Raw genomic sequence first — 144179 nt, forward strand, 5'->3', positions numbered from 1 at the left:
AAATGCTGAACGTAACGCACGCAGTTCATTTTCTATATACAATTTTGGTGGTGGTAAGTTGCTCATTTGTATGAAAAACCGTTATTTTGTGACCTTTTATGTCGTAGAATATCCTTTGATTATGATCTATCAACACAAAGACATGTTACACGAACAAATATTGTGTCATAAGGCTTTTAGTTCACCATCAATTTTCTTACTTATTATTATTTAGCCAAACTAGAACTGTGGTAATTGTGACAAGGGGACGCTTTACACAAAAAATCAGTCGAATGAAATTTTTTAATAATTTTTTTTATTTAGATTAAGGTAGATTCATGGTATACCGCCATCTTGGATTGTACAATCACAGTACAAAATTGGTCTAATTATTTGCCTCAATCTGCAAATTTGGAGACAGATTTGCAATTCAATGGTTAGACTTTTTTTTCTATTTGAAGACAATTTGTTAATTAATCGTATTATTCAAAATATTTTAACAAATATCAAATTTTTTGGGTATAATTTTTTTTTTCTTCAGATGAGCCTTTTAAGGGGAAATAACTCTTTTAGTACAAAATTTATACTGGGCTTATTGGGAAATTTTTCAATTTTACTTGTAGCAAGAAAAAAAGTTCTTAAAACATATTATGAAACCTTTCTTCTCACAATTCATTTCAAAATTCTATCTCATAGAATTTTTTTTATGCACACTAATGTGTTTTTTCATGAACAAACTAACCAAATTTTGGCACATTTCAACGACCCATAGCTTGAAAAATAGCACGGTGACCCATACTTTTTATTAATTTTTTGAAAAGAGCCTAATAAAATCTTCATTTTGGCAAATTATGAAAAAAATCTGTCTCAAAAAATATATACCATTGGTTGCCTTCGGCTGTTGTCTGCTCTATGGTCGGGTGGTTGTCGCTTTGACATATTCACCATTTCCTTTCTCAATTTTATACTTGTGATCTACCTTAAATGTGAAATTTGACATAAGTTGTCCTTGTAGTCTTTAAAACAAAGTTTTGTTATTCATCTATCGAAATGATCGTTTGGGGTGCATTGCTTGTAAGGACTTCGTGTTATGTAAGCAAAAACAGAAAATTTGTTCTAACAAAAAATCTCAAATGTTTGCTTTTTAGCAAATACCACGATTGTCAAAGGGGAATCTGAGACTACTATAACACATAGTTATAGTAGTCTCAGGGGGAAATCTGGTGAAAAGGGACTTCTTTCTATGTATTCACACAAAAAATTGATTACACATTTTAATTCTATATACTTGAGTTATATTTACTTGATTAAACAACGAGTTCAAGGCAAGAACACAACAAATCTGCATACCAAATATCGTTGACCTGTAACCTGTACCTTAAAGGGGCACTAGCTGTCAAATTCATGGTCACCGATTTGACTCAATTTCTCATATTTTATTTATAACCATGTAAAACATTTATCCAAACTACCAAAAGTCTTAAATAAACAGTATGTGACAGAGCATGGTGTAGATAATATGTAGGTTCGTTTTGTGTGTATGTTAGCCCAAACGCCATCTTATTAACTATTGATTTGACCTCAGATGACCGTATAAGCGATGTAAACATAAATAACGATATGAACAGATTAAACCAACACGAGCAATTGGATTTTTTTAGGTCTGTTTGATTTTATCTTATAGATTATAAATGTGTTTCTCATTGTTTTTCAACGTATAAGAAAGATTTTATATAGATCGAATCAGTAATCAAATGATTTACCGTAGTTTCACTTTCATTATTGACATTCTTTTCTTTAAAAAAAACTGTACACGTATAATGCATGCGTTGTCAATCTCTATAGTAAGGGGTTAAATTGAAGTTCACATGAATACGGATTTAATGAGGTCGACTAATTCACTTGCAAGAGAATGAGTAATTATCAATGTTTCTTCGCTTAATTTGACAAAATTGAACCATTTTGGATGCTAAAAGCGAATTATTATTTCACTATTTCACTTTCATTATTGATTGAACAAAAAAAACCTTACTTAAGATTTTTGATATACAGTATCTCGTAGCTAGTGCCCCTTTAAGACCGAAAACATAATTGACTACTCAAGTGTGAAAATAAGATCAAGGTCAAACCTGACAGCTTCTCACAAGACAAATCTACACCAAATATTGTTGACATTTCACTATATTTTTATCATACTCTCTCAAGTATAAAAAAATGATATTAATGAAAAAATTACCAAAATAATCATGAGTGAAATCAGAGATATGTTCTCATTATGGAATGTTCATTTAAAACAATTTACAATGTTGGGAGATAGAAGTGGACAATCGAATCACACTTTACTAGAACTGAATTCTAAACAGAAACTGCAAACATTTCAAGTGTTCCTTGGTAGGGTTTGTTTTGCTCTCTTTTGAAGTGCTTTGATGATTGTATTTTTATGTGTTGTTTCTTTTTGGTCATTGCATTGTCTGTTTTCCTTTCATTGAAGGTTTTTATTGTCCCAACTTGGTATCTTCTTCCTCTGACCATTGCAGTGTCAAATTGAGGTCATGGCCACATGACATGTCAGACTGACATATACTCCTCTATCTCAACTATTCCAATTTCCTAATGCAATGTACATAAATTGATGATCTATCAAATCAAATCATGGAAACTTCACAAGACCATTGTAGTCCATGTTGTATATCTATATCAGACACACACACACACACAACCACAGGGTACAATGACAGAGAATCATCATAAGCTATATCTATATCTTACTTTGGTCATCATAGGTAAATTGGGGCACCTGTAGTTCAACGATATTGAAATCCCATACATTGATTAAGAAGATTAATCAACGTAACAAACACAAACCGGTAGAAACACATGAACTCAAAAAAGTAAGCTGCAACACCTGAATGTGCTTTTCTGTGACCACGGCATAAAAAATTACAAGCTAGAAATACAAAAATACCTCAATAAAAAGAACAATAGAGTGTTCTATCCTAAATTCCATATTCACAGAAAAAGCAGAATAATTTTAATAGCAAATAGTGAGGCCCTAGTTGCAAACAAAACAACAGAAACATGTCTACCTTCTGAGTCACAAAAACAGATAGTTTAACCTGAAAATGCTATGAATTTATTATTTAAAGGTGTTTTGTAAAGAAAACAATAATTGAATTTGAAATTGTTTTTAATGTCAGCCTACCTGAAATAATGATTTTAAAGAAAGTACTCAAAACCAAGTTGGATAATTATCTTTTTGTTTTTATTTCAAAAATATATAACTTATACTCTGTAGTTCCTCTTACCATCATGTAAACCAATACTGTTTTAATTGAGATAAGTTTTTCAATAAAAAACGGGCCTCAGTGTCAAGTGGTTTAAGTAATTACTACTATATATCTAATATTTTTGTAAACCAATACTGTGTTAATTGAGATAATGTTTTCAATAATAAAACAAGGTCATATAAGAGATTTTATTCAAAATTCACAATATTCAATACAGATTAAATAATGTGTATGATATTATAAATTCTAATATGACGTCCTTATTCCGCTTTGTTAACAAAGCCGTATTCTAATGAGCACAAAAAATATGTTTGACACATGCGCACCGACTTTTTATATTAATGTTATTTCCATCGTTATCCTTTTAAATATTAACATTTAAGCAGCAAGCATAAACTTTTATTATATATTTTTATCAAACAACATATATTTACCCTGGTCGTAGTTTTTAAACTTATCAAATATGAAATGTAATATACAAATTCCTCTGGATGAAATGGGAACAGCCAAACAGTCTTACAATATTTTCGTACGCTTCAACCTATAAATATATTGTATTTGTCATGTTAGAATCGAAATAATTCCTTCATGTCATGCTCTATGCTCATTTTAACATGGGTAGGCATTATATTTGACCACATTTTACACCTAACGCTCAGTGTAATAATCTAAATTTTTTTATAATTTAAATTCATGTTTTTGCCAAAAAGAGAAATTCAAACAAGTAACATGGCAACTTAAAAAATATTTTTTGTCAAAGATGGCGATTTTTACCTCCCCACCATGAAAAGGACACTTCCAAAGAGGGATATATCTGATTTTAAAAAGAAAAAGAGGGAGTGTCTCTCAAAGAACATAGTACATTGGCAAGAAATGTACAATACATTTATGATTGATCACATTCATGTTAATCTGTGTTGTAATGTTTAACAATAGCACCAATGGTATACCCTGTCATTAAAGAACAACCTATAGAAATCAGTTTCATGCTTTACTGGAATGCATCTGTATATGCTAAAATAACACTCTAAAACAGCAATAATATATATAATATAATATATGTATAAAACAACATGTTTAAGATAAAACAAAATAAATAATTAATATTATAATAATAATGAATCATAAATAATCAAAAATCAAAATTAAAGCTAGCACAAAATCACAGTAAAACATATAATGACAATCATTTCAAACAACAAATTTAGACTTAAAACACTTTGAACGGCCAATGAATAAGATTTCTTTACAATTAATCTATAGTTATTCGTCATGTGTTTCATATCATGCATAAAGACAGCATATAATTGTTTGAAGCAAAACAATCGTAAATAAACATTCAAGTGTTTAAGAATATTATAATAAGAGGTGTCCCTAGTACATGGATGCCCCATCAGCACTATCATTTTCTAGTGAATCGTGACATTGTGGCCAACACTCTAATTTGGCATTAAAATTAGAAAGATCATATCATAAGGAAAATGTGTACAATGTGTCAAGTTGATAGGACTTCAACTTCATCAAAAACTACCTTGACCAAAAACTTTAAGCTGAAAAGGGACTGATGGATGGACGAATGGACACAGACCAGAAAAAATAATGCCTATAAATGGGGCATTAAAATTAAACAGGAAAAGCTTTTCAATTTTAGATAACTGAATGATTTGGAAGGTGTAGGTGTGATAAGGTCCTATTAAGCTTATAAACAAGCTTACATTGAAGCTGGTGACAGACAGGGACACAGTAAAGGCCTTCCACTTATTGATTGATTGGGCCTTTAGAATGTCTGTCAAGTGTGGTCTGATAATTTAATTTTAAATGGAAAGGAGATAGATCTCAACACTCTAAATATTTGTTCCCCATCATATTTTCTGTATCTTCAATCTATAATTTAAAAAAGTTTGGACAATACCTGCATTCAACCCTTTTGTTCTATCTTTAACGATAGAAGAAAATCTTTGAAAAGGGACACTAATTGATGGCAAAAGCTCATACTGGTATTTGCAACCTGAGCAAACCCAACATATTCTTCAACAATCTGGGCAAGAATGCTTGTTTATCAACTGACAATTATCATTTAGTGAAAAGTATGTGAGCTAAAATTTAAATCTGTATTCATAAAATGTATTTGCCGACTGAAAAAACATAAGTTCAGGTAACAATGGATTTCTTTATGTATATAACAAAATATATTTAAAAACCATAAATATAAACTTTTTTATATATTTCAAATATAAATCTTCTAAAAAATACAATGTATATGAATATAAACAATTTGTATTTCAATACTTTAATAAAAATATTTAAAAGGCACTGACTAGAAATAAATTTCTCATCATAAAAATGTGTAAATATTTAGACTAGATGTTATCATATGCTAACATACACGTAATAATTTACTTTATTGTCATGTTTTTTTCACAAAAAAAAACTACTAATTTCTTCAACAGATAATCATTCATGACTGAATCGATTTATGATTAATTATTGGTTTTTAATGCCATTTTAAGAACTTTTGGCAATAGTGTGGCATTCAGTTTTTATTGATGGAAGAAGCTGAAGTGGCTGGAAAGAACCACCTATCTTCCACAGGAAAAATAAATGAAGTATGATAAACTTCTACTCTTAAGGAGAAGATCGATAAGGTCACTTACTTGTAAACTGCAATTTATAGAAGAACTATCAAAAGTATTATAATAAAATTGAGAATGGAAATGGGGAATGTGTCAAAGAGACAACAACCCGACCAAATAAAAAAACAAGAACAGCAGAAAGTCACCAACAAATCTATTATATATTCAGAATTCATTATTGTGTAAGATATTTGTATTTACATTTTAAATCATTTCATATTTGTATTATGGGGTTCAAACTTATCTTATGCAAAACTGCCAACATTGACTCACTTTTTTTTAATCTTGTGGTTAAAATTTAGATGTGATCAGATATAACCAAGACCCCTCCCACTAAGCTATTTTGCTACAAATTGTCTTACACAAAATGTTAATGCTGGTAAAATATCTTTTTTAAGGTAAGGGTAGCTTCATCTTTCATGTTGTCGAAATAAGTGTAAAATTCGCCAAAATGAGTGTAAAATTCCCATTTCAGGTCAAATATATCGATTTGAACATGCTTATGACATAAAAGTGATGTTACATTTGACTTTTCTGCACTTTTGTGTTCAGATTACATCATCATATTATTTTTTTCAATAAACTTAATGTAATTCTTAAAATAATTTTACTACAATATTGAATGTATTGAGGCCAGACCAAATAATGGTTCTTATCATACTTTCCTTTTTAAATTGCAAAAATTAGTACAGAACAGAGTTATACTTGTTTACTGTCTTCATACATTGAGATCAAATGTACAGTCAAGTTGTCCGTTGCTGATAACCTTCAATAGAGCAACTACTGTGGAATCATTTATTTTTGTGTTTACCAATTTTCGTGGTATGGAGAAAGCTTACATATTTGTGGATATCTAATTTCGTGGTTTTGGCAAAGTCTACACTCATTCCTTTAGAAAATTTATTATTCGTTGAACATTTGAATTCGTGGTTCTCCTGTACCCACGAAATCAACGAAAAATTGGTATCCAACAAATATTAATGAATCCACAGTATTTATAAAATTATAACAAGTTGTTTGCAGATGATGGACTCAAAATATTCTGCTATTTCTATAACTCTTGTATCCCTGATCTACTCTATAAAAAATTCTGCATTTTTAAAAATGATTTGCAATTTTGTCATGAAGATATCACTTTCTTTTCTTTTCTAAATTTGTTAATCCTGTTCCATGATGGACTACCATCACATGATCAATATGAAATGTTTAGTATATAATTAACAAGACAGTAAACCAACAAATATAAGACCAAAATAATCATCTATACAGCCCATTGTCATAAATGATGGTCAATTACCCACACTGTATGGCAAGATCTAAACATAGTCATAATAAAAATAATATAAAGGCACATCTGACTTTTTGTAAATTTCACAACCTGATTAAAACATTTTGATTTGAATGTTACATTGAGCAATATTACAACTCTGTATACAACGATACTTTCCTATTGTCAATTTGATTCCGTTAATCTCTCAGAGACTTCCCAAATCTTTTTACATAGACCTTCATCATAAGCTTGTTTACTTATCCATATAGTGTGTTCGTAGTCCTTACAGTCCATATAATAATGTCCTGACACACCCTGTAGATCCTCACTGATGGCACAATAAATAGTAGTCTGTGCACCTTCTTCACAAGTCTGTAAATATCCAGTTATAAAATTTATAAAAGAAAAGAAGATACGTGGAATTTTTAATGAATAAAAGCAAACATAATGCTATATAGCATGTATCATTGTTTAAAACATGTAAGGAATACAGCAAGTAAAAATTCACAAGAACATGTCACTGTGAATATCTCAAGTATGAGATGTATGAATTTAAATTACAAAAGCTTCTTCAATGTTATTAACAAGTGGTTTGTCCAGTCATTTTCAAAAGGGGAGTTAACCCAGAATAAAGGAGGTTCCATTCATATGTCCCAAATCAAACATTGATTGTTAAAACACTCCAGCGACCCCCTTGATCCTCCACAGTTAACTGACCATTTTATGTATAGATTCATGTAGGTTTTGAATGAAACAATTTGAGCAAGACTTACTTCCCTTTTGTCACCATGTTCATTCATGAATCAGACAAATTCAACTTGTTATACAGTTAAAAAGTTGATTTATGAACAATTTTACTTTTTTTTTTATTTGCTTAATTGATCACTATGATCTAATTAGGATTTTTTTTAAAAGATCTTTGGGTTTCAATAAATAATTAACATGATTAAAGTAACATTATGATATAAAACTTTTAGACACATGTAAATTGTACAAATATTAATATAAATATAGGACAAATTCTGATACATTTGATATCAGTCATACAAAATGTGTGGACCATTTTAGCTTTCTAAAATAGTAATTATTCTAAAAAAAAAAATCAAATACATTATTTTTTTTCATATTTTAACAAAAAATAAATTTACAAAAATACTGAACTTAGAGCAAAATCAATTCGGAAAGTCCAAAATCACAGGCAAAATCAAATAACAAAGCGCATCAATAACAAATGGACAAGAACTGTCATATTCCTGACTTGGTACAGGCATTTTCAAATGTAGAAAATGGTGGATTAAACCCTTTTTCTATAGCGCTAACCCTTTCACTTTAATGACAGTCTCATCAAATTCCGTTATATTTACATTGATGCGTTAAATAAACAGACATGGATATGCAAAATATTGATATGCAATGTTTAATATTTATGGTCCTTTATTATTTGTAAAGAATGGAAATAGACATATATTTTACCAACAATCTTACTCATGCAGACTATGATTTAACGAATGAATGATTGATTATTGGGCACTATTGAGTATTGATTATTTTGTGGTGGCAAATCTATTGCTGGAGGAAGCTGGAGTGCCCAGAGAATATATATATATACTTCAAACAGATTTTTCTTACCTTTTTACATGTTTTATGTCTGCAAATATCTACACATCAGTTGGTTTCAAAACTTTGGGTTAGAGCCTTCATGATGTCCCCCCTCTCCGTCAAAAAAAAGCAAAAGAAAAGACAAAGGCAAAGCCATACAACAAACATATAGTGTAAAAACAATAAACATATACACCATATTGTAAAATTGGGATGACTGGTGGTTGCAATGCATTCCACAATCAAGGCAAATGCTCTAAAGCAGTTATTCTGATATGTTTAACCTTAATGTTAATATTACATAACACTCTACTTACTTTGAAAAACAGGAGTCCCATTATTTGAAATGGTACCCTTACAAACACAGGAATGTTTCTTAGAAGTTCTGTTCTCACTGACCCAGGATGGAGACAAGATGTTGTCACACCTAAAATATGATTAAATATGTCAATTTATGATTGAATCAAGAATGTACAACAGAAGTGTTTGAAGTTTAGAAAATACAAAATTCTTTATTCTTTAAACTCAGGCAATAAAACATAGAAATGGATAGGTTTCAATTTCATTTTATTTTTATTTTACTAAGCTTTGAGAGATACATAAACACTTACTAGTTCCCTGTAATTGCCTTGATAGCTCTTTGGTAAACATTATATTTAACAACTTGGTATCATAGTATGTCCCAGCAATACTGAACTTTTCACCATTCAAGGTATCAAAGTTGACATTCCCAAACATATTCACTATAGATGAAACATTCACTATTCTGCTGTTTGGAGTCTTTTTCATCAAATCTAAAAAGCAGTTACAAGATGCAATGATAACTATTTATCAAAAATGTCAACCAAATCTGAATTTTTATCAACAAACTATACTTTATATTGAATGTTTATGACATCACAGGACACAGATCGGAGAAAAGGACACAGATTTCGGGCTGGACAAAAGGCTACACTTGAGTTTCATGACTACATGAGACACGGATCTGAGGAAAGGACACATATTTGAGACTGGACATAGATGTCATCATACAAATCTTACCTAATAACAAGTTAGTCAATAAGAATGGCCCAAGATAGTTTGTTGCATAACTATATTCCAAACAATCTTACCTAATAACAAGTTAGTCAATAAGAATGGCCCAAGATAGTTTGTTGCATAACTATATTCCAAACAATCTTACCTAATAACAAGTTAGTCAATAAGAATGGCCCAAGATAGTTAGTTGCATAACTATATTCCAAACCTTCTTCTGTCATGGTTTTCTTCATGCCTGTTAATATAAAGAAAAGTTTATCTTGCTATGTCATGTTTAAGATTTGATTTAATCAATATCTAGTAAGTCATCTATAAATAACTTTTAACAATAAGAACTCTCACTGATACGATTTTCTTTCAGTTTTAGAACAGCACTCAAATACATGTAAGTGTTAGAGCTATTCCAATTTAAGTTATATTTTCAATAGCCTAAAATCAACAATTAAAATTTTTGTGATTTTGATGTTGTTTATCAAACATTCTTTTATAGATTTGTTGTAGTTTTCTCTGTATTTTGTATGTGCATTGACTTCATATCTTAACTTTTAAAGTCTAAGCTAGATTTAAACATATGGCTACAAATGTACATTCCCTTACTTGTGTTTCAAAAGATACTTGCTGGAATTTCTCTCTGAATTGAAGACCTGTTGGTGACCTTCTGCTGTTGTCTGTTCTATGGTCAGGTTGTTGTCTCTTTGACACATTCCCCATTTCCATGATTTCCATTCTCAATTTTATAACAAAACATGGTGGATAACTTTCATAACATTTGGTCGAGGCAAACTAAAGTAAGAGAACAGAAACCAACTTTGGGACGTACATACATACAAATGTATGCAAGTTCATACGTACATACATACATACTGACGTACAAGGGTAAAATTTAACGGCCCTCCGCTACAGAGGGGGAATAAAAACAACATTTTATGTTTATCAATATTTAGGCAACCCAGTCCAGAGGTATTTTTTATCTATTCTGTGAGTTTTATTCTTTTTCAGATACTTAAAGGTTGATAACCACAGATGGAGAATTATTGTCCCATGAAAAACAAAAGTAAACTATCTAGACATAAAACATACCTGAAACTGCTGCATTGTTTACCAGAATATCCAATCTTTTCTCTTCTTTTATAAAATTCTCAGCAAACTTTCTTACAGACGCCATTATACTGAGATCTATAATCTTCGCAAATACATTTTGGTTTCCTGAGGTTTCTTTAATTGTTTTACAAGCTGCTTCTGCCCTTTCTCTGCTTCTACATGCAAGAATCACACGACCTTTACGTCTGGCAAAACTTAGGGCTGTTTCATATCCTATACCTAAATTTAAAACCATTATTTCCTTAAAAGTGTTTATTGTTTGTGTAACGTATATGACAACAAAAGATAAACTAGGCAGTTTAAAAATTCACAATTTAACAATTCCATGCTTATATAATTTGAATCAATAGAACAATCTGTTTTGAAGTAATTGTGCTTAAATTTTAAAAGCTTCATCACATAATAAACTTAATTTGGTACCCTAAAATAATTTTATTTAAAGAGGTCTCTTCATTGCAAAAAATTTCAAACAGAGATGACATACTACATGTCAGATTGCACCTTAATAATAAAAACATATATTTTGCATTCCATTATTTATCATTATACTGTCTAAAATATGTCTGGAATAAAAAAAAAAATTAAAAAAATTCTAATGCTAACCTGTGTTGGCTCCAGTTACTATTATTGTTTTCCCTTCTAGTGATGCTGTACTGTTACATTTTCCTTTCAGTAGTTGTACAATAATATATACTACAAGTAATACTGTACTAATGGTCACAATCCACATGGAATAATCCATTACCTTAAAAAACTAGAGGCTCTAAAGAGCCTGTGTCGCTCACCTTGGTCTATGTGCATATTAAACAAAGGACACAAATGGATTCATGACAAAATTGTATTTTGGTGATGGTGAGGTGTTTGAAGTTCTTACTTTACTGAACGATTTTGCTTCTTACAATTATATCTATCATGAACTTTGCCCATTAGTAACAGAGAACTATATTTGGTAAAAATTTACATAAATTTACCAAATTAATGAAAATTGTTAAAAATTGACTATAAAGGGCAATAACTCCTTAAGGGGTCAATTGACCATTTAGGTCATGTTGACTTATTTGTAGATCTTACTTTGCTGAACATTATTGCTGTTTACAGTTTATCGCTATCTATAATAGTATTCAAGATAACCAAAAACGGCAAAATTTCTTTAAAAATTACCAATTGGAGGGCAGCAACCCAACAACCAGTTGTCCAATTCATCTGAAAAATTCAGGGCAGATAGATATTGACTTGATTAACAATTTAACTTCTTGTCAGATTTGCTCTAGATGCTTTGGTTTCATAGTTATAAGCAAAAAACTGCATTTCACCCCTATGTTCTATTTTTAGCCGTGGCGGCCATCTTGGTTGAATGGCAAGGTCATTGGACACATTTTTCAAACTAGATACCCCAAAGATGATAGTGGCCTAGTAGTTTCAGGGGAGATTTTGTAAAAGATTACTTAGATTTATGAAAAATGGTTAAAGATTGACTATAAAGGGCAATAACTCCTAAAGGGGTCAACTGACCATTTTGGTCATGTTGACTTATTTGTAGATCTTACTTTGCTGAACATTATTGCTGTTTACAATTTATCTCTATCTATAATAATATTCAAGATAATAACCAAAAACAGCAAAATTTCCTCAAAATTACCAATTCAGGGGCAGCAACCCAACAACCGATTGACCGATTCATCTGAAAATTTCAGGGCAGATAGTTCTTGACCTGATAAACATTTTTATCCCATGTCAGATTTCCTCAAAATGCTTTGGTTTTTGAGTTATAGGCCAAAAACTGCATTTTACCCCTTTGTTCTATTTTTAGCCGTGGCGGCCATCTTGGTTGGTTGACCAGGTCACGCCACACATTTTTAAACTAGATACCCCAAAGATGATTGTGGCCAAGTTTGGATTAATTTGGCCAAGTAGTTTCAGAGGAGAAGATTTTTGTAAAAGATTACTTTAATTAACGAAAATGGTTAAAAAATGACTATAAAGGGCAATAACTCATAAACGGGTCAACTGACCATTTTGGTCATGTTGACTTATTTGTAGATCTTACTTTGCTGAACATTATTGCTGTTTACAGTTTATCTCTATTTATAATAATATTCAAGATAATAACCAAAAACAGCAAAATTTCCTCAAAATTACCAATTCAGGGGCAGCAACCCAACAACCGATTGACCGATTCATCTGAAAATTTTAGGGCAGATAGATCTTGACCTGATAAACATTTTTATCCCATGTCAAATTTCCTCAAAATGCTTTGGTTTTTGAGTTATAAGCCAAAAACTGCATTTTACCCCTTTGTTCTATTTTTAGCGGTGGCGGCCATCTTGGTTGGTTGACCAGGTCACGCCACACATTTTTTAAACTAGATACCCCAAAGATGATTGTGGCCAAGTTTGGATTAATTTGGCCAAGTAGTTTCAGAGGAGAAGATTTTTGTAAAAGATTACTTTAATTAACGAAAAATGGTTAAAAATTGACTATAAAGGGCAATAACTCCTAAACGGGTCAACTGACCATTTTGGTCATGTTGACTTATTTGTAGATCTTACTTTGCTGAACATTATTGCTGTTTACAGTTTATCTCTAACTATAATAATATTCAAGATAATAACCAAAAACAGCAAAATTTCTTCAAAATTACCAATTCAGGGGCAGCAACCAAACAACCGATTGACCGATTCATCTGAAAATTTCAGGGCAGATAGATCTTGACCTGATAAACATTTTTACTCCTGTCAGATTTCCTCAAAATGCTTTGGTTTTTGAGTTATAAGCCAAAAACTGCATTTTACCCCTATGTTCTATTTTTAGCCGTGGCGGCCATCTTGGTTGGTTGACCGGGTCACGCCACACATTTTTTAAACTAGATACCCCAATGATGATTGTGGCCAAGTTTGGTTTGATTTGGCCCAGTAGTTTCAGAGGAGAAGATTTTTGTAAAAGTTAACGACGACGGACGACGACGGACGACGACAGACGACGACGGACGACGACGGACGACGACGGACGACGGACGCCAAGTGATGAGAAAAGCTCACTTGGCCCTTCGGGCCAGGTGAGCTAAAAAGGGAGATAATGCTACAAGATAAACAATTCCAACATTAATTTAACTAACTTAGTATACAAAAACACACTGTAAAACAAAATATCAAATTAAATAATTGTTGGTAGGTGTAGGAAACACAAACATGATTGCTCTGATACATTTATATGATAAATTCCTATAATGTTTATAAAATTACAATTTTTTTTCCTGTACTGAATAGTATTTTGAAATCATTTTTCTATCTTGTATTTCAAGAACTTTTAAACAAAGAACTCTTCTACTTAGTTTCAATGTTTGTAAAAACTGTGCAATCCTATAAAATTGGTCATTGAAAGCTTTAATGTATAATAATATAGATAGGCATTACCTAAAAGGAATAACAGTACATGTATGTATTGGCCCTAGAGGTTTTGTATTTTTAAATTTCATAAAAAGTAAAGAAAACTATTGTGAAGGAAACAAAGGTTGTATAATTGTATTGCAGTAGCCGCATTGATATATAGAGTAACAACAACATAATAGAATGACATTACAATAGAAGTTCTTTACTGACCTGTACCTCAGGTTAAAGTTCGTGGGTTTTTCAAAAAGACAGAGAAGTAAAAAAAATTGTAAGGGTTCCCCGGAACCCGTTGTCTCGCCTACTTTTGCTGTAAATCGCAGGCTCAACAAAAATACGGAAAAAACTCAATAAAAATATTCCTCTTGATACAATCTTCTGATTTTAAGAAGCTTCTGTCTAAGTTTGGTTAAAATCCAGGATAGTTTTTGAATCTAATAAATGTTTTAAAAACAACTGCAGACTGTACATGTATGTATGGTTAACTGGAAGAAAATTTAAGTTCATTTAAAAGAAAAAATACGGAAAAATGGATTTATTTTTTTACAAAATTTACTCCTGGATACTATCTTATGATCATAAACAAGCTTCTGTCTAAGTTTGGTACAAACCCAGGATAGTTTAAGAAAGTTATCAAAATTTTAAAAACTTTAACCACCATTGACCACAGGGTGAATGTAATGTTTCCCCGCAGAAAAACTAAGTCCATTTAAAAGTAAAATATGGAAAAAATGGATTTATTATTTTACAAAATTTACTTCTGGATACTATCTTATGATCATAAACAAGCTTCTGTCCAAGTTTGGTACAAACCCAGGATAGTTTAAGAAAGTTATTAAATTTCTAAAAACTTTAACCACAGAGTGAATGTAAGTCCATTTATAAGTAAAATTTGGAAAAATTTGAATTTTATTTTTACAAAATTCACTTCTGGATACTATCTTAAGATCATAAACAAGCTTCTGTCCAAGTTTGGTAGAAATCCATTATAGTTTAAGAAAGTTATTAAAATTTCAAAAACTTTAACCACAGAGTGAATATTTGTTGACGCTGCCGACGACGCCGACGGAAAGTAGGATCGCTTAGTCTCGCTTTTTCGACTAAAGTCGAAGGCTCGACAAAAACCTTTTCATATCAATGTAGTCAAGAAAAGAAGACAAAAGTAAAAATGTGACTTTCTTATTCATAGTTTTTGATGAAATATAATTAGAATTCGAGTTATCTCCCTTGGTCGCATTTTGGTCTGAAACTGGTCTATTTTCTTATTTGATAATAGAACAGAGTTTTAATGTCCCTCACATTTATGACATGGCTGTTCTATCAAAGGGCAATAACTAAAATAAACAAAGATGTTGTTCTTTAGAGATTTTTTTTTTTTTTTTACTAACTTCTCGAGTAATTAACATGATGAAGACTTTTAAAAGCAATTTACAATATATGTTTAATATTTCCAAAAGAAACTCATTAAAATTTTTTATCTCATCTGCACTCATTTTTTTGTAAAATGTCAGAGACATTGCTGTTACATACATGACATATATACCTTTAATATGAATTTGATATTAATTTGGCAAAAATCTTACATGTGAGATCACTAATTCAATGCAATTTTCCATATAATGAAGGTTTCCAAGGGGCATAACTCTTTTAAAATTAATTGAATGAAACTAATTTTTTAATTCATTTAAGACATTGCTGATACAAACCTATGATTTAAGTTTCAGAAAAATTCTGGAAAGAATTAAACACATGATCAGAGCGCTTACAATGCAATTTGCAATAAAATTTATGTTTCCAAGGGGTATAACTCATTCAAAAATATAAATCTGAATTAATTTTCTAACTCTTCCAAAACATTCATTGACATTGTTGATAATAAATAAACCTTTGATAATAGTTTGATAAAAATCTGGCAAGAATTCATTGTACATGTGAGAGACAGGAGTGCTCTGAGGATTTCTATATATATCCTAGTCCAAATAATTATGACGCTGTATATATATATCCTTGAAATTGATGTGAAATAATCAGGAATATGAGTGTTCAAATCAGATTTTTTTTACCAAAGCCCATCTGACAGTGCTATCAATATAAATTATCTTGTCAAAATTTATCACTAGTAAATTTAGGTTCATCATAACAAATTGGCAAATATAACCGTATTTTCACCTAAAAACTACTGTGTACAGACCAACCAGAGTGGTTTGGGAAGTTTTAAATGTTTTTAGATATATAAAAGTTAAATCTATTTTGCATATATATCTGAAAGATAAAAGAGTTTTTGGTGAAGATCTGGTTTCAACGTTTTCCATCTGAACTTTTTATTTTAATTTAGACAAAAACTGTATGTTAATGTAGCCTAGGACATTCGTCCTCAACATGCATGAAATATTTGCCATTGGACGTTAAGCAACCAACAACCAATCAATATATATAATAATACATTGTCTTGGTATAAAGCGCCTTCCTCATATTATAAATACTTTTTCAATAAGAGTAGTGAATCAGTGGAATAACCTGTCAGATTCAACAATGAAGGCAAAGACTCTGAACAATTTTAAGTCTGCATTAAATGGCGAAAATTGGAACCCATATGAATATTCATATGTAAGTGTTTCACTTTCAGATTCATAAAACAGGGCATAAGTTCATAACACTTGAGGGTTCAGCAGTTTAGTTTCATCTTAAGTTAATGGCAACGTTTGAACATAACGAACTTTTTATCTCAATAAAATTTTTAGTTCATTTAACTTTCAAAACTACCTACAAAATAAGAATTTAAATGAATTTCTTGTCTTTTCCTTTAAAGGTAACGAGAAATCTTTCTGTGACCAGCTTTTCGGTAATAGGTTAAAATGCCCCTTACAACATCAAATGGTAAAATGTAAACATTAAGAAAATTTAGACTCCTGTACTTTAACCAACTTTAAAAGGTTGATAAAAACTAACCTGATCATTCTAGGATAAAAATAAATGATCAAAGGAATAAAACACGAAAGAATGTTAATATTTCAATGAATATCAGTGTTCTAAGCGGCATACCAGTTTGGAACTTCCTGCAATCTGTCACCACAGTGCCAAACGTTTATATTTATGTGTCTTATAGAAATTAGCAGAGCTGCTTAGCTCGATTTGGTGTCAAACAGTATGGGAAATCACAGTTCAAGTCATTCCGGGAAAGGTAACAGTTTATAATGTCTTGATTTCCAATTTTTTGGTGGGAAAAGTTTAAGCGGTCACAAGACACACAACTCACAAGTTCAGTTGCATGAGCCTGTCTTCAGTCGTTGGAAATTGTCAACCACCGGTTCCTGACTAATTGAATGTTTCAAGATCCACTCACATTATAAATAAACTGACACCCCAAACTTTCTCTACAAAATACTTAAAAAAAAATGTTATTTACATATGCACCCAAAATTGGCATACTTATCCATGTTATCCATTCACCTTACTATTACAGAAAAATAATTTTATATTGGTTACGTCATGTTAGAAGTTGAAGAGTAGGTTTGCCATACTGCTTTTCCAAATTTTCAGTCCAGTCCTCCATCAGGGGCGGATCCAGCCATTTAAAAAGGGGGGTTCCTAACCCAGGACAAAAAGGGGGGGGGGGTTCCAAGTAAATGTCCCCATTCAAATGCATAGATCGTCCTAAAAAAAGGGGGGGGGTTTCCAACCCCTGGAACCCCCCCCCCCCTCTGGAACCGTGCCTGTCCATGCTCTGCATTAGTTACATGTATAGCTGTCATGGTCTGTAATTTGACAAATATCATTAGGACCTAAAAGCTACGGTCCCGAAGCTATTAAATTTCCATTCTTTACTGTTAAGCAAATGTGACAGTTTATTATAAAACCAGATATGGGTACAGGCCCTTCTGTAGTTATGTACATGTATGTATTCATATGGTTGTATGTGTTTTATGGTCAAGTCATGAAAGTTGTGTCCCTTTGTATAATGATGAACATTTGTCATGTGATGTTTCACATGTATCTGTCTCTTTGAAATTACTGTGCTATGGAAATACAGCTGTAGATGTGTTTTGGTTGCTTTTTAATACCATGCTTAAGCAAATAAACCTATGTACGTAATATGGTGGAGAACATCAAGTGATCCCTGTAAATGAATGTTGTATGATCTGTCCCCTAAGATGAAGAATTAATATTCTGAAAATCGGGACCACAAGGCTGGCAGTGCCATTATTAAATTTTGACCACGTTATTAAAATCTTGGAATTTTCGTTCAGTAGAGTATAATCATGATAATAGCAGTAGCTATATGAAATGAAATGAATGAAAGTAATGCTTGCATAAGTTCCTAAGAGGGAGCTCAAGATGCCAGATGTTCAGATTTTCAGGGCCAAAATAAAAAACAGGTTTGTTACCCCTCGCCCCGACCGGGTCAAAAATGAGCCCCCGAGTCAAAAATTTTTTTGCTCGGATTTTTTTTTATTCCCGAAAATAATTTGTTTCCATTCTGACATTGGTTCCGATATTACCAGAAGTCTTCCCGGAACTTTCTGGAGTTATCTATCAATTTAGTGGAATGTATCAAGGGTATCGATTGAAAAATGGGCGACAAGATCGCATTGTTGTTTTCTGTACGAATTAAGTACAAGGACGCGTCAAATGTGTTACCCATCGTGGTAATTAGATTTTACAGCTTTTCAAAAAGGTGCACATGGAACGACGTGTTGAACGATTTAACTACAGATGATGGTCACAACATAGTCCGAGATTACTCCTTCAGATGTCCGACGGCTGTTTTTCCACGGCCCCAGCTTGTCTGGCAAAACAGCCGTCGGACGTCAGAGTAGTCTCGGACTAGTCACAACATAGATGAATTAGATGAAGTGACAGTTTCTGTGTCTGATAAGATATAGCTAACAGTGTGACTTTTGAGCCCGATTTTGCTGAAGAAATAAAAGTTGTTCATGATTTTGATTTTACGTTTAATTTGACATTATAAAGGATGCACCACCTTCAAATGACAAAAACAATAATCAGACTAATAGTAATGCACAAAATGCATTTGACGTCCTTAAGAGAAAAGCTAATACTCAGGCAAACTCGAAAGTGCCTTCCAAACTTGATGAAACAGCACCAAGATTTACTGGTAAGTATGTTAAAATTATTTAAGGTAAGAATTTTCTTTATTTTCTTGAAGGCTTTAGATGGTGCATGGTTCATGTCATTATAAATTAACCTGCCCCACACCAACTCAATTTCTATCTACATCCCAAACTTTTGGCCTGGAAAATGGTGTGGGAGGGGCTAAAATGGTACATTTAACTTCCTAGGCGAAATGCTGCCGAAATTTTTTACAGGTGTGGACTTTGTCATTTTTTATACCCTGCCACATGTAGTGGCGAGGTATTATGAGATACTCTCCGAAAATTGTAGGTGTAAAGGGGAAATATTATATACCAAACATGATAGTGATTAATTACCGGTAAGTCACACCGTTAGCCATCTTATCAGACACAGAAACTATCACTTCATCTATAATTTATCTATGTTGTGACCATCATCTGTAGTTAAATCGTTCAACACGTCGTTCCATATGCACCTTTTTCAAAAGCTGTATAATCTATTTACCACGATGGGTAACACCTTTGACAGGTCCTTGTACTTAATTGATAAAGTACATGTATGTAAAAACTTTTATTTCCAGTTCTATATTTTGGAAGAAATCCAAAGAAACAGACTCTTAATTATTAATCTAATAATAACAGATGATATAAAAATTTGTTCAGTGCCTCTTTTTATTCTAGTCATTGTGTGTTCTATTATTCAAACCAGACATTTTGTTCTAGTCAGAAACTTTAAATGTATTATTATGTAAATTACATATGTATAATAACTGCAAAGTTTAATTTTCTTAATGTTATTTCCAGTTTTATATTTTCGAGATTTTTGTGCCTGGGTAAATATCCTGGAATTGAATACAGTATACATGTATAACAAGCAACAAGCTATGGCAATTTGGAATCTACACCTTGTCATACATGTATTAATATGTTATTAATAAAAGCTTTAATAACTGTCAAATCAAAAAGTAGTAAATATACACTTTAATGCTACATTAGTTTTATGCACTAAATGTGCATATTTTGAATAGTGCTTGAATGCAAAAGGATTGATAATCTAAATTAATACACTCAAATTGAGCACTAACAACTGATACATTTTTAAGTGGCCTCCAGTGGTCAAGTCAAACCATCCATGACATCTAGTTGGGGAAAAAAAAAAATTACCTGCCTGCCTGGTCTGTTTACAAAGGGTAGACCCAGGGGAGGGGAAACAGACATTCTTTTAAATGTGGCCCAGCATAGTAGGATTCTGGTGTGTATGCCAATGGATGCTAGATTTGAGAACTGGCCTGCCACGAATATTTCAGTTATTATTTATGTATTACTATTTACATAGATTATTTGGAAACTGGTTTTAGTCTTATACGTACAAATGTATACGGAAGTGACAGTGTTCTCCCCAGGATTTTTGGATAGCACTGTGGTAAGCGCGTAATTTTCGACAATTCTCAGTAACATAATCGCGGCGCATGGTTTGTTTGTAATTGATTTGTTATGAGTTTTCATTATCTTATGCTGTTGAAGTTTCCTCTTGATGTCCTTGTCATGCTTATGGAAGTTACAGTGTACCCCTTAATGATACTTTGTTTGTTAATGTTATTGTCTGGATATAGAAGAAGAGTCTTTTTTTCTCCATTGTAAACTCATATTAAATCCTCATACTATCTATGTATAAAACTGAAGGAGAAGTCTTTTTCCTTGATGGATCTACATCAGACTGCCTGTGCCAAGATTTCTTAGCACCATCAGGTAATGTTGCAGAACATGTAGGACCAATAATAAAGTCATTGTCAACTTTTGTTTGGTTTTGTAACCAACTGTAGCAGTCTACTGTTAACCTTACGACATTTGATAGGAATTGCCATTCTTTAGCATAAAGATTTCTCATATTTATGACCTAAACGTTTTATAATATTTCAATGGCCTCATCCAAGCTGGACATCGAGAAAGTAAAATTTCTCAAATCGTATCAGCTTGGGGTTTGTTTTTCTAATCATATCCTCTCAAATTGTTATCAAATGGTAGAATTTCTGACTAAACGATTATAAGTTCAAATAGGGAATAATTAAAATTTAAAACCCCTGTGTTTGATCGTTTTTAAAATCATCGTTTGTTCAAAGTTCGTAAAACAAGTTTGTGAGTGACGTCAGGAAATGCGGTCGTTTCATTTCATCACATTTCATTCATATATGCCTCTATATTTTCTTTAAATTAAAAAAAATGATGTCAATATAAAAAAGAAGATGTGGTATGATTGCCAATGAGACAACTATCCACAAAAGACCAAAATGACACAAACATTACAACTATAGGTAACTGTACGTCCTTCAACAATGAGCAAAGCCCATACCGCATAGTCAACTATAAAAGGCCCCTATATAACAATGTAAAAATATTCAAACGAGAAAACTAACAGCCTTATTTATGTAAAAAAATGAAAAACAAATATGTAACACATAAACAAACAACAACCACTGAATTACAGGCTCCTGACTTGGGACAGGCACATACATAAATAATGTGGCAGGGTTAAACATGTTAGTGGGATCACAACCCTCCCCCTAACCTGGGACAGTGGTATAACAGTACAACATAAGAACGAACTATAAAAATCAGTTGAAAAGGGCTTAACTCATTTCAAAACGCCATTTTGTAAAATTTATTAGATTGGTCCCGCAGAGTTACTTTAATACGATGGAAATAATTCATTAAAAAATCATCGTAAACCAGTTGATCACGTGATTCAAAGTGAAAAATAAGTGGCAAAATTGAAAAATTTGAAAAATACGGAAAAAAAAAATATAGGGAGGCGGTTGAGTTGGATAGCGCTGAGGTCAGTGCAATATAGGACAGTGGGGAATTGCAATAGCGCTGCTGTGCTTATTATGGCCTGGGGAGAACACTGAGTGATTATATAGTTTAGATTTATAGTGCAGTTTTTCTTCTTCTTTTATATATATGGATAAAACACATACATGTACACCTTTGTGATAAAAAAAAAAAATTTGTGGGGATGTTATGTATATATACGTATAGTTGTATGTGTTTTATGGTAAAGTCGTGGGAGTTGTGTCCCTTTGTATAATGATGCATATTTGTCAGATGAGGTTATCTGACTCTATGAAATAAACGTGCTATGGAAATAGATGTCTTTTGTTGCTCTTAAGCAAATATAAATTTAGTGGCAAGGCAAGGCAAGTATATGTCACCCATGTAAGTAATACTGTATACTATTCCATGCATGTTGGTTACTGCCTTAAAAGTACTGTTAATGGTCTCCTTTCCTCAGTTCTAATGACTGTAATAAAAGATTTAGTATATTTTTTTTTATTTCACAGTTAATAATGGTTAAGGAAAAAACTTGAATTTGTCATCTGAGATATACATTATATTATAAATTTTACATTTTCTCTCCGACATTTCTTGGTATTTTTGTATATATCTTGCAGTTTCTAATGAAAGACAAATTCAATGATAGCTTATTTTTACTGTTTCTTTGTTTGTGCAAATGTGATTTGTTGTTTCATTGGAAACAAATAAGTATATTAAAGTCCAGAAACCAATTTAAAAAAAGATAAACTATTGCAGTGTACATGTTCTACTGAGAAATTTCTCATATAGGTATAGGTCTATAGGAAGATGTGGTATGAGTGCCAATGAGACAACTCTCCAACCAAGTAACAATAAATAAAAGTAAACCTTTATACATGTTATAGGTCAAGGTACAGCCTTCTACCCAGAGCATTGGCTCACACTGAACAGCAAGCAATAAAGGGCCCTAAACATCACTGTGTAAAACCATTCAAACTGGAAAACCAGTATGACCACATGAACAGACCACAACAACTGATCATCAGATTCCTGACTTAGGACAGGCAAATAACAGGCAATAATTACTATAGTATAAGTAAATAGAAATTTGTGAAATTTATACACAGGGCTTAAAACCACAAAAGCAAGGTTAGGAATGATTCTGGATGTCATGGTTCCTACAGTTCATGAATAAGAGCCCAAAAAGGGGTTTCAGACACTTACTTGTGTTTAGTGTATGAATCTCTATGAAGTTATACCACAAGTTTCCATACCACATTGGGATGGTTAGGATTTACTTTGGGGTTTATGGCTCAAACCAGTAGGAATGGGTGCCAAAAAAGGGTGAAAAACAATGGTTTCCTGGTTATAAATGGACAATTAAGACAAATTAAAAGCAGTGTAAGGGAGGTAATCCAATCACTATGTGCATTTATAAAACCCAGACCATTCACTGATTCAGATGAAATATTTTGAGGGAAAGATTTTTTTTGTAAAAAGAGAAAAAAGGGGGATTGATTAAATATTGTGGAAGGGGACAAATTTTTCTCATTTTAGAAAGGAGTAGGTCCAGTAAGACCTCTTTTTGGCCCCAAAATATAGCAGTTTTACAAAATTGTTAAAATGTAAACTTTTACTTAGTTATTGGATAGTAGAATGGTTCTGCTACACAAATATGGGCTGTTTTTGACAATACAATGCACATATATTGGGTACTAGCACCATGAAGTCGTGCTAAATTACTGAAATCTTCACAATTCCAGCATTTTAGTTAAATTTTAGACGGTTTCCGGGTAAAACGAAAGTGGCCGCAATTGTGTTCATCCAAAATATTGAAATAGAAGGTGTATTTGATGATGATACATAACATATGTAAAGATTGAGGATGAACACGGATGCGGCCACTTTCGTTTTTGACAAAAATCATCTGAAAAGTGTCATTTTTTCGCATATTTCGTAGATTTTTCATATTTGAGCTTAAATCGGATCGTTTTTATTGACGAAATAAGTTAAAATCTTGCACATCAACTAATTGAATCATATGAAATAGACACTTAAGTGTTTAAAAAGTGGTCAAAATTTTTCGTCAGATGAAACTGAAATTTGAGGCCAAAATCGGTCCTTACCGGACCTACTCCTTTCTTCAAATATTTCTTTTTGTCAAAAAAAAGGGGGGGAATTCAATTGGAAACAGCATAGAATATTGCACTAAATTATAAAATTGAATATAAATTCAAATCATATACCAATTCTAAGTTCTTTAACTAGTACTTCAGTTATTTTGTGTCTGTCAAAAACCTATTTATGTGTCAAATATTTAATTATAATCCAAATGCAGACGTGTATAGGCTGTATCAAGTGCTAATATATATATTGTGTACATTTTTGTCCCAACTGTTAGGGGTTGGGCCTCTGCAGTGGTATCCAGCTGTGCTCAGCGAAGCAATTTATTTTAAGCTATCTTACCTATCAACAAAATGGCAGTGAAAAAAACCCCATGTACGTTTGCAATCACATTATATTATCATTATCCATCAGCAGAGCTGTCTTTCTTTCTTTTATATTTCAATTTTTATTCAATGAATATAATAAATCTACTGTTAATTCCGACCCTTGACCTACAGACATGACAGAATAGTACAATGATCGACTTGAAAATTGGTTGGTTATATAGCATGTATAGGAAATCACTACATTTGTAGATCAGTTATTAGTGACCCCTTCCTCTGCTGGTAGCTGATACAAGTAGAACTGTTGAAAATAAACACGTCAGTTAAATCAAATGCTCCAAGGTGTCTTTATTTTTGGACAAATTTAGACAACTCTTGTGCAAATGCAAGAAAAAATTGTGGTTTGCGTGGTCTGACTCTGAGACAGGGATGATTTGTAGGCTTAAAACAAGCATATATATATTATATTTTTGTCCTATTTAAGTACTGCTACAATGTAGATTCAAGAAAATTGAGTTGGGAATTGTCATGATTGTAGGCAATTTAACACTAGATTGATTTCCAATTTATTAGAATATGTTTAGTTGTTTGTAATAAATATAAAGGGAAGCTACTTTTGTAGGTAGTGTACTTTTTCATTTGCTAAAATATTTTCTAAAATTAAATAAAAAATAATGTTATCAATATGCCAGATATTGAATTGAAGAGGGACTGAGAGACTGAGACTGCATTCATCAGTTGTCTTTCAAAAAACTTTAAAAAAAATCTCAAGTAGAGATAAAATTGGAGAGCAAATTATACATTAATTTCTATGTAGCAGTTAATTTTAAGTCCTCCATCAATGCTTCAACAAATGTCATACATATATGCAGACTGAGTAACCAAGAGATATTTTGCCAGCTCTTTTTTTACGTAAGACATTGAAGAGTTGCCAATTAATACAAGGTTCTTTTAAATTTAACCAGCAAAGAACTTTTATTCAGTCCTAATTATTATTGTTAATCATGTTAATTGAAATACTATGATATAAACAGGATGAATGCTGTAAAATTCGGCACCACTTTTGGGTACTTCAGATATAACTTGCTGTATCTTTTTAAAACATATTGAAAGAATTAAGAGAAAAAGCATTTAACTGTGCATCAGAGATCATTTCTAGTTATGTCAGCTAATTATACTGTAAAACTATTGAGCCTCAAATCTGTTGCTATGGGCAACAATAAATATACAAACTTTATCACTAAAACTGCTGTAGATGCCTACTTAGATAGGATGATTTCTTTATTTTGTCAGAGGGGAAGGTATCAACAGGCTGATTATTCTCTTGAGAGATTTGAAACTGTGTGGAAAGGGGGGAAATGTATTGAACATCAATTTAGTGGGGAATTTAACTTATGTGGCTTAAGAGGTCATAGAAATTGAAATGATATTTTTTTTCATGTAACTTTTTGCAGTAGATATTGCCAGAGTTTGTCTCTGTTTTGTTAATATGAAAATGCAGTTTCTTTAAATGAAAAAAAATGGTTAGCCATTTTGTCAAATTTACACCTGTTTTTTCTTGTTTTTTCCTCTCCCCAAGGAATCAAACTTTATTTGTCATTTACCAGTTGCTGGTTATATTATCTACATAAAATAAAATAAAACTTCAGTATTTCTATATATACATGTATTTAACACATGTATATTAATTTATATTTTATACAGTTAAGAATTGTACCCAAAACAATATTTTACAGTACATTTTCCATAAAGAAATTATAAATACAGATAATTATATCAGCAAAAAAATTAAAGTTGAAGTTTCCCCTGAAGGTTGCCCCTTAAAAATCAACAAAACATCTTGATGCATGAATGTGTGAACTAAAAAAATTGGCAAGATGATGGATTTTATCATATGATCAAATACCATTTGAGATTTTCCCTATCACACCAGCTGTTGTAACCTTTAACCCCCAGGACAAGATAGAAGATGGAAGAAATGGCAGTTAAATGTATCCCAGGGAAGGGAGATGTAATGCTGTGTTAGTTCATAAGACATGGGACTTTGTACAATGGAAAGTGTTACGTTTGATTTGAGTAAAAGTCGTAAACTCAGAAAACGTGGTTCTTTACCAGAACTTTTTCATGCTTTTGAGGGCATGCTTTTTCACAGACGAGGATTAGTAGACAGACGCAATAGTATGTAATTTTTCAATAAGTTTAAGATGAGGTTCAATAGTTTAGAAGTTAGGATACACATAATTTTATAATGTGTAAAACTGATACGAAAAAAGATTATTAGTATCATTTATTAGAAGAAAAAAAACTGATTGACCTAGCTCTTGTAGGAAAAACCCATTAGAATCATTTTTTTATTTTATTTTTGTGTAGTAGCAAATTTAAGTGTATTTATCTTAATTATTTGCCAATGTGTTAGTTTTAATTGAACAAACATTGTATCTGGTGTATTTAAAGTTTACTGTTGTTCAGTTATGAAACTTTATATGTTATAGACATTTATAAAACCCAGACATTTCAGATGTCTGATAATAACTTTAGTTTGCTTTCCAAAGCACAAACTATATGTACATGGTTTAAATTAAAGTAAGGCCACCCAATTCCTGGTATCAAATAATTTAAAGAAACCAACAATGTATTGCTATATGATCTTTTACATTGAAGCCCTGTTAAACTTGCATTAAGTCGTGTTCAGACCCTTAAACAGAAAATAAAGAAATATGGAGTAAACGTGCACGGGCCTTATCCCACAGATTATCAATGCATAGAAAAAATACAAATGCTCAATAGTCAAAGTTTTTATTCCTGTTCTTTATCTTGAAAGTTGCTTGAGGGTCTTCAACAATAAGAATCACTAATACCGTAAAACACGGTCAAGATGGTCCCTAGTGTCGATTTAAGCAGTATATTTTAAAAAGTATTTAGTACTTAAATGCATGATTTTTTATTAGTTATTAGTGGCTTTGAACTAGCTGTCAGATAACTGCGAGTACTCTCAGATATGTTCATTGTGTCTTTTTGTGTCGGGATGTATAAGTACCCGGCCACGTCTACTTGTGTGTTTGTCCATCTGATGAGTTTGAGCCTTTTTCAACTGATTTTATAGTTCGTTGTTTATTGAACTGTTATACCACTGTCCCAGGTTAGGGGAGGGTTGGGATCCCGCTAATATGTTTAACCCCGCCACATTATTTATGTATGTGCCTGTTCCAAGTCAGGAGCCTGTAATTCAGTGGTTGTCGTTTGTTTATGTGTTACATATTTGTTTTTTTTTCTTTTGTTTTTTTACATGAATAAGGCCGTTAGTTTTCTCCTTTGAATTGTTTTACATTGTCTTATCGAATATATTTTGCCTCACAATTACAAGAGGCTAGTAGTTACGGCCCTGCATTTCGTTACATATCAATGACCAGATGACTTCCACATTCTTCTCCCAAAATGTTTCCAAATGCTGGATATTTTGTAGACAACATATTCATGATATTTGTTACATTTTTTAACGAACATTAAGCATTCCTATGGGAACCAACTTAACCCCTCTACTTGCAGACTTGTTCTTTTATCTTTATAAGAATTACATCTTACATGAGCTTCTCAAGAATTTGATCAGAATATTTCAACTTTATCTATAAGAAGATGTCTTTTAACTGAATAATTCAAAGTTAAGTGGCTTTGTTGACTACATTTTTCTAAAATTAATACAGGCTTCCATAGTTTCAGTTTAGTCTGAATCACATCTTGGAAATTGACAATGAGGCTTAGTTGAGAACTGAACTTTATAGCAAAATAATTTAAATTTGAATGTAACATGTCTTCTGATTGGCTGACGTTATTTTGTTATAAGCCCATCTATAGACATAATTTAGTCATGTGACCGTGACGTCATCAACGTTTTTTCATGGTTTTCTACGGTTTTAAATGGAATTTGGAATTAAATTATAAGAAATGACTGTAATTTTTTTCTGTCTATTCGAAATAACATAAAAAATGTGGTGCACACTGTTAAATAACCCGCTACTTGTGTTATTCAGTGTGCACCAAATTTTTTATGTTATTTCTTCATAGACAGAAAAAATATTACAGTCATTCCTTAAATAAATTATTTCAATTTTCTCCTTGGAACTTTCTTTTTCTGTGAAGCATCATTCCTGCTGTGCCTGTATATACTGGGATATATATTTTCCTGTTGAAATGAGATTCCGAGGCATGTGTGTTTTATTGGGATTCCTTGATAGATAGTTGCTGATTACATGGCAGCTATTTATGTTTTATTATTGTCATTTTCTTGTACCTATTAAAACATAGAAATTAAACATCACATGAACTGAGTTTTGCTGTACTTTTTGCTGTTTGTTTGTTTATTCCACATCTACTAGATGTAAAGGGGGTGTTTGAGAACTCACAATACTAGTTTAACTGTTGCATGTTTAGTGTCCCTGCCCCAAGCCAGGAACCTCTACTCTTATTGTAATGAGTCCTGTTAGTTTTCAAAATTTTGGTATATTTGTATGCGTCTTTAGTTAAATGTTTTGCCGTACACTGAACTACATGTAGGATAACTAGCATTCATTATTGTTTAGGCAGGGGTCAGCCGAAACTAACTTCCCCTTCTGATTTTGATAACTCAAGGTTGCTTAAATTATGAAAAGGTAAAAAGTGAGAATTCATTTAGGAATCAATTTCAACTAAAAATAGTACAGTTTATAATTAAAAAAATAAGCATTATAGATTAAATAAGACCGATTAATTGTAAGGTTATGCTAAAATAGCTAATGGACTCTCAAGTTGATATCCTTTGACAAGAAACAATGCCGTTTATTTCCATTGTAGTCTATATTTACTAAACATTTTTTAAGATTTTATGTTGTATAAGGACAAGCCCTTTCAATATTTACAATTTTTACTTGATGTTATATTTATGATGGCATTCAAACATAATATCATGTGATTATGACACATCTATTTATTGTTCTATTTATCTTTAAGTAATATGTCAATTAATTTAAAAAAAGAAATTTCCAAATATGGTAAGGAGTGTAATACATTATATAACAATCATGTCACAATCTGGTCAATATCTATAATGCATGAATACCTTGGATAAAAAATGGATCATGTTTGTGTGAATATCCACATGAAGATTTGTGTAAACCACTAGCACTATATTCATAATGCAAATCAGGTTCAAAATTTGAGTCAGCATAACCTACTTTTTATGCTTGAGTGACTAAGACAAATTAGACTGATCTAAATTATTAATACTAGATTAAGATTATAATGATATCTGTGATGCCTCTAATGTGAAGAGTGTACCATGCTGTCTGCACATAAACAAACCTTGTAACAACTACATGTGTTTGAGTATAGTTTATTGGTTGTAAGGCAAAATTTTGGTCCTTATCCTCATTTCCAAATGGCAGTCTAAATTTCCTGTCAATTATCCTTGACAGCCTCTATTACAGGAGCCATAGGCGGATCCAGGGGGAGGGGGGCGGGCCCCCCCCCCCCCCTTTTGTGGGAAAAATTTGGTTAATTATATAGGGAATCATTAAAGCATGACTGGAGCGGGGCCCCCTCTTAGGTCAGTCAGCGGGCCCCCCCTTAGGAAAAGTTCTGGATCACTGGGAGCTATCTATTGTATGTATTGATAATGTGTTCTCATCCTGAATACACATGAAATATTTGCCACTAGACATTAAGCATTAAGTCAATTATAATGAGGTATCAAACATTTAGTCAATTCATTCTTGATTTCCTTGTGGTAAATTTTGTAAATTGGTCAACTCTAATGATTTGGACTTGAGTGCAGGAAATCTTTGTTTTACAGAAACATCATCTCATTTGCTGCAGATTAGCACATTTATTTTGTGCTGACAGATTTTGTTTCTACAAATGTTCAGTGATATTATATCTTCTCAATCTGATAAAATTCATCAAGACAGATGTCAGAGTGTTGTTATCATGCTGACCCTTGTTTGACTGGACAGACAGATAGAGGCAGAAACAGATTATATGTGTACAGTGGAGGGGGATTTGGCTTTGTCCACCCACAACTGGGTATATGTTTATATGAGGTTTCTGAAGTAAATTGCAGTCGGGTAGAAAACTTTGCATAAATATCAAAACATGTTTTTTTTTTGTGGGTTGTCTCAAAAAGAAGAAAAAGGCAGCAGAAAAATAATTTGGAAAGTTCTGTTGCTCTTTGAATCTTATTATCAATTCCACTTATTGTCAGTCGGAATCCTTTGAGCCAGGTGTACAACTTCATGTGAAGCTTAAAAGAAGTGTTTGAGGGGGTTAGCACGAGGGCAAACTAATTGGTTGTCAGCCTACTGAGTGTAAGATATTGATCAGACTTTGTAGCTGCACCTCTATGTATGATAAGACCATCTGTTTCATTGACCTGATAACTTATCTTTCTGTAGAGAACCAAAACATCTTCTCTAAACTGGAATAATTAGCCCATTTCTACAGAACACATCTATTTGCAAGGTCAATTAATGGTGTACTAAACATATTAACATTCCAATCAAATCCAAAGAAAGGAATAGTTTATTTGCCAGACTATTCTTTTAGAATCCTCCAGACCAGGTACACATATTTAATAATAAAAAAGTACATCTGCAGCACTTGTATAATAACTTATATTTGTGTATCATACTTCAGGTATATATATATAATCATGGTTCTGTAGTTGCTGAGGTAAATTCATCCAATTGAAATATCCCTTTCTGAAGGATGTACAATCTTGAAAACATATTATTGTGTGTGTATGTTTAGTTTGGGCTATATTACATTCACCTTTTCTGTCTGTCAGTCTGTTTAATATTCCAACAATTATTTCAATCACACATTTCTCAGGCTCTAAAAATATAATAGAATGACCGCATATTTGGTCTTCAGCTTGATAGAGATGTCAGTTGAAGCATGTGAACACTTTTTGGTACTGTTGGACATATGCTTCCAGCAGTGTGCCCATCATTGAAATTTTTAAATATATGTTGAAGAACTTAATCTTTCTTTTTTTTTGCTTTTTCATTGATCATGTTAATAATACTTTAAAGTAAGTGTCTTAATTAACTTGTTAGGGTGAACACTCCATGTGTAAGAACTACATGCATAAAGGGAATTAACTCTGTCACAAGTAATAAATCATCATCCTTGAACTCCAAGGTGTTTGAGGTGCAGTTGATTACACATCATAATGATAAGGATAGTACAATAAGGATGTTATAATTACAATGATCAGATGATCTGTCATTGTGTATGTTATAATTACAATGATCAGATGATCTGTCATTGTGTATGTTTTGACAGTAGACTACTAACATCTGTTGGTAATGATGGAGATCTTACATTATTATACATGACCAATCACATCATTCTTACATTATTATACATGACCAATCACATCTGTTGTTAATGATGGAGATCTTACATTATTATACATGACCAATCACATCATTATAGGTACATAGTAATTAACACAAAGCCATGGACTGGTTCCAAAAGTTGACTTTATTGTATTGTACTGGATTATTACAAGACACAGTCATATGCTTTAGTCATAATGTAAACAAACTCTTCATAGATACAGAACTTTGACAAAAAATACATCATTGTTTCCTATACAAAAGACTCATTCATTTTAAAGAGACATTCAAATAAGATTTAAAAAAAAGCTGAATAAAGTTCTTTGCTAAAGACTTTTTAGGACCAAAATTGTGAAAGGTTTGATGTTCAAAACTTAGTGTATGTCCTATCAATAGAAACTGGTAAAAGACTGAGTGTTTTGTATACTATAAACATGATAATGAGCCTAATATTATACATGTGTAGGTGGAACTGGTAGGTCCTTTGCTAAGGTCATTTTGGCCAATGTGACAAAATATTGCAGAACTGTGCTTAACTGGCAGGGTTACTAATAGGCTCTTAAATCCCTTCTTCAAACATTTTAATGTTGATTATTAAAATTTGCTGACTAAGCAAACTTGTAAATTTGACCTCACTTTTTCCTACATTAGATTTATATAGACTGGGTCTAGGAGTAAAAATATTTCTCCTGATGAAGATATGAAAATTAACCACATTTACAAAAATGTTTAGAGACATTATTTAATTTTCATATATTTTTCATGGCAAATGCAAGGATTTTACGTACATTTAATTTATTTATGTGACTGCATTACATGCAAAGATATGATATACAGTTAACTGCACTTACTTTTTTCTGTATTTGCGGTTATTTTAAGTCTGTTGATAAACATTAACCAACTAACATGCTGTACTTAAGTGCATATTTATGCTTTTTAACACATTCAATTAAAAAAGTTAAATTACTTTTAAAGTGCAAGTTACACAGCTTTGTATATCATTGTTTACAGTATGAAAGTAGAGAACATTACTACAGATAGTGGATCTGCCTTTATCTGTACATGTTTAATTCAAACCAAGGCCGAAAATTCATAAAAAAAGTTATTTTTTTCAAAACCTTCCCATGTATTATTTTTTTAATTGACCTTGTCCTGAATAAGCAAACAGACAACAAGTAAGCAAATTTACATTAGTAAGAGTAAACATCTCTATTCCAGTTTTAGATATAAAGAGATGCATACCATATAATGGTCTAGGGTAGTATGATAGCCACTTATTAAAAGGTTAAAATTAAATGTATACTCTTTTTCAAAAGACATGGTCATAGAACATGTAGAATGATTTTTGGATAACATAGGAGCTTCTCAGAAAAAGAAAGGTACTCTGACCTAAATTTAATGCCCCTTTTACTTTGATGATACCAATATATTAAAAATAGGTGTGTTATGATTTCCAATAAGACACCTCTTCACAAGAGACCAAATGACATAGAAAGTAACAACTATAAACTATAGGTCACTGTTACTGTGTGTACATCCTTCAACAATCAGCAAAACCCATACTGCATAGTCAGCTTTAAAAGGCCCTGAAGTGACAATTTGTGAATCAATTCAAACAAAAAAATGTTTTTTTGTCTAATTAATGCAGATTTCCACTCTTAGGTGAATTGCATCCATAAATATATATATGGATATAAGATTAGAGGAGTTAAATCAGAACAATTTAACCTAATATAATTTGACATGTTATAAATTTATAAGTTTTATATTTGGGTTCATTTTACAGATGCTATGTGACCATTTTAATCATGACAATCATATGAATTGATGTTTAAAGGATGCATTCAAGAGATTAGATTCATAGTCATCACACTTTTATCCTTTTTATACGGAAGTTAAAACTCAAGTGTTCTATTTATTTCATATGATATGTGGTACATCAAGCTATTTATTCAGATTATGTTTCAATAATACCATATCATGTAAATCAAAAGTAAAGGACTATACAGGAGTAAGGAATTATTTGTGCACATGATTAACATTATGCTGTCATTCTTTTCAGGATTCAGTGCAGACCTGACAGGAGTGAACACTGATTGGCCAATACAGTTTCATGATATCCATGGTGACAACGTTGCCTTAAGCCATGACAAGGCAAGAGCTCGCAGAGCAGACAGTTTCTGTAAATCTATATGCTTTAGTAGTCGACCAATAGCTATAAATGAAAGGGTCTATCTTAAATTCTCCCAGACATCAAGCAGTTGGAGTGGAGTACTGCGCTTTGGATTTACAAGTCTGGACCCTGGAAGTACACAGGGTCCAGACCTTCCAAGATATGCCTGTCCTGACATGACAAATAAACCTGGTAATTGGGCTAAAGCTTTAGGGGAAAGATATGCTGCAATAAACAATGTGTTACATTTCTGGTATAACAGAAATGGTGATGTTATGTTTGGTATTAATGGAGAGGATATTGGACTATTCTTCACTGGTGTAGCTACAAATACTCCTCTCTGGGCATTGATGGATATCTATGGCAATACAATTGAGATTGAATTTGTTAAATTTGGTGAGTTAAAATATATCAGTTTGAATCAACAAACATTGGCAAAGAAAACTACTGTGGATTCATTAATATTGTGCAATACCAAATTTTGTAGGTTTTGTGGGTATAGGTACACAAGGAAACAATAAATGAATCCACACTATATAGAGGGGCAAAAGAGACCAAAGGGACATTCAAACTCTTAAGTAAAAAAACACCCTGGAAACGTGATGCCTCAGAAAGCCAAACAATAGTACACAAAACACAACAAAAAAAACGAAAGACTGAGCAACATAAACCCCATTAAAAAGGGGGTGATCTCACTTGCTCCAACATTGTAAGCAGATCCTGCTCCACATGTAGCACTTTTCCTTTTGCCCATGTTAGTTTGCAATAAATATCCAACAAATTACAAGTTTTAAATAAGCTTGTGTGCAGACTTTTTCAAAACAAAGAAATTAAATATCCATAAAAATGTAAGTTCACGAAAATTTGTACCCATGAAAATAAATGAATCCGCAGAAGTTTACTATTGCCTAAATGATTATCTTACATGAACGTACAGATGATGCAGTAGAATAAAAATATCTGATCAAACAATCTACGGGTGCGTTGTTATCTTGCACAGCTTTATCCTAGCAGGAAATAATTGTATAAGGAAATGAAAGTATCTTGGTTAAGTGCACATTTAACATGAAGTGTTGCAAATAAAACAAAAATCTTTTTTTGGTCAAGGGTAGTGCTCTTTAATAAACTATTATATCTATATTATTTTTTTATGAACAATTCAAAATCAACTTTTTTTTTTTGTAATTAAGCCATTTTACAGAATTTGCTGACACTTCATATCTATTGTAACCACCAACACTGCAATATTGTTTTATTGAAGTGGACTGATTCGACTTTTGATTCTGCCAAATAGAGAAAAAAAAATATATTCATAATGAACTTCCTTCTATGCATTTTGTAGCTAGTAATCTTCATTTTTTTTTTCTTTAAGAATCTTTTTATGACCTATTTCGTAATAACAAATTAAAGATTTAATGATTTATATATGGTATATGTTCATGTTGTTCTACATTATAACCTGTTTACATAAGAAAATTATGTAAAATGTCAGTTAAAAACCACATGAAAAGAAAATATTGGACGTTTGTCACTAAGTTGTTATATAAATACAATATTTTCTATTATTATTATCACACCGAACAGATGGGAGTAGATAAAAATCCCATTTTAGTATGACCCAAACAGATGCATGTATATAAAATCTCGTTTTACTATGACATGTATTTATTTGTGTTGGATGTCATCAATGATATATTTTACACCTGATCTCAGGTAACAGTCAAACCTGTATCGATCACCTGAATGTAGATATTGATTAACTTATTGACTATGTCATACTATATGGTTTGCATGCATGGCCAGTTTTCTTACCCTATTATTGTTTATTAAGCAAATAAACAAGGATTGTATCAAAAGAGTAATATAGTAGTTACAAACAAAGAATATTTCAAATAGTCTTGCAAGCTTATATAAAAAAAAAGCAATGCAGTTTGCTGATGAAAAAAAATAAAAAATATAAATTAACATGACTCCCAGAATTTTTCAATTAAATGTCTTTTTAAAAATTCAAAGTCATGAATAGATAGAGGAATAATTTGCATTATTGAAATCAATATGAAATTGATTACTGGTTGAAATATTATTAACTTTCTTTGACTTCCTTATGAATTGAAATAGATTATCTAACAAAAGTTCAGATATTTTGTGTTGTACTGTAATAGTACAAATGTACATGTTCACTTCCTTTTTTGGTCAGGGATTATTATAGTTTTTTAAGGGATTCTTATAAGAATTCAGGGATGTTTTCAAAAAAGAAAAAGAAGAAGGGCTCAGGTATGATTATATTTAACTGATATCAAGTCAAACTTTACTAAATAAAGATTAAAAATCAATTGATCAGACATTTGAAGGTTCATAAACAAGATTGTGAAATACGTTTTAGTTATTACTTTACATTTACTTTACATAGAGTATACACAAATTTTTAACTTAGGTAGCAAGTACACATAATTTTGAAGTTACTGCTTAAAATTTTAAGTGTAATTTATGATTGCTCAAGATTTTTGCATGTTAATAATTTCTAGGCACTTATAGAAAATAGATTTTAGGGTATTTTATGAATATTCAATATTTTATAATTATGAAATTGAAAAGTCAGGTAAACTTTATTGACAAATGTCATTTAAACATGGTAACCTAAATTCCTTGTTAGTTGAAAATTTACTGTAGGTAAATGTTAATAATATGAAGGATTTGTGTCTTACTATACAAATCCTTGATACTTGGACCTTCATAATAATATACATGATGGAAAGTACATTAAATATTACATATCTGATGACCTTAGGAAATAACCGCTTGAAACATATATAAGATAGACATAGAACATTAATGATCTTCAAATCCATTAGATTGAAAGGAAATCTGTCAAAAAACAAGTCTTACATCCTTTTTTTTCCCTCAGTAGATATGTAATATCTCTAAAGCATTCACATGTATATCACATTACTGGGTCATTTTATATTATGTCAGATTCTACTCTACATTTGGATGTAGCTTTTGAGATTATGATTTTTCTTCATTTATCTGTCATATCTAGTAAGAAAATCAGCACCCCCTACCCCCACCCCCTATTTTTACAACACCCATGTATCTTTGAAAACTTTTTTCATAACCAGTATTTATCAAAAGTTTAAGAGTTTTATATGTAACAAATAATGCATAATGTTAAATCAAAATAATATACTAGGCAAAATTTATGATTTAACATGTTCAAGGTAGGTTTATTAGTTTGAATTTTCCACTTGAATGGAGTCCGATGTTAGTAGACTTTCTTTAGATGTCTTACATCATAAGTTTTATTTGAATCACCTGAATTTGCTGAGGTCAAATGCATTGAGCGTGAAACATGGTGGGTTGAATTAAAAGCAGGTTCAAAAGAAAGATTTTAAAATTGGTATTTGCTGTTACTCTGCTAAGCGTGCAGAAAAGATATGTCTGAGCTTTCTGTCAGAATATTGTGTCTGCTAAGCCTAACCAACAGATTGTTATCTTGTGTGTGCAATATTTGCAATTTACATGTCAGTGAATGTAATATTTGCCGTCAGACAGTTTAGCATCAGTACATTTTACCTGACTTCTGCTTATGTCTGACAGATATTAATTATGATTGCAATTGGCTGGGTATGTGGAGAATTGTCCTAGGGGTAAAGAGACTAATAATTAAATGTTCTAACTGAATTAATTACACTTCCATTATCTTCAAGCTAAGAAGCACACATATAATTGGTTATACTCTGGTAATTGAATTATTAGAAACATCATTATTACATGTATTCAGATAAGCAAAATAATAACGTTTCTGTCTGCCTCATGGGGATTTGAACATACAGTTTACATTTGTACCAGATTTCAGCAAATCAGAAACATACAAGTATCAAAAGAAAAACATGTACTTGAAGATAGCTGAAAAACGTGTTTATGTTGTACATGTATTTTGTGTTGAATTCAAATGAACCCTGTTACACTACCTGGTTGGTTTGAATTCACTTCTTAACATCTCTGTCTATATCTATATGTAAATGAAAGTGGTTTTTTTTGTAATTTCAGCTTAAACAGAGACACACAAAGTAAAAACTTAAGTCAGGAATTTTACATAAAATCCAATGTTTCAATTGTCATCTAACAATCACATAATAGTATCATATTTACATGTATTTGCAAGACGAGAGGTAAAAAAAAAGACTGCTGTTTTTCTTTCATTTAGACTATTTTATCAAATAAATTGTTCTGCATATTCTGCATGTCACAAGTGAGAGAGTAGATCTTTAGAAGGGCCTCTCTCAAAGATGGACTCCAACAGGACTAAATTTTGACCCAGGAGGTACAAATTTACAGACTGCATTTGGATTCCAATACCCATATTCCAATATAGCTATAAATAGTAGATAATGATAACTTGTACAAAATGTATATCTTAAAAAGTATTACGTCTTATTTATATTTAAATAAATCAAGTTTACTAATTTCTGCTTGGAAATATATATACCTTTCAGTGGAGGATTCAGGAGGAGGGGGTTGGACCCCCCTTTATTTCTTGACGGACAATGCATTTGAATTGGGACTTATAGTTAGAACAACCCTTTACCCTAGGTTAGAAACCACCTTTAAAAAATGTCTGGTTCTGGCTTTAATGCTATACTTACTGTCATATAATTATCATTGCCGTTAGTAGGAAATATGAGATAAAAAAAAATCTTGGGTAAAAAGAATAAAGATGGTATACCACCTGAAATTTTCTGAAAAAAAAAAGAATATTATGTAACTCTTTGATTTTATTTGATATATCAGAATGTTTCCTACTGGGATAATTTTGAGATTCCTTTTCCCCAACTTAGTTCAGAACATCATTTTAGCATACCTAAATTAATTTTTTGGCAGTACTAACTTTTTCCTGCAGTGTTACAAGTATTAATAATAAATACATGTACATATAACCTATTGAATCTATGGCAGACGATGGTAGACATTTTTTTTATGATGAAGTACTTGAGAGATAAGATGTGTTCCTGTTTATGTTGTAAATATCTTCACCATAATGTTTTCATAATCTGAAGTGGAAGTGAGGCTGCAGAGGCTGGATTTCTTGTAAATGTGTAAATAAATCAGAAAAGTATTATAGATAAATATTTTCTTTAGAAAAAGAGTCTTTGAAGAAAATGATAACTGTATCAGATAATTTTGACATCAAAGACATATTTTGTCTGGTTTTTTTTTTTCCATATTTTTTTCATGAATGAGGAATGACAATTTTAATTTCATATTTTTTTGTATTTTGTAACCACAGATGATAAGAAGGTCAGTTAATTTCTGATTGGCATTTTAGTTCAATGGTTCCATCCTTTACCTGTTACCTGTTAGGATAGTGGAGACTTGAGATATTTTTATTTCATGACAACAACTGACACAGATCTAGAGTGTTTACATTAACGGAAATGAGGGTTGAGTTTCAAAATCAATGGGGTTCTTTTTTTGTAGCTGACCATCATGATTTTAACAGTAAATCCTTAGATAATTGGTTAATTATTTGAGTCAAGTATAAATCATGGCATGATAAAAAAGTTATTTCCCTGTTTTTTCTTCCTTTTATTGTTTATTTTGTTGAACAAATGTTGTGATCATGTCTTAAACATTGAAAGGTAGCATTAATAGGTAAAGTATTTAAAATGGAGTATTTTGAGGCATCTAAATACATGTCTTGAAAAGAGATCAGACTCAGAAAAATTTAGTCTTGACTTGGATGTACTTTTTGCACTAGTAGAAAAAGAGTTAGAGGAAAATATTTTTATATGCATAAAATGAATGTTTGAATTTCAACCCCCAGAATTTTAAGAAAGAAGTTTCCTTTGCTGCATCAACTATTGTAGAAGGAATGTATTGGTACCCTCAACTATCTCAGCTATGTTCTCTTACTTATTACATAGATTATTTTATCTGTCTAGTGATTTGATGATTATTTCTTATGTACAAGAACATTTATATAAATTGTTTTGAAAAGAGAAATTATCAAGTTGTTTTGATGTAATGTACTAAGTATATAATGGTTACACCTAAAAATCTGGGTGAATTTTCATAAAATTTAAATTTAGAATTTTAAATTGAACCATGGTGTTTTTAAGTCATTATCAGAAAAGATATAGTTCCCAGTACGAGTAAATGTAGATTTCTGTTCATTGGGTTCAAGATATCCTTTATGGATTACAAGGCTTCATTGTATCATTCTTTTTTATATGTCACTATTTATATCTGTTTCATGCCACCATATCAGCCACCACTAATTTATTTAATTGCTATAACCTTAAAGCCTTTTTTATTGCATTGCCAAAACAATATTCCAGAAAGTGCTTATTTGTGTCTTATTCTTTCAAACATGCTGAAAGATTGACCTGTTGCTTTAAATTTATGGAAATCTACCCTATTGCATTAGCCGTACTCAATGATACTATCTTTTTCTTGCATTTGTAAGTCTGGCACATTGTAATATATGTACTTTTAATGATGACAAAATAAAATATATCAATGGTCAATTTTAAACATCAACAGTTCCTTTTACTAGACCACTAGCTGTCTTGGTAGTATGAATATAATTTCCCCTGAAATCTTTCAGACCAATTTAAAATACATTAATCCTAGCTGTCAACAAATTAAGGCAGGGTGCTATTCATCTTCCCTCCTAAAATAAGATATAGATAAAGAGATAATTGTATTGACAACAGTACATCCTTGTTTTACTGTAACTAGACGTATACCTGTAGGGTAGACATGTATTATTATTAATAATATAGACATCATGATCCTGAATATTTATAAATACTCAATTTGGGGAAAAAAATCCCCCTAATCATGTGAATTTGACCACATTCATCAGTTACAGTTAAATTTGCATGTGACTTTTCCTGTACATGAGTTGGTTTAATTTGAAAAGAGACAAAAAAGGGATGCTGAAATAAGATAGTGAATATGCATGAAGTTGAACAAAATAAAGTGAGAGCAGTTTACTGCGAGGTTCATATTTGCTGGAGTTAGGTGCATTTACAATCTTGTTATTGAGATGGCCTTGTTTATGAAAGAACAGGTAGTAAAGAAAAAAAACTGACCTATTTATTTTTGGTGAATTTAATTGTAAACAAGCTAAAATCATATATTCATATACTATATATATTCATAAGACGTTAACCTAATTTGAAAATAAAGGACCCCTGCATATCAAGCACACCTACAATTGAGTTATAATTTTAAGAATCTACTTCTTCAACTTTCAGCTGATTTATGATTTATTGATTGACTTCTCTTACACTAAAATTTTCATTCCAGTTATCAAAATTTCTGTTTGATGAAATTCTTTCATTAGCCATAAAGTAGAACTTAAGTATCTATTTAGTGAGGTTTTAAAAGTCTTTAGGTCAAAGATCAAGTTCACAATGTTTATAAACAGACCAAACTTAGGAAAATTGACTCCAAACTGTAGAGTCATTATAATTTATGGCAATTTGATCAAAGGTTAAGGTCAAAATAGCTTCAAGTAGATTTATATTTTAAGGCTAATTTTTGGTTTCCTATAAAAAAAAAAACTCAACATCATGACCTTGACCCAAGTGGTCAATATCATGAGGTTCATACAACTTTGAATAAACTCATCATGAAAAAAGGGTATATATGTAAAGCAAGTGATTATGGTATATAGTGGAATTTTTGAAAGTTTCAACAGTACCAGCCATCAAATTAAATTGCTTTGTGTGGAGTAAATATTAAATTAAGGAGAAGTGGTATGATTGCCAATGACACATCTATCCATTAGAGATTGATTGAAATGGATTCTAGCAATCATACACTGTACAATCTGCAACAATGAGAAAAACTCACACCATATACTACATGTATATATTAATTAAGGTCAAAAATGAAAAATGTGAAACAATTTAAAAGCTATGTCTTTTCTTTTTGTTGATGTCTTATGTGTAAAAGAACATGAATAGGATTCAATAAGTTTTAAAGTAAGTCTTTTCTAGGTTATATGATGATTATTTCTATATTTTATTTATAAAAACAATATGCTACACTTTCTCTCTGCTTTCTTGCATCAAATAATTATGTTCTTGTTCTTTATTTTTCAGAGGCTCCATTACTGAACAACATGTTAAATCGTCCGTCTGTGTCAATGCCTTCCGAGATATCAGCGATTACGTCACAGATGACAGCAATGACATCAGAAACACAACCATCAACCACTGTGGTTCAGTCAAACAGTTTGCCTATCAAATATTATACAATGACTAGATTCTCTTTAATGCAATGGCATAAACTTCAAGGGAAAAATGTACAGATCACTGATCCTAGTCGGACAATAGCTAATCGTACACCTGATGAGTTTTGCAATGGTTACGTTTTTTCATCACGACCATTAAAATGTGGTGAAAAAGTAGTGTTACAAGTACTAGGAATAGATAGATCATATGTTGGTGGATTAGCCGTGGGCTTTACTACGTGTTCACCCGATTCTGTGTCACAATCAGAACTTCCTGACGATGCTGATTTATTATTAGATAGAATGGAATATTGGGTTGTAAATAAAGACGTATATCGGTCACCAGAAATAGGAGACGAGTTGTGTTTTCATTTAACTAATGAGGGTTGGTATTATTTTGTACAAATTAAAATAACAAAATACCAAAAACTTTGAGGAAAATATAAAAAGGAAATAAAAGTCCCTAATCAAATGGCAATATCAAAAGCTGAAACGCATCTACTGAATTCAAACCTATCAAAAACAAAATACTGCCCATATGATTAATTGACTTGGTTGGTTCAAGAAAAAAGCTATATCCATTTTGTCCATTAGTATAGATTGATCATACAGAATTCATTCTTTGATTACTGAATTATTGATGTAAATCGGAAATTTGTCATCAATACAAAGGGAAAAATATATAAAGCCATGGTTGGTGTTAGATACATCTCAGGCTACACCCATGTCTGTGTTACATATTTTATGAAGGGATCAGATTGATTTCATAGACAGCATGATAAGCACAACTACATCAATGTCGCTTTTAAAAGGGTTTTCATAAACAGTTTGAGTCTGGCTCCATGTTGAAGGCTATACTTTCATGTATATTAGTTGTTTTATACATTGTGACTTGGATGGAGAGTCTCTTTGGCACTCATACCACATCTTTTTATTTATACTAGAGTCGGTTAATGTTGTAGTAATCATCTTTATTTCCCATTCATCTTTTGTTTGTTTAAAAATTTCCTGGAATATGTTTCCAGTCCAAAACTTTCAAAATCCTTAAAGAATATTTGATGTTACTTGGTTATATTGTTGTCTAGACAGTGTATGCATGCCATGAATTTCATAAATTGGATTGTTTTTCTCAAGGTCAAGGTTACAAACTTAATTCAACCAGGATGTGTACGATTGGAATGTCTGTCTGCAAGGTGAAGATGACAAACATTTCAAAATTAAACAAAAATTGAATGCCTTTAAGGATATTATTTCTTGTCAGTCACCGGCCAAAGTGTTGCATGTACGGTTGTTAACGAGGTCATAGGAAATACTTCATATACTTATATGAGTAAAAGGACTTTCAATTTCATTTTGTAAACTTGTCTGGCAGTACCTTTAGTTAATGTTGTACCCTTTAGTTAGAATTGTACAATCTACATGCATATGTAAGCCATCCATATACTATTGTAGTTAGGTTTCCACATGTTATTCTTCATGCTTGAAGATATTGATTTGACATTTGGTAGAAAGTTTTATCATGACAAATTACAGATCAAGTTGGAATTTTGCTCCAGTCTGATGTTTGTCTGCAGAGTTATGGTCCTTGGACTTTGAAAATTCATTCAAATAATCATTTTTTCCACATTCTGTTCATGCTTGAAGATATTGAATTTATATTTGTTATATATTTTACACCATGACAAGTTATTAATCAAGTTAGCATTTTGTTCCAGGGCAATAAATTTTTACTGGTAGGGGACTATGTATTGCTATACAATACTCTAAGAACGCTTGTTGCTTTAAATTTCCATTATCAAGATTCTCACAATTAGTTTTTGTCTTTATACATGACATATGCATGGGTTCGAATCCTGGCGAGGGAAGAACCAAAATTTGCGAAAGCAAATTTACAGATCTAACATTGTTGGGTTGGTGTTTAGACGAGTTGTATATACATTATGTACACAGCCATGTATCACCATCATTGATGGCGATCCGATGGATAAATCTGTTGTAGAGTTGTCACTGACTCAGACGTACTTATGAATATAATTATTTTCTGTGACTGTATCTTACATGAATTTGTAGGATCCTTTTCAATAGATAATTTAGCTGATCTGTAACAATAACATCTTCATGCCTGATATATCATGTACTGTAGTACGCCGCTAGATTAAAACTGAAGTGGAAAGTAAACACATGCCCACCAAAAGCGTTACTTTTGAAGCCCAGGTGGTCGTGTGGTCTAGCGGGACGGCTGCAGTGCAGGCGATTTGGTGTTACGATATCACAGTAGCATGGGTTCGAATCCCGGCGAGGGAAGAACCAAAAATTTGCGAAAGCAAATTTACAGATCTCATACCCGTAGCCAGGGGGGTTCGGACGAACCCCCCCTTGAAAACTAATAAGCACTGTGAAAGTAGATGTTCTGATAAAGTCGAGTTTGTGAGTCAAACGAACCCCCCTTTGGAAATTCCTGGCTACGGGCCTGGATCTAACATTGTTGGGTTGGTGTTTAGACAAGTTATTTTCCCTCCGGTTTATATGATCCGTTCATCCTTTATTGACTCTTTAAATTCAAGAGTTTATCTAAAAATGAGGGTACTTTTTCTAAAAATGAGGATACTCTTTATATGGCCTTCCAAATACCGTTTCGATCCCTAACATCACTGAAGAGACATTTATTGTCGAAATCCGGATCTGGTGTACTAAAATATATTGACACCGTAGGATTGTGGCATAACATCGCGGCCACAAGTTTAAAAAGTTTTTCTGTTTAGCATTAATTAAGATCCATTTTGTTACATCTTGTGATCAATTTTATTTGGCAATCAACAATGGCAGTCAGCAGGGTTAAAGAACATCAGTTGCTCTACCTGTTAGTCAAATGCGTTTTGTTTAAATATACTTTTTCACTTTTTGGGTCTTTTGGGAAATGTTGTTTGTGCTGTTTTAGACCCTTCTACAACAAAATTTGTTTAACATGCACACCTATAAAAATTGCGGTTTTTATCCAACGCAATCATAGGTTTGAATGTAGTTTTCAATTTAGACTCGTTTATATATATGTATATATATATATATATACAACTCGTCTAAACATCAACCCAACAATGTTAGATCTGTAAATTTGCTTTCGCAAATTTTTGGTTCTTCCCTCGCCGGGATTCGAACCCATGCTACTGTGATATCGTGACACCAAATCGCCTGCACTGCAGCCGTCCCGCTAGACCACACGACCACCTGGGCTCTCAAAAAAAGAGCTTTCGGTGGCCATATGTTACCTTTCCACGTCAGTTTTAATCTAGCGGCGTACTACAGTACATGATATATAAGGCATGAAGATGTTATATATATATATATGAAAATAACACTTTTTGACAGAATGTGTAAATAAAGAAGAATAGTTTGATGTTCAGGAGCTCACAATACATTGAATACATACATTAAACATTATTACTTAAGACATTGGGTTCATTGACATTAAGATTGAATCACACCTAGGACTTCTAGTGTCCAACATATATCTGCCACAGTACATTGTAAAAATAAGGAGGTGTGGTATGATTGATGAGTTTAAGTGACGAAGATAAAAGTAATCATAGGTCACCATTTACAGCCTTTAACAATGAAACAAACTATGTTTCCATTGTTACTCAAAAGTACTACATGTATACAGATACAGATACATCAAGGTAGTGAAAGACTAAATTCATTCCTTTCTATGTAGTAACCCATCTTATTAGGTGTAAAAGTCTCCTTTTGGAACTTTATTGGTGCCCTGTTTAAGTATATAGAACATGACTCACTTACCAAAAATTACATACAAGATAAACAGTTCAAGTGATTTGCGAGAAAATTTGTATGAAGTTGTTTCTGTCATGAAAATAATTATGGTCATAATTTCAATTATTTTTTTGTGTTTTCAGGAGAAGTGCGATATTCCAGAAACAACAGTAAAGTAGCCACTCTAATGCATGTAGATAGAACATTACCATTATGGATATTTTTTGACATATATGGAAACATACAAAAAATGAGATGTTTAGGTAAGTTTATATGCTGGAAGTAATGTTTACCGATTGAAAGGGAAACTTTGCTACTAACGACATAATTCTCAAAATACATACGTTATTTTAACCTGAATATTTCAGTCATTATATTCTGCAAATCTACGATTACAAATGTACTTCAATAACACCTGAATGCATGCATAGTCAATTAAATATCTTCAATCAGATCATTCGGAATAAGCTCAGAGTTTTCCTATCTCAATTAAAACTGAGATGATTGCTGATCGGTCACTTCTACAGGGCACCAATCCCAATCTAGGGTTCTTGAAGAGTTTATATCGTGTTTGGAATTCAGGTCCTTACAAGTAGAAGAGATTTATTAGGGGTATTACTAATATATTCATGTTAATGTTATTTTGAATAAAAACAGGTAGCTATGTTAATGAATAAACTAATATTTTAAAGTTAATATATATTAGAAAATCTGGTTATGGTGCCAATGAGACAACGCACCATCCAAGTTACAATTTGTGTAAAAAGTAATCAATTATAGGTGAAAGCACAACCTTCCACACAGAGCCTTGACTCACATCTAACAGCAAGCTGTATAGGGCCCTAAAATGACTTCGTGTTAAATCATTCAAACAAGAAAACCAAAGGTCTAATCTATATGAAAAACGAGAAACGAGAAACACTTATGAACAACATTCACAACCAACAAACAATGAACATCAGTGTGATGTATATACTATATATATTGCTAAGAAATGTGAATACAATTTAATCTTGACACCAAAATGAACTTTCAGTTTGACTTATATTTTGTATGTTTTTGCAGGTGTAGCACCTCATCAGCCACCAGTGCCACCTCGACCACGTTCAACCTCCTACCTAACCCAGGGATCACCACTTAGTGTAGCTCTACCCCGTCCAGAGAGACCAGTTCAACCTACCAACCAAAACATCGCTAATTCTCATGCTAGCACGCTACAACAAAGGCAACTGCAGGAACAGCATGCAGCATCCATGGTACGGAGTATCAGCGTGCCGTCTGGGGTTTATGTTTCGTCCAAATCGTCTCCTCCTGTTCCACCTAAAACCCATAAATCCCATTCCATTTCGACACCAACATCACCGACAGAAAATATGATCCCTGAAAATGATATAAGTGAATGTACAGTATGTTATGAAAGGGAAGTTAATTCTGTGTTATATAAATGTGGACACGTGTGTATGTGTTTCGAATGTGCCATTCATGTAAAGGAAAAAGGAGCTTTATGTCCTATCTGTCGACAGACAATATTAGACGTCATCAAAATATATAAAACATGAAACACTGTTATAAGCATTATATTTGATTCTTTATAAGGATAGAACCATTATGTTTGGTTTAGTAGGTAGTGTTAACTTCCTTTCCTCCTATCTGTGATTGTAATTTAATTTAAGAATTATTTGTAACCTAAGATATTTACTAAGGTCATTAAATTATTTATTTTTGGCATATTTTTTTCCAAAGCTTATACAAGTTAAAAATTGTCAGAAAAGTGCTAGCCAAAAATATCTGAGTTAACTATGTGGAAATCTATTTAGTATACATTGTGAAGTAGAAAAAATGATAAATTTAGAGGTGCTACTTATTGGAAAGCCAAAGTAGATAAATGTAGTAAAATTGTAATATTGCTGGCAGTATTACATAAAAATGTGGCATTTAGATCAAATTTAAAGGTCTCATTTCTACTTCAATATGCATTACTTTGTTATGATATTTGAAATAAAATTCTCTTCATTCAGATTCAGTAGTTTACCATTTTAAGAATATCAGAAAATTATCACACTAATTCAATTTGATCAAACTTAATGAAAAATAATCTTTTTGTTTATAACCCTCATTTCTTTCTGTATTTGTTTTCTCCAGTCTATTTTTAGTCATCAATATTTTGTTTTCACCAATTTCCCCTTTTCAATCTCAGGACTTTTTATACATTCTTTTTATTTCTTGTAATGTATTTGTTTTTGAGTTATCCCCCTTTGAATGGTGCTCATTTATTGTTTTATCTTTGACAAGTGCTGTTGTGTACATAGATATGATTGAGAATAATGCATTTTAAAAGTAGATATAGTTGTATTGAAAAAGAAATTAAATTTCTTTTATATATATACTGGTCTGTGGTAACATTCATTAACATTATCATGGATTCAATTTTATACATGTTTTATTTGAATACTAAATTCAGAAATTTTTGCAATGTTTTTCTTAATCCAATAAAGCATCTCATTAATTCAAAAACACATTCTCAATTCATTTACCATAAGATTAAGCATTTTCAGAAATCCCATAACTTTTTGTCTTTACAAAAATTGGCCACAATAACATAATTGAAGAATGCAAAAATAGTAATGTTCTTAAATTCAAATTCACTTGAGTCATCAATTGGATCTGAAAAACAAAATCAGAATTTGTAAGGTTTTAAATTGAAAAATAAAACATAATGTTAGAGCCTTTCAGAAAAAAAAATCTATTTTTAAAATGTAATTTTGTACTGTTTTATTTGGTGTTGTTTTCAATATAAAAAGCTTTAATATTTGAAAAAGAAGGTCCATTTCATCAGTACTTATACATCTATCAATAAATTTTGATGATATTAGCTTTCATTAATCATAACATTCAAAATATAGACCAGTTTTCTTATGTCATAATGGTTGTTAAATATATTTGAAGAGATATTATATTTATATGTATATAATGGTTTAGTGCAATTGTTTTTATAACTCTTTAAAACTTGTTATCTAACAATGCAAGATGTCGGTATATATGAAATTATTTATTGAGCTATTTCCCCTTTTCATCATTTTTCATTTAGATCAAAATTGTATAAAAATGTGTCCTATAAAATATTCTGAATATGAACTAATAATTTCTTAAAATATCAAATTAACATCAAATTAACGTTTTTTGAAGTTTCAATTTAAAACTAACAATTACTTACACATAGATTACGACTGTTTTCTGTGGTGATATGTTGTTGTAACTTTTTTGTATACATTTTCCTACATATTGAATTCAAACTCTTTCTACTAAAATAATGTATATTAAAACATTTTACCAAATGATGAAACGATAGAAATCATTTAGCATGTTGAACGAGTTTAAATGGCAGATTATTATTGTATGAATTTGAGAATTCTTTCCATTTCATTGAGTATTTTAACTAACAGGGTGACTGGTTCACACACAAAGTATTATATATTTTCATTCATTCATTCATTCATCAAATTAGGATTTGTTTTCTCACTATTTCTATCAATTCTATAGGGGTGTATTTATTTTTACACAAAGTCAGCAGCTCTGAAAGTCTTATTTGGTCATCAGAAGACCTACTAGATAAGAGAAAAACTCAAAAATTATTTTCATGTTTTTAAGAATTCAAAAATTGCAGCATTATCAGATTGCAATAATAAAAACTTGCATTCATAATTTCAGTAGTAATTATTCTTTGGTTACTTATATTTAATTTCCTATCATGTTAAATAAGTGCAAACATACAAACCATGCAAATGGTTTGCAGAATGCAATAATGTTGATATGAAGTGAGTAGTGATCTTTAATGCTCAGATTAAACACAATCATGCATATTTTAGGCATTGAAATCTTAAATGAAAACCTTGAAATTATCCAGATTTACAATATTGTTAGTCTTTACAGATTTTGTAGAAGAAATGATATTTTATCAGACAGAATTGTCCTTTTCTTGTTGATAAGATAATGGTGAAGTTAAAACATTTGATTTCAATTGCAATTGTTTCCATCTATTTTCTTGTCAGTTCCTTACTATATCATCTTTATAGAATCACTAATCGGTGACTGCAATAGTTTGAAAAGAAAGTCATTGTACTATGTACCATGATTTTTAATTTCTTATAGCTGTCTCTGTTGAAAAAGAATAAGATTTTTAAAATGAGGTAGCTCTGTACACATTCTGACTTATTTTATATTATTATTTTTCAAGGGTACAGAGTTATAAATGAAGATGAATATCATTATCAGCTTTAATGTAGAAATTGTTCTACATTTCACTTAATTTCATTGTTATTATGTCATCTTGTTACATTAGATGAGAGTTGCTGGAGTGTAATATACAAATAAACATTTTAGTATGACTCAAGTGTTTCCTTATTTAACAACAGATTTTAAATTGGAGAAGTACTGAACGGTTTGCTGTCTGTCGAAACAATGGTAGTTCACAGTAACTCTAAAGTTGATTGTCTTATTATTAACTCACTATCACAAGCCAATAACAATGGTCCTGGTCGATTTTAGAGAGTAGATGACAATCTTCCTTCAAAAGAAGAGAGATGAGAGGAGCCTAATTAAGTGCTTCCTAGTCGGGATCTATTTTTCATTGAGATTTTGATCCACTGTATATCCTTTCACACCAAGCTTTAGCTCATACCAAATAAGTTCTTTTGGAATTGACAGGTAGGAGAATAATTAAAACTGAGACAGTTTTGCTGTAAATGAGGTACAAATTGAACATTAAAGCACATTTTTAGGCAGTTAAGGATGTCTGCTTGTCATGTTTTGGATTTTTTGTCAGATTTTCGGAAACCTCTGGTTTTATCCATTTGAATGCCTTAAAAATTTTTCCCCATGAGCCCCATTTTTCTTTTTATAAATCTTTTACATGTACCGGTATAATAATAAGTCATTTGTAAATGACTTATAACATTTTATTTATTTATTAATAGTATTTGAGAACGCTAACTGGTTAAAGATAAAGCAATGAAAAATCAAGAGAGAACATTTTCCTGCCAAAATTCAAATGGCGTATATCTCGAAAACAAGCACATGGACCCCTATATCTTTTCTGCTTTTTTGATTCCTCAATTTATTCCCTATCAATACATACTAGTTTTATGAAAAATTATTTATTCTGAAACTGAGCAGCGAACATCCTTAAGCTGCCCATTAAAATATTCCATATACCAAATATAGTTGATCTATTGCTTATAGTACATGTACTTGAAGAACAGATCAAAACAATAAAACTTAACATTGACCAATGAATCATGAAAATGAGGTCAAATTCAGATGATAACAGGAAATATGTGTTAACCTAATACAATCATTCTATACACCAAATATTGTTGTCTTGTTGCTTATAGGATGTGAAAAACAGATCAAAAACACAAAAACTTAACATTGACCAATGAACCATGAAAATGAGATCTAGGGAAGGTGATAACTACCAGACAGACATGTACACCTAACAACCATTCCATACACAAAATAAAGTTGACCTGTATAGTATTTGAGAAACAGACATACTTGCAAAACTTTAACCCTTGATTACTGAATCATGAAATGATGTTGAGGTAGAGGTCAGGTTAACCCTATTTAAAGAACTTGTACAGGTTGCAAACCTATATACCAAATATGGTTATCTTATTACAATAAGTGACGAAAGAAATCAAACAGTTACTGAACAAAGAAAATGAGGTCACAGTCATTGGACATTTGACAGACAGACACTTTGTATCAAAAGGTATCTGCATACAATATTTAAAACATCTATGTCTTTCTACCTTTTGAAATATATGCTAAAAATGAGTTTTAATGTCAAATGAAAGAGTACCGGCTATAAAGTTGCAGAAAAAACCTGCAAAACTTTTTATAAATGCTGATCAACTTTCAGCATCAGCATACTGTTATTTCGAACCCAATGATAGTTTCAACAGATTCACCTGCAAATTACCTGTCGATTTAAACTTTTGACAGTTCTATTATCCCATCTAATAAATACAATAGCTATTGTTCTCTGTGTAGTTTATTCACTGGGACCTTTAAATTTCTTCTAGGAGAAATCTATCACTCGTTAATTAATTTGACAACTGTGGTATATTTTCCATGTGTTTCTATTTGGTAATAAAACTTTGCCATAACAGAAAAGCTGTCAGTGAATTAGTGTACAGGAAGACAATAAGGCAATTTCTGCAGATTTTGATAAAATAAAACTTTCTTAAAACCAGTACCCCCTCTTTTTTTTGAATGATCAATAAAATTGAGAATGGAAATGGGGAATGTATCAAAGAGACAACAACCATTTGAATGGGGACATGTAGTTGGACCCCCCCCCCCCCCCCCCCCCCCCTATTAAAAATGGCTGGATCCGCCCCTGAAGGAGACTTCGATGTATGGTCACTTTGATCTTCTGGCAGTCAAACCCTTGCCAGAATGGGGGTTCCAATGGCTGTGAGGATGTATAGGTATGCAGCCATGTCCAGTCAAAATGAGGGGCAAATCTAGTGCTTTGTAAAGACAGAGTGATACACTCTCTGCACGTTAACAATATCTTTGGAAAGTCTGCAGGAAACCTGTTGCAAGGTGTAACCAATACATCTTTATAGTTGCAGTCCAAATCAGAGGCCGATTTAGATTTAGGGAAAAAATTTGGTTGCTTATATAGGGAATCACTGAAGCGTGACTGGAGTGGCCACCCTCTTAGGTCAGTCAGTGGGCCCCCACTTATGAAAATTTCTAGATCTGCGACTGCAAATTCCCCGCTATGTGCATTCAGGATGGCGTCTGAAGCAGGACCTACCATTGGTGTTTATTGCTTACATTACTCTTGTCCTAAACATGCATGAATAATTCCCACTGGACATTATGACCTGAACATGCATGAAAATTTCCCACTGGACATTACGCAAACAATCCACTCTGTTCATATTAAATAACTCAAACTAATTTTTACTTGTGAAAATCTTGTAATAATAAAGTTCATGTATATATAAGAAATAAAGTTAAATGCAACAAGTTTCTTGTAAATAATAAAAATAGTTATATATCAACTATAAATCAACTGGATTAGCACCTAAATAAATAGAAATATGATATGAATAATGATTAGTAATAAAGTCGGTAAGGTTTCTAAATATTCCACCATATAACTGTGGATTCATTATTGTTGATGATGAAAAATTACTCATCGTGGATTAACAGGTTATTGATGAACCACAAATTTAAACTTTTAACAGTCACAATTTTCTTTAGGCTTATTACCCATGTTTAAAGAATTTAGCAAACCAAAAACTAAAATATCTATGAAAATACAATTTTTCATCATTCTACGAAATTGGTATCCAAGAAAATTAATGAATCCACATTATATACCAGTTCAACTATAAATATTAATATGGTCTATTACACTTCTCTTCATATGAGACATATTCTGTCATATATTTTTTAACTTTGATTACTGTTTGTTTTTATTTTTACTCAGTGTAGTACTGCTCATACTATTTGGTAATCTTTCTCAGAAATATCAAATGCATACCAGTAATCAGTTTGAATTTAAACAAATAGTGACTACCAGTATTTCAATTCTAAAAATCAAATCTTTAGGTATATGCTTTCGAGCATTTCTACAAAACATTAAAAAAGTTTAAGGAAAATACTGAGCTCCAAGTTCTGAAAATGTGGCACAAAAAAGTTTGATTTTTTTGTTAAAATGTCCACCACATGTTTAAATACACAAAATATTATTGCACAACTATTTAAGGTTAAATAAAATTATAAAATACATAATGCAATATTGTAAATGTTTTGTTCATGTATAAAAATGTTCACAACACAAGCAGACTATAAATAAAATAAATAAAAACAATTGGGAAATATTATTTGACATATATTCATTAATATTACAGATAAAATGGTAGAAAAAGTACTTGTAAAAAAATAACAATATAAACTAAATAAACCAATGTACATTGTACTAACATCAGTGACTGAAGACCATAAAACAACAGTGCAAATATTTTAAACGCAAAAAACTCCCAACCTGCAGTTGCATTTGAAAATAAAATAACCTTAAAACAGTTGATAAGTATGACTTGGGGGAAATGCCTAATATTAAATGAACTATTCATGTTAAAGCTACCCATTCATATAATATTATTTTGGCCTAGTTTTTATAAGTAGAAATTCAGAAGGTATCATAAGCCCTGATAAAAAAGAATATTACTGAAAAATCATCCTTTAATCTTTTTTCCATTTCATGTACATGTATTAAAAGAGTACACATTATGCATATACAATAGTAGGTCAATGGCTTACTTGTATTTAAAACTGGGAAAGGCTGAAGTTTATTAAGCCCTTCAATAGTTTCATGGTGAAAACAAAACAATTAAAGGGGGACATACACCCTCTTCAAACCTTCTGAATTTGTCACTGGAAAGTGTTCTAATTACAGTACAAATATATGCATGTTAGTTATTTTTTCAGTTGAATTTTCTAGTACATGGGAGATAATCCAATTTGAATTATATTCTATTGTCCTTACAAATGTATTATTGCAAAGCAAAGAAAACTTTTCCACAGATTCATCTCCTATTTAAATTTAAATAATTATATTGATCAGATTGAAAACATTTTAATGATATTGAATATATAGAACATCACAAGCATTTTGTTTTAGTTAAAACCTGTATTTTCATCTATTACAAAGATATTATTTTACTCTGACCTGTAAAGTAATTAATGAGTGATAGATTTCTATTAGAAATAATTAAAAGGTCCTAGTGAATAAACTACACAAAGAACAATAGCTATTGTATTTATTAAAAGGGACAATAGAACTGACAAAATTTTAAATATTCATTTGGTTCTCTATAAATATATGGAGAATATATGTGATACATAATAAAAGTATGACTAACAGAAAAATTATGTAAATATAAGCTTCCTATAGAAATTTTTGGCAGGTAACTTACAAAACATTCATAAATAAATCTCCACAAAAGTTACCAAATTTCTAAAACAATCTAGATTTAAAAAAACAAATATCGTTTTCACTGAAATCTTCCACCAATATTATTAATGGCAACACCAAATGCATGACATCTTCTATAAAAATTGTATATTTCTGTCTTTTGAAATAAAAAAAAGTCATATAAAGAGTAAAATTGAGTTATTCCGTTTTAAATATTTGTGTTAACTTTGGTGGCCTGTGCTCCTCTATTCTACGTAAGCCAAGATCATCTCTGTCAGCATCCACAATCTCTCTCTGTCTCTGTCGAATCAGTCGTCTCTGCCACTGAGTGGCTAGGACAATGGCACTGGTGGCATCACTGTTACTGGAATCTTCAGGAGCCTTTAAACCCTAAAGTAAAAGGTTTAGTATAAAGTTACTGTGGATTCATTTATTTTCATAAGCACCAATTTTCATGAAATTGAGGATAATGTATTTTACAGGATATTGGATTCCAGGTATTGCCAAAGTCTGCATAATGAAAAAAATTGTTGTTCAGTGAATATCCTTATTTGTGGTTCAACTGTTTCCATGAAATTGATAAAATATATAATCCCAAGAGCTCTCATCTTTGGATTATATTATTGTCTACGGTTCATGTGTATGTGATATTGAAAAAGCCATATCATATACACTTTATTAAATACCACAGAGATGTTTTTAGGCGACAGGACGTCATACAGATTAGGGGTTTAATAAAGCCTTTGCAACAGGAATTGACATTGATGACGTGACGTCATACAGATTTAAGATGTGATAAAACCGTGACTGATAGAGATACATGTATCATTGTTGATAGTTGATACAGCATAATTGCCGTTGATTTAATTACACATATAATTTATTGGTATTCACTTCTAAGTATATAATAAAAGTTTTTATATGATAATCCTTTAATAAATTTCATGACGTCACAGTGTATATGCCTTTAATGAGCAGACTGTACTTATTGATTTTTCCATATGCACGAACATTTATGTTTTATTCAATAAACACAATACACATTAACATTACAAAAGTGCAGTTGTAACACAAGTTTTAACACTTTTACAGCTTAAATCTCCTTATATCAAGGGTATAATAGTCAAATCAATGATTATACAATTTGTTTTCTTGTTTGAGGGTAAAAAAATCTCCACAAAAATTATATGTGCCAATGCTTATACAACTGCATACTAAATATCATTGGCTTACCATTTATAGTGGTTTTCCTTAATAAACTGACCTAATCACAAACTTTAGCATTTTAATTAACCATGACTGAGGGGTAGGGTCAAATAATCTCCATGGAAATTATATGTATTACAAATGTTATTTCAACTGATTGGGAAGCTAGTGTTTTAATTTGCATAAGGACAGTCTATTTGAAGATGTGTGTGATAAGGATGATTGCCTTTATAATTATTATTGAATTCTAATCACGTATCAGTGTCACCAAACGCATATACAAAAGAACTGAGTGTTTGATATGGGACAAATAACTGGACACTTCATTGGTGAGTTTTTCCAAAAAATCCTGTCTATAGATGGACTGGTCTTAAATGAGCTAACTTCTTAAACCCCGCCCATTCAAGTGAAATTAATCAAGTAATACCAATGCTTATTCAACTATATATTAGATGTCATGGCAGGACAATAGAACTGTTTACATCATACATACTTTTACACATACTGCCTCAGCTGCTTTCATGGTCTGTAGAACAATCTTCATCAAGTTTTCTGCATTCTCCGTCAAAATTTTAGTCACCTAAAATGAAATAAAACATTTGGGTTTTAAGACATAGGAAATTCTAACTTATCCAAAACATTACAGTTTTACTCCTGTTCATTAATAGATATATAAACAATTCAACAGTTTCATGAAACTGCTTAAAGAAGTTTTGAGTTATAACCTGAAAACTAGAAGATTCCCCTTTTTTTATGAATAAAATGCCATAATCCGGAATCATAATATCTAAAATTTATATAAATTAAAGGGAGCTGACATCAATAGATATAAACAAAGTGAACACAAATTGGCTAAAGCCTTTTAAACTGAAGAACAGACAGACAATGGTTTACCATAATACATCCTGGAAACAGGCATATGATGTTCAGTAGTTGTTGTTTGTTGATGTGGTTCATAAAAGTTTCTCGTTTCATAGTTGTTTATATAGACTAGATCGTTGTTTTTCACGTTTTAATGGTTTTAAACTAGTCATTTTTGGGGACCTTTATAGCTTGCTGTTTGGTGTGAGCCAAGGCTTCGTGTTGACGACCGTATTTTGACCTATAATGGTTTACTTTTATAAATTGTGACTCGGATGGAGAGTTGTCTAACTGGCACTCATACCACATCTTCTTATAATAACTTATATCTATATAAAAGGTTATAATTCAATTCATGGAAAATTACTCAATGGCATTCTTATTGCATGAAAGATGCGAGAAAACTAATGCACTTGCATTTCTACCATGAAACCTTACCAAAAAATCAGATATTATTGTAGTCTTCTATTTTGACAAAAGTTGCAAAGCTAGGTAATGCAAAAAAATTAACTCTTATTTCAAATTTTTATTGCATCATGTAGTTGCAGCTTTCGTTGACATTGCAATAATTAAAGTCCTGTTTGAGTCAATTCACAATAAAAAAATAAACGCACATAATAATTTCTGAAAAAACAGTTTTCAAAAGTGCATTTTTACAGAAAAAACTTGGTATCTGTGTGTAATTTATAAAAGATGTATACAAGGCTCCGTGTTGAAGGCCGGACATTGACCTATAAAGGTTTACTTTTATAAATTGTTATTTGGATGGAGAGTTGTCCCATTGGCACTCACATCACATCTTCCTATATCTATATACAGTTTATATGCAGTAAATACTAAATAGGTGCAAAAAAGCACTGCAAACAGTGATACAGCAAATCTAAAATGTGATCAAATTGATAGTGATAATCTAGCATGGCAATTCTAATCTCCATGACAAAACTCACATCTAATAAATGACAAACACATTCATTCAAAACTTTCTGGCTTTGCTACTAAGATTCTTCAACATAAGACTGATATTTAAAGCAAATTGTAGCTTATTTTTAAGTAAATATAAACACTTCTACACAAAGTAATATTTCACACATATTTCTACCTTGTCTTTGTACCAAACAAACACTTCCTCATTTGATGGAATCTATAAAATGTCATATAAGTTTTTCATCTAACATTTAATTCAATTATTAACATATTTCAAGTTTCTTTTGATGGAAATATCATTGGGAGAGATCCCTTTGCCCCAAACAAAAATGCATCCTTTTGCACCACAACTTTTTCCTCAAATGCTACGTTTGCGCCACCTGTTTTAAAATTAAATGGTATCAATTGCATCAAAAATAAAACATACAATTGCGCCAATTAAAAGAAAAATGACTTCCCTACTCCTATATTCGGACTGGGAACCAGCAGTTTAAACAGTAAATGTTTCCTTTTCTGAAACATATCTTATCCAAAAATACAAACATTGAAGGATGAAATGCATAAAACAGTTCATAATAATTCCTAATAATTATAAAGCTAAAAGGCATGGTGGAAACAAAGTACTGTGAGTTCCGAATATTGGCGCAATTGATATATATTGAAAGCAAAATTTGGCGCAAATGATTATTGATACCCCTGAAAATCAGTAATTGGGGCAAAAGTCTGCTGCCGTATGATTGAAATGTATTGTAAAATGACAGCTATTCTAAAGCTAACAACTAAAAATTTAAGTCCAGATGTTACCACAAAGTCTTTAACTGGTTACACTTCTTACACTATAAAACAAGCTCCATTAGTCACCCTTAGAACATGTATATAAAATATAAACAGTAAAATAAAGTAAACAAAACATCTATTCAAATTTGTAAATGTTGACGTCCATTTTCATACTTATCTTTAATTCAAAATATTTAAAATCACAAATCCTACCCCCTCAGCTTACCCTTCGGGAACACCTGAAATCACCCAGAGTTTTTGGTAGGGTTCATGTTGCTAAGATTTTATTTTTACATGTTGTGTTTTGTATACTATTGTTTGTATGCCATGGCTTTATATGTTTATTTTCAATTTATAAGTTTGAATGTCCCGCTAGTATCTTTCATCCCACTTGTTCACTTTAATCTTTAATGTGGTAATTGATTATGCTTTTATTTTACAAGAAACCATCTGAAAGAAAGCTAAAAATTGGCAATCCTGTCTCTTGTTCAGGTCCCAGCAACAAACCCTTCCAATAATTAACTTACATCTCCATCTCCTGATGAGCCTTGATGGACATTGGATATTATACTCAGCTGTGTACTGACTGTTGGTATCTGGTTGGCATAAAATATCAAATCTCTGGCAAACCTAAAAAAGATTAATAAAAGAGTATATTTTAAAGTTAATGGTTTTTCCAATTAAATTATTGCGAAAGCCAATGATACTTTTTCCTGAATAAACTACACACAGAACAATACCTATTGTATTTGTTCAATGGGACAAAAGAACTGCCAAAAGTTAAAATGGACAGGAACCTATCAGGTGAATCTGTGAAAAAGTATCATAAGGTTCGCAATAAGTCAAATGACTTTATTCAAATAAAAGAAGAATGTGGCTGATGACATGAATGTCCCTGTTCAAACTTTGCAATTTTCAAATTTAAAAAGGGGTCTAACTCTCTGACAGTAAATGACTTGCTGCTAAAATTAAAATTCTGTCTGTGTGTTGCCATTCTAAGCAATGTGTTTAAGTTTTATAAAATTTGCTTTAGGCATGTAAGTAAGAGCACAGAACCAAAAAATTTCAATTTTCCAAGTTATTAAGGGACATAACTCTAAACTGTAAGTGACTCACTGCCCAAATTCAAACTCTGTTTGCAAGTTTTGATTTTTAATTGTGTACGAGTTTTGTAAAATTTGCATGTGGCAATAAATTATTTATTTTATATTTTTATACAAATAGGTTCTGATCTTAAATCTACAATATACTAGATATAACCAGTTGACTCTGGTAAGAATTAGTTAAACTTCATTTATAACACCAAGTTTGCAGATTACATATTGGAATTTTATATCATGGCAGTTTGGGATTTCAGTATTCTATTGATAAACTGTATAAAAATATAATCAATAAATAAGACATAATACGGGTAAAACTAAAATTTAACTGCAATTATTTTAGTATCAACCAAAATATTTAATTCTGAAAAAAGATGTGCAAAAAAAAAATTGGCAAAATTTTTTTGTATACTTTGTTGCCCCTGAATCTGAAAATTTTACACCAGCAAAAATAACCCTTTATATGGTCTGTCACAGTTAGCACAGTGACAGAATCAATTAATCAATGAAAGATTGTACATTTTGAATTATTTCTATAGAATATTGTGCAAATGTCAGCAAGAAGGAAGGGTTTCCTGTCTTGACACTAGACAACACTCACAAATAGAAGGAACACTGAATATAGACAAAAGCTTTTCATTTAGTGTTTGTGTACCAAATAATTGGCTTAGGCTTACTTAAAGTTATGCAGATATTTTTTATTTAGTATTTTTTTCAGGAAATAGGAGGTTAAAATAAAGGATAAAGAGAAAAGAAAACATTATGCACTTCAAACTATTTTATGCAATGTATGAAATTCTGACTATTTTGAAAATATTCATCAATTTTGAAACTGTGATTCCTGCAAACAAACCTTTTATCCACACAATGCTGAGAGAGGATTTCTGCAAATTTCATCATCTTTCTTCCATTCTCTGCTACAGATCTTGCTGTCTTTACTAGTTCTTCATGTGTCTGTAAAATCAAAGAAATAAATTATATTATCCTGATTTAGAGTAATTTCTCGCAATTTGATTGGCTGATATTGTCCTAATAAATTTCAGTACAATTTTTTATTACGTCAATAGGAATTATCTCCCTTATTTATTACGTCACTTGGGATTATCTCCCTTCTACCATTGACCTAATTTTTTTTTTTTAAATGAGTTGCTTCATAGTCCTAATATTTTAATTTTTCACAGTTTAAGATTAAATATCTAAAATAAATTTGGTTGCTGTTGTCATTAAATTGAATTTAAATATAATAATATGTAATATAACAAAATCAGGATAAATTCGTTACACAGTGTTCAATTGTCCTAATACGGAATTTATCGGGTCAATAAAATTCATATCATGTTTGGCTTCGCCTCACCCGATATGAATTTTATTGACCCGATAAATTCTCGTATTAGGACAATTGAACACTGTGTAACTAATATTATTTGCCCAGAATTTAAAACTAGAGGCTCTAAAGAGCCTGTGTCGCTCACCTTGGTCTATGTGCATATTAAACAAAGGACACAAATGGATTCATGACAAAATTGTATTTTGGTGATGGTGATGTGTTTGAAGTTCTTACTTTACTGAACGATTTTGCTTCTTACAATTATATCTATCATGAACTTTGCCCATTAGTAACAGAGAACTATATTTGGTAAAAATTTACATAAATTTACCAAATTAATGAAAATTGTTAAAAATTGACTATAAAGGGCAATAACTCCTAAAGGGGTCAACTGACCATTTTGGTCATGCTGACTTATTTGTAGATCTTACTTTGCTGAACATTATTGCTGTTTACAATTTATCTCTATCTATAATAATATTCAAGATAATAACCAAAAACAGCAAAATTTCCTCAAAATTACCAATTCAGGGGCAGCAACCCAACAACCGATTGACCGATTCATCTGAAAATTTCAGGGCAGATAGTTCTTGACCTGATAAACATTTTTATCCCATGTCAGATTTCCTCAAAATGCTTTGGTTTTTGAGTTATAAGCCAAAAACTGCATTTTACCCCTATGTTCTATTTTTAGCGGTGGCGGCCATCTTGGTTGGTTGACCAGGTCACGCCACACATTTTTTAAACTAGATACCCCAAAGATGATTGTGGCCAAGTTTGGATTAATTTGGCCAAGTAGTTTCAGAGGAGAAGATTTTTGTAAAAGATTACTTTAATTTTCGAAAAATGGTTAAAAATTGACTATAAAGGGCAATAACTCCTAAACGGGTCAACTGACCATTTTGGTCATGCTGACTTATTTGTAGATCTTACTTTGCTGAACATTATTGCTGTTTACAGTTTATCTCTATCTATAATAATATTCAAGATAATAACCAAAAACAGCAAAATTTCTTCAAAATTACCAATTCAGGGGCAGCAACCCAACAACCGATTGACCGATTCATCTGAAAATTTCAGGGCAGATAGATCTTGACCTGATAAACATTTTTATCCCTTGTCAGATTTGCTCTTTATGCTTTGGTTTTTGAGTTATAAGCCAAAAACTGCATTTTACCCCTATGTTCTATTTTTAGCCGTGGCGGCCATCTTGGTTGGTTGACCGGGTCACGCCACACATTTTTTAAACTAGATACCCCAATGATGATTGTGGCCAAGTTTGGTTTGATTTGGCCCAGTAGTTTCAGAGGAGAAGATTTTTGTAAAAGTTAACGACGACGGACGACGACGGACGACGACGGACGACGGACGACGACGACGACGACGGACGCCGGACGCCAAGTGATGAGAAAAGCTCACTTGGCCCTTCGGGCCAGGTGAGCTAAAAAAGAAAGAATGGTGCAACTGACTGTCAAACTGTCACCAAAGGATATCAGCCATCCTTAGAGCACATTAACCTAGAAAGTTATATTAAAAGGAGTAAATCAGATCACAGTTTTCAAGAAATGAATTCATACAGTGACCTTCTGAATGCAAAAGCCTTTTTAAACCTGCATTAATGTAATGTAATATGTTGCAATTTCGAAATTGACCTATTTGACCTAGATATGACAACTGTTTATGCTGGCTGTTCAAAACAAGTAGTACTCCTCCCTCTAAAAAAATCACATTGCCAGTTGTTTGCTTGTTCACAAACTAAAAAGGGAGGTTCATGGAATAGCCTTCACAAACACTCTACACTAATAAACATTGGACATATAGATTAACTTAATTGTCCTAATCAGAATTGAGATAGTTGATGCAAGCTATACTTTATTGTAGTTTTAACATGGGTATTTTACTATCGCTCAAGCAAAAATTAATCACCAATATAGTACCTACCCATGTTAAAACTACAATAAAGTATAGCTTGAATCAATTATTTCTTAATTAAGGCCATTTGCCGGCAGAGAAAATAAACAAAGCCAAAACCATCATTCTTTTGATTTTCAACGTAGATCTTGGTTCTATAATTTTTACTTCTATTTACAAAATAACAATTTTTTCTTCTACTGTATTACAGCATTCAAAAAAGTCTTAAAATAAACTAGACCTTCCACATAACCAGGTACCTGTTGAAGAGCAGATGATATAATATTGATAAATTTCATTAATAAATAAAAGGTGTTGTACTATGTTGAACTCAAAACTAGAATAACTTTGAAATTCATTCAATTTTAGGGTTAATTTGAATCTAAAACCATCTGTCAAATTTTTTTGAAACTGCCTACTGTAAATTCTAATATTATGACATGCATTTATTATTGCAAATTTCATCATTCTAGACAAAATGCAATTTCAATTTTTGCCATATTAAGAAAAATCCTGTTTCTTTCGTATCTAGATTTTCAAAATGAGAGTTTAAATTATTGTCATTATAGCGCTGTCACAATTTTTGCAATAATTTCTGAATTTACAGTATTTAAAGCAGTGATGTGGTCATACAGTTTAAGTTATTCGAACTATGCCTGAAATATTATTTTTTATATGAAAAGGCCATACAAAGGTCAAATTGTGTATTCAACCCTGATGTGATAAATCTGTTTCCAAGTAATTACATCTTAATTCCCAAATAAAAATCATAAAATTAATATTAAAAACAAACAAAGATGCTTTCCTCCTTTGTACCTTTAATCTGATTATTTACCTTTTCCTAGAAATAATCAGAATTAATTATAGATTATATGTGACACCAGGTGTGAAATTGTCACTCACCCTGTAAACAAAAGATTATGGGAGGAGTCTTATGAAATACCTCAGTATTTACAGAGGTGTGCAGAACCAATTTATGTATGATGAATCAAGGGCCACATTCAGTATCGTAGCTGCTACATTGTTTTTGACGGTTGAACGTGTGGCTATAGACTAGCTGCTACATAGATATTGAGAACAGCTACGTAGCCGCTACTTAGCTGCTCAATATTGAACTCAACCCTGATAATTTTTTTTATTTTTCTATTTATTTTTAGACAATGCAATTTTTATATATCAATTGTGGATGTTTTTGTTATCGTCAATATTCATTAACATCTGTTTTTAGAAGTACAATTACAATTATTTCTGCATTTTCTGTTGCAGAATTTTAATTTTCATCCTGTCTTGGACAGGTCTACTAATGGTCATGCAGCTCTAACATGACCAAGATATGCCCCAACAAAATGAAATGAAATTCCCCTGAACTTATTGAGTGAGAACTTCAGAATAGCATATTATACCTATTTGTAAATTAATTTTCCTAGAAATCCTACCACAAAAAAAAGTTTTTAAAAATTTGTGATTTGGCTGTTGAAAGCTCATGAAATAAACCCCATATTGAATTTTATACAGTTACTGTCTTTTGATGAGGTAAATATGTGGTTTCATTGACTTTTGCCAACGGGCGAAGTGAATTTCATTTTTTTTAATTTCAATTAAACCATATATTTACCAAAACAAAAGATAGTAATTTTTTACCATAACCAAAAGCACACAATGTTTTGCACGGTGAATATACTTTTTCCGTAGATGAACATGCTTGTTTATTCAAATTTCACATTCACATAGAAAAACCTTCTTAAGTTTTATCAAAATGGAATTTTAAGATTTATTCAATATTTCCAATTTCCTATAATCTCTGTCAATTGAAGGAACCTAAAACTAGTTTCTATTATGATAAAAACAGTCATTTTGGATCATTGATGGTTATAACAAAGACTTTTCTGTACTGAGATCTAGTTGACTAGCAGATGCAACACTAAATACTTTTCTTCTATATATATTTTGATTAATGATTAAACAATGTAATACAAAAGTACATAGTTGTAACTGTTGTTACCGATTTTATCCCTAAATTCATATTTTTTAAGAGGTGCAACTGAAAGTAGGCAAATGCATCATGTAAAATATAAAAAAATAAATAGGATCAACTGTTATTAAGTGAGTATGAAAGTATAAACATATTTGATTTGATTTGTTTTTAATTTTATTTAAGTATATTTACCATTCAATTAAAGAAAGGGAAGGAAAAGATTTAAAAAGGAAAACTATTTCTATTTAGTTAAAAGATGGACTTTTCCCCATTGTCCTTAGAAAGGGGAGAGGGAGAGTTACACTAAGTGTGCTAACACACTTGGCAACCCTCACACTCTTCACATGCCTGTCCAATTAAGGAGCATGGGTACTCGCATAGGTAATGACCCTGTAAACTAAAACCCTTTAAAAGCCACAAAGCTATCTATGGTGGTCTCCTAAACAGCCTGTGGAAGATAGTTTCCCACAATCTGCCCAATATGTATTTAATGGACAATGTGATAAACATGTCATGTTAAATAAACAGTAGTTCTATAGTGCTTATCTTGAAAAAAAATCAAATAAACAAGTCTGACCAAAAATAATGGTGTTTCAGTATCAAAAATATGAAAATATGTACAAAAAAACACATTCCAACATTGTAGTAAAAATCACAAAAATGCTGATGGTTTTATAAACTTTTTCCCCTGGGGACCAACATGAGGTTGAAGGCCCAGTACCTTTTCTATATATAGCTAGACAATCACTGTCCCCTTTTAACATGTTTAAACATATAAAAAAGCATATTTTTTTTTTAATGTAAATTATAAAAGACAACATCAATGTTCATCAAATGTTTTCTTCCTGTTCCTAATATAGGCCCAGACACAGTTATATAAGTATCATGAAGTCATTGAACCTTATTTAATGCTAATCTGTTTACTCTAAGTACAGTTTAATGAAATCCAAGCTGTTCCCTCAAAAATAAAACTGAACATATGTACAATATATTCTATAAAAACTGCACACCATATCATCAAGGGATTTTTTGCTTCATAAACAATTGTTATTTTCTACTTAATTTAACCAATCCTTGTTTTATTGTAAATTGTTTAATTCCTTGTAAATGAATATGAATAAATATATGAATACTAACTATGAACCAACCAAGGTTAAGCTAAAATCTTTACGAATGACTTGATAAAGAAAAATAAGAAATATTTGTGGCATTCTAAACTTGATTTTTCTCTAATACAGACATGAATAAATTAGTTCTTAGAATTACTGGACTGTTTATTGGTTTAATACTAAGTGTTTTATCGTAAGTATACTCTTTTGTTATTATTTGTGTAAAATGTTTTGTTTGATCAATATTTCATTTATTCATTATTGATGATAATTCAGAAGAAGAAAAAATGTACTGTAAATTCTGAAATTATTGTGATGTTTTTATTATTGCCAAAAATGTGAAAGGGTTATAAACGCAATACCTAAAATTCACATTTGAAATTTTTTGTGTGCAAACAGGATTTTTCTGAATATCACAAAAATTCAAGTTGAAAAACAAAATCACAATAATAAATGCACACAATTATTTCTGAATTTACAGTATTCCTTAACTTTACAGATATTAATATAAAGTGCTACAGCTAGAAATATACCGGGTATATCAACTTCAATAAATATATTCATTTTATAATTAGAATTCTAGTATAACATGTATAATATTCTTTTTTCACTTTAGAAACAAACAAATAGAACATGGTCTGCACATGATTGATGTCACAATAGAAATTGTCATTTTGATAATGAACAACACCGGATATGAAAATGAACATTTTTGTTGATATTGCTTGCTAGGAAATTAAATAAACTCAATCCTAAAGAAAGTTTACATATATATTTGTTATTTTTTTTCTTGTATATCGTTTGAATTTCTGTAACCTTTTGGTATCTTTAAATCAAAATTACAGTCTTAAAAAAGTGTACAAAAATTCCTAAGGAAATGCAGTGGAAATAATGCAACCAGTAATGTCTGTTAATATATTTTTTTTCTTTTTGTTTTTTAAAGACATGGATTTGGTTTTGCAAATTCCTAGAAATATTTTAGTGATGTTATAATTATAAATTTTCTAACAATTGCATTAAAAACTGCAACTGGTAATACAAATTTCTTACATATTTACATATTTACCAAAACATTAAAATAAGGCTGAGTATAAAATGCTAATACATAATCAGAATTTAATATTATAAAATAATCCAACTACTTTACAATAAATATATTTTCTCCATCATTTAAAATTCAAATCTTATATTTCCTTGGATAAAGTACTGCAGTACAATATTGCAAAAGTATGCGACCATGTGATAATCAAAAGGCAATTTAATCAAAACTCTAATTTTTGAGTTATTTAACATTTCTTGTTTGGTGTGAGAAAATATTTCTCCTCACGAGTGAAATGCACAGACAAGTTTGCTCTGCAAGCCTCTCACTTTATAATATAAAAATTTAACTGTCTCCAGTGGTGAAATATCATAAGACATTAGTTGTAGTGTTGAAATCTATATATGAAACTAATTATCAGCATATAGAAATGGGATGAAATAGGAGACTTGATTAAGGCCTCCAGTACAAATCCAATTTCTTCAAAGTTTTAGTTGCCTTCAATCTTTTATATTTTCTTTATTTCTTGTGTTGACTAAAAGTTATCATTTAAATGAAGGATAAGAATGGATGAAAATTCTGAAAATATAACCACCTATGAAGTTAATTAATTCTTTCTCATATAATCAAACTTGTATAACATTTGATATAAACTCATCATAGATTTGATATTTTCGCCAATTACCCTATGCCAATAGACTCATCATTATATAGATACGTTCTAGGAATTATTCACTTTTTTTCAGGGAATCAACTCCACTACTGGATGACCTTTACTTATCAACAAATCTAGATAATATTTTATCCAAGCAATTCAAATTTTACATCTATGACCTACCATCTTCCATGAATGCGGACATTGTAAATTATGCAGTTCAAAACTATGGATTACGGAACTGTATGTCACTGAGAAATAACGGCATGGGAGATGAACTGCTCACCATAGGAGAAAATAATGAGATATCAGTTCGTAACACAGACCAGTTTGCTCTGGAAGTTATCATTCACCAAAAGTTATTGAAAAGTTCCTACAGAACATTAGACCCAGATTTGGCTGACATTTTCTACGTTCCGGCCTATGTTGGTACACATTGTATATTTTTCAACAAATATTATTTCACAAGTTTAAGTGACCAATTAATCATGAACTTAACAGAATTTCTACTTTCTCAAAAATATTATATAGAAGGAAAGCCTCACTTTTCAACAATTAGTAAAATTCACAGAGAAATGTGTTCAGAGTTTTGCCCTTATCTGCAGTACAATATAGCACAAAATATGACATTTCTATCCATAGAAAGGGAAGTAACCCCATCTGATAACTTGTTTATGAAAACTGCTGCTCAGTCCATTAATGTTGTTCCATACCCTTCTTTTATACACTGGGTACCAGAAAACATGACTAAGAATTCACTACCAATTCAAAGCTTAGACCAGAGAGACGTGTTCATATTCTTACCTGCAGGAATTATTTGCCAAAATGAATTCAGATGTAAAATCATGGAACAATTTACACATAAAACAAATCAATCATACGAAGAATACAAAAATAAAACTTTGCCAACAGAAATGGTTTTCTTTGAAGTGGCACAATGTGACCAGGAAACAGAAAAAAATTTAGTGTTGTGGATGCATCTTTCTGTTTTCTGTTTACAGCCACCAGGAGATTCCCCGACCAGAAAATCATTTTACGATTCAATAATGAGTGGTTGTATACCAGTAACATTTGGAAACCACTCTTTACAATATGCATTTTCAAAATATTTTGATTTTTCAAAGTTTACTGTATCAATACCTGTGGATATAGCTAACAATGATAAAGGAATACTTAATTTTCTGAAGGATATAGATATAAAAACAATGCAAAGACTGCATTCAAATCTACTACATGTTATGAAATACATGCAGTATTCAATATCATCTGATGATAAAATGGAAGAACCAGATGATGCAATGAAGTTCATTCTTGCAGAGCTAGCAGATAAACTTATTCCAAAAACATAATGGCACCAGTTCTTTAAAATATATATTTATTTTTGTATGTTTTTTTTATAATAAAGTATTTTACATTTTAACAGCATTTTTGTTATAAATAATATTATAAAATGTTTATGGAACTGAACTATGTTCAGATGTTAAGTTGCTACAATTATCTCTATCTATAATGAACTTGGCCCAGTTATTACAGTGGAAAATATTTTCTAAAAAATTATGAAAATTGTTAAAAAATGACAATAAAGGGCAATACCTCCTTCAGGGGTCAACTGACCTTTTTGGTCTAGTTGACTCATTTGTACCGGTAATCTTACTTTGCTGAACATTTTTGTTGTTTACAGTTTATCTCTATCTATAATAATATTCAAGATAATAACCAAAAACAGCCAAATTTCCTTCAAAAGTTCCAATTCAGGGGCAGCAACCCAACAACCAGTAGTTGGATTCATCTGAAAATTTCAGGGCAGATAGATATTGACTTGCAAAACAATTGAACCCATGTCTGAATTGCTCTTAATGTTTTGGTTTCAAAGTTATAAGCCAAAAACTACATTTTACCCCTATGTTGTATTTTTAGCCATGGCAGCCATCTTGGTTGGTAGGCAGGGTCATCGCACACATTTTTTAAACTGGATACCTCAATGATGATTATGGCCAAGTATGGTTAAATTTGAACAAGTAGTTTTGAAGGATAAGATTTTTGTAAAAGATTAGAAAAAATTACAAAAAAATTGGTAAACAAGAATGTGTCCCCAGTACACGAATGCCCCACTCGCACTATCATTTTCTATGTTCAATGGACCGTGAAATTGAGGTAAAAACTCTAATTTGGCATTTAAATTTAAAAGATCATATCATAGGGAACATGTGTCCAAATTTTGAAGTCGATTGGACTTCAACTTCATCAAAAACTACCTTGACCAAAAACTTTAACCTGAAGCGGGACAGACGGACCAACAGACGAACGGACGGACGAACGGACGAACGGACGCACAGACCAGAAAACATAATGCCCCTCTACTATCGTAGGTGGGGCATAAAAATGACTATAAAGGGCAATTACTCCTTAAGGGGTCAACTGACCATTTTAGTCATATAAACTTATTTGTAGATCCTACTTTGCTGATCATTATTGCTACTTACAGTTTATCTCTATCTATAATAATATTCAAAATAATAGCCAAAAAAAACCGGTATAATTTCCATAAAATTACAAATTCAGGGGCATCAACCCAACAACTGGTTGTCCGATTCGTCTGAAAACTTCAGGGCAGATGTATCTTTATCTGATAAACAATTTTACCCCTGTGTCAGATTTGCTCTAAATGCTTTGGTTTCAGAGTTATAAGCTCAAATCTACATTTTACCCCTATGTTCTATTTTTAGCCATGGCGGCCATCTTGGTTGGTTGGCAAGGTCACGCCACACATATTTTAAACTAGATACCCCAATAACGATTGTGGCCAAGTTTGGTTTAATTTGTCTCAGTAGTTTGAGAGCAGATGATTTTTGGTAAAAGGTAACAACAACAGACGACGACGACAGACGCCAACAAAATGACGCAAAGTGATGAGAAAAGCTCTCTTGGCCCTTCGGGCCAGGTGAGCTAAAAAATCTCATATGCCTCACATCTCATAATATGGCAGTACAGTTTGTGGTGTCTAACTTCTGAATTCTGAAATTTTACTGCCAAATATATGGATGAAGAAAAGCAACAAAGGAACTATAAAATTAAGAATAGAAATGGGGAGTATGTCAAAGAGACAACAAACCGACCAAAGAGCATGTATTGGCCAAAAGCCACCAATGAATCTTTAAGACATTAAAAAAATCCTGCACCAGGAGGTGGGCTTCAGCAGAGCCCCATATAAAAAAAATAGAACTAATTCAGTGAAAATGAACGTCATACTAAAGGAGGTCTCATTGGGGGTTCCGATCCCTGATCCCACTTACTGTTTTGTCAGATTCCTGCATCCTGCTTACACTATGTACGTAAGCAATTCTCATTTTTTTTAATTTCCCGTGTCCCACTAGACTCCATTTCCCATTTCACACCACAATAATTTGATTTTCACTTGTCACGCTTACAATAAAATCAGCAATCCCTCGTCACGATTAGACCCTAATGAGACCCACAGTTATCTCCAAAACAATAGAATAAACTAAAATTTAAAAAAAACATACAAGACTATCAAATGACAGAGGGTCCTGACCTTGGACAGACACAAAATTGCAACAAAGTCCAGATGTTTTGTGAGGTCTCAACTTCCCCTCATACCTCTAGGCAATGTAGAATAAAGAAACCTACAGCAATATGCACAGTATTCAATGGATGGTTACTTCCCTTATTTTATGGTCTTTTTATACACATTCACTCTACATCCATTATACTATCAACAGAATATAAAGATAACTTACTTGAATCTGACCTTCACCTCTTATATAGCCTGTCATTTTATTTATCTGTGAGGACATCTCCTTAGCAACCTTAACAATAGGATTACAATCATCTTCCCATTTCTCTGCCTCGGACTGCAGGTATTTTGATGCTGCCTGTCAAAGCAATAAATCATAAGAAAATAACCAGTTTCATACTGCATTTTTTCGCTCATCAAGTGAAAAAAAAATCATAAATGAGAACATTTTAACATGAAGAAAGAGTTTGAATGCATTCCGTTACAAAGGATTTTAAAAAAGATGTACTGTGAGCTAATTTTGCCTTATTAAGTTTGATGAAAAATATTGTTGCTTATATTTAAAAGTATAACTTACGGCAAACAGGAATAGCATAAAATAAAGAGCTGAAAAAGTGTCATACAATATTTCATAACCAAATGCAGCTTGGACTTGGAGCTACCCTTTGAATTAGAATTCAAAAGGGGAAATAAAAAGCTAAACAGACACACTTTCTGTTGCATATGCCACAAATATTCTTTTAAATTTTAATATATTGAGTTTCTGTCATTTTGGTCATGATTGGCATTTCTGGCATAGGGAAAACCTAAAACTGGAAGGATCACAATTCATTTCAAGTATGGCAAATTTTAAAAATAATCTATAACTTACTAGAACAGAAGCATTAGGTTTATAAGGAGAATCTGATGCCTTCTTTTTCCTTCCAACTTTAGAAAATTGACCAACTGCCATATTCTGTTTTTCACTGGAAAAAATAGGTTTAATTTTTCATTTTATTGAGAAATGCAGAGTTGTTATCATGATACTAAACTTCTTCCAAGAAATTTTGGATGAATTGTGTTATAATTGTCATCACTACATAAATTTCTGTTTTTAGTAAAAAAAATATTTACATTTTGTCAAAAATCCTAAAAATTAATGCACACACAAATTTCTTAATTTACAGTTCATGTCCTATTATGTTTAAGATTTGGTCCAATCAGCAGAAATGTAACAAAAGGAGTAGGTTCCGGTAAGGGCCGATTTTGGCCTCAAATTTCAGGTTCATCTAACGAAAGTTTTTTGACACTATTTAAACACTTAAGTGTCTATTTCAATTGATTCGATAAGTTTATGCAAAAGATTTTAACTGATTTAGTCATTAAAAATGCTCTGATGTATGCTTAAATATGACAAATCTATCAAATATGCCAAAAAACGTCACTTTTCAAATGTTTTTTTGTCAAAAATGAAAGTCCGTGTTCATCCTCAACCTTTATATATATGTTTTGTATTATCATCAAATACAACTTACATTTCAATATTATGAATGAACACGAATGCGGCCACTTCCATTTTAGACAGAAACCTTCTAAAAATTAACCTAAATGATAGAATTTTGAAGATTTCAGTAATTTAGCATGACTTAATGATGGTAGAACACGATATGTGTGCCTTGTATTGTCAAAAACAGCCCATATTTATGTAGCAGAAGCATTTGACTTTCCAAAACATAGCTTGAAGATTACATTTTCACAATTTAGTAAAACTGCTATATTTTGGGGCCAAAAAGGGGGTCTTACTGAACCTACTCCTTAAATATGTATACATTAATAGCTAAATTACACAGGATAGGTAAAAATGTGATAAAATAAGGTTGAATGATTATAAGTTAAATACAGTCAGTAATGTTACCTTTAGACATTTATATTTGATGTATTTTTGTATGCTTGTTAATTCAAAGAGACTTCTGTCATATTTATTATTTTATCCAAATATTAAACATCTGATGATATCAGATAGTAATATCTACATTTTCACAGCAATAATTTGCCAGATATACATTGTAGTATCATTAAGACAGCAATTTCAAAATTTAAACATGATTGCCAATATAAACCTTGTAACACAGAGAAGTTCTTCATGTACTGTTCTAAATCCTCCATGTTTGTTGTCATTCTCCTCAACTGATTGGATTGAAGGCTCTAATGTGTCAGTATGTGTACATTCTTCAGGTGTTTTAACACCTAAAACTTTATTCAAGTCTGTGAAATGTAAAGAAGATAAGTAACAAAGGGTATATGACAGCTTTATATTAAGAAATAATTCATGGCAGCTGTAGATTTGTTTTCATTAAACCATGGGTCGGGCATTTATATTCGATTATTTTACCCTGAGCCTTAGCAAGGGGTAAAATACAAATATAAATGCCCAACCAATGGTTAAATGAAAACAAATCTAAGGCTGCAATGAATTATTTCGATTCTAATAGGACAAATTTCGGTAATTTTGTTTACCATGAAAGCCCTATACATACAATATTGTTTTTGGCTGTTCCATTTACCAAATTTTGATAATATAAGTAATATTATATAATTCATTGATAAATTTTTTAATAGCATTTTTCACTTATATGTTTTCTTCCAATGTAATTTTATTCGTTCTGAGGCATATAAGAAGCTTTAAAACGCCGGGTATTTACATTTGATTTTTTGTGTACGGAAACATACTTGTGACATCCTCTTTTTTCATTGCCATGCCAAGACAATAACATCATTTTGCCGAATTTTCGTTTTATGAAATTTTACCAGGAAAAGTAATTTGTAAATCTACTAATTTGTTTATTTTGCTGTAGAATAGACAAAAATATATTGTATTTGAATCTTGGCCTATGTAAACTAGGGGTTTTAATGTCGAAAATTGAGAATATCTGGTAGTATGAATAAGTTTGTTGTAACTCAGAACAGCCATATTACTGTATTTGCGCTAAAGGTAGATATTTATAGATTATTACATGGCATTTTCCATATGGCCCTGGTATCAGCCCTAGACTCCCATATCAAGCCAGAGGGCTTGATATGGGTCGTGGGCTGATATTACGGACCATATGGAAAATGACATGTAATAATCTATTTATCACATATTTTCAAGCAAGAGAAAGAAAAAAATAGCATACACCAAATTATGTTTAATATTTCATCACAAATTCAAAAAGACATTTAATGAAAAAAAAATCAAAATATGTATCACCATGCACCATGAGTTAAAAAAAAAAGTTCGTATCACAGTACGTAAGCAACGTTTTGTGATAAGATTCTGAAATAATTAACAATAAATATATTTATTCTAAGAATTGCAAATATTAAACGACTTAAAGTGTTACATTACCAATGTTAAATATGCTTTATAGGAAGAATACCATATCGCTACTCATTCCAGTGTGGCGTCAAATTTTGACATCTAAATTCTTTATGACATCAAAATTTTACAAAACTTTTGTGATTTTCACTATTGATATTTACTTATTTCTACTACAGCAGATTCGTAAATTTCTAAATTTCTTTTCATTGTGTTCTCATTTTTAATTTTTTGTATGAATTTACATGCATCGTCATTTGACACAGGCACTTGTCTCCAAAAAAAAATCCTATACACCTTAATGTTATATTAAGGTATATATAGGGAAAAAAAATTTGAGACAAGTGCCTGTGTCATTTGATCTGAGAGAAAACTCTCCTGGTCGTTTTGCTGCTTTGGCTGACAACTTGTTTACAAATTAATTTTGATTGACAGGTTTACCGGAAGTTAAACTCGGGGGCTTGATATGGATTTCGAAGGCTGATATCGATCTCGGCCCCGAGGGCTGATAACCAACCTTGACTTCCGGCTATTATTGGCCATGCAAAAACGTACATATCAGTATAAAATATGTGATAAATTGTGATTATACTGGTTGACGATAATAGGTCATCATATTATAATTCAAATTTCCATATGTGTATTAAAATGTCTGTGTGTTTTACTTTAAAATTATTTACTGGCGCGAAAAAAAATTACTCTTTAAAAATATTTAGGTTATTGCTGTATGACATCAATATGTTATTTGTACATGTCCTATGGCATTTCAGAGATAGTTCAGTTAATACCCAATAGCGTAAATACAACTATACAAGACTCTGGAGATAATTTAGATAATAACTATCATTACTTTTAACTAATCCTGGCTTTAAATCTTTCATCTGTTGTATACACACTAAAAGTTGACGAACTTTAGCTGCCCATGAAACTTTCTGTTTTGTGAATTCTTCCATTGTACTTGATAAATCGCCATCTTCTACAATAATATAAAAATAGGTAAAGCACAGTGGTTGAAATAATTTAACCACTTGTCTTAATATATTCTGTATTTTTTTTTCAAATCAAGGTTCTTTTATAAAAGGTTGTTGAATACCTGACAAGTAAAAATTAATATGTTAAAAGCTGGAATAACCAAAAAGATTTAACTAATTATATATATAGTCTTACTGGCATATTTTTTTCAGAGATGTTTCATTTTATCAATTCATTTCTTTTTGTAGATTGAGGAAAATCCTATTTTCATGGATATTTGATTTTGTGGGTTGCTGAAGTCAGAATGTTCTTAAGTCTTTAAATAAATAGCTTGGTTCACCTATATCCTGGATATCCATGAACATTAGTATTCTAAGAATAATTATTCATACAATATACAGAAAAGGCTCCTGTTTTTCACCTACCAGTTAATTTTTTGACAATATCAATAAGCTGAGGAGATATACCAGTTACTTCATCTAAACACTTTCTAACAGCTGATCGCTTGTCAAGTTCTGTAGACAGCTGGATACCTTGTAAAGTTTTCTGTCGTAAACTCATCAAACTTTCACTGAATTTACTGAGAGACAACTGAAACTCTGACATGCACATTTGTTTTTCTGCATCTACAAAAAATTTTCAAAGAAAGTGTTATGAAAAGAACATTTAAAAATATAAAAAAAAGTCAATCATTCAAAATACAATCAAAGTGCTTGTAAGTATTGAATGATAAAGATTGCATTAATTTATCAGTGGGAAATAAAATTAATAAATATCGCATTGAATTAAGCATTGGTTGTGGTTGATACAACTACAATTTTGGACAATGGGAGACAACTCCAATTTTTAAAGATTGCTTTTATAATGACATTGTTTATATTTTTAGAACAGATGTCAGATGCATGCACCTTGCATAAGTTATGTAATTTTTCTTGATAGGTGTAGCTTTACTTTGTAATTGGAATATCTGAGCATACATTACATTTATAAGTTTCTGGAAATGTTCATGGATAAGATGTATAGAATGTTATGATCAATGCACTATATTTTGTGTATCAAAAAAGGTAGTGATAAGCCTTAGAAGATTTAGATATCAAGTCAGTCCCATAAGGTTTTGATTGTATTCCATGCAATCTTTACCTAAAAATGGAAAAAACATTAATTTGTCACTGCTAATATTTTTTTTGTGATTGTAGGAATTTTTCAATAAGTTGTATTGAGTTTATTAGGAAAAGTTGCAGTACCAAAAAAAGCAATGGCAAAGTCCATGCTTTGGTTAGGAACAACTAAATAATTATTCAAAATAAAAAAAAAAAAAAAAGATGCACAGCAGCATTATATGATTAAGAAGACATTTAAAAATAGTTCACTCAGAAAGAGTTGCAGATACAATATTGGTATTTTCAAAATTATGCTATGGCAAAGTCTGTGTTTTGGTATTAAAGGAAAACCCCTAAAAAAAAATTATTCATATCAAAAGTATAATTACCTGTTTTAGCTGTCCTAACTTCCACAGCGCTATCTGACAGTTTATTTAACAATGCTGTATACATTAATGTCTGCTCTTGTAATATATCCATACATTTTATACTCTGAAAATAGAAACACTTATTTTTGACATTCCTTTTAGTGGATGTTAACACCATAAACATAAAATTTTGCAAAATTAGTAACTACATTCATATATCAAACATTTTTAAAATACTTTTAGATCATAAAAATATCTACATATATCTAATTTTTCTGTACATATTACCATTGCACACATTAATGGTTTTCATTTTAGAGTAAATTCCTTTCACACCGCCTATCCTGACAAACTTCACTTGATATACTGTATGTGTTTTACTCATAACTTAAGGCCCTACACTGACCTATCTTTGTTTACTTCTATGGCAATTGGTCTCTTTTGGAGAGTTTTCTCATTGGCAATCATACCACATATTTTTTTTTATATTGACACCAGATTTTTAATATAACCTATAAATTACTATTATCCTAACTGGGAAGTATCTTTATTGAATCAACCTGGTTTGGACTAACCTTAACAATCCACTGTGCAGAAAGTAGACCAAGTCTACAACATATGTATGTCACGGTTATCTTATCCACTTCTCTCTTTTTCCTGGAGGAAGTGGATTTCATACTGTCATATAATCCATCTAGATCTAAACAAAGGGATGTTGCTAATTCAGAAACACTGTCATTTCTGAAATAATAAAGTCATATCCATGTAGCTGTTGTTTATTTAGATAAATTGACCAGTTGGAGAAATCATATCTACAACTAACTGAATCCACTGAAAGAGATTACCAGAAACAAAAAGTTCCTATTAAAAAGAGGTGAGATTCAAGGTATGGTCAGGGAAATATCAATCAAATTTAAAAAAAAAACCATGTCCATGTTACAACTTTACATTATCAAAGAATAAATCATAAAGCTATGACATTAAAATCAATGATGAACTTACCCAAGACATGCACTGTGTAAGAGATTCCTAATCTGACTATTCTGATGCAGTATATGTTACTTACCCAAGACATGCACTGTGTAAGAGATTCCTGATCTGACTATTCTGATGCAGTATATGTTACTTACCCAAGACATGCACTGTGTAAGAAATTCCTGATCTGACTATTCTGATGCAGTACATGTTACTTACCCAAGACATGCACTGTGTAAGAGATTCCTAATCTGACTATTCTGATGCAGTATATGTTACTTACCCAAGACATGCACTGTGTAAGAGATTCCTAATCTGACTATTCTGATGCAGTACATGTTACTTACCCAAGACATGCACTGTGTAAGAGATTCCTGATCTGACTATTCTGATGCAGTATATGTTACTTACCCAAGACATGCACTGTGTAAGAGATTCCTGATCTGACTATTCTGATGCAGTATATGCTACTTACCCAAGACATGCACTGTGTAAGAGATTCCTAATCTGACTATTCTGATGCAGTACATGTTACTTACCCAAGACATGCACTGTGTAAGAGATTCCTGATCTGACTATTCTGATGCAGTATATGTTACTTACCCAAGACATGCACTGTGTAGGAGATTCCTGATCTGACTATTCTGATGCAGTATATGTTACTTACCCAAGACATGCACTGTGTAAGAGATTCCTAATCTTACCATTCTGATGCAGTATATGTTACTTACCCAAGACATGCACTGTGTAGGAGATTCCTGATCTGACTATTCTGATGCAGTATATGTTACTTACCCAAGACATGCACTGTGTAAGAGATTCCTGATCTGACTATTCTGATGCAGTACATGTTACTTACCCAAGACATGCACTGTGTAAGAGATTCCTGATCTGACTATTCTGATGCAGTATATGTTACTTACCCAAGACATGCACTGTGTAGGAGATTCCTAATCTGACTATTCTGATGCAGTATATGTTACTTACCCAAGACATGCACTGTGTAGGAGATTCCTAATCTGACTATTCTGATGCAGTATATGTTACTTACCCAAGACATGCACTGTGTAAGAGATTCCTGATCTGACTATTCTGATGCAGTATATGTTACTTACCCAAGACATGCACTGTGTAAGAGATTCCTGATCTGACTATTCTGATGCAGTATATGTTACTTACCCAAGACATGCACTGTGTAGGAGATTCCTGATCTGACTATTCTGATGCAGTATATGTTACTTACCCAAGACATGCACTGTGTAAGAGATTCCTAATCTTACCATTCTGATGCAGTATATGTTACTTACCCAAGACATGCACTGTGTAGGAGATTCCTGATCTGACTATTCTGATGCAGTATATGTTACTTACCCAAGACATGCACTGTGTAAGAGATTCCTGATCTGACTATTCTGATGCAGTATATGTTACTTACCCAAGACATGCACTGTGTAAGAGATTCCTAATCTGACTATTCTGATGCAGTACATGTTACTTACCCAAGACATGCACTGTGTAAGAGATTCCTGATCTGACTATTCTGATGCAGTATATGTTACTTACCCAAGACATGCACTGTGTAAGAGATTCCTGATCTGACTATTCTGATGCAGTACATGTTACTTACCCAAGACATGCACTGTGTAAGAGATTCCTAATCTTACCATTCTGATGCAGTATATGTTACTTACCCAAGACATGCACTGTGTAGGAGATTCCTGATCTGACTATTCTGATGCAGTATATGTTACTTACCCAAGACATGCACTGTGTAAGAGATTCCTGATCTGACTATTCTGATGCAGTATATGTTACTTACCCAAGACATGCACTGTGTAAGAGATTCCTAATCTGACTATTCTGATGCAGTACATGTTACTTACCCAAGACATGCACTGTGTAAGAGATTCCTGATCTGACTATTCTGATGCAGTATATGTTACTTACCCAAGACATGCACTGTGTAAGAGATTCCTGATCTGACTATTCTGATGCAGTATATGCTACTTACCCAAGACATGCACTGTGTAAGAGATTCCTAATCTGACTATTCTGATGCAGTACATGTTACTTACCCAAGACATGCACTGTGTAAGAGATTCCTGATCTGACTATTCTGATGCAGTATATGTTACTTACCCAAGACATGCACTGTGTAGGAGATTCCTGATCTGACTATTCTGATGCAGTATATGTTACTTACCCAAGACATGCACTGTGTAAGAGATTCCTAATCTTACCATTCTGATGCAGTATATGTTACTTACCCAAGACATGCACTGTGTAGGAGATTCCTGATCTGACTATTCTGATGCAGTATATGTTACTTACCCAAGACATGCACTGTGTAAGAGATTCCTGATCTGACTATTCTGATGCAGTACATGTTACTTACCCAAGACATGCACTGTGTAAGAGATTCCTGATCTGACTATTCTGATGCAGTATATGTTACTTACCCAAGACATGCACTGTGTAGGAGATTCCTAATCTGACTATTCTGATGCAGTATATGTTACTTACCCAAGACATGCACTGTGTAGGAGATTCCTAATCTGACTATTCTGATGCAGTATATGTTACTTACCCAAGACATGCACTGTGTAAGAGATTCCTGATCTGACTATTCTGATGCAGTATATGTTACTTACCCAAGACATGCACTGTGTAAGAGATTCCTGATCTGACTATTCTGATGCAGTATATGTTACTTACCCAAGACATGCACTGTGTAGGAGATTCCTGATCTGACTATTCTGATGCAGTATATGTTACTTACCCAAGACATGCACTGTGTAAGAGATTCCTAATCTTACCATTCTGATGCAGTATATGTTACTTACCCAAGACATGCACTGTGTAGGAGATTCCTGATCTGACTATTCTGATGCAGTATATGTTACTTACCCAAGACATGCACTGTGTAAGAGATTCCTGATCTGACTATTCTGATGCAGTACATGTTACTTACCCAAGACATGCACTGTGTAAGAGATTCCTGATCTGACTATTCTGATGCAGTATATGTTACTTACCCAAGACATGCACTGTGTAAGAGATTCCTGATCTGACTATTCTGATGCAGTACATGTTACTTACCCAAGACATGCACAGTGCAAGAGATTCCTAATCTGACTATTCTGATGCAGTACATGTTACTTACCCAAGACATGCACTGTGTAAGAGATTCCTGATCTGACTATTCTGATGCAGTACATATTACTTACCCAAGACATGCACTGTGTAAGAGATTCCTAATCTGACTATTCTGATGCAGTATATGTTACTTACCCAAGACATGCACTGTGTAAGAGATTCCTGATCTGACTATTCTGATGCAGTACATGTTACTTACCCAAGACATGCACTGTGCAAGAGATTCCTAATCTGACTATTCTGATGCAGTATATGTTACTTACCCAAGACATGCACTGTGTAAGAGATTCCTAATCTGACTATTCTGATGCAGTATATGTTCAAACAGTTGTGAGTCTTTCAATGGAATGCTGTCATTTGGCCACACTCTTCTGTCACAACCTTTAGTGTAAAGGTCAGAGGTCAAACCTTCAAGGTCATCCAGAACACAAAATATTCTTACAGCCCATTCTCTGCAAAGTTGTTCAAGTTGACATTTATCTTGATGAGTAGCTGCAATAAAGAAAGCTACATTAACATATATGTAATGTGGTTTCATAACTCTACAACAGTTTAATACAGGGTGATATCTTATATTTTTATAACTTTGACAATTATTCATCATAAGTTTTTTTTTTTTTTTGGTTTCAAACATTTTAAAAGTGAAATTGTGAAATAACATTTTTTATAAATAATCATTTTTTGTTCATTTTTAACAAAATAAGCTCAAAAACATTGATGATGCACCATTGGCTTGCAAGTAGATAATTCAACTCATTTGAATCTGTATTCATGGGAACTTCAATTTAAAATTGTTTCTATAGGACTTTTGGTAATTTGGATAGATGTTTTTTTTTTAAATATGTTATAAATAAAATAACAGATTTTGAGTCTTATCAGTGAACATATATTTGACAGCTAATGCCCCTTAAAAAACAGGTCATCGGACTTCCGAGATAAACATGAGTGCTGACAACTCATAAAATTACTATGGTTACAAAAAAATAGTACACTATAAGCCATAGTAATATTATCTAATGTTAATAACAGGACAATGACAATCTTTAGGACTTACATGATTTATATATGACACCTGATGTTGTTACTATGGTAACTGTAATGTTATCTAACTCGTTACTATTCTCTTGCAGACGTTGACATCTTTCTTCCCCAATATCTTTATCACCAATACTTTCTGTTAAATCCATTAGTTCTGATATACTTGTGGTGTGTTGTTTTAATGAGTCAATCTACATAATTAAATCACACGAAATAGATATAGGAATATGTGGTACGTGTGCCAATAAGACAACTCTCCATTCAAGTAACAATTTATAAAAGTAAACCATTATAGGTCAAGGTTTGGCCATTTTATTAAGATAACCAGAAAGGCCATTATATCATCTTTTAAAATCATTAGAGTCATTATTTGGACCACAGAGTCTTGTGCATATGATATATCAGTACTCTCAAAAAGTTCAATTTACTAGGATCTTTTTATAAAATGTCAAAGTTTTGATCAGAACTTTAATTGGACACCATTATATTGGATGATTTTACCATGTTTAAAAGGACATTATAAAATGAACATAATTGTTGTACTATTGCCAGAACATATTCATTTTGTCAGATGGATAAAGGCATGAAGCCCACTAAAATACTGTTGGAATCTGTTAAAAGTCATCAGTTGGTATCTATGCATGACAGGAAATAGTTCTAACCTGTTGTTTCATTAAGCGCTGATCAGATGACGTGGTTGACTGATAAACAGGGTCGGAAATGTCCTTCCATTGGTCCACTGTAACATCTATAAATACTCTTATCTTCTCAATCTTCAATGGAAAGCAGTGGTATTAGACGAATGCAATGTGTATACTCAATAAATGTAAAACTTACACTTTATTAGATGGCTTGATTTTTAAGATCAGAAAGTGCATTTTTGTTATATTTTTTCTAATTGTGAGAGTAACATGAGGCAGATGTTACCGCAAAAAAGTTTAAGGTCTGTTTTAAATGTCTCCTATCTTTTATTAATCAAACCCAAATTTTCGTGAAATTGTATGTTTTATGATAAATAATTGAAAAACAAGTGTATTGCATTCGTCAAAAAGCAAACTATCAGAGATTCTTTTTGTATCTTAGTCTTTTTATCTAGATTTATGCTGCAATGACAATAATATGATTATTTGTAGATTCCAATTTTCTGAATCATCAGTCATTTTGTGTTATAAATCATAATTTCAGACTCCCAAATCAAAAGTCAATGGAAAATAAGCATCTTTGGTTGTTCAATTTTGAGTACTTATATCTACCATATAAAGAAAATGGCAGAATTTGCAGTTAAAGTAATGTCAAAAACCTTTTTCTTGTTAGCTAACATTCAAATGTAAGCTAAGGGTGTCATTTAAGTACAAAGCGCTGTTCATTTTGATATAAAATCATCATGTTCTAGTCTTAAATATGGTTGTATGATTTCCCTCTGAACATTATTCTATCTATCTTTTAAGGACCTACCTTGACTTCCCATAGTTGACTTAGAGAACAAATATCAGAAATATCATCTTGATCACCCATTGCTACATATTTTAATTTCTCTGTCAGATCTGCAACTAATTCATCTACCTCACTGCACAAGGAATGTATATTTCTGTTAACAAATAAAATTTTAAATAAGAATAAAATTATTTATTATTCCAATCATGGGCCCATGATGGGCAACATGACATGTATACACACAAAACAATGCCTTGTGATTTGTAACAGAAAAACTTATTTTTATGTTGAAATGAAATATTAAAAGTTTTAAGATTTTATCAAGTCAGATTAAGAGCTACATATATTTCTTCATTTAAAATGAGTCATGTACATTAAATTCCTGTCAGGACCATAAAATCATTACAATTATCATTGTTATTACATATATAAATTATCATTTCATCTAACATTTATTTATACAAGAAAGTATTTACATAGAAATGTTGAAAATACACAAATATTACTAAAATTTCGGAAACTTTTCGTTATAGGAAGTATTTTAGTTAATTTTTGCTAACTTTTTTAAATGTTAAAACATAACTCATACAATAGGCTTTACTCAGTTTTGATTCTTGTACTTTTGTTAATTTAAGCTCATTGCTGGTTTTTTTCCGAAACATGTAAATGGTCCAGCAAAATGGAATCAATTCACAGAAATAAACAAAAAATAATTCACAAACATGGCTATTTGTCTCATGGACACATACCACATCTTCTTATATCTATAAATGGTCAGAACAAAACCATACCTTCTTTTGGCAGTATCAGAGTGTACCAAAAGACATTCAGCACTATCTACTATATGATTACTCCAGCCTAACAAATCTCCGCTCACAGACTTTATAACATGCTTATCTCCCTTGGTTACAGCACCAGTTATCTTTTCCTTTATATGAGAGGTAGTGGTTGAATCTACAGAATCAAAAGTGCATTCATATAACAGGTTACAGAAGAATTGTAACTGAAAAGATCAATAAATTATAAAATTATAAGTCAATCTAAATTTATGAAAATGAGGTAAAATGCAAACGACATACATGCCACATAGAAGCGTCAGACCATATAAACATTAAGGAACAAAATATAGATAATTTAGATCTACTGGTTAACCATGTTAAATTTGAAAAAAATGTACAAATAATCTATATCTTTGTCATCTATAACATGCAGTAAACATACCCAGTATATAATGCTTTCAGAAACATTTTTTACAATTGCATAAAAATACATGGGCTCAAAGTGTAGTGATACCATATTTACCTTGGATTCATTTATTTTCATATGCAGACTTAAGTGGATACTTTTATTTCATGAATAGTAATGAATACACAGTTTCAAAATATTCAACTATAATTTTACTCCATACCTTGACTAGACTTTAACCTTGATGTGCGTTGATATGATTCTACAGGCTTCCTGCTCTGTTGATGGGATTCCTGTGGCTTAACTTTTGTTTGATGATATGATTCCTGAGATGAGACAGATTGCAATGATTCAGTACTTTGCTGAAATGCACTTCTTTGTAAGGGGACTACTTTTTGTAGCGTAGACATAGATGAGTGTGTGAGAAAGTCCTCCTTACTGCAGATATCCTCCTGTAGGAATCTGTTGTCAAGTGGTAGGGATTTCAAAGCACCAGTTGATGAAAATTTAATGTGACTAGAACTGGATGTTTTCCTCCTTTTCTCTGCTTCTATAATGTGAAGGAAACATTTTAAATTAAAACTGTGGTTTTCTTTCTTACATATTATTCTAAAAGGCATTGCTTGCAAATAAATTAGTGTTCTGTTAGAAGACATTAAAGTGGGTTTCATTGGGGTCTAAGCGTGACGCGGGATTGCCAATTTTTTGTAAGCGGGACACGTGAAAGTCAAATTAATGTGTCGTGAAAACCGGAAATGAGGTCTTGCGGGACCCGGGAAATGACAAAAAAATATGATTATTTATACGTACATAGTGTAAGCGGGATACGGGAATCTGATTAAACAGTAAGCGCGATCCGGGCTCGGAACCCCCAAATGAGACCCCCATTAAAGTTGAAGTTTTCCTTCTTTCGGCAGCTTCTGTAATGTATTTTTTTTAATAAGAAAACATATTTATTCTAAATATGATTTTAAATGGTATTGCCTAATGAATGAATGAGAGTTCAGTTTAAGATAATTTTTCACATCCATTCCTTGCAATAGTTTCTATTTGTATATATAAAATCTATACACAAGCATACACTTTTGAATATTATAGTTAGCAATTTTTTTCAATCTTGTGGCTGTAAAATCTTTGATTGTTTGTCTTTAATCATAAAATATGATGTTTAATGCTTTTCATCAGAAATTAAAAGCTAAAAAGTTTAAAAGTATAAAAACCTGCAAATCTGAGATTCCGTCTCTCTGGACTAAGTATGCTTGGCTGATTATCTGCATTTAAACCATTTTTCACTTTTCTTACACATTCTAACAAATGTGATAATCTTCTAAGTAATGATTCTACAGCTGAATTACTGGTAACATCAGAGTATACATGAGTTGATCCTGCTCTTATACCAGTTATTGCTGTAAGTTGAAAGAAAAGAACTCAAGATTATAAATATTTTATTAAACAATGGCTTTCACAAAAAATCTAACATTGTAAAATACTAACGTTGCAAGTTTGCTCTCGTCTTAAGTGTTAAAAAATGGAGACATTTGTCAATATCAATTGAACAGTTGGTCCTAAATGTGACAATAGGTAAAAAGTTACATAAACGAAAGTCAAAGATGCAATTGTATAAAAGCTGATATGATGGACTTATAAATTCTAGAAAAAACACTTATTTATGTATGGCCTTTTGATCAAACCAGACTTCAAGCTTGATGACAAAAGGTGGAAGTAAAATGATCATGTGGTAGGGTTAAAACAATATAGAGAAAAATGGATTGATTAACATAATAATTACAGTCAATACATCTCAAAATTTATCTTTCATTACGATTTTCTGTAATTTAAGAAGAAGAAAAAAACGCTGCCAATTCACTTATTATTATGGATTATATTTTACTTGGATAATAATTATTATTTTTATTTTCATAGACATTAGATTTTATGGTTTTGCCAAAGTCTGTATACCAGCCTTTAGAAAATGTGTACATTATTGACCATTTTAATTTGTTTTTAACCTATACCCACAAAATATATGGAAATTGAATCCACTGTATATAAATATGAACAAACCTTTATGGAGGCTTTTAACATAAACCAATAATCCATTACGATATAGTGGATCATCATGGCTGTCGACAATTCTCTCTCCAACCTGACACACACGTCGTGATCTACCCACCAGAGATTTTATTGCACTATTTATACCTTCTACATCACAGGTCATTACAAATCCTCTACAGACACCTATATCTTCTTCAATTCTTTTCTCTGAATTAAATAAAGGGAACTGATAATATATATGCACATGCTGACAAAATATATCATAATTGGTTGACAATATATAGAATACTCATCTATGAAAACCACCTACATGACCTATTGATCTTCAAATACTGTAGGTTTCAGAAAAAATCAGATTTTTTAATATCAATGCAAAAATAGCCAAAAAAAACAACTTGAAATTCAAAATTTGATAGCATTAAATGTATGCAAATTTTTATGAAATTTTAAAAATCAATTTCACAATTTTGTCTATTGTTCAACCATCCCAATAATAAATTATATAAAATTCCTTAACTTACAGTATGCAGGGGTTAATTTTTTAAGTTGAAATTAAATATACCAATCTTTCACCATTTTAAGACAAATTATATTATTACTAACCAGAGACACCCATAAATATCTGAGGATCTGTCATTTCATCCAAGATTTGCATCAAAGTATTCAACTCAAATGACCATTCTTTCATCAGAAGCTTGACATGACGGACGGCCATTTTGTCTAACTGGTCCCTTGCCATACATAGAGCTGCTGGAACAATGTCAGGATCCAGTCTTTCAAGATGACATACACATGTTCTTATTACTCTCACACCTATTAGATATTTTCATATTATATATGTATAAGAAACTGTTAAACTGTAAAGCCATTTGATCAAAACAAAATCATGCACTGAAAGGTCCAATTAATGTTACCATGTGATTGTCCAATTTTGAACATCAAATAAATGTCTAGCCAAAACAGGGGCTAGACTGTATTCATGTAAATATAAATTTACACTTTCCGTTGAAAGATATCCATCAAGTAATTTTGCAACAGTACAAATTTGTTATTATACTGCCATATTCAACTTATTTCTTTATTGTTGTTTTTTTTAAATTTTCAATCACATTGTGTATAAGTTTATAAACATTTGGTGGAGGCAAACTCAAATTAGAGAATGGGATCCAATTTTAAGGCATATAGACAGATATATAGACAATGGATAACCTTAGTGTTTATTAAAAGTGTTGTTGCATTTAATGATGAATTAATAAATACAGAAAAAAATCCACTCTAAGCAGAAAGTGTTAACTGATGAACTGAATTGACAGAAGAGTTGACCACTCTGTATAGATAATATACATATATATTCTTTAATGCGGTTTACACTAAACTAATAAATCTTACGTGTGGCATCAGTTGAGCTAGCTGCAGCAAAGCTGGCAACTTGACACATTTTATCTGCATGTTCTTCAAACTCTGTTATCAAAATGTCATTTTCTCCTATAGACTGATCCTGTTGAATGATAAAATATACATTCCAATTAATACCAAATTAAAAAACAAAACAAATAAAATCTGGAGACTGTCAAATTGATCCAAGACTGTTTTACAAATAATAAGACATTACTTTCAGCCAAGTCTCACCATAAGACTTTAGACAAAGTTCAGAATCGGGCACTATGTATCATCACAGGTGCTATGAAATCAACACCAATAAAAAGTATGGAGGATATAACAAACATACCCCCAATAGGAAAGAGAAGGGAGTGCAAAGCCATGATACAGGCCGGCAAATATCAGTGTTCACAAGACCACCCAATGAATACTAGACTAAAACAACTCTCATCAGGCAGACTAAAAAGATCCAGCTTTACATTAGAGACAAGAGCATTGCAAAGAAAACACCATGAAGCCCTACCAAAATATATAGAACACATAGTTTTCACAAAGAATAACACCCCATGTGAAGAAAAACTTGGAAATGTCACCATCCAGACCTCAGTTCCGCTCATTACCACCAGAGATGAACAGACTAGTAATGTAAAGAAAATACTTACAATGAGTATGCTTGAAGAACAGTATCCTTCAGAAACTTGGGTAAGAGTATATACAGATGGGTCAGCCACAAATGCCACAACAAATGGAGGGGCTGGTATATACATTAAGTACCCCAATGGAGATCAACAATCAGAAGCAATACCAACAGGCCTACATTATTCAAACTACAAAGCTGAAGAAGAAGCCATTACTAATGCTGCACACTCCATCAAAAACAAAATCGATGATACATCTCAAGTAGTATTCCTGACTGATGCCCTCCCTGTTCTACAAGCTTTGAAGAACGACAAGCTGCCTCAACTCCAACAAGCTTTATACAACATCAAAAGTCTGACAACAGTAATTCAGTGGATCCCTTCACACTGTGGAGTTTGGACTAATGAATAAGCCGACAGATTAGCAAAGTATGGTGCTGAACAACAACAGGAAGAAAATCCAGTCTGCTTTACAGAGATGAAGACTATCATAAAATCTCTGTTCAACACTCCACAGCAACAAGATAGTTACCACCAGCTAACAAGATCTGAACAAACCACCATATTTAGACTGAGGACAGGACCAACATCTACACAAAGTCATGAAAGTTGTTCCATCTCCTATGTGTCCTTGTGGAGAAGCAGACCAGGATACAGCACACCTCTTCCAGTCATGCAATTTCCATCAGGCATTGAGAGATAAGATATGGCACTCAGTAACATCACTTGAAGAGAAGCTATACGTACCAGTGGATGCCCTACAGAAGACCACCAGATTTGTTGAGGAGACTGGTATTCAAGTGTAAAGGCGAACGATAAGAAGAAGAATAAGACATTTATCAATTATGCTTGCTTTAAAAGATCTGAATTCTTTTAAATAAAATGACACATCAGATTATTTTACCTCGAAATAACATGTCAACAAATTTTATCGTAAAGTTAACAGAACATTTTCTCTTCTTGATGTCCCAACTAAATAAAAAAAGCTCATCTTTTACTATTAATTTTTCTATTCTAGTAATATATATTTCGAGCATAGGGAATACAAAATCCTATTAAGAGTATCTTTCATGAGTTTCTTGACCTATTAACAATTTCCATTACTCCAAGAACGATGTTATCAAATGTAGTAATGTATAAATAGCAGAGGAGTATATGAAAAGAAAAATGGTGTTGTACCTGTTTAGGATACATAGCTGCCTTTATCAATCTTTCTATAGGTTCTGTTGTTTCTTTGAATATATCTACTATCAAGTGAAGTAAACTCATGTTGACGTTCTTCTCCAGTTCACAAAACTCATCAATCAAGGATTCACAACACTCATCATAATCCTCTCTGTACAAAATAAAATCTCATTATACATTGTAGTGCTGTGTATTCATCATTATTCTGGATATACCATTTTTTATCTATGAGTAGGTATATATGTGATCTTTGATGGTTATATAGGCTTGAAAATATAATTTGGCAAATCACAAAAAATATAGGTTCTCATTCTTTCAATCCACAAAAAATGAATGAATCCACAGTAATCAAAATTTAGGTAACTATTAAACAAGAATGTCTCCAAAGTACATGGATGCCCCACTCGCACTATCATTTTCCATGTTCAATGGACCGAGAAATTGGATAAAAAATATAATTAGGCATTAAAATTAGAAAGATAATATCATAGGGAACATGTGTACTAAGTTTCAAGTTGATTGGACTTCAACTTCATTAAAAACTACCTTGACCAAAAACTTTAACCTGAAGTGGGACAGACGGACGAACGAACAGATGGTCGAACGAACATACAGATGAACGAACAGACACACAGACCAGAAAACATAATGCCCCTCTACTATTGTAGGTGGGGCATAAAAACAATTACCTTTCACAATGAGGGAAATTTATTGTAAGCAATAATGTGATAAAAACAAGAGTGTCCATGCTGAAGTGGCTTCTTGCTTTACTGACCATGACTGAATTTTATGTTGAAATCTTTCGGATTAAAATTAGAAACAAATAAAACAGAATATATTTTGACACATCTTAAAATATCTTTTGATTGTATCTAATTTTCCCTTTCTGTTACTTATATCTTTTAAATGTATTGTTTGTGACACATGTTCTTTTTTCAGTTTCATTATATATATACTGACCTCATTCTTTGTATATCTGTTTTCTCTTTGATAGAAATGGACAAGGCTAATACACGACCTTTAAGTTGTAAAATCTACAAATAATTATATATTTATCACATTAAAAACTGGTTTTAATGGCACTCCTGCATTTCTTGTTGGCAAACATAATATAAATACATGGATATTCTTATACATTAGTTTAATTTTTCAATGTCTACTTTTGTTTTTTGTATTTATTAAAATATCAATCTCCATATCACAATTGTTGTATAAATCCTCAATTGGGTTGAATGAGACATTCCACAATACTTTTCAACTTTAAAATTGGTTTGGTATTTTTAACTTTTTTGTTTTGAGCTTCACTGTTGAGTCTTTTGTTGACAAAAACCTGCATCTGGATTTAAAATTATAAACCTGGTTTCTTTGATGTTTTTTTTCTTACCATCAACTCAGGATTCAGATTTCATATAAAACCAAAAAGAATGCTATGTTTGATGTTGCACTAAGCATACAATCAGTGCACTATTATAAATTATTATGTCTACTCACCCTTTGACAATTAATGATTATAAGATTTCTATATGTATCTGTACAGAGATGTGCCACTAACATACTATGTCTGATAATTCCTTCTGTCCAACTTTCTACATCTATATCTAAATCTTCTCGGTTTTCTGTAGACAGGGCCTCTAATATCTAAAATTGTTTGCATTAATAACATATTTTTTATAACACCCTTGATAACATATATATCCCACAGTTCTTGAAAAGAAGTGGCTTGAAAGTTTTGAAGACCAAAATTTTGGCATTTTGCAAATAGAAATAAAAGTGAGTAGCAGCAGATTTTCATGGATGACCTGAGAATATTTTTGAGAGCCATGCTATCCTATTTGTATGCTCTTATATAGATATACATTTAAAATCATAACATTGAAATACACACCTGACACTAGGGTGAAAATAGGTTGAATATTGATATTTGATGTAAAGTGTGATCACTTCAGCACATAATGCATGAAGACTTACATAAAACTTTAAAAAAGAAATACAGCAATAAAAGACTTGTTCCTATGATATAAGGATGTATACGCAAAAATTAATAAAAAAGTTGTGGCAAATATTGTTGTAATATGTGTATGATGAGTATTTCATATTTACTGTGACACATATACAGAATAGTGAAAAATATTGTCTAAATAAGTGTATGAGGTGTATGTCATATTTATTGTGCCACATATACAAAATAATGACAATAATTGATTATTTATGTTCAAGAACCATTTTTAAAATAAAATGTCTTTACTTAAAACATACCTGATCAATTTTAGAAACAAAGTATCCAGGTTCCTCTACATCTAAATAATCTTCTTCAGTAAATTTGTTTTCTATGGCCTCAACTATATCTCTAACAGCAGACAAAACTTGGTTTATCACATAGGACTTGCTCACCTGTCAAAAAGTTAAAGTCTAATAATAATCAAGATTAAAAATGTTAAAACTAGGTAAAGTGGATTCTATTAAGGATTTCAGATTTTAAGTACAGTATTTTGTGTTTCCGTTAGAGATGTTTGTTCTCATCATTTAAATCTTCAGTTCAGGATCTAAAATAAAGGTTATGATTACTTTTGGATCTGCTTATTCATGCAAATATACTGAACCTAACCGTGTAATACTACTTACATGAGCCTGTGCATTACTAGGATATTTTATACAACTTTGTAAAGCTACACTTATTGATGGAATGGATTTCTTCAGTAGATTGAGAGCTGTAATTATTTTCTCCCTTTGTCTATCTTGACACAGATCTTTTTGTCTCTTGTTTGCTAAAGATGTTAAAATGGAAGTAGTATCTGTGAAACTCTGAAAGTAAAACCAAGATGTGCTTAAGATGTTAGAATGGAAGTTGTATCTGTGAAACTCTGAAAGTAAAACCAAGATGTGCTAAAGATGTTAGAATGGAAGTAGTATCTGTGAAACTCTGAAAGTAAAACCAAGATGTGCTAAAGATGTCAGAATGGAAGTTGTATCTGTGAAACTCTGAAAGTAAAACCAAGATGTGCTAAAGATGTCAGAATGGAAGTTGTATCTGTGAAACTCTGAAAGTAAAACCAAGATGTGCTAAAGATGTTAGAATGGAAGTAGTATCTGTGAAACTCTGAAAGTAAAACCAAGATGTGCTAAAGATGTCAGAATGGAAGTTGTATCTGTGAAACTCTGAAAGTAAAACCAAGATGTGCTAAAGATGTCAGAATGGAAGTTGTATCTGTGAAACTCTGAAAGTAAAACCAAGATGTGCTAAAGATGTCAGAATGGAAGTTGTATCTGTGAAACTCTGAAAGTAAAACCAAGATGTGCTAAAGATGTTAGAATGGAAGTAGTATCTGTGAAACTCTGAAAGTAAAACCAAGATGTGCTAAAGATGTCAGAATGGAAGTTGTATCTGTGAAACTCTGAAAGTAAAACCAAGATGTGCTAAAGATGTCAGAATGGAAGTTGTATCTGTGAAACTCTGAAAGTAAAACCAAGATGTGCTAAAGATGTTAGAATGGAAGTAGTATCTGACCAAGATGTGCTAAAGATGTCAGAATGGAAGTTGTATCTGTGAAACTCTGAAAGTAAAACCAAGATGTGCTAAAGATGTTAGAATGGAAGTAGTATCTGTGAAACTCTGAAAGTAAAACCAAGATGTGCTAAAGATGTTAGAATGGAAGTAGTATCTGTGAAACTCTGAAAGTAAAACCAAGATGTGCTAAAGATTTTAGAATGGAAGTAGTATCTGTGAAACTCTGAAAGTAAAACCAAGATGTGCTAAAGATGTTAGAATGGAAGTTGTATCTGTGAAACTCTGAAAGTAAAACCAAGATGTGCTTAAGATGTTAGAATGGAAGTTGTATCTGTGAAACTCTGAAAGTAAAACCACTGTCTTATTAGTATGGATTAAAAATAATAAGGAAAGGAAGTTTGCTAAAATTGCTAAGTTTATTTATTCCTGCATTCTGCTTTTGTATAACAAGCCCTTCTGTCATGTAGTGTTTTAGCTACTAATTTTAACATTGTCATAAAGCAAGAGGTTTGGCATGTCATTAAACCAGGTTCAACCCACCATTTTTTTTAATGTCCTGTACCCTATCAGGAATATGGCAGTTTTTATCAAATACTTTGTTTCTAAATGTGTTGGTGTTTGTTTTGTTGCACCTCTGTGTTCCTGTTGTTTTTCTCTTATAGTTATTAAATGTGTTTCCATCAGTTTTGGTTGATGACCCCAATTTGTTTGTTTCTCTATTGATTTATGAATTTTGAACACCAGTATACTACTGTTGCATTTATCAATAATTCGAAATCCTTTTCAACATGTGTCTGGTTTATTAATATGATTACCTTAAATCTAGATAACAGATCAGTCATATTATTAACATGACTTAGGAGTCCAACAGTTTCTGAGACAGTATGGGCTGCAGCCAGAATTCTCCTAACTTCATAATCATCAGAGACAAGTAACACCTACAAAATAGTAAACAATATTGTTTTCACATAATATGCATACAGTTTAGGGTTCTTTATTTGTTCCAAGTAGATAAGACATTGTTAATTTATCTTCTTGCATTTATAATAAGAAGTACTAATACATGTATATATATTTACTTTTTTATTTATCTATTAAATGTGAAGTTGGCCAAAAAAAATCAAAGTTTTCAAAATATTATGCTTCTGAGGTCCTAATATGAACTCTGTTAATCGACCAGAAAGTCATACAAAGACAAAAAAAAATCAAATCTAGTATCTTTATTGTTCATTTCAAAATAATCAGGAAAGCAACTAGCATTTCATGGACTACATCTTACTTTCATTGTTCCTTGAAGAACATTCTTTGAGGCAGTTATAACTCGACTCTTATTTTCTTTACTAGCTGATGCCGTAACTCTCTGTGATGCTATATATAAATCACTGCTAGATAAATCTAAGATCTCACAAGCACTCTCCATCTGTCTCTTCAGCTCCTGTTATAACATATAAGTGAATATATATAAATCACTGCTAGATAAATCTAAGATCTCACAAGCACTCTCCATCTGTCTCTTCAGCTCCTGTTATAACATATAAGTAAATATATATAAATCACTGCTAGATAAATCTAAGATCTCACAAGCACTCTCCATCTGTCTTTTCAGCTCCTGTTATAACATATAAGTAAATGTTCAGTGGTTGTCATATTTATTTTTTTTCGCAACTGTTTGTTATAAATTAGGCCATTAGTTTTCTCAATTGAATTGATTCATATTTTCATGTGGGTAACCATACAGTTTGATTTTTTCACGTTATTGAAGGCCTTACAGTTGCCTATAATTTCCTACATCCACTTCATTTGAACTTTGGTGGATAGTTGTCTTGTTGGCTATATACCACATTCATGACCATAATGACATCTTCTAATTTTTTTTACAAAATTTATAAACTCAAATTCTGATTTTGTCTCTGAATTTAGCTTCAGTCAGCGCTACTAAATCTTTAGTTTTCTGTGTAATGTTTTGTGGACTGTTGTTTGTTGTTATTTTTCTTTTTGAATATCTTGCATGTGTCTTTGTATCTAATCAATGGGTTTTGATTACAATTTTGTAATGATTGAAATTTGTATTTAAAATAATGGTTTTAAAACTAATATTTGCCAAAATAAATTTAAACTAAATTGATTTTCCAGTCCAATTCTAGCTGGTTCTTTTTACAATTAAATACAGTCTGAAAGGAGAAAAAAATTATAGAAATACATAAACCAACTGGTCATAAGATATTAGATTTTTGCTAAGGTTTGATTATCTCTTGCATGTCGCATGTCTTAGTGTCTAGTATATTTAACCATAAGTTACAAGAAATGTTTGTTGCCTACATCATCTGCAGTCTTGTTAGCTCTTTCTTTTCCTAGTGTCACAAGACGTTCTGCAGCCTGCATAACCATTTCAGCACAGGGCCCCATATCTGTTTGAATGCCATCTGAATGGTCAAGAATGATCAACAACGAAATCTGAAAAAGAAAATATTTTTGAAATGATTAGTGATATATACAAAAAAAATGATTTATATTAAAGTATCAAAATAAAAATATAAGTGAACCAACATCTTGTGTTGTGATTGTGCGGTAGGGTAAAAACGAGTGGATACCGCTAGGTATTCACAGTCATCTTGAAAAAAATGAATATGTCGACAATAAAGACAACAACACTCATGTTTTTACTGTGTAGTATCTATTTATTGGGTCTACATGTTTCGCCTAATCGATAGGCATCATCAGGACAATTGTACAAAGAAATATGACAGTGAAGTATGAATTTAGCGGTTAGCGGTTTTAACCGGAAGTACAAGTTAAACAATGGTGGTTATGGTGACGTTATATAAATAGATAGTGAAAGTGAAAGTAAATTACAATAGAAAATATATAAACATGATAAATAGAAATGTTCGTGTTTTCTTGAATGGTAACAGCATCTCTTGTGGTTGACATCTATCCTGTTCTGTGTAGTTAATCTCATGAGAGGTCTTTGGTGGTATTGCACGTTGTAGTTATCTAAATAAATAATCATGTCAGTGAATTCCAAATTGGACAACACCTCACTGTTCACTCCGTACAGTCAACTGGCTTCGCTCTGGGACCCTTGAGTTACTGCTTCCAATTGCGTCGGAAATGGTGTGAAGTGTATGATCGTCGCACATTTTGGAAATTAAAAAAAGTGGTAAATCCGTAAATATTTAATTATGAGTTGTGTTAATGATTTTACTTTTGATGTGGTTTGATGTTGAATCTGTACATGCTGTAAGAGCTTCCAGCAGGTTTCTTCTTTCTTAACCGGTGGTAAAGTATTGTAATAGTTGAGACTCTGTTAAATCTTTATGTTAATTTTGCGTAGTGTCATAAATTCAGCTAGGTGGTCATGATTTTTTAATAGTGTTATCAGCGGTTGTAGCGATTTCTTCTTCTCTTGCTCCTTCTCTTCTTGGACAGTGTGGAATCTTGGTCATTTTCAGGAAAAGATAAGGAATCTTGGTATTGGTCAGTAGCTGATCTCTTGCTGGATCCAGAACTTTTTCAAGGGTCGATTTGACTTGTACCCAAAACTTTAAGCTGAGGCAGGGCAGGGCAGACAAATTCTTGTCAAATCAGCATCTGGTCAAATTGACATCCTACATGTATGTAGTCATTTTGGCACCCATGTCAAATACATGTATGTAATTGTTAAATATATATATATATATATATATATATATTGTCAGTGTTCTATGCAAAAAGATCAAAACTAAGAAACTGGTGTCCATAAATTGACAGAAATATTGACTTACCATGCTTATTCACTATTTTTTAGGGGTTTCTGTATGTATTTTTTCCTTCCACATACCTAATTTGTATCAAATGGCAATGTATTGGATAATTGTAATGTGTTATGTATGCTTTAACTTGTTAAGCATTTTGCATTATTGTAGGTTTAATATTGCTTTAACTTTCCTGAAAATGAATTAACCAACTAATTGTCGAATTGACTTTTTATAGGTGCCGATTTGACCAGGCGTCGACTAGACTTTAAACGGACAGACGAAGGACGTACGCTCAGAAAAAAAAACCTGACGCCCCTAGTTTGGATATTAAAAGTCAAAGGGTGAAAATCAGTTGTGGCTGATGTCTTTTCGCATAATTTTGGGAAATAAAAATATATCGTCTGCCACATCACAGCATTTTTGAGAGCTGACTAACGCGGGGTTTTACATCTCACCTGTGACGCAATTGGTGCTAAAACTCGTTCTATCGATTTTGTTTGTACTAAATTTGACAAAAGTCCACATGTAACTTCCATCTGAATTTAAAATTGTTCAAAAATAGCTGAAACTTTTGTTATCACTGTACAAACATTTTCAAAACAATCCTCGGCTTTATTCTTCGTTTCAAAGATAAAACCCGAGAACACAAGGTTTACACAAATAAATATGCGGATCCGATCTAGGCACATACGTTTAATTTGATTTATTGTGTTATAATTTATTTATGTATTCCTGAATATTTTGACACCATAACTAGTTAATATCTAAACATATCTAATCTTCTATCACTATCTTTACAACTTTTAGTGTCACTTTTTAATTTTCGCTAAATGAAATTTGGCCAGACTGTCTGCGTAAAATATAATTGCCAAATCAAAAATATAATACTTTTGGGAACAATACAATTCATTAATTATTTCTGAAGATGTATAATTTTAAAATGTATACTGTTTATGAACTATTTTGTAATTGATATTGTGTATAATATGCTTCTGTTACGCAGTTGTTTTCTGCTGCTGAGTTTTCTTTATCAAACTATTTCTAAAACTATCAAAGGTATATGAAACAAGCTTTCTGTAATTTTAATGTTTAATTTCAATACTTTTTAACTAATGTACGGCAAATATATACTAACCTAAGTCATGTATGCACGTTTTCTTTTATATCTACTAATAGTTAAAAAGAAATATCGTCACATCATAGTATATTTCATTCGGTTATTGTTGATTGCAAGCTTCTTTTTTTGAGTTTGTAACCGAAGTTAAAATTGATAAACAAACAACACTGAACACGTAGGGCACGTAAAACATTGGTTTAGCAATGATATTTTTCATATTTTCAGTACGTTCCCATTTGTTAATAAGACTTTTCCGTAACAGTTGTTAAATGCTTTGTTGGACTAGTATTAAATTTGTACTACAATAATAAGTTTTTGATACTAACTTTCGGAGTTCCAGTGGACGTTTGTTGAAATTCTTTCATCACGGTCTCCTCTCGCACTTGCGCTGTGCGAAAGGCCGATGTTCTAACGAAATATCTTGTGTAACGGTATTAAACTGCATACTGACAATTTCTGACGAATTAATGTACGAGAAGACAACAATTCAATTGCAGTACATTTATGAAGATTGTGATAACATAAATGAAATTCTTTTACCAGAAAGTTAACGTTCACTTATTTTATAGTCAGTAAAACACGGACATTATATAGGAATTGAATTCGTGTCGAATGCGAATCGAATTCGCTAAGCGAGTTCACCCACTCATCTTTTTAAATTCGAATTGATTCGAATTGGTTAATTCGAATTATCCAAATCGCATTAGAAATACGCTTGTGTGAATACGAATGTTTCGATAACTGATACGGATTCAAATGAAATTAAAATACTGACTTGACCCAATAACGCAAGAAATATGATTCATGACTCATCGTGTTTAATAAAATTGAATCTAACAGGCTGCTACATATAATGGCGAAATATCATTTCTCACGGTATTCTCCTTTATATAAATGTTTAAAACAAAATATCTAATCCGTGCAGCTAATGGCGTATTTTTTTTTTAAATGAAATGCTTTACATAATTATCATTGACAACTAAACAGATAATGATTCGTATTGCTTTCTTTAATTTTCACAGAACAAATGACCTTACACTTTTAAACATGATGTTTTACACATGAAACATCATGTCAGATCTGTGATAGGAAATTGTCATAGGTTATGTTACTATATAAGACAGAATCATTGTGACATCCGAGCCCTTACGACTTGTACAGGAGACACGGTAAGTCAAACAGTTCTTCTTCAAACGACATCCGTATCATTATTATAGTCATATCTTTTACCGTCTGCTTTGTAAATGGTCAGAAAATTCCATGAGAGTTTGGATTTGATTTGATTGTATGTGTTTTAACGCCACTTTTAAGCAATGCATTTGGGCTATTTCGCGGCGGCCAGTTTTTATTAGTGGACGAAACCGGAGTGCACAGAGAAAACCGCCAACCTTTGATAGGAAAATGAGAGTTTGGAATTCAGAATTTTTATAATTTTCTATCTGTGAATGTAGATACCCATACATGAAAGAAGGATTTATTATACAATGCATTGGCGGACAGGCCTTAGTAGCGCCGGATGCACTGTCTGTTATTCTTTAATTTAAATTTTATTAATCTGGTGTTTAAGGATGCTTAGAAAGTTGTTTTGTGATTTTTTGATACCTTTTTTTGTAAATTGTATGCCTTTCATGATATCAAATTAGATATATTCTCGGATACATCCCATCTTCACATTTTAATTCCATGCGAGTTGTAGACAGCGAGACTATACCTGTACAATATTATTTTTCGTGTGCTTTTTTCCACCGCTGTTTTTTTACGGAGAGGGTTATTTTGATTGAACTTGGTTTTTATGAATATTAATTTAAAAAAAAAAACATGTTTTTTTTTATCTGACATAATTTTTACCGTGAATCCATTGTTATTTCAAAGATAACATGAAGTATTATCGAAATACAATCAACTTGTAAAGGGTTCTTATGTAGCTAGCTTGCTTGGAACCTTATTATGATTTTTAACATTTTGATGAATAAACAGATATATGAAACAGATATAGACATACTGGTAATACTTCCTTCAACCCCAAACAAAAACCAGCAAATTGGAGTTATAATTTTGCTGACCCGCGAGCTCTCACAGAGAATGAAACAAATGAGTAACGATACATAAGCTTTCATCAGTTTACCTGAATAGATGTTAATGTAATATAGGCAACTTAATTTTTTTTTTTTTTTCAAATTAAAATACTTTGAGTAAATATAACGGCTATCATTAAAAACCGATCGTCATAGTAAATACTCTAATATGATAATATCTGAGGCTGTTGTTCGCTGTTTAAATTGAGTTTGCCTGTTTGTAACATTGCGATATTTACATACATTTTTGATTTCTGAATTTATGTAAATGTAATGTAAAATTGAAAAAAAATCCTGTGATTTACTGCCGAATTTACGCAAGGAATAAAGTTTTGAATAAATCTATTATCTAAAACAGCAATACTTGTTCATGTCTAGATTTTGGATATTTAAGTTTACACGGGAAACTCTATACAACGAAATTGAGCCTGAAAATGGGGAATGTGTCAAAGAGACAGAAACACAACCAAAGAGCAAACAGCAGTAGAAGGCCACCAATGTGTCTTCAACACAGCGAGGGAAATCCCACACCCGGAGGAGGGCTTCATCTGACCCCTAAAAAAATGTGTACTAGTTCAGTGAAAATGAACGTGACACTTAACTCCGAAACATTTAAATGAGCTAGAATTGAAAATCATACAAGACTGACTGACAAATACCATATACTATGGAACAGGCACAAACACGAGGCGGTGTTAACCATGTTTAGTGATATATAAACTCTCCCCCTTTATCTCTTGCCTATGTAAAAACAAAATAAACACACAGCAATACGCACAGTTAAACTCAGTTTAAAAGAAGTCCGAGTCTGATGTCAGAATAGGTTACAAAAGAAACTAAGCAAATTACAATGGTACATACACCAACAAAGGACTACTCTAGCAGTTACTGAAATGCCAACTCCAGACATCTATAAGACTGAATGAAGTATTATGTCTTCATCAAATGAAAACCAATCACAATCAACCCCCTCAATGGTTCAGAATACATGTGTTTATTTCAGATGCAAAGATCATAAAAGGTCTGTTTATACGTTTTGTTAGCTTTTCTGTTAAATGCCGACATTTTTGTGCTCATTTGTAAAGAATATTATCATTAAAGATTGAATGTGAAATACCTGAACGTATTATATGACGTCGGCATGTTGATTTATATTTACGAATAATATAACTGAACCGATGATAAAAAGTTAAGTTAATGTTTTGAATAATTTGTGATATCGAAAACCCATGTTTAATATTTTTTTTAGTAATACAGAGATTTCTTTTGTTATAATATCTTCACGAAAGAGCACTGTTCATTGTTAGTATTAGTTTTAATTTGAAGCCAGCTTTGGCCGGATATATCTCTTCAGTATACATACTGACGTCGTCGTTATTGAGAGCCACCATATCATCCAAATACCTAAAAGTGTAAAAACAATATTACCAGATGTTGCTACAACGGGTCTTGGCTGATTGAAGTCATTAATTGTAACCCATAACAATATAGAAAAACGTCCGCACAGTTTGTCCCCATTGGAATTTCATTAACTTGACGATATACGGAGTCTCCACAGCGAACACGAATGTTTTCTTTTTTGAAATTCAAAGGCAGTTTAGTATCAAAGCAGGCCCACTTGACATAGTTCTTTTCTTTGTTGTTACTATACACACATTTATAACAAAGTGACATTTTTTTCTCTCCCTATTGTAAACTTGCATTATTTTACGTTCATGTTCCCTCGTTCCTCTTCTGAGGGTGTAAATATTTTCTCATACAATATGCTTGGGTCTGTGGTGTTTTTTTTTTTATTTCAATGAACAAGAATAGCTAGTAAATTATTACATCTGGAATTTCGTGATCTGAGAAATAACTTGAAATTTTAAATAAATTCTTATATAGATAATGTCTTTATACCAACAGGATACATAATTTAATTTAATTATAGTGTTGTTTATAAAGCCCGTCGATTTAGATACGAACCACGTAAACTGATCAAGCCTTTAAATAAACTTGCCCTAAAGTTATAAATTTAACACAGTAGTAAGATCAATGAATATTGATTGTATCGGTACCTAACATTGATTTGCAATCAATCAATTAAATATGTATTGGTGTACACTTATGAAAACTTATGGTGTAACATCCTTTTAAGTTGCAATTCGGTTTTAAACTATTGTTTTCAGCTGTGAGTACCCGTAAATCGTAACTTAGTGTCATTTTTTTTAATTGTTTTTGTCTTTCGTGCAAATCTATTGTGAGACCGCATTCGGTGTGTGCATTTCCTTAGACAGGAACCTGCTATTTAGTGTTTATCATTGAAAGCTGTATTCCATATGTGTTTTTGTTTTAAGTCACCTGACGGTTCGTTTGAATTGTACTCATTTTGTTATGTTGGGGATTTTGATAGCTGACTTTACGATATAAGTTTTGTCCATTGTTCAATGGCGTAGAAACAAATAGCAACTAACATGCATTTCATTATGTAGACTGATTGATGAGTGTGCGATTGGAAACCCTACCATATATTCTTATTTCTGTGAGAGAAAAATAGCCGTATACCCACTTTGAAAATTTACAACGGTATGAGGATAATATAATAACTTTTATTGCGACATTTACACACAGCTCTATGAACTGCATTTCTTTTGGTCTTGCCTTCCAATGGTTTCATCATTTTTCGCCTATAAAAGACATGTTAGTTTTTTTTGTTTTGTTTTTTATATTATATCATATTCATATATGCAGATACATTTGTAGATGTTTGTGACAATGAATAAAGACAATCCATAAAAGGAAATAACAAAGAAATAATATTTCAAATGATAAAATTGAATGCATGAAAAGTTATGAGATTTCTGCCCATAGCTCTATAAAAAAAACACAATTACGAAGCAAATAGCTTTTACATGATCAACGTTCCATGGTAGAAGAATAAAGCACGTCTTCAGCTTCTTATTTATGGTGTTTAAGAAATAAAGAATCTTGGATACGAATCTTGTTCTTTAGTGAGTAATATACAATAATCAAGGTAAATAACTTTTCAAAAGATTTTCGTCTTTACATTCAAGGAAGAAGTGTGTGTCATCTTCTAGCAATTGACATAGTTTACAAAGTCCATCCTTTCTATGGGGTTTATATATAATATCGACCATTATCTACTAGATTATGGTAACTTACTTTCAGTTACATGAACATTTTCTAAAAAAAAAGTACGAGAAACCAAAATATAATGCTCTATCCTGCGCTAAGTTTTTGTTCATAAAGTAACATTTTTTTTATATTTATATCATAATTATTTGTTTTGTTTTCAAAAATATTTTATATTTTTCTTTTAATTCATTTCAACCAAGAGCTTTAAAAAAATGCTTCATTTGGAATTCTAAAATTTTGTTATTCATCTAAAACGTCCTGTTTTTGGTGTATACTCTTGACACATATATATGAATATGTATCATCCGAGTCAAGCAGGTTTGACAATATAAAAATCTTCTTTGAATAGAGCAAAATAGGTTATATTATCAAAATTCAGTCTGGCTAAGTAAGATAAAAACTGTTCCATGCAGAGTTATTCTTCCTTACTCTGATTGACTCCTATATTTCCTTTTTTTTCTTCTGAAAAAATTACAGAAATTAATGGAAACCCTTTTCAAAATACATGAAATTTGATTAAATAATTTGTTACTTTGATCAGTTCCTATAATAGCTCTGTAGCGTGCTAACTAGCAGTCCGCAGAGAAATCTTTGAATTATATCTTAAAAGTGGCTTTAGTTATTCATCTAATTTTAGCAAGACTACCAAATGAAGTTACATTGTCTTTAATTGAAAACTCAACTTCTCTTGATTTCTTTGCTATTTGTCTTTTAAATTTGCATTTCTTTATATAGCATTTTTACTGGCCGTCCTTTGTGTCGATTTAAACGCATGATCCTATATATATACTCACTTAAAGTTTTTAGTTATACATTACAGTCTCTTAAAATGACCATCATGCACCGATATTGGTATAGGCATGCTGAACTAATGATTTTCAGGTTCATAAGTTCATAACATCCATATACTCTGATTTATACTTGTCTCTATAAAAAGATTATAAATGTGTTATTTTATTTTAAAGAAAAGAACCCGACTTCCTCGTTGTAAACAGAAAAGCATAAAGCTCAAATATACCTTATACTCAAAGAAAGTACATTGTAAAAAGCAATTAGTTGAAGTGTAATATAATTCCTGTATTTTATTATTTCAAGCATTCCAAATATACATGTTGTTAAATTGTTGTTAACAAGCATTACGTGATTGACAAACCCGAACATAAAACAGAAATAAAACACGTTAACTACGAAATACAAGATATATTCCCATGCTTGAACTAGTGAAACTTGTTAAATAAATCAAAAGGTTAATAATTTTATTTTTATGATATAAGATTTGAATCACTTCCGTTCCAGAACACTTTTTTTTACGATGGATTAAATTAAAACACATTTCCTAAGACTAAAGTACAACGATTTCGTCTCAACTAAGACATGCAGACGGAGAAAAAAATATTTCACTGACTGGACTGGGAACACTATAATCGGACCTGAATGACATTTCCTGCTTTCGAGAGTTCGAGAATATGATCAATCGACCGAGAGTTGATAAAAGTATTCTTATCTTTACTTTAAGCATTATAATGTATAATAAAACTGAATTTTCGAAGCATAGGTAAAGCAAAAAAAAATAAGTCCCTAATACAATCGTTCAATTGGTTAAACATATGAAGGATAGATAGCTACTTACACGTCAATACAAAGTTCAGCCTCTAGTTGAAAGTATGGAGCCCTATTGTCTCATATAAAGAAAAGTGTAATCATTTGTAAAAGGTGAAAGATACTGAATTGATATTCATAAGTCGAAAATGAACTGACAATGTCATAACAAAAAAAAACTAAAAAAACAACCAAAAAACACCTTAAGAAAAACAGCGGTCTTGAGTAGGAAATGTGAAAGCCTGCAGACGAACAGTACAGGTAACTAACATATTAGATTATAGGTAAAGGATAAAAATGCACAGGAGGCTATTTTATCATGTGTGAGTTCATCGTTGGGTATATTGTAGATATATATAGACTAGCACTATACTATAAATCACATGCTATAGAGGTTGACCGCTTAGTGACAATATCGTCATCATTCATATAGGACTGACTTCTTAAAAAGTACAACCTTAGTAATGTATTTAAACTTACCATGAGAAGAAACTATACGGTGTCATTTTTTGAGAGTTAAACCGTCGAATTTTAGATTAAAGGTTGGATATTTCGTTTTGGTTTAATGTCTGTGAATTACTGTTTCTCAATTCGTATTTTATCCTAGTTGACATTGCGTTATCTATACATGGCGTATGATAATCCTTGATATTTTGTGATTTTATCCACGTGTTCATTGCTAGACTGTACATAGTAAAAGCAAAAACATACAAACGAAGTTCCCTTATAATTTCATAACCATTACATATCTTTTTATTCTTAAATTTAATAACGTTAAATGAAATTTAACCTTTTACACTCATATTTCATAAAAAGATAAATTTCATTTCAGCGCCATCATGGGGCCCGGTGTAAAGCTTATGTTATGTACTGTTTTATGCTGTTACTTCTATTTGGGACATGTGACCGCAGGACGAGAGAAACGTCAAATATCTCAAGCAGTCATCGGAGCATATTTGAAACAGGCACTGGTGGAGGCTAATCAAGAACTTGCGCAAATGAAGGCTATTGATAAACTGATGGTAGATCAGGGTAAATATTGCTTCTAAAACAAGTGTGGACACAGAATAATGTTGTCTGATTGGCGAATTTTGACAATGATACATGTATGCTTCTAAAATATTGCTGTTTCTGTATAAAATACTGTCTCTCTCTCTTAAAACATGTTTCTTTAACCTAGGTTAGGTGATTTATTGATACCATGAATCTATATAACATATGACATATGACATACATGTATGCCTTTCTATATGCTATAGCAGACTCGTTTATCTTCAATGCAGCCTGTAGTAATGTAATTTATGACCCAAAATCAGAACATGAACATAAAATAGCCCACAATGTCTTGTATAATAAACTGTGACATTGCTCATTCTCAAGCTCATTTACTCTATAAAAGAACACAAACTAAGATAATTCCCTGTATACGAATAGAAGATAACGAATTATAGAAGAAGTATAGAGGTAACACAAACAAGACAGTAACTCAATGACACAAATTACCAACAGACATTTTATAATTTTTGGTTCATAATATCGATAAATGTTAAATTCGAAATAACAATTTTCTTTTGTACTCTATTCACCAATAGGTATTGATGCACCAGCAGGAAGTAGATCTTACTCGTGGCATCTTGGTCGTTTCTTGTATACTAAAGATGCAAAGAAAGTAAGGATATTGTCTGATAAAGCCTGGGTTACAGTCAGGACAACAAAGAAACTCGTCGAAAGGTAATTTATAATAAAAAAAATAGAGAACGTGAACACCATTTGTTTGATAGTCGATGGAATCACTTGCTCTAACAATTTGGGTTTTTTAGTTATTTTTTTCCTTATTTTTATTCAACTCCCTATAGTCAATTCAATAATACAAGGATGAAAAATTCTTTTAAACAAAATTTGACGAGGAAAGCTAATCTTATACTACAAAGGTTATTTAAAACTTTAGAATACAATATTTGCCGATTGCAATATAAATTCAACAACAAAACTTTTATATTGTTGAACAGGACTGGCTGGACGTTAGCAGAAGTGCAGGTGAACCCATACATTGTCAATGAATGGAGATTACAAGTAGCTGCATCATGCCCTTTCATGGAACCGAAGTGTAATCCATACACCCGATACAGAACTGCAGATGGTGCCTGCAATAACTTGAACGACCCAAGTCTCGGAGCTGCGTTAACTCGTCAGAGGAGAATGATGGACAATGCATACGAAGATGGTAAACGATGGAAATATTTTACAATACATAGATTTTACGTTTGTTGCTGTGTTTACAAAACTTTTGAATTTTTGAAATACTAAGGCTTTTCTGCCTCTGAAATAGATTACCTTAGCTGTAGTTGGCAAAACAATTAGGAATTTTGGTTCTCAATGCTCTTCAACTTCGTACTTTATTTGGCCTTATAAACTTTTTTTTGGATTCAATGAGTCTTTTGTAGAAGAAACGCGCGTCTGGCGTACGTTCAAAATTTAATCTTGGTATCTATGTTGAGTTTATTTACATGTTTGTTTTTCGTTTATTATTTTGTACATCAATTAGACCGTTATTTTTCTCGTTTGAGTTGTTGTTTCGGGGTATAGTATAGCTTAATATGGTTTATGGGTATTTCTAATTGTTGAAGACCGTAAGGTGACCTATAGTTGTTAACTTCAGTGTTATTTTGTCTCTTATAAAGAGTTTGCACTGCTCTTTTTAGAATAAGATATGGAGCTATAGTAAGATTTTTTAAATTATATGTGGCAATTTTAAAATGTTCTTATATTATCACCCTCCTTAATGCATTTAGGTGTCAACTCGGTGAGCAATCGAAGACTGTTTTCTATGCATATCTTCTGTATTTAGCTTACAACAATCCTGAAAGTCCTCAATTGAACTACTCGTATTCAATTTTTAAAATGTTTTTACTACAGGTATTGATGCTCCAAGGATGCACTCAGTTATGGGAGGATACCTGCCTAGTCCTAGAATTATTAGTAATGTCATGCACAAAAGTGACTGCTGTCCACAGTTCAGTGACCGCCTGGCTGTAGCAGTTATGCAGTTCGGACAGTTTATAGAACATGACGTCATATCTACCCCAATGATTACAGGTAAAAAAATTATGTGCCAGAGTAAGGAGAATGAACAACAGTTAGTCCTGATGACCTTACTTGGTACAGACACAGCATAAGATGGTGTTTAAACCAGTTTTCTGCTATCAAAAATGTCCCTCCTTCTTTGCATATATATCTATCTAGATAATAAGAATATCGTAAAACCAATACATACAATAAAAACTTGAATAGAGAAGAAGAAACATTTTAACTTTAGAAAAGAGGGAAAGATATATAGTAACACCAAAGTTCAAAATCGTCTCATTGTGTTGCACATTTTAGTTCAGTTTCCATTCCAACAAATATAAATAAAAAAATCAAATATTTATTGCCATATCTATACTATTAAACGAGAAGACCTCATTTTGGGTGTCGCTTCTCTTCTTTCCAGAATAAATTAATCATCATGCCTCTGTGTCCTATGGGTACAGTGCATAATCTATACTATTAAACGAGAAGACCTCATTTTGGGTGTCGCTTCTCTTCTTTCCACAATAAATTAATCATCATGCCTCTGTGTCCTATGGGTACAGTGTATAATCGCATTTGTCATCCATTCATATGATTATTCAGATTGAGTTATTTTGGGTGAAAAACGAGAAAAGACGTCCGGATATGTTTCCGTCATTGGGCGAAATTTTAAGTCAGATTAGACTTCCGGTTTGCGTTTTTCTGTATACTTTGAACATACATTAATACTACGAATTAATACAGTGTATTTTCTGTCTTATATCCGTCATTAGACGATATTTAAGTCAAATTAGACCTCCGGTTTGCGTTTTTCTTTTTACTTTGAAACAAATACATATACTACGAATAAAGTGTATTTTCTGTCTGATATTGTTTTCAATAGATATAGGAAGATGTGGTGTGAGTGCCTATGAGACAACTCTCCATCCAAATAACAATTTAAAAATTAAACCATTATAGGTTAAAGTACGGCCTTCAACACGGAGCCTTGGCTCACACCGAAGAACAAGCTATAAAGAGCCCCAAAATTACTAGTGTAAAACCATTCAAACGGGAAAACCAACGGTCTAATCTATATAAACAAAACGAAAAACGAGAAACACGTATATATTACATAAACAAACGACAACTACTGTACATTCAAGTTTACTATCCACGGCAGTCAACTGAGAATTGACTGTAAAAAGAAAATACACTTTCGGGACATTTGGAACGGGTGTTTTTAAGATTTAATTTCAGGATTGACCATTTCGGGATCCGGGATTTCTTTTTTCGAATTTTGGGATGTCGAGATATTTAATTTGTATAATAGATTCAGAACCTCGGGATTTCATGTTTTTAAGCCCGGGATATTGGGATCAGGGCCCCTTCACAGTGGCGGATCAAGAAATGTTCATACACAGGGGCCTGTTGGCTGCCTAAGAGGGACCTGCTCCGGTCATGCTTCAGTGATTCCTTATATAAGCAACCAATTATTTTCCAGAAAAGGGGGGGCCTTAATCCGCATCTGCCCCGACCCCCCTTTAATGAATGTTCATAATATACAGATAAGCGCTAAAATAATTCATGTGTCATTAAAATTAGTAGAGAACAAACAAAAAAAGGATTTTTTGGTGGAAAAAGGAGGAGCCGGGCTAGAAAAACAATTATCCTGTCCCAAATTACCTATAACTTTTTATACCTTTTCCGAAATTCTCAAGTTCCTAAATGTTTTTACAAAAAAGATGTGGAATGAATGCCAATTAGACAGCTCTCCACAGGAGGCCAAAATGACACCGAAATTAACATTCAAAGGTCACCTTACGGCCTTCAACAATAAGCAAAAGCCGATACTGCATAGTCTGATATAAAAGGCCCCGAAATGACAATGTAAAACAATTCAAATGAGAAAACTAACAGCCTTAAGTTATTTATGTACAAAACATGAACGAAAAACAAATATCACTGAACCACTGATTTACAGGCTCCTGACTGGAATGTTCATAATACATGTACACTGAATGTATGTTCATAATGAAATTAATAGAGAACAAAAGATGGAAATTTTGGAAATAAAGGAGGAGGGTTAAAAAAAAAACTTTCCTGTCCCCAAGTACCTATATGACTTTTGATACTTAATTTTCCTGAAATTCTCATGTCATTAAATCTTTTACAAAATTCTTCCTACAACACTTTAAATCCTTTCAAATACGCTCTGAATGCCCGCGATTTCGCGGGTGTGTTCTAGTAAACTTTAAACATTAAGTTTGTGACATACAAAATAATAAACAATATAACTGTATTTCATATATATATATATATATATATATATATAACTCGTCTAAACATCAACCCAACAATGTTAGATCTGTAAATTTGCTTTCGCAAATTTTTGGTTCTTCCCTCGCCGGGATTCGAACCCATGCTACTGTGATATCGTGACACCAAATCGCCTGCACTGTAGCCGTCCCGCTAGACCACACGACCACCTGGGCTCTCAAAAAAAGATCTTTCGGTGGGCATGTGTTACCTTTCCACGTCAGTTTTAATCTAGCGGCGTACTACAGTACATGATATATAAGGCATGAAGATGTTATTGTTACAGATCAGCTAAATTATCTATAGTAAAGGATCCTACAAATTAATAGAAGATACAGTCACAGAAAATAATTATATTCATAAGTACGTCTGAGTCAGTGACAACCCTACAACAGATGTATCCATCGGATCGCCATCAATGATGGTGATACATGGCTGTGTACATAATATATACACAATCATTCATTTACAGTAAATATTCCAGTGTCCCCTGTCCTCAGTTATAATAACCTTTTGATGTAGGACCCCAATTTATTTACTTGTGATGGTGTTGATGGATTGAGTATAGAAATCAACTTTTCTTCATCAGATAAATCTTTAACAGAAAAAATAAAATCCAAATTGTTAAAAAAGTTGTTTCTTAGTTCCATATTTAATTTACAATCTAATATAAAATGTTTTTCGTTTTCTAAAGTTTTACATTTAAGGCATAATCTCTGCTCTCTAGGAATATGATACCAAAGGTTTTTTTTTATAACTTGCATATTTTGTTCTATTCCAGGATACGAAGGAGCTGATATTCAGTGTTGTGAAGCACCAGCACACATTACTGCCCAAAGGTAAGTTTTGGAAATATCTAGCCTAACATCTTGGCCTAAAATATCTTTGCCAGTGAGCCAGGATCCCAGGCTATTGAATATCTAATATTTACTAAAGTGAGTTTATGCATCAATCTTTCATTGTTTTGAAATTTTCTAGAATATCATTAAGTAACCTAATTAAGTCTTTTTTCATTTGTAGGGCAGCCTGTCTTCCAATTGCTATCCCAGCCAATGATGAACGATTTAAGGACAAGTGTATGAATTTTGTACGAGCTGTACCAGGACTTAAAAAGAACTGTGACATGGGTATATCTTATTTCATAACTTATCAAGGAAGCAATAAAAAGGCATAAACAGTGACTTGGATGGCGAATTGTCTCATTGGCAGTCATACCTCATCTTCTTATATCTGATTAATCGAAAAACATAGTTAAACTGCAAGGATAAACACAAACTAAAGAAATAAAAATCAGAGAGATCAAAGCACTAGAGAAATGTATAACTTTTAATACGCACATTTGACAATTGTATCTCGAGTATCAAACAATCTAGCTATGTTAACGCTGCGAACAACAGATAATTGTTAAAACGCATGTCTCAACAAAACAGTACACTTTTACAATAGACCAAGACAAAGCTGAGTAAATGATATTGGCGTTCCGTTCTCTTCTAACTGAAATTCCATCACATATTTTATAACAACTTTCAATTTTGTACAGGAATTAGATCACCATTAAATCAAGCTTCAGCATATTTAGATTCATCCCAGATTTATGGTACAGACACAGCGGAACAACACAGATTACGTGCAGGATTTGGAGGTATGAGGATAATATTTGATGATCCTTTTCACCTCCAGAAAATTTGATATTTGTGTTGCTTTTTAGCTCATCTGGCCCATAGGGCCAAGTGAGCTTTTCTTATCACTTGGCGTCCGTCGTCCGTCGTCGTCTGTAAACTTTTAGAAAAATCTTCTCCTCTGAAACTACTGGGTCAAATTTAACCAAACTTAGCCACAGTCATCATTGGGGTATCTAGTTTAAAAATTGTGTCCGGTGACCCGGCATACCAACCAAGATGGCCGCCACAGCTAAAAATATAACATAGGGGTAAAATGCAGTTTTAGGCTTATAACTCAAAAACCAAAGCATTTAGAGCAAATCTGACTTGAGGGTAAAAGTGTTTATCAGGTCAAGATCTATCTGCCCTGAAATTTTCAGATGAATTAGACAACCCGTTGTTAGGTTGCTGCCCCTGAATTGATAATTTTAAGGAAATTTTGCTGTTTTGAATATTATCTTGAATATTATTTTAGATAGAGATAAACTGTAAACTGCAAAAATGTTCAGCAAAGTAAGATCTAAAAATAAGTCAACATGACCAAAATGGTCAATTGACCCCCTAAGGAGTTATTGCCCTTTATAGTCAATTTTAACAGGTTTTGTCAATCTTAGTAATCTTTTAGAAAAATCTTCTTCTCTGAAACTTCTGGGCGAAATTTAACCAAACTAAGCCACAATCATCATTGGGGTATCTAGTTTAAAATTGTGTCCGGTGACCCGGCATACCAACCAAGATGGCCGCCACGGCTTAAAATAGAACATAGGGGTAAAATGCAGTTATTGGCTTATAACTCAAAAACCAAAGCATTTAGAGCAATCTGACAAGGGTCAAGATTGTTAACCAGGTCAAGATCTATATGCCCTGAAATTTTCAGATGAATCAGACAACCCGTTGATAGGTTGCTGCCCCTGAATTGATAATTTTAAGGAAATTTTGCTGTTTTGGGTTATTATCTTGAATATTATTATAGATAAAGATAAACTGTAAACAGCAAAAATGTTCAGCAAAGTAAGATCTACAAATAAGTCAGCATGATCAAAATGGTCAATTGACCCCCTAAGGAGTTATTGCCCTTTTTAGTCAACTTTAGACGATTTTCGTAAATTTTTAAATTTTCACTTACATTTTCACTTAAGCTATTAGGCAAAGTTCATTATAGATAGAGATAATTGTAAGCAGCAAGAATGCTTAGAAAAGTAAGATCTACAAACACATCCCCATCACCAAAACACAATTTTGTCATAAATCCATCAGTCTCCTTTGTTAAATATTCGCATCGACCAAGGATACTCTTTGGAGCCTCTAGTTTCGATATTCAGCAACTTATCCCTAATTTACGGTTTGGGAAAATCTTTCCGTGTAGTATTCGTGAAATGGCCTACCTGATTAAACAATAGACTATAAATTATTTTTGATTGGTAGGTTATTGTAGAAAACTTACCAACTAAACTTATAATAAAATGATAACGATAGTTTTTCCTATATAGTATAATTTTGTTATGGTGATTTTGCGATCAATCAGTCATTATAAAATACTTTCATCTGACAAATTGAAACATAGAAAGCTGACAATTAATGTATCTAATGTTATTTAAATCTATCTTTTTGTTTTAGGTTTAATGAACATTACTGTACTGGGACTTTTACCAGCAACAAGTGAAGATCACTGTATTAAAGAAATGAACGGAGACTACTGTATGGACTCAGGTGAGTTTCGTCTGTAAAGGTGATTTTGATTGGACGGCATGATAAACTTAGTATTGCTCAATGTACTCTAATATGACTACACTAAACTTTTCTTTTGTCTGATGATGCCTCGCTAAACATTATGCCTCGCTAAAAATTGAATTTGCGACAGAAAAAAAATCAGCGATAATTATATAGTGCATACGACTTCTTAGGACTGACACAACTATGTGATGTTGTTTAAGTATTCATGCTTAAACTTCAGATCATTACAAAAATGCAACTAAAGCTTTCTTAGTCTCGGTTAAATGATGAATGTCATATATTACCAGGTGAGTAATTAAGCGAAATTACTTAAAACAAAACTACAAACAAAAATCACCAGACATCCGAAAAATACTACGATTTCTTCTATATATTTCATCGGAAGGCATTATTGTATAATTGAATACTGGATACAAGTATACATGTACTAAGTATTTAAATTATCTTTAAGGTGATTTTAGAGTAAACCATGTACCCGGCTTGACAGTCATGCACACCATATTTGTACGTGAACACAACAGACTTGCCACGACACTTTCACTATTGAACGTCCATTGGGATGATGAAACCATATTCCAGGAAACCAGGAAGATTATCAACGCCGTGCAACAACATTTAGTTTATAATGAGCTTTTGCCAACAATTTTGAATCACGAATACATGACAAGGTATACTAGTATACAATAATCAAGATATATCATGGTTGACCACACTCTATAAGCATGCGGTATAATCTATAAAAAAAGCAAGTTAGGCCCCATCTTTCCATCTTGCTTTCCAATATTAAGGAATGTATTGGAACGAGTTAGATGCTTATTCCCATAGTAAACACCTTTATAAAACTATACATAAAGCAGTATATAAATACAGTTAATAACTTTGTCTACACTCTGTACCCAGTTGACCACGACCTTTCCACATGCTGTATGATTTACAAATTTGCAAGAATGGTCCATACTCTAGTCTTATTTTCCACTATGAAGAAATGAGCTATTTACTAATTCCCATATATAAAATTGAGAAAGGAAATGAGGAATGTGTCAAAGAGACAACAACCCGACCAAGGAAAGAAACAACAGCAGCAGCAGGTCGCCAACAGGTCTTCAATGTAGCGAGAAATTCCCGCACCCGGAGGTGTCCTTCAGCTGGCCCCTAAACAAATATAAAATAGTTCAGTGATAATGAACGCCATACTAATTTCCAAATTGTACACAAGAAACCGAAATAGTTAAGTCTTTATACATCTACATAAAGTAGTTTAAAGTTCGGCTTCTGTCGTATATAATTTTACAGGAGAGCATTTGCTCAATTACAACGGATAAATTTATATACATGTATACGTTTTCACTCTAGGTGTCCACATTAATTGTACGAGATATAGAATGTATAGTTAAGCTCTCTCTCCTCTTTCTTCAGATATGTACTGTGTTGCTAATCTCTCTTTATTCTTTCTGTAGATATGGACTGTATTCCAAAGCTCAGGGCTGTGAGGATACTTATGATATGAATGTCCAAACAGATATTATGATGGGTTTCTCTGGTGCCGCAATGAGATTCCCGCACACCAGGATTCCAAACGTTCAAGCAATGGTCGACAAACAATTTAAGAGACGAATGGACGCCAGAATTTTTGATACTTTTGACAAACCAAAGTTTGTCTTACAAAACATGGGACAAGCCTTGAATGATTTTGCTAGATGGTTGACAACTTTTCCACAAATGAAGGACGATCGGTTCGTTGAATCAGGTGTACGAGATAACTTGTTCATGGACGAGAGCGGAAAAAGTTTTGACTTGATATCCTTAAATATTCAGCGTGCAAGAGAACAAGGAATTCCTCCTTACAATGAATGGCGAAAGTTGTGTGGATTACCACCTGCCAATTTCTTCTATGCTGGTCAGGGCGGTTTGGTAGATCATAAACCTGATGTTGTTCATTTAATGTCCACTGTTTACAAGTATGTATATTTGGTGATAAATAATTTGTCTTAAGTCAACGAACTACCGTAATTGATATGTTAACAAGTAAAAAGTTTAATAGTATATAAAAAATTAACGTTAATCGGTTTATTGAAAGGCTAGAATCTTTAAAACCTAAACAGATTTCTAATGGATGCAATTGTCATTTTTCAAATATTTTTTCCCGCTCCGAACGAAAGGGTATGCTGGTTAGCCTCTATCCGACGCTTAGTGTTGACCCTTCGTCAGCTTTCTGTTTACCGAAATATGGATACTCAACGAGAGAGTTAGAAATAGCAGCATAAAACATTTTAACGTTAGAAAAATAAATAAACAAAAATACCGAACTCCGAGGACAATTCTAAAGTCACTGTATTGAATTAGTTTGCTGAAACCGGATTTCGAATACATAAATCGACATAAATGAAATCTTGATCAGAAACATATTTTAATACATCATCTTTTCTGTTTTAGACATTGCGATGACATAGATTTATTTACTGGAGGTTTAACAGAGACGCCACTTCCAGGAAGCCCTATTGGTCCAGTATTTTCTTGTATTATAGCAACACAATTTGCAAACCTTAAACAAGGTGACCGATTCTGGTATGAAAGAGATCCCCCAATTACAGGATTTACTACTGGTAAGTTTAACATACAAATAACAAATCTTTAGATGTCATATGGTAAAACAATTTAAAACTCTCATTCATGTACAAACACAAAAATAAGTTTTATCATGCAATGTGAAATCAGAAACGTTGGCATTAGATATGGAAATTCATTACTTAACTGATGCAGATCGAAATTTTCCATTTCAAATTATTTCATTATGTATCAGTGATATTATTATAGATTCGCACGCCTATATTCAATGTACTGTATGTTTCATTCCTCAATGATTGACAGTTGTACGTCTCTTGTTGACGAAGTCATATGTCGTTAAAATTGATAAACAATTGAATAAAGATCAGATTCTGTTTATATAATCAGGAAAAAAGACATGCCAAGCCACTTTGGTATGACAATGACGAAAACATTTATATATATAGATTGCGTAATGCCATACCTTGGGTAGTTTTCTGGGTCTGTTAAACAGTGGAACTAAGCACATTTATGGAATGATATATAGTATTTATATGTTACAAGGCAAACGAGGTGTGTCCCCGTACGCATATATAATGATTCATTATTATTTGTGGGATACCATTTTCCGTGGATTTCGTCGATCACGGTTATAGAGATCATCAGCGAATCACAAATTTTCAATTGATTTGTATGCAGACTTTGACAAAACCACGAAAATCAAAGAACAACGAAGATATAAGATTTCCTCAATCCACGAAAATCGGTGCCCACGAAAATAAATGAGTCCAATATAAGCTTGGCCATTTAGATCTACTTGCTAAACAATTTGCCAAATGGTCAGTCTTTGAATTGATTCCATGGTAGTTTAGTTTAGGTATGTACTGAAAAAGTAAGTAATTCTGCGTCTAATTTGGAAAACAAGATATTTTTATAATTTCATTGTAGAATACTAGTAACTCTGTTTAAACCATAAATAATTTTGCCATCGTGTAATATTTATTGATTTAACATTCGACTTTTGTTAACTTATTGATACTATATAAAAAGTGTCTGTAAAGTGGCGCAGTGCATGCGAACATATAGTGCAACAGATGCAAGGTTAAACAATAAAGTGAGAAAATGCTATCAACACATACAAGCTTGAGAGATCTATTATATCATAATGGCATACATATACAGAGATTGGCACGGTGTACTATTGTTACAACAAATACATCAATCAGAGTTTGCAGTCTTACATAGTCAGCAGATATTTCCAATATTCTGTCTTAAAAAATGGCTGGTTTCTTCCAGAAATATCTAGGAATACATCAAATTTATCGAATTTTGAAACCAAATAATAGTTTTGTGTAAAATGAAAAAAAACCTATTAGATATTACATTGTATCATTGTGTTTTGGTTCGATTTTTGGTGTTTTTACGCCACTTTAAAGCACCACATTTATGCTATTTCGTGGCGGTCAGTTTATATTTTATAGTTCGTATCATTATGACACCTTTCTATACATTCAATATATAAAAGTGACCATCTTAAGATACTAGTAATCGAAACCCTAATGTACTTTAAACATAAAGACATTTTGGTGTTTTCAGATATGAGGTGATATTTAGTAATTTGATGACACCTTAACACTACATTATTAATGACAAATAACATATATGCATGAAAGCCTGATTTGTATTTCTTTTAAGATATATAATTTATATATATAACGTATGAACGTATATTGCTTTTATTAAGATTATCATATAAACTGTATTCTTCTTTTTACTGTAGCTCAAGTTGATCAAATAAAGAAAACAACGCTTTCACTGATTATGTGTAAGAATTTAGATTTCCCGTTCATCCAAAGAAATGCTTTGCTTCTGCCAAGCCAAGAGTAAGTAGTCTCAACTTTTCGTCCATTTAGTGTGTTTAGTGAAGATAGCTAACCAAATAATGTAGAAAGTAAAATCACAAAAATATTAAACTCCGAAGAAAATTCAAAACGGAAAGTCCCTAATCAAATGGGAAAACCAAAATTTCAAACACAATCGAAAGCAAAGTTGTTAAAGGCATTAACCACAAACAAAAACCGTAATGACTTACAATCTCTATAGATATACCACAGTAGAGAATCGAGTATTGTATACCTGCATGTATCTATGAGTAAGAATGGAAAAACATTCTCTAGAAGTAAGACTGTTAGTTCCTCTACAATTTATTTAGAAACTATAATGGGCCTACAACATTTTATAACATAACATGCATGCTAACTGTGCAAAGTCTGATTCACATCTGTTAATTTCTTTTACAGGAACCCAAGAGTGAGATGTGACTCCATGCCTGAGATTGATTTAGATTTCTGGAAAGTTCCAGCTTTTATATAATAATGTAGAAGACTTAACAAATGTGTAAGAATGCCCGATTCTTATGTTTTAAACTTTAACCTTTTGCTAATGATATGTAAATATTCATCATGTATACTCTCATTAAAAATATATTCCGGGATATGTCATCCTAAGTGGAGATGTTTTATAATCATTAATATTCACTGGTATCCAATAATTTGGTACTAGTTTATCTGGAATCGTGGAGTTGATTTACGACCTTGACTACCCAGAGTCTCGCATAGTGACTTAGTCCGTCAGCATTCAGCATTCATTATAGTAGCAAATGTAAATAATAAGAAGTTGAGGTATGATTGTCAGTGAGACAACTCTCCACGATAGACCAAAATGACAACAAAATATAGGTCACCGTACGTCCTTCAACAATGATCAAAGCCCATACCGTATAGTCAGCTATAATAGGCACTGAAATGACAAATATAAAACAATTCAAACGAGTAAACGAACGGCATAATTTATGAAAAAAAAAATAATGAACAGAAACAAATATGTAACACAGCAACAAACGACACCCACTGAAGTACAGGTTGTTGACTTGGGACAGGCATATACCGGATGTAGTGTAGCAGGGTTAAACTAGTTTGAGGGCGCCAGTCCGCCTCTAACCTTGGACAGTGGAGTACCAGACCAACATATGAACAAACTATAAAAATCAATTGAAAAAGGGCGTAACTAATCGGAGAGATTCAAATAGAAATACATCTATCAAAAACACTCAAAGTGGACGTGGACGGGTACTTGTACATCCCAACAACAAAAAGACATTTCAGATTATACAGATCTGAGAGTACTCGCAGTGACTGACAGCTAGTCCAAAGTCAATAACAACCATGATCTAAGAATAAATTATCAATCATACAACATCCGATTGATTTAGTGTAAAGATGCAATAAACAGTCAGAGAAAAACATGACCTTGTGCAATGCTGAGATACAGGTATCAAAAGGTTTTAGAGTCATGAACAATTTGCTTTATAGGAAGAACAAAAATGTCGAGCCTCACTGACTTTGCTAGTGAATATTCTGCAGCCGGAGTCGAGGCTAGCGACATATATATATACTTCTTTGAAATCAAGGCTAGTGACATATACTCCTTTGAAATCAAGGCCAGTGACATACACTCCTTTGAAATCAAGGCTAGTGACAAACTAGTATACGTTAACTATAATGAGAAAGGACAAAATATAATGTGTATGTACATGTATAATAGGGTTTATACACTTGCATTGTTAAAATATAACGATGAGGTATGTATCTCTATTGATAGACAATATACAAAGAAATGGATTATTGAAATTGGCATATTTGATTATTATCTTTACAAGTATATGCATAATATATTCTATCTACATTATATCAAGTCATAATGACAAACAAGCTATACATATTAATATACATGTAAAAATATATCTGCATTAATCTGCATTACATAGTTGCATGTAGATGCTTATTCCGGATTTCGACAACTCTCTCAATATAGAACACGTTCATTAGAATTATAAAGAGAAAGAGCATCACGCAGCCTTTACATTAACCAAATATTGACCTGTATCGGCGACATGTCAAATATCTAAGTGCAAAATAAGTGATTTGCCATAAAACATATTTTAGGACTGCTAGTGGCCACAACTCCCCTTAAGATTCAATAGTTTTCTCAGGTGGTCATATCTTATACACCTACTATTTTAAGAAGGTATTAGGTTACCATGGAATTGTTGTCACATCATGCTGATAAATATATATGTACATTCCGAAAAAGTGGTTTCAATGTGATTTATCTGTTTGCTGATCAGGTTAAAAATGTGAAATCCAATACATGAACAACATGCAAGACTTTAACAAATCGTGACTTGGACGAGATAGTTGTCTCATTGGCACTCATACCACATAGTCTTCAATATATTAATCTGTATGTCGACATGTTATATGCAAGTAACTTCAAAAGAGCAAACAAGATTTTTTTCAAATAAAAATTATTTAGAGCGGCTCAAGGTTATCATTCCTTTTAATTAAGAATTGTCTTACGTTATACTGAATTATATTTTTGATCAAAATTTTGATCCAGATTTCGTGTCTTACCGAGAACAGAAATGAAACAGTGTTAGTGGGCATGCGCAGGGTCTTAGATTTTTAGCTATTGAACAATTATATAACACAATGCATTGTAGCATGAGGAAAATGCTTAGATTGGTCAAATAGGAAGACCTGCCACGAATTGATTTAGAGCGCTTAATTCATTTTTCTTTAGACAGTAAAGTTATAGTATTATTTGTCTGGTTATCTTTAATTTTTTAGCCATGGCGATGTCAGTTTATTTTCAATTTATGAGTTTGAATTCCCTCTGGTATCTTTCATCCCTCTTTTATACATGGTATTGAGTATGGATGAGTTAATGTGGATTAGCAACATTTAACGAACATACAAGTTGAGTAGCTTGTTTTAAATGAAGGTATTTAAGTAGCTTACTTCGTATACATCTTATTGCTCCACAGACAACATTTAAGATTTGAATCAGCAACTAAGTATATCAGATTAACAAGAAATAGTTGTATACAAATCGTTTTACTTTATGTGTCTTTTATGAAATATTTATCTGCCGATTTGATAGTACTGGAATAAACTATCACTAAAATCAACTTTTAAATGAGCATCGTTTATGCATGAGATGTATATCACCATACAATTTAGCACTTTATGGCTGTCTTTGGAATACCCTTCAAGTATATCTTCTTGGTAACTCATCATTTTCTTAAGTGATATTCGCTGATAATAATTTCCAATTACAAAAGAATAGATGCATGTTCATGCAGTGTTGGTGTTCACACTGTCTTTTGAATTAAGCTATTCGGTTCAGAGCAAAAACTAATAAAAATATACGTTGCATATGTTTAGCCCAGTATTGATAACAATATATAAACATGCATAGTTACTAAAATATTGGACAAATGGTATTTTTTCCGAGATTGGTGTCCGCGTTCGGATGTCTTTAAGTTATTGTATCGTTCGGATGTTGTCTATATTTAGGCATTCATGAACGTATTGCATTGTAAATTTAGAATGGAAACGGGGATATTGTCAAAGAGACAACACCCCGACCAAAGTGCAAACAACCCAGCCCGTGGACACAAATGGGTCAACACAGCGAGAAAATTAAAAAGAAACAACATACAAGACGAACAAAAGACATTGGCTTCTGACTTGTGACAAGCGCACAACTGCAGCGGAATATTCCAATTAACAGAGGATGTTTTGTGCGATCTCAACCCTCCCCTATACCCCTTACCAATGTAGAATAAATAAAAACACACAGCAATATATGCACAGTAAAATACAGTTGATAAAGTCTGAGTCTGATGTTAGATTAGGTAACAGAAGAAACTAAGCAAAATGACAATGATATACAAATTAACAAAGGACTACTAGCAGTTACTGACATACCAGCTTCAGACCCCAAGTAAACCGATTGAAAGATTATGTCTATATCATACGAAAATTAATTACAATCCCTCCTTTTGGGAGTTTATTATCATAGTTTACTATCATAAAATCTACGAGAAGAACATAACTAGTATCATGCCAACTTCGGTTTTTAGAATAAATGTGTTTATTTCCGATGCAAACGGACCCTATGAGTGAATCAATATTAAATCCAAAAAATGCCAACTATAACGACCTGACAACAGTATCGTTACGTATTCCCTTCTGTTTAAGTTTATTTAAATGTAAGGTTAGCTTTTGTGACGAATGACGACCATTTTATTGGCTCTGTATAGAATATTCCCATAAAGGATTGCATGTGAACTACAAAAATGTATAAGAAGCATGTACCTTTTTTTAGCTTACAAATCAGCTGTATTTGTCTGTCGTAAAGGATGGTATATTATACATATGCATATTCTGTAGTATTTGCATGTGTGTTTGTTTTTGCATGACAAATGTTAGAACTTCGGCTAAAATCTAATTCAAGCTTTTTAAACAAAAACAAAACCCTCAAAAAACAACAGAAAAATAACCAGCATCTCCGCCTGTTGTACTGTGCCAAACGCCACTCAAAAGCCACAATTCCGACAAAACATTTATCAATAAAAAGAAATATTGAATCAACCTTTTTCTGTTATCAAAACCTATGAGAAAGATTTTTTTTTACAAAACCCTTAGATGTACCCCTCCCCTCAACCCAAAAGCATGTTCTATCGGCCTTTAAGATACTACCGGTTGTTACAATAATCAAATCTAATACACATTCTTACGATGCTTGAAGTATACAAAAGATAATAAGAAATGTACTTAGTTTTTGTAAGTGTTTCTCTTAATGTGTTCCTATGGTTACTTTCATGTAGGGTAATTGATAAAAGAACAATAATTGATAATCATAAACCCAAGTGTTGATTATATCATTATTTTGTACGTAGGAGGTTATTACAACCCCCATGGAACTCAAGCGATTCTATGAGATTATCACACACCCATGGAACTTGAGCAATTCTAACAAATAGTAATTGCTGATGTTGTATAGACAGTAGCTTATGAATGTACGATGATTAATTGCTGATTGCAATCATAATCCATGTAGCTTCTGGAATGTTCATTTGAAGGTGCGGTATCTTATAAGCATACGATCAAAATTGTTTGCTATACAATTAAATTCCATTCTATATTGCATTTGATAGCTCATGGTTACGTAACGCTGAAAAATTGACAGTATTTATTTTTTTGTTGTATTTTATACAAGGTTACACTGAAACGTTGCATTTAGTACATTTTTCCTTGGAATACAATGATAAAATGACTAACATCAAAACCATTGGTCGGAAAGGTTTAAGTCAAACCTTTAGTGTTCTTTTTTTTAATTTTTTTGCGAACTTGATGTAGTTTCTAGATCTGTGATAGTATGTTAACTTTTTGCATAATCTTCTTTTACTTGATCAGCGTAAGAGCTTGACACTTGGTTTCTGAGATAACAAGACAATGTGTTATAGTAATCTCACGGTTATATAAGACACCTGTCGATATAATGTTAAATATTTTGTGTTGTTGTTGACCCTAGTATCTGTTTGTAATTTGTGCCATTGAATTGCTGTCTCATTCACGTGAACCTCACATATCTTGCAAAAACCATTAACTTACAGATTTTAGCAATAATCTCAGATTAGGAACCAACTAAATAAAATTGTAGAACTATCTTTTAGGACAATAGTATTCCCAAAATATTCGGTTATTTCGAATGCACTATCTTTCTGCTTACAAACGAATTTAAATATTTTAAAACTACCCAAAATATAACTATAAATTCAAATCATTTAAATTACAAAGACAAATAAAATAGATCTAGGATCTGAACCCAAAAATGTATAAATAAAATACAGAACTCCGAGGAAAATTCAAAAATTGGGAATTAATAAAAAAAAATCTGACAAAAAGCAACCGTTACACTATATCAAACAAACGAAGGAATGACGAAAAACTATTATATTTGTGACTTAGGGACTATGATTTCAATACCAAAGTCTAGAATTTGGATTATCAAGATCATTCAGTACTCGGTCATGGCTAGTAACATTATCTTTTACAGATAATAGAAAACAGACAAATATTAACTCTGTGCACAGAGGATTTTTATTTTTATACATGTAAGAAGGTTACAGGTAACACTCCACTCAGATGTTCTTGGTCACCATAATTACTATAAGATATCACAACTTTTACATCTACCCTTATCGGTAAAAAATATACCATGTGGTATACTACTAACCAAAACAAGTAAGTAAAAAGTACAGTAATTATGGCACCAGCAGTAGTTCAAGTACTTGTCTACTGACAGCTTACTGACAGACATCACGCATTCTTCCAGATTAATATCCCCGGGGATAATTATTGCCATGAAATGACAGGTCATTTTATACAAATCATGTTCACATATAATTAATAAATAAATAAAATCACAAAAGAAGGGAATAGTTCATTTCTATATTAAAATCCCCCCACCCAAGGCATTGTAAGTAAATCGAATATATATTGGAGAAGATAAATTTTGATGCCTTGATAGTAATGATCAGTTATTTGCTGCACGTGCGTGTAGCAGACGATATGAGCTATATTTGGTGCAGGCATCGTATTACCGGAGCATCCCAAGCCAACAGAATATGTAGGAGGCTGATTACGATGTTATTGTAATCAACAGATGTTTTTTCTGCCTCCATGACAACACTGTAGCGCTTCCTGATAAATGAGGCCCGGTAGGGAGTGCTAACAGCAGTCAAATTATTTTAAGAAAATGGAATGGTTTCTCTCTTTGGCTTGAAATATTCCTGATATGAGGTTTAAAAGACATTATCACGGATATATAAAATTCAATAGCTCTTCCTACATTTCTAAATAAATAAATAAATGCTACAATAAATAAACTGTCACTTTTTGGGATATACTACAATCACATGTCTCTGAATTTTACATATCCGGCAATGGAAAATGAGTTTGTTTTATCACATGATGTCCTTTAATCTTCGACATTGCTTCCCTTGATGATGGCTGTGAATTTGTTGTAATCAAATTTTCCACCTTCCACGGGTGCTTCCTTGAATGTCTGTCTCATCTGTAAACAAAATAAAAATATAAGTTGTGTGTACTGTACTGTGACAAAATATACAATCTAGCTGTCACTATAAAAATGAATACATTGTTTAAGAGAAAATAACATATTCGATTTTTATAATAACTTTACGCTTAACATCCGTTTTTTCTACATAAAAGTTTGCTGATTCATTTCTGGAATCGTGTAACTTGTTGCGTTTTGACCTTCAGACACTGGTTAAGTCTTAACCACGTTTAATATATGATATTTTCACCAATAGAAATGTATGATATTCTGATGACAATTTTGAAAAGAGAACATTTCCTGCATACATTTGATAAATCTATTTTTTTTTTTTTTTTTTTTTTTTTTACGTCCAATCGCAAATGTTTCATGCACATTCCGATCAAACAAACCATATTAGTTTATGTGATATTGCTAGATCTCATTATATTCTGTAAGTTGTGAATTTTTATTCTTTATCTCAACGTTAAAGGACTTTCACATTCAAATTAGAATAGTCGAAAATGTACGAACAACCAACATCAGTACGGTTTACCAAAAACAAATTAAATGTCTTGGATGATTTCGTATTTTGTGTCAGAACTTGCTAAATTGTAGGTAATGCTAATCTCATTTACAAACAACCATTATTATAACTCAACATTTAAGGGCTGGGAGAAAAAATTCAATACGCATTTGCTTCTTGTTAAAAGACAGCAGACGTTAAAATAGAGAAAACCCGCCAATTCTTACCTCGTCTTGGGTGAAGTTGTCTCCCATGTTTTGTAGTAAATCTTTAATGCTGAAAAGTTAAAATGAACCTCAATTAAATTTAATTTCTGACACACAAGACAATGACATTTGCACAAGTACAGCAAGCATGCCCACATAACTGGAACTTACAGAAACCAGACATATTCATTTCCGTAACTTCCAAAATGTATGTATGAACAACACAATATTAGTTCAATACTTTATCAAGACAATTTAATACATGTATCTTTATAAGCTATTGCAAACTTTGATTTCACAATATCTGACAAATAGTAATATAAAAGTAAAAAAAACATAGGATTTTACAATATTTGACTACAAGCTATGTGTAAAAACTTACTAGGCCTCTGGCAAATATCCCTTTCCTGCATCGTCGAACATAGAGAAGGCATTCTGGATTGTGTTTTCGGGGTCGGTACCTATAAATTGACAATGTGATTAGTTTTTTTGAAAAACAGATTACAAAATGCGAATTTATAAAAAAAAACACAATTTGTTTAAATATATTTTTGTAGTTTAAAATAGCTAAAAGGATCATATCTAAGACAATCATATATTATAGAATTTGTTTTATTACTTATTAATAACTTGTTCCCTGAGTGTATGAGATAGCATCAAATATTTCAAACGTATTCATATATATACTATTTTTTTAATACAAATAAGGGTATTTTGAACGTGATAGTAACTTGTATTGAGTTTGGTAAGGAATGAAATCGTTCCATAGATCAACTAAACACGTTTCACAACGCTGAAACGGTTCCAATTTTGAAGAAGGCGGGTCATTCTCTCCCAAAAGTTTCATCAATTACAAATTGTCCAATCTGAAAACACTCGATGCGTCATTAATCGCAATTCGCGACGTGACATACAACTGTATATGATACTTACCACTGAGTTTTTCACTGAACAATGACAAGAACATTGTGAAATTCAATGGTCCGGGGGCCTCTTTCAACATGTCTTTCATTACATTTTCTTGAGGAACAGCCCCTGTAAATGAAATAAGTTTTGCATTAATAACACGATTTCTCATATTTAAAGGTTAAATAGTGTTGATAAATGCATGTACTACTTCACTGGTGCCAGTAATTTATTTATTTAGTTTAATTAAGTTTTGGCGATCATGGGTCGTAGTTGAACCGACACTTTATTTTAATTTAGGAAAACCAACAAAATCGTCGAATAGATAAAGAAAACGTGTAACCATCATATAGCGATATACCAACTTCCTGTTTAAGTTGGTGTGCAGATCAATATTAAAAGGAAGGAGATACCAATTAACAAGGTCACATCAATATTTTTGAATTTGTTACTACAGTTTATGGACCAAAACTAGGAAAATTTCCTACACAAACGTTGAAAAAAAATCGATTTAAACATTTGATTACATGAGTACACAATATAAGACTTACCTAACGATGAGTACACACTATAAGACTTACCTAACGATGAGTACATAATATAAGACTTACCTAACGATGAGTACACAATATAAGACTTACCTAACGATCAGTACACAATATAAGACTTACCTAACGATGAGTGCATAATATAAGACTTACCTAACGATCAGTACACAATATAAGACTTACCTAACGATCAGTACACAATATAAGACTTACCTAACGATGAGTACACAATATAAGACTTACCTAACGATCAGTACATAATATAAGACTTACCTAACGATCAGTACACAATATAAGACTTACCTAACGATGAGTACACAATATAAGACTTACCTAACGATCAGTACACAATATAAGACTTACCTAACGATCAGTACATAATATAAGACTTACCTAACGATGAGTACATAATATAAGACTTACCTAACGATGAGTACATAATATAAGACTTACCTAACGATGAGTACACAATATAAGACTTACCTAACGATGAGTGCATAATATAAGACTTACCTAACGATGAGTGCATAATATAAGACTTACCTAACGATGAGTACACAATATAAGACTTACCTAACGATGAGTACACAATATAAGACTTACCTAACGATGAGTACACAATATAAGACTTACCTAACGATGAGTACACAATATAAGACTTACCTAACGATGAGTACACAATATAAGACTTACCTAACGATGAGTACACACTATAAGACTTACCTAACGATGAGTACACAATATAAGACTTACCTAACGATGAGTACACACTATAAGACTTACCTAACGATGAGTACACAATATAAGACTTACCTAACGATGAGTACATTTCCCTGAGATCGTTTAGATCAATGAAACCGTCTCTGTTTTGGTCAATCATTGTGAATGCCTAAATTCGAATTAGAAATAAGTAACTTTAAGAATTTAGACCAGTAGTTTCCAGTTTATTCAAAGAAGGCAGATTTTCAATGCTGATTTTGATAACTTAGTTTGGATTTTGAGAATTATTAAATTGTCCAATATATTATTGAAGTTAAGCAATTTACACAAACAAAGATGAAATTCAGAATGTATTCTATTTTTTAAGAAATTGCATTAATATAAAAGATTGTAAAATGAACAAAAAAACCCAGCTAATTATTGGTTGATAAGCAAAAGTTGTCATTGTCATTTTTTTTAAATATAAAGAATCAAATAAGGGTAATCTTACCGCCACTGCACTGAGCATGCAAAAACAAATTAAAAATAAAAACATGCAGGACTAAAATTGTGAAAGAAACATTTAGTCGCTATTATTTCTGTATGCTAGGTAAATTTTGTTTGGTCAAATGAATTTCATGCAAATGATAAAATATATCATGATTAGTGGATGAAACGCGGATTTTTGCGACCATTAGTCGTTTTAGATCATATTAGCAAACTGAAAAAGTTAAGTCTGCTTTGAACCAAACATTTTGAAAATTGTTGTTAATATTCAGAAGCAATAGCGACTATTGTAAGATATAATAAAACAATGAATACTTGTACTTGAAAGACTAAAACTTTTAACATTAACAGAAAAAAGTAAAGAGTGCCAAAATGCCTAACTACTGTTACTATCTATTACTGCACACTTTCTGGCCAAACATCGGAAAGCTGATTTTAACTGGTTCATTTTCTATTTTTTTTCATTCAGAACTCTTTTTCCAGTTTTTATTTCTGTTATTTTATTTCGTCCTCGTGCATCTGTCAAATGTTACAAAAAGGTTGTTTAATTAATGTTGGGTTTCTTTCACTCAAATCCACTTCAACTATTAGGGGTCAGCAAAGGGAGAATTTGTAAGATCGTTAGACGGAAACTGAAATAAAAACCATAACATGCCCTGGAAACGAGGTGAAAATCGTTAGTGTTTGGTAAAGTTTGTTTTGAACGCTGCGCACCCATGCCAAACTTTTTGTTTATTGAAAACATCAAGGGGTTTTCGGCAGTGCGCATGCTCATAGGCATGCGTTCCACACCTCTTTCATTTCTTGAATTTGTTTCTGATTAAACTTGGTTAAAACGCTGGAGGTAGCTGCTCTAGCTTTCTGTGTGGCCTGAAAATAAAGAAACCATACATCTAATTAGCTAAGTCTAACGACTACAGTTGCTACATCGTGAAACTCATTACCTCCTTCATCTCTTGCATAATTTTTTGCGGCAGTTTCGCAAAAACGTTGGACGTCGCTCTTTCTGCTCGAGTTTTCTTGTCCTGTTATTGAATAGAATATTGAGGTAGATATATATATCTATTACTTTTATCTACTTTGAAAGGAATTCGAGCATTCAGTTGTATTTTATGTTGCTATTTCTCTAGCATGCGACTAAATAACTCATTCACGAAAACGTTTAACACTAGTTACTCTGGTCTGATTTACACTCTTAAAAGTATATTTAAGAAGAACGTCGTTGTGATCCAAAGACCAATCTTTCATTTTCATTTTTATTTCATTTATACTTGATATCTATGCACTATTACTATTCCAATTGAGTAATAATACAGAGCATGCATTGATTAATATTGACTTACTTCATCTCCTTCAGACATGGTTGTTCTGAAAAAGAAAGAAAAAATACAATCTACTTATAAATGTTTAAACAATAATGTGTCCATGCTACACGGATGCCCTTGTCGCACTATAATTTTCGTAATTTGAACTTCCTAAAAAACTACCTTGACCCAAATCTTTAACCTGAAGGGGGACAGACGGACGGACGGACGACAGGACGAAGGAAAAGACGAAATGACCGATAAACATAAAACCCCTAGGTGGGGCATACAAAGCTAAAATGACATTTGAATACATATGAACACGCGCACTTTATCTATCTAAGGTAGCGTTTCAAAGAAGTAGCCTTTAGGGTGTTTTGTAAAATGGGAACACTTTTTGGTAAATACATTTAAAAGCTTGTATATTCGATTGCTATAAAACGACATTTCAGACCTTGGCATATTTATTTGAAACCGGTTTATTGTTAAAGGTTGTTTTGACCTTGTGGCATACCGGTAGCACGTTAACACCCCCTTTTTATCCATTCACTCAATCAATCGAATCAATGATGAACAGGAAAACATTCGATAGAATTGACCTATCTATATGTGGTTATCTGTTAAGTGTACGGTCGACACGAGTAAAATCAACAAAATAAAACAACAGACAAGTCATTAGGCGAAGAAACTGCTTTCTTCCATATTTTTTTCAGAAACTTCCTATACAACATGTACAAATAGGATTTTTCTACGACCTTCTACATATATGCAAACATTCCCCATTTCCATTCTCAATTTTATTAACTTAATTTAAACTTTTAATGAAAATCCGTTTTGTGGCGAAGTGAATTTACTTCTTTAAAATCACTTCAAAATTTTCGTTTACTTCATAATAAATTGCTCAATATAAAGCTGGTGATTATTAGTTACATCTAATATAAATAGAGCCTATGTGGTCGAGTGGTTTAGTGCAAGGCGATTTGGTACCACGATATCTCAGTAGCATGGGGCATTGAGTTCGAATCCAGGCGAGGGAAGAACAAAATATTTTCGAATGCAAATTTATAGTACTAACATTGTTGGGCTGATGTTTATAAGTAAAGGCTGTACACCTTGCCCCTTCATTGCCCGGGTTCCAATACAAACTCACAAGCTTTTTTCAAAACGTTAAAAAGGGGGGGGAGAGGGTCGAACTACATTAACTGCAGTACTAAATCATATATTTTCGAGAAGAATCATACACCGAAACTCGTTACACAAAACAGATGATAGGTAAGACCATGTTTTCAATATCGAGACTTTTCAATGTAATACGTTCAGAATAATAATATAAAGTAAGTTACTCTATTAAATCATGTAATGCTAACGTTAATAATCAGTCCTTGCTACAAATACGAAAAGTAATATAAAATGGCAGAAAAGGCACTACATAGAAGTTCAGCGATATAACAAAATATAACAATACTGGTGTGACCAAAACATAGCATGTTGATATTTGTTTCCCTTCAATTGAATTTAAAGTCTCAAAGTTATATTTAATAAATACTAAGTCTACGGTGCGGATTTATTTTTATTAAAAAGTCTAGTTTCGATATTCAAAATCATATATAAAAGACAACAAGATAAATGTCTTTATATGATATATTGGTATCCATCTTACTATGCTTATTGTATTCTAATTCAATTTATTTTGACTATTGTTTTTAAGACTATTTTCAAATTATGTATAGATAGATCAATTTATTCAAACTAATTTATATCTTTTAAAGTAGCAAATAATTTTTAGAACTTACATTTTGGAATGTGTGTAGTGTCCGTCAGAAACTGTCAAAGTTCAATGAGTGATCGAAGCATACACAACTGAGATTATATATAGTAGAACACGAACCACATGTGTAATGAGGATCTATTAGGGGTAGTATAATGTTACCACATGTGTGAAGAGGCTCTGGCGGATATCGCAGTCGACACATGTGGTTTCTGTTATCGGATCAATATCATGCCAAAAGCGGTAAAATATTGATTACATGTTTTACATGTCACACCGGGCTCCCTTTCACGCTAGGTGCTATTAGGTCATCTGATTTTTTTCCAATCATAAATAATCGATTAATTAGGTCATATAAATAATCAAATGTGTATTTTTTTCAACAACAGAAATAATACGAAATAAATTTCTTTAAAAAAATATGTTTCTATCAAAAAATATGTTCGAGTTTTATATTGACAATTGAAATATGTACATGTAAAATTATACTCATCAATTTTGTGTAAATCTTGATAATAAAGTAAAACAAGTTAATTGATATATTAGGTAATTTATGTTTGTTTTGGCCTGATTTTATACATATTTTTTTTATAATTTGTTGGTGTTAGGTCATGCCTCTGTCTTTTTGTTTTATTTCAGTTATAGGGGCTCATTTCAATTCAACTTATAAAAGTTGGACATAAGTTATCTATTTATATCAAATAACATTCTGTTTTTCAAAATACTTCATTATCTTCCATATTTATCTGGAGAGATTTATTATCCATGGTTTATAAAGTTCAAAAGTAAATACCGGCAGATCTAAATGTTTAAGTAAAATTTCTTTGTCAAAAATATCTACAAAAATTCAATAACTATAGTTAAGATATTGGAAACCCTGCAAATGTTTCGAAATAGTACATAAATGTATCAGTTTTTGAAAGTGGAACATTTTTTATGGGCCTTGCTCCTCATTTTGATCACACTTATCATGTCATGTCTTTGTTTTTCATGATAAGAAACAACAGTTTCAGACGCTACATAAAAGAAGACATCTATTTATATATGCTTTAGGAATTTTTGATCTGCTAAACCATGGTATTCTGTTATTAATGGCAAACTTCACACATACTACGTTGTAACTATGGTAACTGATACACTGCCAAATGTTCTCCTAATCATTCTGATCAGTGAAGTTGAAGTAGATGTGTATGTTACAGATAAAACAGCAACCGTAGCGATTTTAGTGCTAATTCCAGATTACATTTGCACAAACAAAATGTAACTTATAAAGCACACTAATTCCAGATTACATGTGTCAAAAAACAAACTGAAGTTAATAAAGCAAACGTTAAAAGTCTGTATCCAGGCCTTTTGGCTGTTCTTCAAATTCGTTGTATACATATACACAAGAACAATTGTTTTGCCACGAATAATAATAAATCCGCATTATTTGTTTTTTCGTAAATTATTTTGTTAAAAATTGGGCCGTTTGTTTTCTCGTTTCATGTTTTGATGTCAGTACCTTTAACATGTTTCATAACCGACTATTCTTTGTGGGTGTTTCTTATTGTTGAAGAAAATCATCAGATTTTTGCTAGATAGTTGTCTCATTGGCAACCATACCACTTCTCCTGGTTTTATATTAATTTAAATGTTCAGCACTAACAATAAACGGGCTATATTCTAATAATAAATCTAACATTAAAATAAATTCAAGTCGTTATCATTTAGTTGAAATCTGAAATGCTTCATTTCAAATTTTAACATAATACATATTATAAATAAGACATGATATAATGCAAGTAATCTGCATATTTTGTTTCAAACGATGTAGGGTCCGAATCTAATTATGACTTTTGTCAAAGACTATCGCCCTAGGGTGCAGTCACAGTAGGTTCTCATTAGTATAATTATTACATCATGATTGTAAATATGCTGATTTGGTTCAATTATAAATCTCCAGATAATATCAAATATCATCATCATTTATTATAAATAATCCAAATTCTAAATATCTGCTCATTTCGTCCATTGCTTCACATCGAAGCAGAACGAATGTATTAGTATTTGAATAAAAAGACTGATACTTAATAAAAAGATAGAAAAATTATTAAACTTCGAAGTAATATAAATTCAAAGATACTTACGATTTTGTGTTTTAAAACCTTTTCAAATATCAAAGAAATACGGGTCAAGTGACCTTCTACAAACGCTCCTCACACAACCGGGCTTCTACAAGGGCGCTACGAAAGTGAAAAGCACCTAGCTTTAGAACTATCTTGCATACCTATCGATATGACGTCACATGCAGTACACCAAAGATGGCCGAACACTAAGCACACACTTTTCTTTGATTGACGGATCAGATTTCTAATTGCAATCTTCACTTGTGTTTTGATAATGATATAATACAGAGTTTTTTTTATATTCTTCTTGAATATTTGAAACTAATTAAGCATAACAAACAAATGATAAACAAAACTTAATCTTGGCGAAATACTTGATGAATGTAACTTTTCATCTTTAATGAAATTGGATAGATTTCAAACATTTTTCGTTTAATGTATGTTTAGTTGGTGGGTAAGAATTTAACATAAATTTTTTTTCAGAACTAACACCTCCACTGGCCAGTTATATTCTAATGATATATAAGAATTAGCAGAAGTTTTTCTTCCTTTTTGGTGGCTTACTTACACATTTCTTTGGAAGACTTGGCCAGTCAAACAGATATTGGGGTGTATTTTATAAGTTATGATATCAAATTTCTAAATGAAAATAAACAAACTATTGCAATGTATTTTTATTGATAAACTTTTAAACTTATAGTTTCATCTATCGCAGCAAATTGATTGCATTGTGTCTGGTTCTGTTTTTACACAATGCCCTACACACTGTTTCCGATCACACGCTTCCGTCCATATTTGGCGGCACCGGTTTCTGACAGTCTTTATTATGATAACATGTAATATGTAGTTATCTCAAAGCCAATCTTGTACGTGTTATGTGTATGTTTAGGATTTACAAGACATGTGTAATTAATCACAAAATCAGTAGGTAGCTCTAGTAATTAATTTTCTATGTCAATGGCCTACTATCGCTGGCTTATTGTGAGATTTACGGAAGATTTTCATTCAACAAGTTTGTGATTAACTGCATGATGACTGAGAATAAAACTGAAGATGCAATATTTTTTTCTTGTATTCAGTCAAAACAATACACACGATTGTTATCAATATAATTTGTTTTCTCCTATTTTAAATAAATAAGAATTATAGCCTAGATTATGTTCAAACATAGTGGTATATAAATTTTAGAAAAGATAAACCTTGTTCGAATATCAGACGAAAACAGAGGTGGGAGATACCAAGGTGACATTCAAAACCTCATGTATGGAGGACAAACTGATCACTGAGAAACGACATTGTGTAAAATTAAAGATCACAAAACACGACATACAAATACATATAGATTGATACCATGGTTTAGTTTTATAAATTGTGACTTTGTTGGATGGGGAGTTGTCTCATTGGCATTCATACCTCATCTTCTTATATCTATAGATTATAGAATTATATCATATCTAATATCATATACTTTTAAAACTGTCAACAGCCTGACAATACACAAATAAGGCCGTTAGTTTTCTCGTTTGAATTGTTTTACATTTTCATTTCGGGGCCTTTTATAGCTCACTATGCGGTATGGGCTTTGCTCATTGTTGAAGGCCATACGGTGACCTATAGTTGTTCATTTCTGTGTCATTTTGGTCTCTTGTGGAGAGTTGTCTCGTTGTACACGGTAATTCATTTATTTTTACCGAAAAATTACATACAAAGTACTGGCTGGCCATTTTTGTCAGCAGAAAATAAAAAAAGGGTTATTTTGGCAGTTTTTCTGTTAACACAATATGTTCGTAAATGATTGATGGATCGATTGTACTATTGTTTGCTAAACGTCCAATTGCAATGATTGCATGCAGTACGAGAAACTTTGAACAATTAATATAGTAGGTAGGTTTTACGACAGGGAACAACAGGAAAGATGGACGGTAAATACACACTCGGTCTCCCACGCTAACACACTGTTGTATATGTTGGATATGGACCAAGTTTAGCAACATACATTTTGTAGGTACCAACTAAGGAATTCTTGTAAGGGTTCTTAAATGTGCATAGAGTGTGACTTTTATAATACGACGCAAGTAGGACGACAGAAATAACGAATGGGAAATTGAGAAACCTACGTGAAAATAATTGCATGTTGGGTAGGACGCATTAGCGTTTTAACAGGTCACCTACATAGTTGTAATAAGAGTTTTTTTTTAAACATATCACTCACTTAAACTATTGTTAATTTTACATTTTTAGATGGCGATGTTCCTTTGGCACCATCTTACGGTGTTTATATTTCACAACTTGTTCGCTATGCCCGTGTCTGTTGTGACGTTTTTGATTTTAACGAACGCAACCTTTGTATTACTGGTAAATTATTAAACCAGAGATATCGTTACCATAAATTACTTAAAACCTTTACTAAATTTTTCCATATATATAAAGATTTGGTTTTGAAGTTTGGTTGTACCCGTAGAAAGCTTCTTTCAAACGGGATAGCACATCCTTATTTTTTACAGAAATGTTGTTAACCGTGCCCGGAAATTTAGAAATGATCCACGTAAACTTGTCGCTCCTTTAAATAAACTTATTCTAAAAGGTTACCTATTCAACACTGTAATAAGATCATTGAATATTGTTTTTATTGGTATAAATATTGATTTTGTTACATGTATCAGTAAATTAAAAGCTAACAAAATATAACTAGTATGTTATATACTTATACATATTCATGGATCTACAATCTGTCGATACCTGTAACTTGGCATTGCATAAGGTCATGTTTTCTTTGGCTGTTTATGACGTCTTTACACTACATCCATTGGATGTTGGATGTGTACGGATTGATAGTTTGGTCTAAGATGCATGATTTTTTTATTAGTTGTTAGTGGCTTTGAACTAGTTGTCAGATAACTGCGAGTACTCTCAGATCTGTTCATGGTGTCGGGATGTATAAGTACCCGCCACGGCCACTTGTTTTTTGTCCATCTGATGAGTTAAGCCTTTTTCAACAGATCTTTATAGTTCGTTCTTATGTTGTACTGTTATACCACTGTCCCAGGTTAGAGGAGGGTTGAGATCCCGCTAACATGTTTACCCCCGCCATATTATTTATGTATGTGCCTGTCCCAAGTCTGGAGCCTGTAATTCAGTGGTTGTCGTTTGTTTATGTGTTACATATTTGTTTTTCGTTCATTTTTTTACATAAATAAGGCCGTTAGTTTTCTCGCTTGAATTGTTTTACATTGTCTTATCGGGGCCTTTTATAGCTGACTATGTCGTATGGGTTTTGCCCATTGTTGAAGGCCGTACGGTGACCTATAGTTGTTAATGTCTGTGTCATTTTGGTCTTTTGTTGATAGTTGTCTCACTGGCAATCATACCATATCTTTTTTTTTATAGGCATATATAATTTGTTATCCACAATCTGACCGAACGAATGTGGCGTCGGATTTATACTCACCGCATAGCCAAACTGACAATTAACTTTGGCAAGGGTCATAGAGCCGGTTTATATTTGTATACCCATGTCATTCTTGTGTAAATTAATATAAGACATATGTGAAATTTAAATTATTTTCAACTTCGTATAGGATTTGGTCTTCCAATTATTTTAATTCAAGCACCCCTACTGAGTCTTATTTTAGAAAAAACGCGAGTAGGGCGTACCAAATTATAAGCTTGGTACATTTGATGAGTTTTGTCTAGACTTCATCTTTGCCGCTACACAGTAACGAATGCTTTGTAATTCCAATGTTTTTTTTCTGTGTACTGTTTTGCTGACTTGTTAGTTTGTTCGCTGAACTTGAACTAGAAAACACCTCTACTCGCTCGACAATGTTAAACCAAGCGCTCTTCAATATGGTGTAAAATTTGGTTCAAAGTTCAGTGGACAGTATTACAAATTTATGAATACATCAAATCAGTAGGTTTTTGAAATGCGGATTACCGATTCTATATAATATATCGATATTGCTGTTTTTACATGTGTATTTGCAAATAAAGTATATAACAGTAACTGATAGTCTGTTTAAATTGTATATTCCATACATGCAAAGTAATTCGAAAAGAGCTTTCGTTAAAACATTCTCTTCAGTGAAGTATTAATTCCCACCTACAAGCATTTTCAAGAGTCGGCAATGGCTTGTTGTTACGTACATGTGTACTTTATCTCAATCCCTCGATGGTATTATGTCATACAAGTAGTTGAAGTGGGTTATAAAGCTCAAATTTGTCAAATAGAAATGGCTATACCCTTCACGTGCAATTATATCAGAATGCGATTTGTTACTAATGTAAAGTAATGGTATCTAAAGAAAGTAGAAAAAACGATTACGAAAAAGGTAGTGTCATTCACTGATATTGTCATTTCATTCGTCAAAGAGTGCACTCTCCAAATTTTTTACATCGGAAACCAGTGGGTTATTTGTGTTTTTATCGGTATTTTTGTGTTTTTACTTTTTATCTTATTTAAAAAGATTTGAAGGTTAATGCATAAAGTGTTCTTTTAAATTTCATGAGACCATAGAAGTTATATATTACTAGTAAAATTCCACGATGAGACAAATACCATGCTTATTAAATTATTCCTGCTTCAACTCAACAGAGATTAATTGCATTACATCATAATGCGATATCTTTATCTTTCCCCAATTATATAGTTATATGATGACACAGTTAAGTTACTTTTATTCTGATTATACTGCTGGTTTTTGTTCGTAATACCGTCTATAATAATTAAGGCTAATTTTGGGGGTTAATTTTATTCCATACGGATTTCATTTCAACACTTTTCTTTTTTAAGGAATATTATTGATCATCAAAGAATATTACAACATGAAGTAAATTTTGATTTTTTTCAATTAATTTTGTGCATTTTTACATCCGTAGTTTTGATGGATATTAGTGTTGTTCAAAATTAGATTATTCTATTCTGGTCGTGAAAATATGTTTTGACTTAACGAATTTATTGTATCATTATAAGTTTAAATTTGTTTTTTTGGCATAGCAATATAATTCTACTCGGGACAATATTCCCCCATATTCATGCAATAACCCTATATTATGAAATACTTAAACTAAACTAAACAATATAAACTTAAAACATATGAATAATAATTATACCAACCGTTTATAATTTCAATCTGACAATTATCTGTTCGATGATCGAAAAGCAAACAATCTTAAAATTTATTAATATCTTTTGGTAAGACATATTTTACAGATTTGTGCGTCTCTAATGACTTTTTGAGATTGATTCTGCAAATAAAAGATATGGTAAATTGAATGGCAAATAATTAGATTACACGTAAATCAATTATAATAAATGTCAAAATAAGTAAAAACGGTTTGACTTTACATCAGGAATCGTGACCATTTCTTGAAACTCTGGTCGTAAGATATTTTTTGCAGAAGTTATATATATATTATTGCAATAGTTAGTTATACAATTAGAAGGTGCATCAGGTCGGTGAAACTTGAGCAGAGGATTTAGAGAAATTAATTGCATTACATCTAGATGCGATATCTTTATCTTTTCTCCCATTATATAGTTGATCCAGATACAAAGTCATGTCGGGTCTGAATAATTTGAAAAATTCGATGTATTAATATGCTTGTTGATAGAATACTAAACAATCTGTACGATTCAAAATCCCTATAACATCTCTTTAAGATAAGATAAGATAAGATAAGATAAGATAAATTTATTTTATTAAAGTGTCACTCATTGATCTTACAAAATAGTACAATCACATAAAAACCAACATAAATATCAACACCCAGCCTAAAAAGACTTATGAGACACTGTTATATACCTGAGACTACTATAACACATGTTATATGTGTTATAGTAGTCTCAGTATATACATACAAAACAGCTCAATCACACAACGTAAAAAAAAAAGATCGGAGAAGGCCTGCTCCAAGATTTGATAATAGCCACTATCCAACAACCGGTTACTATATACAAAGAACTGCGCTTGTTAAAACTTAGTTGAGTTTTTACGTATAGAGGCTTATGTTTTATAAATCTGGTGAAACCCTTGCATTTCATAGCTGGCCGGACTGACATACAGATAGTGTTTCTTTTCGAGTTTGCTTGCATGGTTGTGCGTTTTATATTGTTGTTTAGGAAAAAACAAAAAATATCTACCCATGCCATTTAGTACATTCAGAGTTAATCATAAACAAAACAAACAAACAAAAAGCAATGGAAACGCTTGTATTGCTGTTTCTTCAGCCCAAATTCTCAATGAGGCCATGTTTGTATGTTTTCGATTAAAAGGTCTATCCTGAATCAGTATAAAGGTTTGAGCTCTCATTGTTTAACAATTCGTTTTTGCATGCAAATTAACTTTTTGTAGTATTAATTTTCATTATTTAAGATTTCAATAGTAATCTTCGAAAGTTCACCGTTAATATTCTCTCCATAATTTAGTCTGTATCAAAAATGGCAAAAGTGAGGATTTAGCTATTTGCAAACAGTTAGTGTGTTCAGAGACATGTATACTAAAGAAATATAAAAAAGACTGTTAATAAATATATCTCTCTCGTGTGTCCTCATAACCAAACTTAAGTGTCCCAGAGCAAATTGATATTAAACTTAAAATATTTCACAGCTTCATATGTGGATATAAATCCTCACTCAAAATTGTGCTAAATAGTGACATTGAGAAGCCATTTTGAGACCCGAGTTGGGACCATTCAAGTAGTTTTGTTATCCAACGATCATTTTATTCAGGATTATCCTTGTCCAACTATAATAGAAGAAACCGTTTTATAAACCTTATATGTAATTGTTTAAACAAACACAACCTCGAAATATTGCTTTGTTTTGTTTATTTTTGTTCCAAAAGTCGGGAGCCTTATCGAGTACAGAATCTAAAATTTGGGCTTCTTGAATCGGGATATAAATTTGCCTATAGTTTTATTAACTATTACTAAAGAAAGCTTCAAATTACAAATAAACTATGCCTCTATATAAATTTAAATTATTCCTAACGGAATTGTGTTGATATAGATTGTATTTTATTTAAGAATTGAATGCTTCTTTTTGTAAATTTATTGGGGTGTAAAAGCGTTGACCGAAGTACATTTTGTATGAAGCGCGGAAGCGCTTAATACTAAAAATGTGCGCTTTGTCAACGCTTTTACAACCCTATAAAGTTACAAAAAGAAGCATTCAATACTTATAATTACATTTTTTTAGCTATGATCATAAAAACACGAATTTTACAATTTTTGTATTTTATTCAGCTGTGCACTTTATTGTGGGACCACGTGTTATCATGAATGAAAAGTTTTATTGAGTGATGCAACTGCTTACTGAATAACAAGTGATGTGCAGTTGGCCAATCAAAATAAAGTATTATAATGAAACATACATCGAATGTAATTATTATAATTTGGTTGTTTTCTGTACGTTAAAACCGTTTGTAAATAATAGTTTGGCAAATTTTCTACCCTCGAGAAATCTCGTGTACACGCGTGAAGTTGACCGCTGGTTAATAGCCGTAACGATAAGTTGCCAATCTCTGTATTTATATGTCTCTGGTGTGTTGTAGTTGATAACTATTCCGAATCAACATTTTGTTTTTGCATGCAATCTGCCAAATATATATTTTGCAGTATAATTCTTTAAAGATTTCAAGAATTACCTTCGAAAGGTTACCCTAAATATTATATCCATATTATATTAAAAATTTCATTTGAGAAAGTTTAAAAAATGGCATTTGTTAGGATTTGGCTACTGATTAGTAAGAGAAATTGTCAAGAATTTTCCTCACTTCTTTGGATTATCTTCCTTTGGTCGAATGAACATTAATAGCCGGTTGTTTGTATTCAGCTTGAAGATCACGTGACATTGTGAAAGTAGTATCTCAAATATCAGGCGTCCCCACCCTTAGATGTAAATAACGTGGGACATAACGCCAATGAGAAATCAAGCCAACAAAAAAAATACCAAAATATCACGGTATCTTAAATCGAACGGTTAAAGAAAGATAAGCAAGAAAAGATAAGTTAAAATAATCAAACATAATTATTTTTGGTTATTTTATGTATATTTTATATATTTTTTATTATCTATTATATAAACAGCGAAAGTCAAAGCACAATCGACAACAAATGTCCAAAAATATCAACTAATTCATGATTGCGTACGTAAAACTTATGAATGGAAGTGTCTTCAACTTTACTGAATGATACCGTTTGAAGCACTTGGTTCATTATCTTTCTTGTAAGAAGATACCCTCTATAAGAATCATTAATTGAAACACAAGTCTGGTGATATTGTATCAACTATAGACGGTAACCAGACACTACTGTAAGGATTGCTATGTTTAGCTAAAAACTAACGCCCTTCTTAAGAATAGCATTTGGGTTGATAAAAAGTTAACGTCCAGTAGCAAATATTTCATGCATATCCTTGAGAAGATATTTACAATGATTTTTATTAGATTTTTTTTTTCAAAGCGAATCGACTATTTATTCCCAACAGTATAAGATCGTCAAATTAGCAATAACCAAAATGGTTGTTCTTCCCTCAACGGGTATCAAGCCCCTGCATCTTTGACATCGTGGTGACAGTGGCCTAGACCACGCGAGTAGCTATGCTATATAGAATATAGCTTTTGTTGGTCGAGTTATGTCTTTCCGCGTCGTCTTTATCTAGGGTTGTACCCTAGTATATTATGTATAGTGGTAAGTATAAATTATGTACCTTCAGATCATCCTTTATATATATGCTACAGACAAAACATATATGATCTGACGTTGATGCGTATTTGTATATCCCACACTGCCAACGGATGCACCTCTAAAAACCTGGATTTTACGGCCGCACGTGATAGATTGGTTGCTTATTTTACATCCTGCCACAAATATTTCATGTATGTTCTGGACAGGAACATAATAATAGTAGGTTCTGCAAAGTAAGTCGACCTGAAGAACATCGGGAAATAACAAATGTCTCTTAAAAATTACTTGCTGGATATATAGGACCGATATATTGCCACCCAGTGGGTCTTCTATGGGCTACTCAAAGAGAAGTTGCAATGGTTATTTAACATATAGATATAAACTGTGGCAGCATATGTTGCTGTTGAATACACTGTTCACCAAAAGTTATACAAATATGTCAATTAAATGAAGAATCATTCATCGTGTCATTTTTAAAGTACTGACCTGAGAAACGGGCCTGCTTATATATTGGGAAAATTTATTACAAAAAGATATGAAGGTCGAACGCATGCTTCCTGATACACAAAAGACAATACCGATCTGACTATGCTACAAAGAATGTAAAGAAGAAATCGTTCTTTTTTGTTGACAATTGTTGTTCTCAACCGACCTTAATTTTCAATTTCTATAAGTAAGATATAATATGAGGCTTACATGTAACTGTACCTGCTGTATACTTTATTCATGTATGATGAAATATATGCGTTCTACATTTTCAAAAAAACTTTGAATTATTCAGTAAGAGTACAACGTACATGTATAGAGTAACGTGAAGCTTCTTTTGATGCTCATGTCTAAAGAAACAACTAAGTCGACAAGAAAAGGAGCAAAACGGTTGGTTCCATTGGAATGCCGAAATAATTTGATTGTCCCTTGGTCTGATTTAATAAGTTTATATTCAGCCATTACAGGTATAATACTGAAAGCTTTGTAATAATTATCTGTTAGTAATTCAGGCAAACCATTCTATTTGGTAAATGTTTATGATATGATTATTAT

The 144179-nt window shown here is 32.0% G+C and overlaps 7 protein-coding genes across 10 annotated transcripts in view; 4 read left to right on the forward strand and 3 right to left on the reverse strand.

Annotated features, from left to right (window-relative positions):
* Nucleotides 1–3307: 3307 nt before the first annotated feature.
* On the reverse strand, nt 3308–17162 carry LOC134716230 (retinol dehydrogenase 11-like). Its single transcript, XM_063579096.1, has 7 exons — nt 17061–17162; nt 11511–11652; nt 10887–11126; nt 9952–10041; nt 9380–9562; nt 9086–9195; nt 3308–7541 (listed from the first exon to the last, which is right to left on the reverse strand). The coding sequence occupies exons 2-7, from the start codon at nt 11647–11649 to the stop codon at nt 7353–7355; spliced, it is 951 nt and encodes a 316-aa protein (XP_063435166.1). The 5' UTR covers nt 11650–11652; nt 17061–17162; the 3' UTR covers nt 3308–7352.
* Nucleotides 17163–17312: 150 nt separating this feature from the next.
* LOC134716229 (protein neuralized-like) lies at nt 17313–50588 on the forward strand. 2 transcript variants are annotated; one of them, XM_063579095.1, is made up of 5 exons: nt 17313–17474; nt 34080–34586; nt 42305–42820; nt 46347–46466; nt 47269–50588. In XM_063579095.1, the coding sequence occupies exons 1-5, from the start codon at nt 17441–17443 to the stop codon at nt 47760–47762; spliced, it is 1671 nt and encodes a 556-aa protein (XP_063435165.1). In that variant the 5' UTR covers nt 17313–17440; the 3' UTR covers nt 47763–50588. The 2 variants fall into 2 exon arrangements, with proteins under 2 accessions (XP_063435165.1, XP_063435162.1); XM_063579092.1 differs by lacking the exon at nt 17313–17474 and adding an exon at nt 26558–26825.
* A 2609-nt stretch (nt 50589–53197) lies between these two features.
* On the reverse strand, nt 53198–98323 carry LOC134716878 (uncharacterized). The gene is made up of 31 exons (XM_063579893.1): nt 98138–98323; nt 96265–96399; nt 95225–95380; nt 94761–94883; nt 93063–93242; nt 92697–92831; nt 91932–92078; nt 91401–91474; nt 90435–90591; nt 88627–88735; nt 87841–88050; nt 87247–87444; nt 86403–86588; nt 85406–85732; nt 84789–84951; nt 84019–84151; nt 83226–83336; nt 82580–82754; nt 81789–82017; nt 77970–78135; nt 77416–77518; nt 76352–76552; nt 75805–75930; nt 73717–73861; nt 72489–72582; nt 71841–71975; nt 60920–61020; nt 59494–59596; nt 58365–58406; nt 56898–56984; nt 53198–55588 (listed from the first exon to the last, which is right to left on the reverse strand). The coding sequence occupies exons 1-31, from the start codon at nt 98216–98218 to the stop codon at nt 55397–55399; spliced, it is 4524 nt and encodes a 1507-aa protein (XP_063435963.1). The 5' UTR covers nt 98219–98323; the 3' UTR covers nt 53198–55396.
* On the forward strand, nt 66466–69431 carry LOC134714265 (uncharacterized). Its single transcript, XM_063575503.1, has 2 exons — nt 66466–66581; nt 68174–69431. The coding sequence occupies exons 1-2, from the start codon at nt 66520–66522 to the stop codon at nt 69429–69431; spliced, it is 1320 nt and encodes a 439-aa protein (XP_063431573.1). The 5' UTR covers nt 66466–66519.
* Nucleotides 98324–99874: 1551 nt separating the features above from the next.
* Nucleotides 99875–119401, forward strand: LOC134714266 (peroxidase-like protein). Its single transcript, XM_063575504.1, has 14 exons — nt 99875–99968; nt 106441–106640; nt 107201–107339; nt 107618–107832; nt 108525–108704; nt 111757–111814; nt 111996–112102; nt 112516–112617; nt 114254–114346; nt 114822–115038; nt 115828–116328; nt 116804–116973; nt 118695–118797; nt 119215–119401. The coding sequence occupies exons 2-14, from the start codon at nt 106448–106450 to the stop codon at nt 119285–119287; spliced, it is 2151 nt and encodes a 716-aa protein (XP_063431574.1). The 5' UTR covers nt 99875–99968; nt 106441–106447; the 3' UTR covers nt 119288–119401.
* Nucleotides 119402–124900: 5499 nt separating this feature from the next.
* Nucleotides 124901–134639, reverse strand: LOC134716232 (myosin regulatory light chain A, smooth adductor muscle-like). 3 transcript variants are annotated; one of them, XM_063579100.1, is made up of 8 exons: nt 134475–134639; nt 130617–130641; nt 130066–130143; nt 128881–128956; nt 127547–127648; nt 126996–127074; nt 126635–126683; nt 124901–125899 (listed from the first exon to the last, which is right to left on the reverse strand). In XM_063579100.1, exons 2-8 carry the CDS (start codon nt 130632–130634, stop codon nt 125804–125806), a joined length of 498 nt encoding a protein of 165 aa, XP_063435170.1. In that variant the 5' UTR covers nt 130635–130641; nt 134475–134639; the 3' UTR covers nt 124901–125803. The 3 variants fall into 3 exon arrangements, with proteins under 3 accessions (XP_063435170.1, XP_063435169.1, XP_063435171.1); XM_063579099.1 differs by lacking the exon at nt 130066–130143 and adding an exon at nt 130218–130298 and having other exon boundaries at nt 134475–134628; XM_063579101.1 differs by lacking the exon at nt 134475–134639 and adding an exon at nt 132371–132574.
* A 92-nt stretch (nt 134640–134731) lies between these two features.
* Nucleotides 134732–144179, forward strand: part of LOC134716231 (uncharacterized) — a 23357-nt gene continuing 13909 nt past the window's right edge. Inside the window, exon 1 of the mRNA XM_063579098.1 lies at nt 134732–134903. The gene's annotated coding sequence lies outside the window, so the exon portion shown is untranslated. The remainder of the gene's footprint in view (nt 134904–144179) is intronic.

Source organism: Mytilus trossulus, chromosome 4, assembly GCF_036588685.1.
Source record: "Mytilus trossulus isolate FHL-02 chromosome 4, PNRI_Mtr1.1.1.hap1, whole genome shotgun sequence".
NCBI lineage: Eukaryota > Metazoa > Mollusca > Bivalvia > Mytilida > Mytilidae > Mytilus > Mytilus trossulus.

Bases quoted from the DNA above. Each gene is read 5' to 3' on its own strand.
- LOC134716230 (XM_063579096.1), bottom strand. From the start codon at position 11,649: ATGGATTATTCCATGTGGATTGTGACCATTAGTACAGTATTACTTGTA. The intron at 10,042-10,886 runs GTATGTTTTATG...TTATATTAACAG, and splicing joins AAACAATGCAGCAGTTTCAG to GCATGAAGAAAACCATGACA. The intron at 7,542-9,085 runs GTAAGTAGAGTG...GGATATTTACAG, and splicing joins TGGGACTCCTGTTTTTCAAA to ACTTGTGAAGAAGGTGCACA.
- LOC134716229 (XM_063579092.1), top strand. From the start codon at position 26,684: ATGGGACTTTGTACAATGGAAAGTGTTACGTTTGATTTGAGTAAAAGT. The intron at 26,826-34,079 runs GTATGTAATTTT...CATTCTTTTCAG, and splicing joins ATTAGTAGACAGACGCAATA to GATTCAGTGCAGACCTGACA. The intron at 42,821-46,346 runs GTTGGTATTATT...TTGTGTTTTCAG, and splicing joins TTTTCATTTAACTAATGAGG to GAGAAGTGCGATATTCCAGA.
- LOC134714265 (XM_063575503.1), top strand. From the start codon at position 66,520: ATGAATAAATTAGTTCTTAGAATTACTGGACTGTTTATTGGTTTAATA. The intron at 66,582-68,173 runs GTAAGTATACTC...ACTTTTTTTCAG, and splicing joins TTAATACTAAGTGTTTTATC to GGAATCAACTCCACTACTGG.
- LOC134716878 (XM_063579893.1), bottom strand. From the start codon at position 98,218: ATGGAAGTTACATGTGGACTTTTGTCAAATTTAGTACAAACAAAATCG. The intron at 88,051-88,626 runs GTAAGATTTATT...AATATCTAATAG, and splicing joins TAGCTCAACTGATGCCACAC to GTGTGAGAGTAATAAGAACA. The intron at 83,337-84,018 runs GTAGGTCCTTAA...TTTCCATTGAAG, and splicing joins GTCAACTATGGGAAGTCAAG to ATTGAGAAGATAAGAGTATT.
- LOC134714266 (XM_063575504.1), top strand. From the start codon at position 106,448: ATGGGGCCCGGTGTAAAGCTTATGTTATGTACTGTTTTATGCTGTTAC. The intron at 112,618-114,253 runs GTATGAGGATAA...TTTTTGTTTTAG, and splicing joins ATTACGTGCAGGATTTGGAG to GTTTAATGAACATTACTGTA. The intron at 116,974-118,694 runs GTAAGTTTAACA...TTTTTACTGTAG, and splicing joins AATTACAGGATTTACTACTG to CTCAAGTTGATCAAATAAAG.
- LOC134716232 (XM_063579099.1), bottom strand. The intron at 127,649-128,880 runs GTAAGTCTTATA...TTTCATTTACAG, and splicing joins GGAAATGTACTCATCGTTAG to GGGCTGTTCCTCAAGAAAAT. The intron at 126,684-126,995 runs GTAAGTTTTTAC...TTAACTTTTCAG, and splicing joins GGATATTTGCCAGAGGCCTA to CATTAAAGATTTACTACAAA.